Consider the following 127,849-nt stretch of genomic DNA (forward strand, 5'->3'; position numbering starts at 1 on the left):
ACAAACATATTGTAAGTAAAATTCCCTAATTTATGTGCCGGCATTAAAATATATGGTAACTGGGCAATAATAAGTACATTAAAACTGAAAATTAAAAGCTATACTACCTCAAGGTGTCAGCCTTGGATCAGTGGTAGCACTCTCGCCTCTGAGTCAGAAGCTTGTGGGTACAAGTCCTACTCCAGAGATTTGAGCACATAATTTAGGCTGATACTCCAGTGCAGGACAGAGTGAACGCTGCACTATTGGACATGGTGTCTTTCGGATGAGTTGTTAAATCAAGACCCCGTCTGCCCCCTCAGGTGGGCATAAAAGATTCCATGGTACTATTCGAAGAAGAGCAGGGGAATTCTTCCTGGTGTTCTGGCCAATATTTATCCCTTCACCAACATCACTAAAACAGATTAACTTGTCATTATCTCATTGCTGTTTGTGGGATCTTGATGTGCATAAATTGGCTGCTGCATTTCCTGCATTACAACAGTAACTCCACTTCAAAAGTACTTAATTGACTGTAAATGCTTTGGGATGTCCTGAGGTCATGAAAGGTGATATATACATGTAAGTTTTTCTTTCTATCATTTGAAACTGGGCTGATTGTAAAGTTTGACAACATCAGAAGTTAAAATGGAGAACCGCCAATGAGGCTACTTTCTGGACTGACTTCCTAATGTAAGTATAAAATTACTTTTACAATGATGTACCATTCCATCATTCATTTCAACATCCCTGTGATCTGAAGCTTGTATTTTGGAGGATCTGTCTCGGACAGGTTTGATATGTGGCCAGAGCCAATAATAACATGAAGTGGTTTCTTACTCTCTAACTTTTTAAACCATTACAGGTTAAATTGAGATTCATTGTTACATATTAAACATGTCTCACAAATCCTTGGGTCATTGGAACAACTGGACAGGAGATGGCCATCTTGAAGTCTTGTTTTGATATAATTTATCACACTCCCGTGGTTTTCATTTTCTACAACTAATCATCACAAAACCCAGCTTTTGTTTTGGTGGAGCCGAGAATGCAATTTCCCACTATTCTACGTGTAATGTTTTCTTTTCCTAGCAGATTCTCCCACTTCTCTTTGTAACAAGCTTGGCCTGGATTTGTTTTTCTATGTTGTCTATCTTTCTCTGTGTAGTATCTATCAATATTGATTATTTTCCAACAACTAGGCTGGATGCCTTCTTCAAGGCATCACTCTCTGCACTTTGCCTCATGCTTTTTCAGTAGAAAATTGTAAGGAGTTCTGCAGTTGTGAACTTTTAGCCCAAACATGCTTTCAGGTGATGTGAAACTCTATATCAGAACTAAGATGATGGCTCTGGAAGTAAAATCAATGAAAATCTTAGCATCTTTAGTGAATGTGAAACATTTGTCCAGGTGAGAATATTATTAATTGCCAAAGGAAGAACAAGTACTGTACTGTAAAATTTGGGTTTGTGCGAATTAAGCTGTCTATTCTGATGAATAAGATTTAAGTAGCTAATACTGTTGTCATGCAGCATTTATATCTGTACCTGCCATCAATGTGTGCAGAAATGTTCTCTTTATTTTCATGCAGGAGTCCAATGCTACCACATATCTTCCTTTGGCTAGGATGGAGGAATTCGGGCTGCAGGTACAATCACCAGAAATTCCCAACTGAGGGACCAGCCAGCAGTGGGCTGTGCTATATGCCAGTTTTCCCATTTACCCACAGCAAAGATAGTATTGCACCATGATGAGGCATTCCGTCTAACAGGCAATAGAGAATGGGTGAAACTCCCAGCGATGGTAGGTGTGCTTAAATGGCAGGTAGCTCTGAGATTTAAAAACATTAACCATCCGTTTGGGGCTGATATTAAACACATAACGAGTCTTCATTATTCTGTTTCTCTGCCTTGCAAACCTGTTTGATCATAATACTTTAGTAATTAACAACGTGTGTTGAACATTAAATTGTAAATAAAAGAATATATTACATTTATATGCCATATATTTGGTCTTGGGAACCTTGCAAAATTTGTTCATATCTCAACATCTGTGACAGAATAAAACAAACACCTATTTAAAATATATTGAAAGGAAGCTTTGAGAACGTTGTTCCACAAATACACCTACCTCTCTCCCCATTAAAAATAATTTTTAAATCTGTGGCATGAATAGAACACATCACATGCAGCAGTGTGGTGTAATAATAATCCACACTGGAGAATTTGTCTCTTATTGACAGCCTCATGTGTAGAGATAATTACTCACTCCTGACCACTGACTTCATGCAATATGTTGGGCCAGATACCGCAGCTAACACACTGGTACGATACATTTAAAGCGCGCACTTGACCACATAACACATGAGCAAAGTCTTGAGTGTGTTGTGTGACGTTGGGATCATAGGGCTGATTCCCTAATCAGATGGTTCCAGGAAAGAATGACGCTTGCAAGCAGTGCCGGCTGAGAAGTCGTGGGTCAGCAGCCCCTGATATTTTGTTCCTATAAATTAGCGGAGAGAAGACCAGAGGCTACCGGTCTGCGATTTCCTGACCAGTGCTCTCTGTGAACACTGTTCCGCACCAGAAATTCCCAACTGAGGGATCAGCCGTCACAAGTTGTATCGTATAGTAACAATGTTCCAGGTATCCAATTATTTATTTTTTGTGACATTTAGGAATTGTGGAATTACTTGTGTGCTTTTGTGTGTGAAATGTTATGCTAATTAAGGTGAGGGATGGCGCTGAAACGTCCTTTTACTTCAAGCGCCCAGTATGAGCACTCCTAGGACAGTTGTAGCATAGGGTCATTGTAGAGTAATCCTCAACAATGTGCCTTGACTCTAACCTCAGGAGAGTTCCAGTTGCCACACCAGCATGATATTTTTTTCAGTTTCCTACAACAGTCGTTCTTACAGCCCTTCAGAGTGTAATTTCTAGTTTAGTTGCTGATCTTTTCAAATGCTGACATGATGGGCTAGATTGACCAACCAGTCACAATCAACAGGCTCCGTATTTTTAGTATTTTCTATTTTCATCAGCGTAAAACAGATTTGGAATATAGAAGAGAAAACGGAGGAGAAAAAAAACAAGGTGTGGTAAACCACTGTTATAGTTATCACTGTATATTGTTCTCACTGTTCTCACTGTCACATCACTACACGAGGTCGCCTCTTGTCGCACTGTTATACCTGGGCTGACCACCTCCGACTCCGCCCATTACCTGCCCAGGTATAAAGGTAGCTGACTGGCTAGTATTCCTCCCTGTTGGATCGGATCACCCACGAGGGTGGGCTCTGTTATTTAGCCAATAAAAACCTTCAGTTACGTTCTTAACTCGTCGCCTTTTATTGGACTAATTGATAGGCATATCAATTTTATTGGCTAAATTTTAAAGATGTCTGATAATGAACAGCAACAGCAAGGAGCTCACCCAGCAGCACAGCAACAGCAGCCTCCAGACAACGGGCCACACCAGCCGGCTTGGCTGCAAGCCTTGAAACCACCATACCTGGATCTAAACCCACAGGCACCAAACTCAGCCAACGACTTCAAACACTGGCTGGACTGCTTCGAATCGTACCTGGAGGAAGCCGTCGTCCCTCAGAGATCCAAACTAAGAGTCCTGAAAGCCCAAGCGAGCCCGAGAGTATATACACTCATCCAGGACATGACTACGTACGACGACGCCATCAACCTACTGAAACAGCAGTACCGGAGCCCGGTAAACTACATGTACACTAGGCATCTCTTAAGATCTCGCCAGCAACAGCCAGGAGAATCGATAGCTGAATTTTCACGAGCGCTGAGACAACTCGGCAGGAACTGTGACTTTAAAGCGGTGACGGCTACTGCGAACATGGAAGACAATGTCCGCGACGCCTTGGTGAGAGGCCTACGTTCCGACTACACACGGCAAAGACTGCTTGAAGCTAAGGACATAGACCTGGACAAGGCCGAAGCCCTCGCCCTCACCCTAGAGGCCACCCAGCAAGACCAGGAAGCGTTTGCCAGGTACTATTCGTGACCCTGGGACTCGGGCCCGACCCCCACCCCACCACCCTTCACAGCGCTGCCCCCGGGACCTACCTCAGCGTCTGCATCACGGATCCGACCGGGCCCGCTAGCCCCGGTACCGGCCCCGACATCAGGCAACCCCGATCGGGCCGCTGGCTGCTTCTTTTGCGGCCAGGAGAAGCATCCGAGGTCGTGCTGCCCAGCCAAAAACTCGACCTGCAAAACCTGCCTCAAGAAAGGCCACTTCTCCAAGGCCTGCAGAAGCAAATCCTCAGAAGCCAGCAGTGCCTCATGCGAACCCTGGGGGCGGCCATCTTTGTGCGGGGCAGCCGAAGCCTGCAGAGCCTCATGGGAAAACCAGGGGCGGCCATCTTTGTGCGGGGCAGCCGAAGCCTGCAGAGCCTCATGGGAAAACCAGGGGCGGCCATCTTTGTGCGGGGCAGCCGAAGCCTGCAGAGCCTCATGGGAACAGCAGGGGCGGCCATCTTTGTGCGGGGCAAACGATTTAAACAGAGCCTCATGTGAACTACGGGGGCCGCCATCTCCGCCGCCATCTTGTCATGACAACGACGCGCTCATCTACACCCTAGCTTCCGTGACCCTGGATCAAGCCCGCCCGCACCACCTGGCCAGCTCAATGATGGACATCAAAGTCAACGGCCACGCCACGACCTGCCTGTTCGACAGCGGAAGCACGGAGAGCTTCATCCACCCAGACACGGTGAGCCACTACTGCACGCAGTGGATGAGTCAATCCCCTTCCAAGTGGAGAGCGATGCATCCGACTTCGCCCTAGCCGCTACCCTTAACCAGGAGGGTAGGCCGGTAGCCTTCTTCTCAAGGACCCTACAGGGCCCCGAGACCCGACACTCGTCGGTCGAGAAGGAAGCCCAGGCAATTGTGGAGGCAGTACGGCGCTGGAGGCACTACTTGGCAGGCAAACGATTTACCCTCCTCACCGACCAACGCTCGGTTGCCTTCATGTTTAATAACAAGCTGAGGGGCAAGATCAAGAACGACAAAATCTTGAGGTGGAGAATCGAGCTTTCCACCTATGATTATGAGATCTTGTACCGGCCCGGTAAACTGAACGACCCCCCTGATGCTCTTTCACGCATTACATGCGCCAGCGCGCAAAGTGATAGACTTCAGACCCTCCACAATGACCTCTGCCACCCCGGAGTCACCAGACTCTACCATTTCATTAAGGCCCGCAACCTGCCATACTCCATCGAGGAGGTCAGGACCATGACCAGGAACTGCCAGATCTGTGCTGAGTGCAAACCGCACTTCTATAAGCCGGACAGAGCAAGCCTGATCAAGGCCACCCGCCCCTTCGAGCGTCTGAGCATCGACTTCAAGGGGCCCCTACCGTCATCCGACCGTAATGTGTACTTCCTCAACATCGTTGATGAGTACTCCCGTTTCCCCTTTGCCTTCCCCTGCCCAGACATGACCAGTAACACGGTCATTAAATGCCTGAACAAACTCTTCGCCTTGTTCGGGTTCCCGAACTATATACATAGTGACCGGGGCGCCTCCTTCATGAGCGAGGAACTCCGTCAGTTCCTATTGGAGAGGGGTATTGCAGCAAGCAGGACCACCAGCTACAACCCCCGAGGGAACGGCCAGGTGGAAAGAGAGAACGCGACGGTATGGAAGGCCACCCTCTTAGCCTTAAAGTCTAAGGGCCTCCCAACCTCCCGCTGGCAAGAGGTCCTCCCGATTGCGCTGCACTCCATCCGGTCACTACTTTGCACTGCCATTAACACCACCCCCCATGCCCGAATGTTTGTCTTCCCCAGGAAGTCGACTACGGGAACCACCCTACCAACCTGGCTGACCTCTCCGGGACCCGTCTTGCTGCGAAAGCACGTGAGGGCCCATAAAACGGACCCCCTGGTCGAGAAGGTGAACCTCCTGCACGCCAACCCCCAGTACGCCTATGTGGCTTACCCAGACGGACGGGAGGACACTGTCTCCTTACGAGACCTCGCACCCTCACCCCCCCCTCCCAACCCCCCGAGTCCAGCCGAGGTAGACGGCATGCCGGAACCCCACGAGCCTTTGCCGACTACGCAGACACCAGCTTTAACACCGGATAATGTAACACCGCCGCTGCGACGATCGGAGAGGCTAACGAAGCCTCCGGACAGACTGACATACCAGAGCTGGTAATACACTTCACCCCGCCGGACTCTAATCTAAACAAGGGGTGAATGTGGTAAACCACTGTTATAGTTATCACTGTATATTGTTCTCACTGTTCTCACTGTCACATCACTACACGAGGTCGCCTCTTGTCGCACTGTTATACCTGGGCTGACCACCTCCGACTCCGCCCATTACCTGCCCAGGTATAAAGGTAGCTGACTGGCTAGTATTCCTCCCTGTTGGATCGGATCACCCACGAGGGTGGGCTCTGTTATTTAGCCAATAAAAACCTTCAGTTACGTTCTTAACTCGTCGCCTTTTATTGGACTAATTGATAGGCATATCACAAGGAATAGCATAAATTGAGTTAGAGAAGTTAAGTTGGAAAAGAGCAAGGACAGACACAAGTAATTGTTTTTAAAAAGTTGCAAGTTTTGCAAAATTTTCCTTTTCCTTTGTGCCTGTCAGGTGTTTGTTTTGCAGTTATGTTTTGTGTTCTTGATTTAATTTGTTATGGTCTGAGGGGCAGTGTGGCTTGGTGTAGTATAAATGTAGTCCTATGAAAATCGCACTGTTGTTATCACTGCTGCAGAAACCACATGTATTTGTAAAAAGAAAAACATTCTAAATTCAGATATAATGACTAGCTTACTATTCACAAACCCTTTACTGAGATATTTTGTGAAGCGCAACTAACAGATCAGTGGGTGTTTACAGCTGGGTAGCATACTTGGCTGCTATAATTTCTTACTGCAGGAAAAGGTAGCAAAATGTTTTACAATAAGTCGAATATATCAGCTAACATGGCAACACAATCGGGTTCCTTGTAAAATAACAATACAACGTGGCAAGGGGTCCATCAGAAATTTAATGCAGTCTTGCCAGCAGTCAGTATTTATTCCTCAATAATTATCCCTTAACCAACACCTAAAACAGACTACCTGGTCTTTATCACATTGCTGTTTGTGGGAGCTTGCTGTGCGCAAGTTGACTGCCGCATTTCCTACGTTACAACAGTGACTACACTTCAAAAGTACTTAATTGGCTGTAAAGCGCTTTGGGAGGTCCTGAGGTCTTGAAAGGCGCTATATAAATGCAAGTCCTTCTTTTTCAGTCATATGTGTCACGCTTTTATATACATTTTTATGACTAGACAAATCTTCGACAGCACCTCCCAAACCCGCAACCTCTACCACCTAGAAGGACAAGGGCAGTAGGCACGTGGGAACATCACCACCTCCAAGTTCCACTCCAAGTCACACACCATCCTGACTTGGAAGTATATCGCCGTTCTTTCATCATCGCTGGGTCAAAATCCTGGAACTCTCTCCCTAACAGCACTGGGAGTAGCTTCACCGCACGGACTGCAGCGGTTCAAGAAGGCAGCTCACCACCACCTCCTCAAGGGCAATTAGGGATGGGCAATAAATGCTGGCCTTGCCAGCGACGCCCACATCCCAGGAACGATTTTTAAAAGTCTGGATTGATGGTCACGTGTACAATTGATTGTCATCCGTTCTCAAAGTCAGCCATTTGGGAGAACTTGTGCTGCTTGGTTGTTGGGAATTGTATACTAAGATTTCTTAATTATCTGAAGCTTGCAACATGATATGAATGCCTGGAAGATCCCATATATCTCTGATGCAATCATCTGAAATGAGCTAGAGGAAAAAAAATATTAACATGAACAGGCAAAATATGAGTTGACAGAGTTGGATCCAGGCCTTCTTTAAGCACCTTCCAGAGGTGTACCATTGCCTGTTTAGACTGGGCGTGCAACAACAAGCCCTTCCCTGTAGGTTTCTAAATGATCTTTTATGCATCATAGAGGTTAGGGCTACATTGTTAGGGATGCATTGGTTATCACTGTGGGTCTCTTGGTTTTACATTGTCTCTGGATAATTAACAGGAAGTAGAGGCTCCTTTAATTCTATTTGCTTTAATTTGCCAATTTGCAGCTCTACAGAAACCTTTGAATCTCACATGTACATTATTCTGCTATGTGTACCCCTCTCCCACCCTGAAAAACAACACTTAATAAGCTCATTCAGTCCACATCCAGAGAAAAAAGAAGGACTTGCATTTATATAGTGCTTTTCGCAACCACCGGATGTCCCAAAGTGCTTTACAGCCAATTAAGTACTTTTTTGAAGTGTAGTCACTGTTGTAATGTAGGAAATGCGGCAGCCAATTTGCGCACAGCAAGCTCCCACAAACAGCAGTGTGATAATGACCAGATAATCTGTTTTAGTGATGTTGATAGAGGGATAGATATTGGCCAGGACACCGGGGATAACTCCCCAGCTCTTCTTCAAAATAGTGCCATGGGATCTTTTACAGCCACCTGAGAGGGCAAACAGGGCCTTATTTTAACGTCTCATCCAAAAGCTGGCACCTCCAACAGTGCAGCACTCCCATCAGCACTGCAATGGAGTGTCAGCCTAAATTTTTGTGCTCAAGGCTCTGGGGTGGGGCTTGAACCCACAACCTTCTGACAGGAGGGTGCTACCCACTGAGCCACAGCTAAACCTGGTTAAAATTGAACAAATTCAGAGTTGTTGTATTTACAAAAATTGTCTAAATCAACAATGTGAAAAACTGTTTAGCCCATTTGAAAATAATAAGAGTATTTCATGTGTTGTATCTTTTATCATTCTAGACCCCCCTGGCTGGGGGGTCTAGAACGAGGGGTCACAGTCTCAGGATACGGGGTAGGACATTTAGGACTGCGATGAGGAGAAATTTCTTCACTCAGAGGGTGGTGAACCTGTGGAATTCTCTACCACAGAAGGTTGTGGAGGCCAAGTCACTGAATATATTTAAGAAGGAGATAGATAGATTTCTAGACACAAAAGGCATCACGGGGTATGGGGAGAGAGCGGGAATATGGTATTGAGATAGAGGATCAGCCATGATCACATTGAATGGCGGAGCAGGCTCGAAGAGCCGAATGGCCGACTCCTGCTCCTATTTTTCTATGTTTCTATAATCTGAAAATTTCTTGTATAAAATCGAATAAAATAGGACCCTCTTCGGTTAGTCATCTAACTGTCTTCTGATTGATGTACATTTAGATATTTTAAAACAATGTTCCCCTGATAGCTTTGTGAGCTTAGTCATGCAGGATGCCAGGTTTGATCCCTCCCATCTGTGTTGAGTTAGCCAATCACAGCCAGGACAACAGTAGGATGTTGAATCTGGGCTCCCCTCACCTCAGGGAGGAATAGGCACGTGTGCCCACTCCTGGTCATTATCCAGCAAACCCTGCTGGAAGTGTGCATGAACAGACATCAGGTGAGGACAGAATTGGCCTCAGCTCGATGCCCCATGTGGTTGAATAGTCTTCTAACATTCACTATCATGACTCATAGTGAATAATGGCTACTTAATGGAGGGTCTGTGGAACTGTATTCCAGGAAAGCATCAACGGACAGGAGGGAAGGAAAGAAATGGGGGGGGGGAATCATTAAAAATTTAGGTTTATAAATAACATGCATGGGTCAGAAGTTTGAATGGGTGATTTGTTAGGATTTTGCAAAAATGTTAATTCCATATTAGCCCTAATTTCCAATATGAATTTACTCTCCTATAAATTATTAATCTTCTAGTTGTTAACTGTTGGAGAAAAAGGAAGAGAAAAAAGGCTGCCTCGTTATAACAGTGTAGTTGGATAATTGTTAAGTTTGGGTAAAGGATGTTCATATGCTGGACAAGGCAGTGTATGTGGTTCTAAATATCTTTTCAGTTATAAGATAATCTTGGGATAATCCACTGTTCCTTTAAATTACTTGGTAACAGATAATATTGACATTTTGCTAGTTGCAAAAAACATCAAACTACAATTGCAAACTCACTGCAGCATGAAAGGGAACAGTATGCATGTTTAAATGGGGAAATGACATATTAATTGCATATGATAAAGGTTAAATTTGTATTTTATTATGTTTTAAATGTAGGATACAATTGTACACAGTGTTTATATCACAAACCAACCTGCCTTTATAATGAACAGATGACAAAGCTGCGTGAATTTCTTATGCTGGTCAGCATTTTGGGCGGGATAACAATCATGTACCAGAGCTGGTAGCCATGTGGTGGAATCATGGAATCCTAGTAATTTCAGCACAAAAGCAGTCCACATGGCCCATCATGCCTGTGTCAGTGCTTGCACCACATCAGAACTATCTGCTCTAACCCATTTCCCTTCTCTCCCCTATAGCTTTTAATATTTTTCTTCTTTAAGTTTTTATCTAATTCTCTCTTAAATGTCATGCTTAAACTGGATTCAGTGATTACTTGTGGTAATGCATTCCATACTCTAATACGTTATCCAAGTTTTTCAAACTTGTTTTTTTCTTCCCAACTGTTGTTATCACTGTGTGAGATTCCATATGCCACTCACCCATATTTGACCTGTCAATGATACCTAGTTCCTGGCTGATAGGAACTATGCCTGAGTGGCTTCAGTTGATTTTTCTTCTGATCATGTCTCCCTCCTTGGGGGAAGCATTTTACTTTCCCTTAGTGTCTCACTTCACCAATTAGCACAGGCAGAGATTGAGAACTCAGTATGTTAGCCGGCATTTAGCACAACCGCCACAACAAAGCCCCTGTTATAGATTGCAAACTTGTGCAGAGCAATACAGTTTAATACTCCTTTGAACAGTCTTACCCAGTGAATCACTTTGAACCTTGGTTTATTGATACAAGTCCTCAGTGGGGCCAGGCAATAAAACTTAACACCTGTACCGGAAGACATTTAACAAGTGAGGTAAAAATAAAAGGCTGACTAAAGAATATTACAGAGAATACCTAATCATCATCAATTTTACATTTCATGTATAAATTGATAAAGTAAAGTCCAGTAGTATTACCTGCACCCACTACTTTTATGAAAATGACTAGACAAATTTCAACTGCGATCCCAGATTGTCAGGTCATATAAGTTTATCTAAAAGCATAATACACCCACCAGAATTTACAATGTATGCGAGGCTTACCAACTCAGCAGCGGGGAGAGAGGTAAAAAGTAATCAGAGTGTGACGTCACCAGGGAGCAGGTAAGTGATTGGTTGGTGAGTATTTCTCTATTTTTTAAACTTTAACTCTGGTTTATAGTTGCCAAGGTCTTTCTGGTGTAGTGGGGACTGTTGGTAAACCATACAAGCGCCCTAGTGTATATCTTTAATTGGTGGTATTGAATTAATTTAAATTAATTAAAGGGTAAGTCATGTCAGGACAGCCCAGCCCCGAGTTATGCTCCTCTTGCTCTATGTGGGAATTCAGGGACGCTGCCTGTGTCCCTGACGACCATGTGTGCCAGAAATGTATCCAGCTGCAGCTACTAGTAGACCGCATTGTGGCGCTGGAGCTGCGGATGGATGAGTTTTGGAGCATTCATGATGCTGAGAGGGTCATGAGTAGCACATTTAGTGAGTTAGTCACACCACAGGTAAGGGCTGCACAGGCAGAAGGGAAATGGGTGACCATCAGGCGGAGCAGTAGAAGCAGGCAGGTAGTGCAGGGGTCCCCTGTGGACATCCCCCTCTCAAACAGGTATACCGATTTGGATACTGTTGGGGGGGATGACTTACCAGAGGAAGGCAGCAGCAGCCAACTTCCTGGCACCAGGGGTGCTTCTGCTGCTCAGGAAGGGAGGAAAAAGAGTGGGAGAGCAATAGTGGTAGGGGATTCTATCGTAAGGGGAACAGATAGGCGTTTCCGTGGCTGTAGACGTGACTCCAGGATGGTTTGTTGCCTCCCTGGTGCCAGGGTCAAGAATGTCACTGAACGACTGCAGGGCATTCTGAAGGGGGAGGGTGAACAGTCAGAGGTCGTGGTTCACATTGGGACCAATGACATGGGTAGGAAGAGGGATGAGGTCCTGCAGCAAGAATTTAGGGAGCTAGGCAAAAGAGCAAGACCTCAAAGGTTGTAATCTCTGGATTACTCCCGGTGCCACGTGCTAGTGAGTATAGGAATAGGAGGATAGAGCAGATGAATGCATGGCTAAAGAGTTGGTGCAGGAGGGAGGGCTTTAGTTTCCTGGATCACTGGGCTTGCTTCTGGGGAAGGTGGGACTTGTACAAGTTGGACGGGTTGCACCTGAACCAGAATGGGACAAATATCCTTGCAGGGAGGTTTGCTAGCACTGTTCGGGGGGGTTTAAACTAACTTGGCAGGGGGATGGGATACAGAGTGGAGCTATAATAGGGGGTGATGTACAGCCAAATATAGAGGAAAAAATAAGTCAGACTGGAAGGTAGAGCAAATATGTAACGGCACAAGGGAGTAGGGCAAGGCTAAATGGCATTTATTTTAATGCAAGGAGTCTTACGAATAAGGTGGATGAACTGAAGTTGTTGATGAACACATGGGAGTATGATATTGTTGCTATCACGGAGACATGGTTGAGGGAGGGGTAAGACTGGCAGCTCAATATTCCGGGGTATAGAATCTTCAGGCGAGACAGAGGAGGGGGGTAAAAGAGGAGGGGGTGTCGCAATATTAATTAAGGAGACTATTACTGCTGTAAGGAGGGATGATATATTAACAGGTTCCTCTAATGAGGCCATATGGGTTGAACTTAAAAACAAAAAGGGGGCTAGCACTTTGCTGGGAGTGTACTATAGGCCCCCAAACAGCCAGGGGGAGATAGAGGAACAGATATGTAGGCAAATCTCAGAGAAGTGTGCAAATAATAGGGTAATTATAGTGGGGGATTTCAACTTCCCCAATATTAACTGGGATAGTCAGAGTGTGAAAGGCTTAGAGGGTGCAGAATTCTTAAAGTACATCCAGGAGAGCTTTTTGAGCCAGCATGTAGAAAGTCCTACAAGAGAGGGGGTGGTACTGGATCTAATTCTAGGGAATGTGGCCGGGCAAGTGGTAGAAGTGTTAGTAGGTGAGCACTTTGGTGACAGTGACCATAATTCGGTGAGATTTAAGGTAGTCATGGAAAAGGACAAGGATGGACTGGAAATAAAGGTTCTAAATTGGGGGAAGGCCGATTTTAATATGATAAGGCAGGATCTGGCCAATGTGGACTGGGATCAGCTACTGGAAGGAAAATCCACATCAGAGCAATGGGAGTCTTTCAGAAAGGAAATTGAGAGAGTACAATGGCAACATGTTCCTGTAAAGGTCAAGGGTGGGACCAACAAGCCCAGGGAACCTTGGATGTCAAGGGATTTACGAGAATGGATTAGGAAAAAAAGGGGGGCTTTTGGCAGATACAAAGGACTAAAGACAGAGGAAGCCCTAGAGGAGTATAAAAAGTGCAGGGGGTACTTAAAAAATAAATTAGGAGAGCGAGGAGGGGCCATGAAATAACACTGGCGAGCAAAATAAAGGAAAATCCTAAGGTGTTTTATAAGTATATTAAGGGCAAGAGGATAACTAGGGAAAGAGTAGGGCCCATTAGGGACCAAAGTGGCAAACTGTGTGTAGAGCCAGAGGATGTAGGTGGGGTTTTAAATGAATTTTTTGCATCTGTGTTCACTATGGAGAAGGACGATGTGGACATAGAAATCGGGCAGGGGGACTGTGATATACTTGAACATATTAGCATCGAGAGGGAGGAGGTACTAGCGGTTTTAGCAGGCTTAAAAGTGGATAAATCCCCAGGCCCGGACGAGATGTATCCCAGGCTACTATGTGAGGCAAAGGAGGAGATTGCAGGGGCACTGACACAAATTTTCAGAACCTCTCTGGCCACAGGGGATGTGCCAGAGGACTGGAGAACAGCTAACGTAGTACCATTATTCAAGAAGGGTAGTAGGGATAAACCGGGGAATTACAGGCCAGTGAGCCTAACATCAGTGGTAGGGAAATTATTGGAAAAAATTCTGAGGGACAGAATTGGCCTCCACTTGGAGAGGCAGGGATTAATTAGGGATAGCCAGCATGGCTTTGTCAAGGGAAGATCATGTCTGACCAATTTGATTGAATTTTTCGAGGGGGTGACTAGGTGTGTGGATGAGGGTAGTGCAGTGGATGTGGTTTACATGGATTTCAGTAAGGCTTTTGATAAAGTCCCGCATAGAAGACTGGTCAGGAAGGTAAGAGCCCATGGGATCCAGGGTGCCTTGGCACATTGGATCCAAAACTGGCTTAGTGGCAGAAGGCAGAGGGTGATGGTGGAAGGTTGATTTTGTGACTGGAAGCCTGTGTCCAGTGGGGTACCGCAGGGATCGGTGCTGGGTCCCTTGCTGTTTGTGGTCTACATTAATGATTTGGATGTGAATGTAAAAGGTATGATCAGTAAGTTCGCAGATGACACGAAAATTGGTGGGGTGGTAAATAGCGAGGCGGGAAGCCTCAGGCTACAGGACGATATAGATGGGTTGGTCAGATGGGCGGAACAGTGGCAAATGGAATTTAACCCTGAAAAGTGTGAGGTGATGCATTTTGGATGGACTAACAAGGCAAGGGAATACACAATGAATGGTAAGACCCTAGGAAAGACAGAGGATCAGAGGGACCTTGGTGTGCATGTACATTGATCCCTGAAGGCAGCACAACAGGTGGATAAGGTGGTTAAAAAGGCATATGGGATACTTGCGTTCATTAGCCGAGGCATAGAATATAACAGCAGGGAGGTTATGATGGAGCTGTACAAAACGCTGGTAAGGCCACAGCTGGAGTACTGTGTGCAGTTCTGGTCGCCACACTATAGGAAGGATGTGATTGCTTTGGAGAGGGTGCAGAGGAGATTTACCAGGATGTTACCTGGGCTGGAGCATTTCAGCTATGAAGAAAGACTGGACAGGCTGGGGTTGTTTTCCTTGGAGCAGAGAAGGCTGAGGGGGGACCTGATTGAGGTATACAAAATTATGAGGGGCATAGATAGGGTGGATAGAAAGGAACTTTTCCCCTTAGTAGAGGGGTCAATAACAAGGTGGCATAGATTCAAGGTAAGGGGCAGGAGGTTTAGAGGGGATTTGAGGAAAAACGTTTTCACTCAGAGGGTGGTTGGAATCTGGAACTCACTGCCTGAAAGGGTGGTAGAGGCAGGAACCCTTACAACATTCAAGAAGCATTTGGATGAGCACTTGAAATGCCATAGCATACAAGGCTACGGACCAAATGCTGGAAAATGGGATTAGATTAGACAGGGCTTGATGGCCGGCGCGGATGCGATGGGCCGAAGGGCCTCTTTCTGTGCTGTATAACTCTATGACTCTATGACTCTAAGATATTTACTAATGATATTCTCCCTAGTTCTACTTAGCCTTTCTCAACCACATATTGACTATGATTATGAAGTTGGGCTGCCACTTCCTAGACCCCAGTCAGTACCATTCTGTGCCAGAGCTACCCTGGATGAGTCTTCCTCTGATTTTCCCTTCCTCATCGTATAAACTAGCAGGAGTGGGTACAGGCTGAAGGGTGGGGGGTAGGGGGGTGGGGGGCAAGAAGAGATGACTCACAAGCAAGAAAAACAGCCTAGTGAGACCACTCCATCTTGTGATTTATACCAACAAAATATTATTTTTAAAATGTTCACTTGTGTTTCTCCCCATAAGTGTTATAAATATAGGTGTACCTGCCAGACAGTTATAGGACTGTAATGCAGTTGAGGGTTGCAGCCCCTTTTCCACTATTTGAAGGGGCTGCTCCTCAACTTCTGGCTCCACTTCGGTCCCACGCTCCTGATCTTTGGCCGCCCGGTGCGGAGGGCAAGTCGGAGGACCTCCTCATGGGTCTGCTCCTGGGCCTGGTCAAGATGGCCATCTACAGGTCCAGGCTGGACACGGCCCATGGGGGTGGTTGGTCTGCCTGCCTGCCTCTTTTCCACAGTCTTGTCTGCACCCGGTGGCCCAGGCGAAGGAACATGCGGTCTCCGCTGGTATACCTGAGGCCTTCCGCGACGGGTGGGCATCACAAAGAATGGAGTGCATAGTGGATACTAGCAACAACATTATTGTTTAAGTTTATAAGTTTCCTTTGTTTTTTTTATGGATTAGTTCCTTATTAGTTGAGCCCCTATAGGAAGGCGGCACTTTTGTTTGGATTTTGTTTGAATGACACTGGGGCAACTGTGTCTCCTTACTGGTTGATTTAGAAAAAGCATACTATCGGCAGTGTGACATGAGGAAGAGTAATAAACCCCACAATAACGTTTGACCTGAAGGTTTATGACATACTATTTATTATTATTTATTAAGTATTATTTAGGACAGCAAGTTACCAACAGGTATGTATTTGCTATAAACTGTAAAATCTGTGTATATACCTACACTTTTCTGCGTGTTTTTATGACCTGCAAATCCTGAGTTGCCCCTTCTGCAGTACAACTGTAATATTTCCATAGATATAAAAGTAGCAGGTGGGGTTCATCATCTGGATTTTAGCATATGGATTTTTTTTTGTTGCTTAATTTTAAAAAAATGCACCTTTTAAAAAAAATTCTGCAAAGCTTCTTCGAAAAAAATGTGCTAGGAAATGTACTTGTTGGCAATGCTGAGAGTGTTGGTGTGAGATGGGTGTGCAATGCCACAGCTCAGTGGGCTGTGCCTGTGCCTTTAAAAGTTTGCCCGTTGCGTAGAGCTTCATGAATGAAGCCACATGACAAAACATCATCTGACGTCTGGCCTCGGCACAAGCGCAAACAACGAGTGGGGGGAAATTCCTTCAATTCCAAAAAGGGGGAAAAACAGGCCCTCTCCCTGCCCAGATCTGCCTCGAACCTACGCCGTCGTGTCGGGGAGCTTCCCAGGAGTCGGTGAGTGAGAAAAAGGTCGGGTTTGGTGGGGTAAATGGGGCAGAAAAGGGGCCGTGTTTTGCTGAGTGTGCAAACGCAATGAGTGTGTGTGTGTATGAGAGAGAGAGAGCGCTGCTGACTCATCAGCGGGGTCATACCAGCCTGAGTCAGGCAGCCTGGGCACTGGGGTTTGCAATGGAGGGAAAGAAGAGAATAGGACTGTTTCAGAACGAGAGCAAATGCAATAGCTTCACACAAAATGATATATGTGAATAAGCGAGCTGCTGACTCAGGGTCCCCTCGCAGTGAAATTTGGCACCATCCTTGCTCCTAAATGGAGAGAATAGGGCAGGTTTATAACGAGACAATGTGTAATGTGATAGCACTTGTCTGAAAATATATATACATATATATAATATGTGTGTGTTTATGAGAGCTGCTGACTCAGGGTATGCCACCTGGTAGCAGGCTGGTGTCTTGTGCTGGATGAAAGGAGACTGGTTTATTAAAGGACAGTAATAGGAATATGATCATACTGCTATGATTTATATGCACTGGTGACTTTGGTGTGCATCTGACTGAGCTTTTTATATTTGCATTAGGTAATTTGGGGATGAGGGACTGCTTGGAATAGGTCAGCAGTATTTTTTGTTTTCTTAAGAATGAGCAGGTTAATTTCTTTTTCATAAATCATACCTTTTTTATTTTTGAAAAATACACTCTCTTTTTCAGGAGTTGTTTATTTTGTGAAAGACTGTCCAATGGATGGGCCTTAACAGCACTACGATAGTAATTATATCAATATGTGTGCAAATTAAATCTGCTGACTCGGCTCCAGTTATTGGGTGTACGATCGTGGTATTCCGTAAGGGATACAGTAAGACTGGTGGTACATAACCATAGCATTGCTTTGGCATAAATACATGTGTGACTATCAGCGGGGGGACTGGTGATTTATCTGTAGGGTCTCGTGCTGATCTACTGGAATGGGTAGAGAGAAAAGCCATGCGAGTATGCTACCCAGTTGTTGAATTGTCAGCCTGGCTCCAAAGTCTGGCATTATGGTGGAAGGTGGGATAGTAATTCTCTTTTAATGGCCTTGTGTAACAGCCTTGTATAAATAATACACTTGCAGGTGTATATAAGAGCTGACTCATTAGGGCCACCCTGCTCTGGTATTTAGAGCTTGTTCCTAAAGGTAAGAAACAATATTCTGCAGTACGTGAGAAATGGGCGCAAAGTGCAGCAAGGGAGATGTTGAGATAATCCAGGAGGATAAGTCACCATGATGCTCCATTTAACCGAGGAGGTAGCTGCTTAAGATACAAGAAAAAGGTTATATTTTGTACCAGTTTAGCAATGGAAGTATATTGTGTGATGAATTCTTAGTTATTATGATATCTAATATGATTTTACACTTACATGAATTTTGAAGTTGTGATTTCACAGCAGATTCTCCTACCTTTCTGATATCAGTGCCATGTTAGCTGCTGGTGCACTACTCAATAACAAGTTACTTAAACTTGTGTAGCGCCTTTCATGTAACAAATGTCGCACTCAAATAATTCTCCTTGTGAGTAATTTTGGCAAATTAAAAAATTGTATGACAAACTGTAGAAGACTTGCAATGTACTGTATATATTTAAAATACCCAACCCTGATGGTGAGGGAGTTGATAGCTGTAATTCAATCTCTGGATTTTGCTGACACTGGTAAATTGCATGAGCTTCACTTCATCAGTTTGATATCCCTTCCACTGCGTGAATTACAGCCTTGTTAAATTTCCCATGTATCTGTTCTCTGTGCAACAGTATTTTATAGCACTGTGCAAGCGCACTAGAGGGAAACTGACTCTTCTGTGCTTGATGCAAAACTTTAACTTTAGCAAAGAAAAAAACTTCAGATTTGTTAAGCATGATCAATTATGGTAGCAACAAATCAGATTTCACTTCGGGTAATGTAACCCTTCCATAAAGCCCTTTTAAACACTGTCACCATGCAAGTAAACTTTTATGTCGACACTTGACAATCGATACCCTACTGTTCTTTTGTGATTTTTTAAATTGTAGAATCACTGAATTGTACAAGTTGTTTCAGAAATCAATATTGGCCGTGCTTGCCTCATATGAAGTTACTGGCATTGAACTTTTACGATTTGTTTTTAAAGCTTTGATTACAGTTCTAACCAGAACTTGTTCCATTCCTAATCGGGCATTTACAGAGTTTTGGGGTGGGATAGATAGCGTTGGGAGTCATGAGCGTGGTGAGGAGCTGCTGAATTATGGCTATAATTCTCACAACTCAATATTCACATCAGTACCTCAGTCCTTCCTTCAGTAATGCACTGGTATTCTGATCGTGCTGTCGGCATGAGTATAACTACAACATGCATAGTTGCCAAATGTCTGGAACTTATTTCAGTGAGGTTATGGGGCAAGGTGATTGAACTCCTGATTTTGGTCACACCCTTATTACTTCACCACACAAAAATGTTATGCCTAATACTAAAATTGGTATTTCGAACATTTTATTGTAGATTTTTTAATTGTGGAAATTGCCGCCTTTTATACAATTACTTTTAAATACAGTTAACAAGGCTAGAACTTCAAACACACAAATGTGTCATTTCTGGATTTCAAACAATCTTAGATGATTAGACCAGCTTAAAATGGACTCTTAAAATAGTAAAATGTGGTACAGTACAGGCTAAAACTACTGATTTGCCGTTGAACTTAAGTACAGGTATTTATTGTGAAACAAAAGTGAAGTGCTGAGACCCATTGTGCAGAACACCACCATGAAGCGAATTGAGGTAAACCAGGAATACTAGGGGCAAAGAGAAAGGTAAGAAGTTCCACTATTTTGAGGTCCTGGGAAAGAATGGGTTAGAGTAGGAGCCTGTACAATGGGCCTTGGTTTCGACACAGTAGGGGGGAGAAAAAGCTTACAAGGACAAGGGAGGAAAATTCAGCAGAGATCTAGTCATAATTGCATTGACAAAATCTTGTGACTGAGTTGCTGGCGGTGAGTGAAGGAAGCTTTTTCCTGTATCTTGTCTTATAGCATGAGGTGATAGAAGAGCCTCCCTACATACTGGAGCCAGTATTTGAGACTTGGGTGGACTTGTTTTTTATAGCCAAGTGTTGTGAGCAGAAAAGCAGAGTCTCCCGGAGACGACTTAAGCAATGGGGAGATGTTGGAGTTCCATTTGAGGCCTGAGAAGAAAGTTGATAGTTTAGGGGTGTGCTGCACGAGCTACAGCATTAACCCTCCAGTTTGTTTCATTCAAATCCAATTGGTTAAGACACTGGACTGTGGTTTTGAATGCAGAATTTGAACACTGCTCCTGGTGAAATGAGGTTTGTATTCAAATGAAGCCTTTAAGAAATTGTATTCCAATAAAAGCCAGTTAAATACCACCTTTACTGTAAATAGGGAGACAGGGCTACAACCACTGAGTAGGACTAAAATAAAACAGTCTGCACATCCTGAGCTTGCATCTTAAAGATGAGCTGTTTTAGTGGAGTTGTTTGAATGAGCCCTCCTTATTAATATCAGATGCTCTGATCTGAATAGTAAATGTTTTGTTGCTACTGTAATTCAAAATTCCATTTGCTGCACGGATAAATCTGCTTTCATGGATCTAGTGCTTCTATCAAAAATATTGTTTTTGGAGGTATCCTTGTGGTTTGGAGAAGTTCTGCAAAATAAAGAAAGCTGCTGTATCCTGTTAAGTATTGATGACCTTGTGGGTGTATATATTTGTAAATGGGGTGGCAGTGAGAAAAGGAGGGCAACCAATTTTTTAAAGTTGAAAATGATGGAAACACTCAGCAGGTCAGTCAGCATCTGCGGAGAGGACAGACGAGTTAATATTTCAGCTGTAGACCCCTTGTCAGAACTGAAGAGTCTACACCTGAAAGGTTAATGCATCTGTTCTCTCCACAGATGCTGACGGACCTGCTGAGGATTTCCAGAGTTATCTGTTCTTTATTTCTGATTTCCAGCATTTGCAGAGTTTTTGTTTATAAGGAGTTGTTTCCAGCAGCTCAGAAACCCTTTGCTGAAGTCTTTATTCTATTTTGGAGATGTATTGTACAAATAGTAAATAGTGTATGAAAATGTTTATTTTTTAAAAACACACACCAAACACACCACACACACACACGTACGTTGCTATTCACCATGCAAGACTTCGACTTGTGTGTGCAGCTGATAACTGCTCTTCCTTCCTGAACGGCAGCAGATAGCAATTTCTGTTCTGAGGTTTTGCATGTTTGTGCTACAGATACGACATGAGCTATTGTTAGGGCTCCACATTTTCAGTTTTGCTGCTTTTTTTCAGGTAAGGGTGGTGGGTGAGATTTCTACTTTCCCCTCGGGGCATTCATTTATTTTCTGGAGTCAAGTTTTGATTTTTCTCTCTCTCCTGGTTGCCGTCTTCCTGCAGTTTTAAAAAAGCTGCTGTTACTGTTCATTTTTACCTGGATTTGAAATGCAGATGTTGTGCCTGGAATCCCAAACATCTGCATTTCTTTCTAGCCTGCAATCTGATTATGATGAGTCCGAGTGTAACACTTTATACACTCGCACACACTGTGAATACTGATGACTATAGCATGTTTATTTCAGCTATGAGAGAATTTTTTCCCTGACTTTTCACTGAACTTCTGATGCTTTAAAAAAAAAATTCTTAAAACTGTATGTGAAAGGCCCATCACAAATAAAAACTGAATGCAGAGTTGTAGCTGATGAATAATATCTACTGCTTTATTCCTTGCCATCCGGATAGATCAGGCAAGAGCATTCTACACCTGTGCCCTCCTTGCGTTTTCAGCTCCTGCACTCTTAATGCTACCTCTACCTGCAGGTTTGCCTTCATTTGCAATGAGCTGAGACTGGGCTGGCAAAGACACTTGGCTGTGGCTTTCTGTCCCGGCGTAGCGCATCCTCTGGTAGACTTTCTCTTGTGCTCGCAGCTTTCGAAACCGCCATCCTTTTCTCACTTGCACTGATCCTGCAAATGCCAACTGCCCGACCGGCTTTTGGCTTTTTGAACTTTCACCGCGCCATGTTTCAAATTCCCTGTCTGGCGCAACGTGGGAGGTTGCGGTGCACTGGCAAAGCCCAGAGTTGAAAAATGAATTCCAAAGTGTGTCGTAAAATGGAAGTGACTTCGTAGTGGGTTGGTGTGCGTTTTATTGATTTTTTTTTTCTATAACTGGAGAGGAATTGGTTGAGCAGATTTAGATTGAAGTGCATTTCAAAAATAATCTTTTCGAGCTTTTCCCAAAAGGTTTGGCATATTAGTGTTTCGCGTCCGAGTTGTATAGTTTGCCGCTGCAATATATCCCCCACAATCTCAGCTGAGGAACAAAGAGGCAAGACATTACCTCCCAGCAGGGAGGGAGAGGCACCTGGGCTGTTTTTTGTTTACTTGCTTGTGGTTGGACATAGAGCCATAGAGGCTAGATTCCATGCCTTCTCGGAAGCTTTGTGTGGGAAGAAGGAAGAGAAATATTTTTAAATCCTTGTTCTGAGGGCACATTGTACTTTTTTTTATGATTACGCTGGGAATATACTTTAAGCTCAAAACTGTACTTCAAGCTGTGTTGGTACTGCAAGGGAGAGAATGGGTTATGTTTGTCTGGTAGTGGAACAGTAAATGGGGAATATAATAGCATTTATGAGGTGGAGTTGCTGATTCATCAGGATTGCACAATTCAACAAATACCATCCCATACTCCACCCCCCCTCAATCAGGCAACACACTAATCTACAGTAAAAGATTGAATGGTGTTTGGAATGTGATCGTGTTCGTATATGTACAGTGCCTACCGGAAAGTCTTGGCCCTCCACAGAGAGTGCATTAATATGTAGCTCTATCCTGTCCAACTCTTTTTTTTGTCTACTGCATTGCAGTAGCTCCTTTTAAATCTTGTGCAGTTTTCCAGGGTACCATCCAGCCCACCATTTGCCACTTTCAGATGAGGTTGTTAATTGTGGGTTAGCACCACAACCCCCCCCGAGATATCTGCGTTCCTCTAAATCTGCCCTCTTCAGCATCCCTGATTATAATCGCTCAACCTTTGGGGCCGTGCCTTCTGTTGCTTGGGCCCTAAGCGCTGGAATTTCCTGCCTCAACCTCTCCGCCTCGCTACCTCCCTTTCCTCCTTTAAGACGCTCCTTAAAACCTACCTCTTTGACCAAGCTTTTGGTCACCTGCCTTAATTTATCCTTAAGTGGTTCGGTGTCTTTTTTTTTCTTCTTCATACTCCTGTGCAGCGCTTTGGGACGTTTTACTACGTTAAAGGTGCTATATAAATACAAGTTGTTGTTGAATCTGTCTTGAAGAAGCTTGAACAGTAAAGAAGCAAGATGAGGAAAAGGGCAGCTTCACTTTGAGAATGAACTCGTGTAGTGCTTACAGGAGCAGTGGTTTTAGGCGTGCAGGAAACTGGTTTCCTATGATGCACATTGCTGGTATTTATCTAGATTACTAGGTACAGTACTATGTGAGTGTTTATTTTTCATAGGCTGTTGTTGGTTAAAATTGAATTGTTGCATTTTGTTAGTGATTTCAGGACATCTTGATGCACTTTCTTTTTAAGTTAAAGCAATGTTCAGTCATATGACTACTTAACTATAGCTATGGTTTCTAGATTTATATGTGCTACATGGCGGGAAAGTGGAGTTGAGGTCGAAGGTCAGCCATGATCTTATTGAATGGCAGAGCAGGCTTGAGGGGCCGTATGGCCTACTCCTCCTCCACCTTGTTTTTGTGTTGTGCAAATTCGTACCAAACTTGTCTTTCTTCAGCCTTGTAGTAAACACAAGAAAATATTAATCAACCGAAAAATGGCTCAAGAAGGTTTTGTTTTCCATGCATAAATGACTGTGCACCAGGTTGAGAATCAAGGTGTGACCATTCCAGCTAGGCATTTGAAGGTGATAAGAGCACCCACACAGTTTCACTTCTCATATTTGCTCAGAGGCTTTGGGCGAGGGCAATACCCTTTGCTTTGGAATAGTTACATTTTTGTAATGCGATGGCCTTCAAAATGTCTTTCTTTTGGAAGCAGCGTGCCATCTACTCTTAATTAATAGTTAATTAATTCAAATTATCGAGATGTCAGGCAGAAGTGCTACCACCTGAGCCAAGACTATTGAGTCAAAGGATTATGGTTGCAAGTCCCATTCCAGGACTTGAGTGCATAATCTAGGCTGACACTTCAGTGTCGTACTGAGGGAGTGCTGCACAGTCAGAGTTGCCGTCTTTCGGATGAGACGTTAAACCAAAGCCCCGTCTGCTCTCCTAGGTGGGCGTAAAACCTTCCATGGTACCATCCAAAGAAGCAAGCAAAAAAGAACTTGCATTTATACAGTGCATTCCACGACCTCGGGGATGTGCCAGAGCGCTTTATAGCCAATTAAGTACTTTGCAGTGTGGTCACTGTTGTAATGTAGGAAATGTGGCCATCCAATCCGTGCACGGCAAGCTCCCACAAACAGCAATGTGACGATGATCAAATAATCTACTTTAGTGATGTTGATTGAGGGATAAATATTGGCCAGAATACTTGCTCTTCTTCGAAATAGTGCAATGAGATCCTTTACGTCACGGGAGGTCCCGATATCCTGGCCAATATTTATCCTTCAACCAACATCACTAAAACGGTCTATCTGGTCGCTTATCTTGTTGCTGTTTGTTGGACTTTGCTGGCAGCCATGCTTCCCTACGTCACAACAGTTGACCGACTACATTACAGCAAATGGACTTTTTTTGAAAAGTCTTGAGGTTGTGAAAGGTGCTATATAAAAGCAAATATATTTACTTCAAATTGAAATTGCGTAAAGTATACCTTCCCGGTTATTTAAAAAATTGCTTAACTGGTTCATTTGATTTTTTTTTTCGGTAAAGTAATTTGGCTTTGTTGATGTGGTTGTTGCTGTTGATTCTATAGCTGAGGGAAAGAAAATGAAGAAATAATGCCTATTAGTGTACAGTGAACATGAGGGTGGGAGCTGAGGATATGCCTCCTGAATGTGCTGCATAGTTTCACTGTCTCAGTAGTCCACACCATGCAAACTGCACTAGTGTCCCTTCCAGCCACGTGACCATAAGTGCTTTTTAATAGACACATGAACACTTGGGTATTTAACATTAATGAATAAAGACTATAATAGTCTCATTGTACTGGCCTTGTTGGGTATCAAGTTATAATCACTTGTCAATATTCTTATCACAGGGCACTTGTTTCTGGTCATTTTTGGCTTGAACTGTTGAGATGTGGCGAAGATAGCAGTGCTCCTTGAGAGCACGAACCCAATAAAACTAGGACTCGAATTTCAGTCACCAAGTTGCAATTTAAACTGCGAGCAGGACCACAGACAAGTATTGGAGATCTTGATGTTTTTGAAAATTCTTAAGCCCATTTTGGAGAAATATTTTTCTTCCAAAAGGGACTTGAAAAGATTTGACACCGATCATTGCTGCATTACATTGCTTTCAGGTAGTTTCTTGACCCACATCAGTTGATTTCATGGAGTTCTGTGCAGCTGGAAGATTGTTTCAGACCCTCCTGTTTGAACAGAGATTTTTTCTTTCCCCCCGCCCACCCATTGTTTTTGTAATTGATGAAGGTGTCCCTTTCACACACATGTTTGGTGTTATCTACAATGCCTGTTCAAGTGAGCTCATGCAGCCTATATCAATTTTGGAAGTGTAGAAAAAAATCTATATTTGTGAGATCAGTTATCTAATTCACAAAATTGGCACAATATCTGCACTAGTGGTCAAGATTTGTTACCATAGTACACTCATGGTGCGATCACTGCATTTCAATTGGTAAATGATTTCACAGGTCAGTAGTTACATGAGAATCTTAAAGGAGCACTACAACAACTTGTATTTATATAGCGCCTTTAACGTAGTAAAATGTCCCAAGGCGCTGCACAGGAGTATTATAAGACAAAAAAATTTGACACCGAGCCACATAAGGAAAAATTTGGGCAGATGACCAAAGGCTTGGTCAAAGAGGTAGGTTTTAAGGAGCGTCTTAAAGGAGGGCGGAGAGGTTTAGACAGGGAATTCCAGAGCTTAGGGCCTAGGCAACAGAAGGCACGGCCACCAATAGTTGAGCGATTATAATCAGGGATGCTCAAGAGGGCAGAATTAGAGGAGCACAGATATCTCGGGGAGGGTTGTGGGGCTGAAGGAGATTGCAGAGATAGGGAGGGATTTGAAAACAAGGATGAGAATTTTGAAATCAAGTCGCTGCTTAACCAGGAGCCAATGTAGGTCAGCGAGCACAGGGGTGGTGGGCGAACAGGACTTGGTGCGAGTTAGGACATGGGCAGCCGAGTTTTGGATGACCTCAAGTTTACATAGGGTAGAATGTGGGAGGCCAGCCAGGAGTGCATTGGAATAGTCAAGTCTAGAGGTAACAAAGGCATGGGTGAGGCCCTTATCCTCAAGTATTCATATACAGCCCTACATCCAATTTAAAAAGTTATCTTTGAACCTCGCTATGGGAGCCACCATATTTGTTCAACTTTAAAGTCTAGGCACAAAAGCATTGCATGTACGTATATATCCTTGGTTTTCACTAACCTGTATTCACTAACATTGTATGTTAGCTGTATAGCGAGTTCATGGCATTTTACAGCATAGAAGGGGGCCAATTCGGCCCATCATGCCTGTGCCGGTTCTTTGAAAGAGCTATCCATTTAGTTCCATAGCTCTGCAAATTATTTTTCTTTTCAAGGGTATAGTTCCCATTTCCTTTTGCAAGTTACTACTGAATCTACTTTGACCACCCTTTTCAGACAGTGTTCCAGATCACAACAACTCACTGTAAAAAAAAAAATATATAAATAATCTCCTCGTCTCTCCTCCTGGTTATTTTGCCAAAGTTTGAAAGAAAAAGCTAAGCTTTTATTAAGCCTGTCCACAAGGTAGCAATTTTCTCAGATATTTGAGAACTTTGTAGGACCTTATCCTGGGTGTCTGCATTAGTTTGATGCACTTCAAAACCTGACTCTCATCATTACAGTTTTTTTCAAGCTTCAAGTCGGCTGGGCAAATGTCTACATGTGGTTTTGTTAATTTTCCTATTCAATGTGCTGCAGGAGAGCTTATTGTCCTAGTTTAATTCAAACCTTATTCATTTATTTTAAAATGTGTTGGGAGTCTGTGCAAAAGTTAATATTACAACCTGTGAAGTGAATATATTTTCTTTTCCCTGCATTCATGCAAATGCACCCTATTCGGTGTTTTTCATAAAAACACATTTGGGAACCGCCTGTGCTCTTTGATATTCAAAACTAAAAGCACCTTGACCCACTTCCAAAACCTGCAATGTCCTATTTTTACAGATATATAGGCATACTAGTCAGCATGTACTTGACTTTGTTGGTGTCCTGTTTCAGCATTGGACAGCTTTTTAATATTTTTCACAGTGAAGGCATCCTCTACCCTTGCACCAGACTTTGAATGTGACTAGATGTAATGTTTGGTGACTTAATTTTGTGTATACTGATGCAGTGTGCTACAGTGATATACCCTGTAGCTGGTGTCGTTCTTAGTGACTGATGCCATCTTTTCCTTATCAATGCACTATTGTTCCATTGGATCTTTGAGTTTAAGACGTCATTAGTGCTCAGTTTGTGTTGTTCATGCTGCCAGTTCTTCCTGGACGTGAACTGCTGTGGTGGTCAAGAGTCCTGCTGTTGATCTTTTTTGTTATGTAAGAGAATTTGAATCTGACAACCAAATATGGTTTGCTATGTAATCCTTTTATCATGTTTGACAAAGTCTTCATACAGAGAAATAAACTATATTACCCCTTTTCCCCTCGGGTTAGTGATGTCACCTTTGTCGATCCTTTCGATCTTGACTCCTCTACAAATTGTAAAGGAAAGCTCAAGATCTTTATAGTCCTCTAGTCATGCACACTGTCCTAGATCATTCATTATGTTACAAGTGTTATTGTGAACAGGACCCCCAGTAATGAGGCAGTTCCTACAAAACTTCCAGATGACCAATCTGTTCACCATGAAACATGTAACTAATCATCCTGAGCTCAGTGTCCTGTCTCCTTATCTCGAGACTATTTTGGCTATCTCGTTTCACATTGTGGTGACAAAAAGAAGCCAACAGGCTTGAATCACTCCTCCTGCACTTTCAGCAGAAGCCGAACAGCACGGTCAGATAAATTGTACCCTGACATGTTAAACCCTAAAGCATCCTGGGAATGAACAACTTTAACCATTTCTAGCTGCAGTACAAATCTACAAGATATCAGTAAAAATAAAATAAAAACTTTAATCATATGAGTTTACACCAAATCCTAATCCTATGTATATATGTATAGAAGAATAGGACCAGCCATATAAATACTGTGGCTACAAGAGCAGGTCAGAGGCTGGGAATTCTGCGGCGAGTGTCTTACCTCCTGACTCCCCAAAGCCTTTCCACCATCTACAAGGCACAAGTCAAGAGTGTGATGGAATACTCTCCACTTGCCTGGATGAGTGCAGCTCCAACAACACTCGAGAAGCTCGACACCATTCAGGATAAAGCAGCCCGCTTGATTGGCACCCCATCCACCACCTTAAACATTCACTCCCTCCACCACCGGCGCACTGTGGCTGCAGTGTGTACCATCTACAAGATGCACTGCAGCAACTCGCCAAAGCTCCTTCAACAGCACCTTCCAAACCCGCGACCTCTACCACTTGGAAGGACAAGGGCAGCAGATGCATGGGAACATCACCACCTACAAGTTCCCCTCCAAGCCACACACCATCCTGACTTGGACCTGTATCGCCGTTCCTTCACTGTCGCTGGGCCAAAATCCTGGAACTCCCTTCCTAACGGCATTGTGGGTGTACCTACACCATATGGACTGCAGCGGTTCAAGAAGGCGGCTCACCACCATCTTCTCAAGGGCAATTAGGGATGGGCACTAAATGCAGGCCTAGCCAGCGACTCCCACATCCCATCAATGAATTTTTTTTTAAAAAGTATAAATATCACAAACCCGCTTCCCTTAAAAGTCTATGGGAAGTTTCACTTCAAAGTGCTGTCTATTTGGGGGGAAGAGAGAAAGACATTAACACTTTGTGCCTTAGAACAAGCTCCGGTTTGGGGATGATTGAAGGTGTGCCTGGGTGGTCCCTGGAGGACAACTGCAAGAGCAATTCGCGGTGGCCTGAGAGCAAACCATCATCTTGGCTGCAAGCCCCAACCCAGGTGGTTGAAGAAAACAACAGATTTTAAGAAAAAGGAGGTAGTTGACCAGCCTCCGCTCTGAAAACAAAGTATCCGTGATTGATGATCTGAACGGACATGTGGACCAGACATTTCCAGGTGCACGTGTATTTTTGTTACGTGAATTCCTTGATATTTGAATTATTTAGAATAATTTGCACGGTGGCTTTTTTTCCTCCATCCTCTGAAAAGCAAATTTTGTTCAGTTTTGTTTTAAATTCAAAATGTTTTTACAGTATGACTATAATGCCAATCTTCGAGTAGCTATTTATTGGCAGTGAAAGGGTCGTGTAAACCTTAGCACCAGTTGTGTCTTCCGCATTAGGAAATGGCAGTTTGTCAGATTGTCTGCCTGTGTGTCTTGCAACCCCTCTTTATTCTTCCTGAGCGTCTTAACGGTTTCTTTACTTGGACAAAGTGTTACTACTTCCTTTTTTCTTTCCTCTTCTTATGATCATAAACCATGATAAAACAATCGGGTTGGGGGACGGGGGAAACAAGATGTTTCCATTTGAAAATTTTGCAATATAATGTTATTTTTTGAAAAAAAAATCCTTGGTGGGGCAGGAACTAGAAATGGCATGGGCAGGGTTTGAGCAGGGCAGGGGCTACAATTGTCAACATTTTTATGGGGAAACTAAGCAGCGACTCCTTTTGTATGAGTCTTGGGACCCCCTTTATTTTGAGATGTATCTCTTTCTTCAGGAGAACCTTTTTTTAAAAAAAAACCAGTAATTGTACTGTTTATAACTTTAGGATCTGGTTGTGGTGGGGATTGGAAGAAATCGAGAGCACTGACTCTAGGATGGGGAAGGAAGGGCATTGCTGGGCTCCCTAACTCCCTGTACTCGTATGATTCGAAAGAAAGCAGTTGTCCCAGTTAAATTCTCCTTGGCCTAGATAGAACTGAACTGAACTGCTGTCAGATGTGGAGATACTGTTTAGAGAAAATAATTTCAGGGCAGGATGTAGCCTTCACAAAATGATCTGTAGTACTGTAGTCTAGATTGCAATCTATGATCTTGTGTTAAATTAGTAAAGACCAGTTGATCCTTGTTGGAACAGACTGTGCATCTTCTTCTGAAGTGTCAAATATCATTGTGCGACAGGGGAAGGAAGAGAAAAAAAATAATTGCAAGAGTTAACGCTAACTTTGTAGAATGTACCAGGCCTAAATCTTTAATAACAGAAAACGCTGGAAAAACTCAGCAGGCCAGGCAACATCCGTGGAGAGGGAAACAGAGTTAACGTTTCAGGTCGAAACCCTTCTTCAGAACTGAGCTGAAGTTCTGAAGAAGGGTTTCGACCTGAAACGTTAACTCTGTTTCTCTCTCCACTGATGTTGCCTGGCCTGCTGAGTTTTTCCAGCATTTTCTGTTGTTATTTTGGATTTCCAGCATCCGCAGTATTTTGCTATCGCATAGGCCTAAATCTTTCTCTGCTTCAAACATTCCGTAAATTTGAATCATTTAACTTTTATGAGAAGGAAGGTCTAATCCTACTCATTTGCCAATGGCACTGGACTGTGTCAGAAAATGAGGGCCTGGCCGCCTTTAACAATAAATAGTAGCAGCAAGTGATGCTAAACTTTGCCCTTGTGCCAGTTTATTTTTGTTGTCCTGAACTGTTGGGCAAGAATTTTGATCCCTGCTGAAGAAATCTTGGGTGGCCTGATTTCCTTTTCAAGGATCTCTTGATTTAAACTGATTGATGCTGTGTCTGTGGTCACACACAGTTAAATAACCTGGCTAACCACCGACCAGCTTTCAACCACAGATGCAAGCCCACTCCCCTGAACTTAAACTGGCCTTATGTTTTTATTTAGCGATCTTGTCTGAGCCAGCACTTAGCTACCTGTTTGATTGGCAATATTTCTAGCAGCAGACAGCATAAAATGCAACATAACCACACATTCATCAATGAAAACAGGGGCCAGACAAAAGTACTGTAGACTTTGGTAGCCATTATTCTCTGCACCGCTTGGAAAAACGGGACCAAATTGGTTTTGACTCAGGAAAAAAATCTATCACCATATGAAGCGATTCTCCCTGCATGAATAGTGGCAATCACATTAAATACAGCTCAACTGCGCAAGATTATGTCAGGCCCCAAATGAAATCTGTTTAAGCAGTCTCCGTTCCTAACGGGTGAGTGAGGCAATGGCACAAATTGGCACACAGCGTTACTGAAATAAAGGGAAATGCTTCTAACTTTGGGTTTAAAGTACATTGTTGGGTTTGTTTAGTTAGAGAACTTGATCAGTGATAAATGTGACCTGGGAGAACAATGCTTTAGCTGGCTGAATGCTTTAACAACCAGATAGAGCTTTTAGTAGATGACTAGGTGTGCATTACATTGCAAGCCTAGGCAATGACACCGCTACAGGGTGCAAAAAAAAAAGTGTCAAAATACTTTGTTTTTATTCTCCAGAACCGACGTGTCTCTCCTTGAAGGAGACATATGAAGTTACAGCATTTTTCTGAAATAATATTGATGTAGTGTGAATGGAATGTTGATGCGTCTCTGTAGGATTCAAAAATGAGCAACCTATATAGCTCATGAGTGACTTGGAAGTTGTTCATGTCAAATTCATGCATGTGCCCCATCGTAAATCTGAGAAGTACCCTGCGATTTTTTTTTTCCGCTCTCTGCCTCAATGGGCCTGTGTTGCCACCAGCTGTTTTTAAACCCAGCCTCTTCGCACTAATTTCCGCTGGCCCTCCCAGTCGATAAGCTTTCACACTCGGTGCATTCCTGTTGTGAGCTGTGCTCCAAATGATGCCTAGGTACTTGAGACGGGAAGGGGAAGAGTTGGTGCAAGACTTCAGCCCTTTGCTCTTTCATGCTTCCTGTTACAAAGAAGCTTTGGCAGATACCTGTGAGTAGGTCATCTACCAAGTGTTCTCTGCCAAGGAATATGGTAAGATGAGGAGAGGAGCCAGAGAGAAAAAGGAAAAAAAGACTTTTTAAATAGAGCAAGGGATAGCATTTGTTGCATTGTACAGTAAATAAATAAGCTATGTGGTATGAGTATAGAATAACAGAAAAATTAAGCACCCAATTTTACTGTGTTACAACGCTCATGGGCATTTAAAATTGGAAAGTACTGCATTTGGCTTGGAAACATGCACTTATTCCCTGCAGTGGAGTTACCCTCATTTACAAAGTATTTACAGCACAGAAACTGGCCATTTGGCCCAGCAGGTCCATCCTGGTGTTTATGCTCCACATGTGCCTCCTCCCACCCTCCTTCATCAAACCCCATCAATATATCCTTCTATTCCTTCCTCATGTGCTTATGTAGCTTCCCCTTAAATGCATCTTTGCTATTCGCCTCAACCGCTCCATGTGCCAGCGCGTTCCACATTCTCACCACTCTCTGGGTAAAGACGTTTCTCCTGTTGTATTTAATAGTGACTGCCTTGTATTTATGGCGGTCTTGGCCACAAGTGGAAGCATCTTCTCTGTATCCACTCTATCAAACCCTTTCGTAATTTTAAAGACCTCGATCAGGTCACCCCTCAGTCTTTTTTTCTAGAGGAAAAAAGACCCAGCCTGTTCAATCTTTCCTGATAGGTATAACCTTTCAGTTCTGGTAACATTCTAGTAAATCTTTTTTGCACCTTCTCCAGTGCCTCTGTCCTTTTTTTTATAATATGGAGACCAGAACTGTTCACAGTACTCTGTGTGGTCCAACCAAGGTTCTATACAAATTTAGCATAACTTCTCTGCTTTTCAGTTCTATCCCTCTAGAAATGAACCCTCATGTATGCTATGCAAATACTACAGCAGGGCTTCAGTAATGCAACAGAAAAGTAGAGCATAAATTATTAACTCGAGAGTCTTACAATTACCAATAGAGCGTGCTTTCATATCTCTTTACTCTGAGTGACTGACTTAGTGGTAATATTTTAATAATTAATCCTCATCATGTTCGTGCCTGAATCTTAGTAAAGCATAAAACAATATAATTAAAATTGTCCTTCCAAATTCGGGAGTGTTTTATATAACACTAAGGTGAAATTCTGGTAGTTACAGATCAGTCACTGGTGGTAGGAGCAGTTGGAGATCATGAAATGAGAGTGTCACACAACATTAAAGCACATTGGCTAGATTGGAATTTATTAGTGTATTGTTACCAGTACACTAAGTCAGGGATATCCAAGCTTTTTGTGTTGGGCTACAGAAGTGCGTAATATGGAGCCTCAATGGCTACGTAAAAATTGTAATCGGTGTCCCTTTAACTTGAATTTCTGAAGTTGCCGGTATTAAACAGATTTTGTTGTACTAATTTATCCTACAGTGAGGCAGCAGCTCTTAAAAACAGCACTTGTCAAACCTCTCAGTCCATGAAATTAAACAGGACAAGCCAGTAAGTAAGAAGCAAGATGGCCTTGGTTGTCTGGGCTTCGAGGACTGGATTGCCAGGGCTTGAGGGCCATGGGTTACACTGTACATGCTGTTAACATCTGACCAGAAGAAAGCAACAGGACCAGAAGAAAGCAACAGGAAATCTTGGTTTATTCCCTATATAATAAGTTGGAGTCTTAGTTTTTTGTTGTTGTTGCATTTTGTTTAATTATCTGGGACAAAATATGGACTTGCTTTGTATGCTGACCACATAACTCACCATGGGCATCTAAAAGATGTAATTTTAAACACCTGACTACAAGTACATTGAAGTCTCAAAGTCTAAAAGGGATCAAAAATCAAGATTTCTGCGATTGGCCCAGTCCCAATGTCGAGTTTTGGTGGATTGTCTACATTTGCAGTAGTAACACTGATTCCAGAGCTCACCAACTTCAAACAGACAAACCCAATGGAATGAATAGTTCTGGTTCCTGGTCTTGTGCTGGCCATTCTGCACACTGACAAGATGATCAGTGGGGGCTACCACATCATTCATACCGGAAGAGTTACACCAGTGCAGGTGTGTCAATAGCAGCTGGGGTGGGTGGTGAGGAACCAGGTTAGGAGCAGGTGAATGGACCAGATGGAATGAGACCCCTTTGCCTGGCGCCAACATGACCAGTGCATTAGAAAAGGGCAACCATTTCTTCCCTCGTTCTGCAAAGCAACTGAGTCATACTGGGGCAGGGTCAGCAGCTTCTTGCCAAACCGGCCATCATTTCTCTGCGAGCCTAGAGGACGGGCCAGCAGGCTATTTGCTGATGGCAGGGACAACACCGCTGTATCCCAATCCAGTGCCCCGGGTGTCCTCATCCAACGTCCAAATAACATGCACATTCCAGCAGGAGTCACTGGGTGGCAAACGAGTAGGAACCCGGGATTAATTTTTCTTTTCCCTGCCTTGGCACCGAGGTCGATTGCAGTATCTCAATTACAGCCCTGCTGAGACCTGCTAATTCTGCACAAGCAGGAATCAAAACTGGGCGCTTTCTGGTATGTTTTCTTTAGCACTGCACCAGGCATTGCCTTGACCCACTAGGCCAGAGGAAAGCTTAAACTCCAGACACTTGTATTCAGAGTTTCATTCATTAATCGATTACTTTGAGAGCAGGTTCGAAGGGCCAAATGGCCTACTCCTGCTCCTATTTCTTCTTCTATAATATACCAAGAGCTCCTCCTCCACGCTGAACTCAAACAGGGTTTTCCCATATTTCTCATTTTAATTAATTTTTTTTTTTTAAATCCTTTTATAATGCTGGAATGTTGAAAATGCCACAGATTTGGGATACAAAAGTACTAGGCAAAGCTGAGGTGGCTACTGGAAGCTTGTATCCAGGCACTTTGGGGAACTGCTTAAAGGCTTTTTTTGGAGCACATCCGAGAAGGCCGAATAATGGTTTAGCCCATAGATCCATGATAGTGGCTTGGGTGTAGTCAGCTTGTCAGTATTGTACTCAGTCAGACCTGCTGACTCATCCTGAATCTCACATTTATAGCTAGCTTACGGGCAGCATTTGGTTCTGGGGTTGTGATGAGGTTTACACTAATAGGAAGTTCCTGCTGCTATAGACACTTGAATGATTCTGCTAAATAGTAAATTAAAGAGTTTACTCCAGAATACCTTGGTCACCGCTCTGTTTTTGATATTCTCCTGGATATATTCCAAAAGACTCTTATCAGAGACTGCTTTGTTTAATTGCATCTACTGTGTGCTTTATCTGTAGGTAAGACAATGCCTCTTTTCCTCAAATTTTCTTAGCGATCAGGGAAAATAAATTTCTCTGGCGACATCAGAAAAGTTCTGAAGACTTTTTGTGTTATAATGTAATGGGGGGGCATTGACAATAAAAATATAGTCTCTTTATTTCCTGCGGAGCTTGCAATATATGTTGGTGCAAGTGTGATATGAAAATGTATTGCTAACATTAATATAGAACACTTAACTAAAAATGCCACATGCCGCTTCCACCTTTGCTGATGTTCTGTATAGATGGCAAAGGATTATTCCTTCTTGACAATTTTCTCCCCTGCCCATCTCTCCTGAAGTCATTAAGCTCCATCTGGGATATAACTTTACAGATCTGGTCACCCTTGGGTACTTTGTCCAAATGGTGATTTTTTTTTTCACATGAACATTGGCCTTGAGTATTAGCAGGCTATTCAAGCATAGAGAGCATCACCGCTAAGTCCAACCCTGACCTCGCCTGGCATACCTGTAGCATCCCTACTGCTCAGCACCGTCAAGTGTCAGATCTTTAGACTTCAAGGCTCAGCTACTCGTTGAATAAGAGAGTTGCATTTATATAGCGCCTCTCATGACCACTGGACGTCCCAAAGCGCTTTACAGCCAATGAAGTACTTTTTTGAAGTATAGTCACTGTTGTAATGTAGGAAACACAGCAGCCAATTTGCGCACAGCAAGATTCCCCCAAACAGCGATGTGATAATAACAGGGATAAATATTGGCCAGGATACCGGGGATAACTCCCCTGCTCATTGAACATGTGTGTTAATAGCCTCCCTTGATGGCTCCAAATGGAAGCTGCATCTGGATGCCAAGTATTTAATTCCTTAGCCATTCACAAAAACATTGCCCCCAAAAAGGTTTAATTTTTATTTTCTTTTCCAACAGGTTTGCGTGATTGAAAGTGTGCCGTGGTATGACGACTACTAACAAGGGAAACAAGGCCTTAAAGGTACAGCTGACCTCCCTTTAAACATTTAATGCACAGGGCGCTAAGTTCCAGTAAAGCAAAGCATCAGATGTCTTTAATACGGGTCTTGATCCTGCTGGCCAAAATTTCATGTTGAGTTAATAACACTACCTGGAATCCACTATGTTGGTTTCTGAATTTGTATCTGTGTTTCATTTCACCCTCAAGATAAGGAACTAGAAATTATTAAATAGTTTAGTACATGAAAAGAATGGCCAGTATTTCACTGAGATTTTCTTTAAGATCTATCTGAGTTCTTTCTTTCTTTTGTGTTGGCTTTTTACCTTCCTAATTTTTCTGCCTTTTTTTTTTCTTCCATTCTTCCCCTGCCCCTCTTTTTCCCCCCCCCCCCCCCCCCAATCTCCCTTCTCTGAGTGGTTTTGCTTGCTCACTATGGTATGGATTCAAGGTACAAGGTGCCCTTCAGTCCCTCGCTTAAGTGCCCATTCTTTGTGTGCGTTTTATAGCAGGCTATTTGACCATTGGAAGCATCACAATCAAGACTGATGCAGTCATCACCCAATGTGCACCAAGCAGGGACTACTAGATAGAAGACAAGTGCAGAAAACTTTTTTCTTTTCCCCCACACACTATATATCCTGTAGGATAGACTTGTGAGATAATATGTATCCCCGTAGAACATTTATACGTCCAGGTGTGACTGTTCACCAGCTTGAAAGTCTAAATAGTAAAGATGGAGTATTCTAGTAGCAAAGCAACTTGAGCTCCAGATCCTGCTAATAGTGAGTGATGCTACCCGACTCCATAATTCAAAGCAAACCTGGCCAAATTTGCCATTGGGTGCTATGCGGAAAGAAATGTTGCTTGTATTACTTCAGTTCCACGGAGTCATGTGTAGTATAATATTGCAAACAGCAGAATAAGCCAGTAACCGAGCCTGCGAAGTAATAAATTTGGTGCTACGTTGGACTGTGATGCTCTGACATCAGTTTCTCATTTGAGTTATCTTGGCATGAGTTGTTTTAATGCTAGAAACTGTGTATTCCTAATGATCTAGCCCTAGAAATTAATGTTACAATAATAGCAGGTGAACACCTAATGTGTCTGTATGATCTTCTGTCTGCTATTTTAATGGAAGTATTTAAAATAAATTGGTTAACACCTGCTTTAAAATAGCAGCCAAAGAACACCATACAAAGGCTTAAAGGTTTGTCTGCTAATATCACCATCCGTAACATTTCAGTACTCACCCATTTTATAAAGTGCATTCTGAGGAACATTGCTAGTTTGATCATTTCAGCCACAGAATCCACCATCTCACTTAAAAAAAACATTTTTTCAAAATTACTCATCACTACTTTTTTTTAATGAACTGCTGCAATTAGTCATCCTCTGTATTGGCCAGCTGTGGCCTGTGCTTACTAATAAGCAGAAAATGGTTTGTGCGGTGTCATATGGAGGAAGTTGATTCACTATCAGACAATGCAGCAAGCAGAAAGCCAGTAGAACTGCGTGATCAGAAGATTGTGCATGCAGATCTCCATTGGAATATGAGTTGAAATCTTATCGCATGCTAACACGCCCAGTGCAAAGTTTAAGGGAGGTGTTTTACTGCTGGGAACATTCACCTTTGTGTGAAGTGTTTAAAATTGTCATCCTGTCTGCCTGTCCTTAATGGTTTAAAGCTGCTCCCTCCTGACTACTTCTCCTAAAAAGCAGGGGCTGTTCCTGATTCCTGATAACACTCCCATCCCTTCAAGTGGAGAGCCCAAATGTAATTCCTGATTGGGATGTCATGATTAAATCAACTTTATTTTCAACAAATCAGGAGTGATCTTTATAAGAAGTACGCAAGGTCCTAAAGGGTACAGAGAAGATGAATGTCAGTATATTTAACATCGTCACAGATTCTGCAATAAGATCACGTGATCTTAAACTTGAAGGTTGACATTTAACTACTTTTTGTAGTGGATGGTAAATGTATGGAATGGTCTGTCGAAGGAGGCAGGAAGGTCTATTTATATTGCCAGTTCAAGAGAATTGGATTATTACCTGAAGAAAAATGTGGTAGAGGTGTGGGATATGATATTTCTTAGAAATTGAGACCGGTAAAATGGACCACTGTTGTCTTTTTCTGATCCTATATATTCCTGTGTTTGCATGTTCCTAAATCTATTGTGTATATAGTTTTTTTTTTTTTTTTTGAGTTGATATTGCAGTCCAAATGAAGATTGTTTGCTGTTGGTGAGGGAGGTTTGCAGCCTGACTTGCAGCTGGAAATTTACAAGCAGCTGACAATCTGCAAACTGTCCCCACTAACTGCAATTCAACTCTAAATGACCTCGGGCTTGTGTATTTTCACAACAATTAGACTTTGTGACCTTAAAAGGACAGGCCATCTTGAACAGATCTCCACTTTTTAAGCAGCAGAATAATACATGTGTGTGCTCTTGGCATTACAAAACACCATAACCTTCAGCAATGCCACAGGGATTCACTAGTATAAAGTAAATCTGAATGCTATACAGAACGTAACTAAACACCCGTTGATGCTTAATTTAGGCTCCAAGGAATCTTCTCGGTTTACAGACGTTTTCATGAATGTGTTTCTAAACTGAAGGGGACCACATGCCTGAAAGCTATGACAGCTGAATTTTTCTTTAAAACTTAAAATGGAAAATGTCAGTTGCAGATAAATTGCAATGCACTTCTAGTAATGAAATGACTGCACATGTAAACGTTTGATCTATTTAGTTTATTTCATCGGTGGATTGTTGGACAATTGCTGTTATAAACACAGAAAAGGTAAGGCTGAGGGGGAGTATTTTCTGTCCCTATTTTTTACAATGTGTTTTCAGCCATATGTGGACCCACCATTTTGGATATCTGATCCAATTTTGAGTTTCTTGAGTGATTAGCTTATGGCACAATCTAAGTGTTTGTCTGTCTGTAATTTCTCGAGGCAGTCACCAGCATGGTGGATAGTAGAATGTCTACGGATGTTGTCTACATGGACGACAGAAGGCATTTGATTAGGTTCTGCGTAATAGATTATTAGCAAAAATTAAAGCGTATGGTGTCGGAGGTAACCTTGTGATCTGGGTTGGGAAGTAGGAAACGGAGAGTAGGGATAAAGGGATCATTCTCTGATTGGCGGGATGTGACAAGTGGTGTTCTCCATGGGTCTGTACTGGGGTCTCAGCTTTTCACCATTTATATTAATGACTTGGATGTTAGGAGGCACAGTAAGTTGTACCGATGGGAGGAGTGTAAGAGAGTTCGAATCTGACCCCAAATATGGTTGCAACCAAACCATTTATTGTGTTTGACCAAGTCTTGACACACTCGATGTCTTAGCAGTAGTCACGAGAAATAAACGCAATTGCCCTGCTTTATTTCTGGGTAGAGAGCTGTAACCTTCATCGATCCTTTTGTGCTTATCTCGCTCTACAAATTGTGAAGGAAAGCTCAAGCTCTTTATAGGCCTCTAGTCACACACTGTCCTTGTTGATTCATTATGGCATGATAGTAGTTCAATGTGAACAAGAACCCCAGAAATGAGGTAGTTCGAAACAAACTCCAGATGGCCAGTCTTGTTTGCCATTAACCATGTAACTAATCATCTTGGTCCTATTAACTTGTTTCCTATCTCAAGGCTATCATTTCACAATGCATTGACAGAGTTTAGGCAACGGGCACGAATTAGCACATCCCGCACCTCAGCAGAAAATAAACAGCAGCCAGCTAAATGGTGCACTGACACATTAAACCCTAAAGCATCCTGGGAATGAACAACTTAACCATTTCATTATTTCTAGCTACAGTACAAATCTACAAGCTATTAATGTCAAAAGAAAACAAAAACTTTAATCATATGAAATTAAACCAAATCCTAATCCTACGTATAGATGTATACAAGAACAGGAGGGGAAAAATTCAGTTGGTAGCGCCACTCGTTAGCGCCTTAAGGCGCGGCGACATTTGTGCCGCTTGCGAAATTAACTAGGCATTTTGCGGCGGCGCTAAATCTCCTGCGCCGGCAGATCGTGACGTCAGTCGAGTGCGCAATGCCCCGGTAGCGCCCCGGACTGGATATTGAGTGGCGTCCCCTGCCTTGCCGCTAGCAACGACCGGTTGAGGGGAGCGTATTGCAGTCAGGAAGGGACTGGGGGAGCGCTATTTAAAGGCGACCGCTTCCTGCCTTTTTTTGTCGGTGACATTTTTGCACCACGCAGAGAGAGACTTAGAGAATCTACACTGTGTGAAGGAGTTTTGCATACTAAGCAGCACTTTGCAGGTTCATTTTGATTTGCCCTTCCTTGTATCTATTTAGAAGAGACTGTGGGGGCTGCACTCTGAGTTCTTTCCCTGGGTGTCTCCATTGTTCTTTCCAGCAGATTTGATGTACAGGTCTCTCCAGGCCGAGATTCAAGGCTGCAATGAACAGGATGTGGATGGAGACCAAGATCAACCCTCCCCTTTAAGATAAACACAGAAAATGCAGGAGAAACTCAGCAGGTCAAGCAGCATCTGTGAAGAGAGAAACAGAGTTAACGTTTCAGGTCGATGACCATTCATCAGTACTCCCCTTTAAGAACTGGCCGGCGCCAGTGTGTCTGTGTTCCATTGCTGACTGACATCACATGAGCTTCGCCAGCGCTGTGAGGTAGCGCCTCGCTCCTTGGCCTTTGCGCCTTAAGACAGATGTGAAGCGCCTGATATAGCGCTCCAATCACCACCAGGGGCGATAAAAGCCAAGTTTGCTGTCGGAGGCGATAATTAGCGCCAGGCGCTAAACTTTGCGCACGGCCGATAATGGCGCCTCAAACGGGGCGATACTGAATTTTTCCCCCAGGGTATCTTCCAGCAGGAAGTTACAAAGGGACATGGGCAGACTAAGTGAGTGGGCAAAACTGGCAGCTGGAACTCAAATGTGGCGAGTGTGAGATCAGCCACTTTGGAACCGAGGAAAGACAGATCAAAATATTCTCTTAATGGCGAGGGACTGGGAGCTGTGGAGGAGCAAAGGGGTTTGGATGTCCATGTGTACAGATACAAAAAGTTATCAAAATAGCTAATGGAAAAGGCCGTTGGAATTCAAAAGTGAGGAAGTGATGCTTCAGTTATACAGAGCCTTTGGTCAGGTGCTATCTGAAGTACTGCGTTCAGCTTTGGGTACTGAACCTCTGGAAATATATATTGGCCTTGGAGGGAGCACAGCATGTATTCAGCAGACTGATGCCAGTTTAAAGGGATACATTATGAGAAAAGGTTGATTAAACTTGGTTTATATTCCTTTTGAGTTTAGGTGGTTGAGGGGTGATCTAATTTAGAATGATAGGGTAGACAGTGAACTATTTTCTCTGGTGGGGGGGGAATCCAGAACTAGGGAGTATAATCTTAAAATTAGAGTAAGGCCTTTAGGAGTGAAATCAGGAAGCACTTTTTCAGACAAAGGGTGGTAGAAATTTGGGACTCTCTTCTCTTTTCCCCCCCCCCTCCCCTCCCCCCCCCCCCCCCCTCCCCTAAAGGTTGTGGAAGCTAAATTTTCAAAACTGAGATTGATAGATTTTTGTTGGGTATGAGTATCAAGGGGTATATGTAGCAAAAGCAAGGAAATAGAGTTGAGATACAGATTAGCCATGATTTAATTGAATGGCAGAATATCCTAGAGGGGCTGAATGGCCTGCTCCAGTTGCTATGTTGTCCCAAGGGCTGACTCATTGAAATGAATGGAGCTGTTGTGGAATGCATGCAGTCCTACCCCTGTATCCTATGTTCTGAAGCAACTCGGAAATAGAATGAAGCTCTGAAATAGTGGACCTCCAAGAAGGTCAAAATAATGAACTAAAATGCGGATATCTCTGAATAAATAGGAAATATCTCGGTCATTTTTCTGGGTATTGGAGAAGTACTTTGTAGAATGTGCAGTTCAAAGCTTTTCTTCATAAATAATCAAGTTTATAAACTGGCCTAAATCTGGTGTGATGGAGTGAAAGCCACCTCTGTCTGATACCTGTAAATTTGCCCAAACTCAATCCAATTGCTCGTCGGCAGCACAAAACTGCACTAAATTTGCAATTTCATTAAGAAAGGCTGGCTGGTATGGGAAATGTAAACATGACAGAGGTGCCAGTGGGGCTGGAAGATTCGGGCAGAGGCAATTTGTGGGGAAGAATAGAAATTTTACTATAGCTGACCTGTGATTGCATCATCGCATTGAGCATCTGGACTGGAACACCCCCATTTCCCAGCACTAATATCCTTTGTGTTGATTAGCACACAATTCACAAAAAATCTAATTTAAAAATAAAAACCTCCTATATAATGGTGATCTTTGGAGAGCAGTGCAAGTACACTCAGGACTAGCCCTCTAAAGACAAACGATAATATTTCAACAAAGTAGGAACAAAGATTTCTCTTCACTAAAATTATTCTGGGCAGAGATTCACCGTTCCTCTATTGTTGTAACTAATTCAAAAATTACTCAACATTTCCCTTTAAAAGTGCATGATCCGTGAAGCAGAGTAACCATTCAGAAACATGTTTGGTAAATTAACATGCAACGTTTGGGGGAAATCCGAGACCCTATTTTTATACTGGTTCCTGGAGCTGTTCCAGATAATTTGCTCCAGGTACCAGACGGACTCATTTGGAGCCGCCCTGTTTACACTGTAATTCACAGTAGGGAAAGTCAGAACATTTCCACCGTTTGATTTGTGCTCCACGTGCGTTTCTGCCCCTAAAATAAACACTTAAATTTCAGCAAAACGTGCTTACTCATTATTCAAAATGTATAAGAACACAAGAAATAGGAGCAGGCCTGGCCAAATGGCTTCTCGAGCCTGCTCCGCCATTCAATAAGATCATGGCTCACCTTCGACCTCAACTCCACTTTCTCGCCCTGTCCCCATATCCATTGATTCCCTTAATGGCCAAAAATCTATCGATTTCAGTCTTGAATCTACTCAACGACTTGAGCATCCACAGCCCTCTGAGGTAGAGAATTCCAAAGAATATGTTGTGTTTTTTGTTAAAAATCACTACATCTCTCCCCGTTGTTATTTCTACTTCTCTCCCCGTTGTTATTTCTATTTATCTTTTTTTTGGCTGATCAAGAATGTATTGAGCCTTTCCCAGAAGATGCTAGCTGCAGTATGTTTTCATATGTAGACTAATAGAATAGAACCTACTGCTGTACTGAGATTGTCCTTGTTTTCAAATCACTCCATGGCCTCACCCCTCCCTATCTCTGTAATCTCCTCCAGCCCCACAACCCTCCGAGATATCTGCGCTGCTCTAACTCTGCCCTCTTGAGCATCCCTGATTTATAATCGCTCAACCATTGGTGGCCGTGCCTTCTGTTGCCTAGGCCCTAAGCTCTGGAATTTCCTGCCTAAACCTCTCCGCGTCTCTACCTCTCTTTCCTCCTTTAAAACGCGCCTTAAAACCTATCTCATTGACCAAGCTTTTGGTCATCTGCCCTAATTTCTCCTTATGTGGCTGTGTCAAATATTTCGTCCTGTAACACTCCTGTGAAGCGCCTTGGGACTTTTTACTATGTTAAAGGTGCTATATAAATGCTGTTTGTTGTTACCCAAAACTTTTTTGTGGTCAAACTATCTCCATTTACTGTAACAATTTATCATCTGTAAAAATATAGATTTTTGTCATTGGTTACTAAATTTCAGGTTCCTGGTCTCCCTTCCTGTGAAGGGGTTTGTTTCAGAGGCCATATCAGTAGAAAATGCCCAACTGCGGTGCCAAAAATAGCATGGTATCCTGTGGTGCTATATGTTGCTGTCCCTAGAGGATCTCAGTGAGCTATGTAAATATAGCTGTCTAACGGTGCACATGGTCCTTATATTGATGCTATCTGCAGCTTCTCTTCATTGCTGCAGATCAGAGAGCTATCCAAGGCTTTTTGTCACTTGAGGTCTTGATGGCTACCCACGGCGTTTATAAAAAATTTTTTTTTTTAAATAGTTCCATTCATCTAAATATTAAAACAAAGCAACTTTCTGCTGTGCCACCATCAAGACCTCTCCGCACAATGATTTTAATTAAACTGTTCATGTTGCTGAACCCGTCCACATTTTGCTAGGCTTCCCTAGAAAGTGTAGTGAATAACCTGCAGTAAAATTTCATCAGAAATTCAGTAGAAACTGTGTTGTTACGTAAAAGTCAAATTTTATTTTCTGATGACCGAAAAAGCCAAATCCTGGTTTAAGCCTTTTATATCTCTAGAGAGAGTAAAGATAAATATTCAATGAGAAAATGGGAAGTGCTTTTCCGGGTGCACTATATTCTTATAAATGTAAATGTGGGGGGTGGGGCTAAGGATTTGGTTCATCTTCTCTTGGTTGAAAATGTAAAAAATAAACTTTTTTAAAATGTGTCTTAATAATTCTACACCTGCCCAAGGCATCGAGTCCAAAGATACTTCGATACAATAGAGCAAACTGAAATTAGTTGGACTATTCTATTATTTATTGAGGTCTTGCTCTAAAAAACTAAACATTGTGATTTTCCACCCCCCCCCCCCCCCCCACAGAGCTATTTATTTTCTCGTAAGGCAGCTGGTAAAAGGTTAATGAAACTGATGTACTGTACTTTTTTCCTGTTATTTAATGGATTATTTCGATAGTTTTTTTTGGTCACTTCTGAAGTTGCCACTTGTGGTGTTGGTGACACATTGAGCTTTAACTTTTAATGCTTTTTCTGTCTTCAGAAAGTAAAATTTGCCTTTCTTCCTGTTTTGTCAAATAATTCTGCTACTGTGATGTATAATCCATGTTTGATGACTCTCTCGATGAAACTGATGTACACTTAAAATAGTGTCATTTTATATACTTCTAGTTTTCTTTGTCTTTTTTAATGGCCTTATCTAGAATCGTAGAATTTTACAGCATTGAAGGTCATTTTGTTCCATCGCACCTGTGTCACCCCTCGGAAAGGGATGTCCAATTGGCCCCTTTTCCCCATACCCTTTTTAAGCTTCTTAATTAAAAAAAAAAAAAAAAAAATATTATCCACTTTAATTTTAAATGCTATTATAGATTCTGATTCTGTCACCTGTTTCTGGTGGGGCAGACATTCCAGGTCGTACACTGCTATTCCCCAACCTTTTACGTTCAGCTATCTTAAGCTTTTGCCCTTTGGTTACTGACTCACCCCAACCAGTAGAAATAATATTTACCTTAGCAAAACTTTCAATCAGATCCTCTGTTAACCTTTCTCAGAGGCTCAGTTTCTCTGGTCTCTCCTCATTACTAAAGCCGCTCATCCCTGGTATCCCTGTATACTCTCCATGGCCTTGATATCCTTCCTAAAGTAAGGTACCCAAAACTAGACACAGTACTGTAACTGCAGCCTAACCACTGATTTAATACGTTTAGCATTCCCTTGTTGCTTTGTGCTCCATTCCCCTATTTTTAAAACCTATGATCCATTGTGCTTTATTTTTAAACAGCTTTATCATCTTGTTCGCCCACTTTTTAAAGAGCTGCATATCTGAACCTCTAAATCTCTCTGCTCCTCTACTCCTTTTTAAAATGTTACCATTCAGTGTATATAAACGTTTGTCCTTCTTTCAAAATGTACATTTCATCCATCTACCCAATCTACTAACCTGTCTATGCCCTCCTGAAGTCTCTTGCAGTCCTCCGCACAGTACTTTAATTGAGAATTAACGATACATTTAAATTGCTCCTTGCTCCTGTGACATCTGAGTTTTACACATGGAAAATAGTAAGTATTGCAGTTAACTATTTAAAAAAAAAAAAAAAAAAAAAATTGATTTTAATGTTCACCTGGCATTAATTGTGTATATAATGCTCCCTCCTGGACAGCCATTCATTTCTGGTTTACAAGGGGGGCTTTTAGGTCTTTTCAAATGTGCTGTGCACTGCCACCCTAAACATTGATTCTGGGAGTTCACCAAGAGCCAGGCTTTATTAATAATTTTAGGACTACAATAATAAATATTTTTTATTTAAAACCCACGCACTGGAGGTTATGCAGTTACATTGACTTGTAACTATCGAGCAACAAATCATTCTAGTTAATGGACTCGCTGTATTTTTTATAAAAAAAACTATGCTTAATATAATTTATCTGGAAAATTAACTACCATCCAGATGTTTAAAAATCTGACTAAATATAGTGGCCATTAAAGTAATGAAACCGTACAATGAGTTATCTGACACGACGGAATCAAAAACTACAGTGACGGTGACAACATATTTCCAATTTCAATGCAACAGTGTTTTAGATATAAACCGTTGAGACCCAAACTGTTCTGAACTTCAACACTGGGAATATACAACATCCATTTCTTTCACGTGTAAGTCTGATTTGCAGCACTTTTATCAACTGGGGCACATAACAAAATACTATGTTGGAATGGTTGCAGTAATAAAAATATTAAGAACTCTCCACGTATTAGTAGAGGTTCTAGCATAAATTAAGCTTTGAATGGTACAGTTAGGAATTTTGGGCGTGCTAGTATGTTAGTGAACTTTGTTCCCTGCAAATGAACTACATAACATTTAAGGCCAACAAGCTACTCCCTTTTTGATAGATCAACCCCCTTGCCTACTTCCTTATCATATCCTTTCTTTTAAATCTCTCATCGAGCTCTCCCTTGGACTCCTATTTATACTGTGTTCTTTAAAGGCCTTCCCTGCTAATTTATTTACCACCTTTTTATTATCTTTTGAGTGGAAAAAGTTGATTTCCTTACTTCCTGATGACCATTTGTGACCATTTGTGACCCTTTGTGCCCCTTTTGTACTTGAACACTTCAACTTATTTAGTGTTTTAATATTTTCACAATTTAGTGTTTTAATATTTTCACATATTTTCTCCTAACCGTTGTTTTAAAGGTCATTTATTTAATCTAAAGTAAGATCAGCCAGTTGGTTAAACATTAGGAATTGTTGTGTACAGACAGCTATTTTTGGTGCTGGAAGTATAAGAGCTGCATGGGTTATAGAGTGAGAATATTTTTGTGGTGTCAAAGGACCAACCTTCATAAGAAAGCAATTCTATGAAGAAATAACCTTTTTGAAACTGTCAACACTTCCACTGTTTGCTATTTTATAGTGAATTGTTAACCTGTTCTTTATACATGTGATTATGATTTTGTGATAAATGGTAATGTTGAGAATCTTCCCCCAGTGTTAGGAAAAGATGCATTGGACTCCCATATTTGCCATAATTTGGAATGCGTTTAACCTATCAAATGGAAATTTCTGTCCTATGACTCAGAATTTCTAAATGCCTTTTTTTAAGTTGGTGCTACATTTTGAAAGCTTTCTTCTTCTTCTCCACCTCCACCCCCCCCTCTGCCCCCCCACCCCCACCCCACACACAGGTGAAGCGAGAGCCAGGTGAAAATGGAGCCAGTCTCTCAGATCAGGAGCTTGTCTCGATGTCTGTTCGAGAACTGAACCAACATCTGCGGGGCCTAACCAAAGAGGACATCATCCGGCTGAAACAACGTCGCAGAACGCTCAAGAACCGTGGCTATGCAGCCAGCTGCCGTGTCAAGAGGGTAACTCAGAAGGAGGAATTGGAGAAGCAGAAAGCAGAACTTCAGCAAGAGGTGGAGAAGCTCGCATCTGAGAATGCCAGCATGAAATTGGAGCTAGACGCGCTGCGATCCAAGTATGAGGCCTTGCAGAGCTTCGCCAGGACCGTGGCCAGAGGACCCGTCATGCCGGTTAGAGGTCCCATCACCTCTGCCATTGGCCCCATTATGCCAGGCAAAGTGGCTACCACCAGCGTTATCACAATAGTCAAATCCAAAACGGATGCAAGATCTTAGTATATACTGCTGTAGACACAGGCCGGAGCCAAACTAGTTTGTAGTAGAACTGGTCAATTCATGGAGTTAAACACAAGGTTTTCAAAAGATTTCGCTCCCACCCCCCCCCCCCACTCATTCTCTCAAAACAAACATTTGAAATATATTTTTCCACAGGAGAAAATCGTGCACCGGTCGGTGGCAACTCAATCAATAAGCAAAGCATTAGTTAAAATAGTCAACCTAGTTCATCATGGCAACCAAAACTTCAGTTTGGTAACTTAATGTTGAAATTTATTTCAGCACCAAACTAGCACTGAGTACTGTCCGTAGCCACAAGTGAATGAAATTGAGACCATCATTTATTTTGAATATCTTGCCACTTGATAGCATTTCACACAGACCAAAATCTGATGACTCCACAGCCTTCCTAAAGAACAAGTTCATTGATTTTTCACTGTAACTTGAGCAAACTTTTGCAAAAAAAAAGTTATTTTTCTGCATTCGAATGAAGTGGCATCATGACATGTTTAAGAAAATCCCAATATTGTGTGGTGCTGTAGTAGTTCAACCAGTTAGATTGTAACCGAGTCTGTCAGTACAGTGCGATGTGTTTCTTATTGGAGGTTTTATTTCAGATCGAAACCTTGTGGCTAACTTTGTGCACTGACCAGTTAACAGCTTCTCATATTCATGCACATCTGAACACGGTGTACCGTATCACCATGGAGTAAGGTAGTTCAAATGACCTGTTCATATGGTTAAGTATTCCTTTCTATTCATATACTACTGGGTCTTTCTTGACAAATTTATAGCACAAATTCAAAATTTGGGTTTTAATTTGTACATTTAAAAAAAAAAAACTAATACCTGTTGTAAGACAATGCGCAGCATTTAAAAACCCGCAAAGATGGGAGGAGGCAGAATTATAGCGCCCTTTGTAACACTATAAGCCGTTACAGCAACCCTACCATCTACCTGTCACTCTCCAAAGAGGGCAGTGGAATGTCAGACTGCACAATCCGCTTTTGAATCGTTTCAAAAGCCCAGTCTTCAGATCAAAGCTTCATATCTCTTTGTTGCTTTGAATACTTCCAACTTCTGATAACCCTATCCATTTTTTAGAATTTTAAAAAATGTATCTTTTAAATCGTGTAATATACAATTGTCGAATATCTTGCAGACAGACCTCAAAAGTCTGGTGTTTACGTTTTTTTTTGAATTGTTGATTTTCACAACAGTGTTTAATCATGCAGATTGGACCCTGGTAATCCGGCACCCTCGGGACCAGGCTGGTGCCGGACCATTGAAAATTCCGAACCACTGAAGGTTCGGTAAATAACGCCCCGTATGCCTTTCTACTTGTCTGTCCCTTTCACCCGTCTGGCTTTTTCGTCCTGAAATTCATCCTGAAGTTATCCTCTTCACTGCTTACTACGTTTGAGTTTTGCGTAAGCTGCAAACGTGGGAATGATGCCTTGTATACCCAAAATCGAGTTCGTTAACATAAGACCGCTGGTTTCAATTCGTGCCGGACCACTGAAGGTACTGGACCGTTGGGTGCCGGATTACCGGGGTTCAACCTGTACAACAGTCAAATGTGTACATACTGTGGAAGTTGTAGTGAGCAAATGTTCAGATTACCACCGGTTTTAAGTGACTTCCCTCCCTCGACCCCCCCCCCCCCCTCGTGACTCGCACCGCAGTTTTATGCCTCTTTACACAAGTGACTAACTGAAGTGGTAAAAGAGAAGCAACAATCCAAATGCCAGAAGAGAGAACACTATTTCAGCAAAAGCCCTCTGCATTCTGCTTTTAAGAAAAAGGTTTAATCCTCTCTGACTGTCGTAAGTCAGATGTGGAGAGTTGGCTCATTGTCTGTTCCGGCTGATTAGAACTAGCTGCTGTTCCACCTCCCACCCCCATTTCTCTCTCCTCAGCCACAAAAAATGAAAATGACAATATTGAACCATTACAGAAGTTTGAAACTGCTTCTAAAGAGCACGTGTGAGTAGAAGGGACTGATTAACCATATGAATGAAAATTTATTCAGAGAATCTTTGATAGTAAAAGTTCCTCTTTAGTGTATGTATACAAAGTATCTTTGTCAACATGTAAGGGTATTCGAGTTTAATTTTTATAAGTACACAGATTATCATACAATATTTATATACAAAAAACTTCACAAAAAAATTGTTTAATAGCTTTTACAGATGTTTCTAGAGTGGCTTATTGAAATCAATAGCTTTCTAGTGAATCAGCGTGTTAAGTGGATCTGGGGTGATGTATCTGTGATGTGTTAATATGCAGTTTAGTGTTATTTTACAGTTGTTTAGTTCTGTATTTATTTGTGTGTGAGCACAATGGGGTTTTATGTTGTGTGTGTGTTTTTTCCATATTTCCTCTTCACTTGCTGCACATGTGAATTTACAAAAAATGCAACAAACTTTTAAGGAGGTGTGTAAACCTCCAGTTCAGTTGATCAACAGTCTCAGCTTCTGAAATATTCTTCAGCCCATCTGAACCAAACCAGGAGTACCAAACTATTGCACAGCAATAGCATAATGTTAACTGTTTTAGATCTGTATTCGCTCTGCTGTTTATAAAAATATGGGGGATGAATTTTGTGATGAATCTTTAATTAATTGAGAACGTTTTGGTGGCTTGTATACCACAGTAGTCTCCAAAAGGTGTCCCCATGTTGTATCTTCTGAACTTTGCATTAATTTGTACACATTTACTGCCAACGCATACTAAGGGATTCATTCTTTAGTTGTATTGACGTAGAATATATATTAGAGATTTGGAAATGCAAAAATATATTCAATGTTGAATGTGTAATCAAAGGTGCTGTTCAATTGTTGAGCTGTTATTGGAGTTGCTGAGTGTTCATTGTTAAATGGTTAACCCGATGTTTGTTTGGTCTGAAATACAAATCTATTTGGCTAAACTGCATATATGACTTGGTTTCTCGCACACCTCTATCGAATTGTGATATTGTAATTGTAGAAAATGCTGTTTTACACAATAGTTTTCAGTAAGAAGAAACTTATTTTTGTCAAAAACGATTTCTCTCTGTGCCATAAAGGGCTGTGCAAAATACCCTCAGCATCTCAACTCAACCTGGCTTTGATCTACCCAACCATCCGATAACCTCTTTTACCAAGAATTCTGGGACGGAATCCTAATCAATCCAATTAAACCAAATAGGATTTATTGCTTGTCCTATAGTGATCTGTTAATTTGTGAAAACCTTAAGGATCATGTAGAATTTTTGAATGGGATATTGTGTAACTATATATTAGAAGTTTTTAATTGCAGAACTGAATATTAGTTAAAATAGCTACAAGGCCGCACAATATAGTTACAAAACATTTAGCCCACACTCTCTAGATGCCAGTTTGAAGGTATAGATGCCAGTTTGAGGTGTTGAGTGTCTGGTGCTGAGACCATGCCTGCCTTTGGCCAGCTTTAGTGCCATGTGTAGATGTTTTGAATAACGCATAAGCTGTGTTGTGATTAAGTAATCACGTGAGGACACAGCAACTTATCGCTAGAATTTAAGTTCAAGTCTAGCCTTCTGGCAATGAGCATATTGTTTGAATGTGGAATCATGTAGACAGGTGTTAAGCGAGAGCAAATGCTTAACAGTCTTCAGTTTTAATTGCTTTTAACACTAACTCTGCTGTAATCAAAACTACCTGATTCTTGAAGCCTTTTAAGCTCAAACGTGGCTTCCATTCTTAAAATATATGCCTATTGTTCAAACACAGAGCAGAGTTTTAAAAGTCAAATTGAGACAAATGTCTAATTAATTTAATTCCATTTGTATATCTTGTGGGTTTTTCCTCTCCCGCCACTTATAAACCTGGGATGTGGTTTATCCAAATATGTTAATTATCCATTTGATTTTGAATTGTATAAGCCGATTTAAAATCCATTTAGAGAAGTAGAATAATTTTTGACCACAATATTTGATTGCACAATACCAGCAAGGATTGGTTCTAAGAAAGATGTAGTTTCTGGTGGGAAAATTATAATTTCAATAACTTTTTTTTAAAAAGTGGGGGAGGGGGGCATGAACAATAATCCTGAAGCAACTTAGCAATTATATTTGAAGCAGGAGTCTTATTCCAGACAAAAGGAAATTGCACTAGAACTACAGTACGGGGGGGGGGAGATTTATTTCACAACAAGGATTTTTAAGAATGCATCAACTCAACATTTTTAAAGAGAGAAGCAGTGTCCTCATTGTGTTGATCATCAGGAGAAGGGGTACCCAAGATTCACGTGTCTTATGCCATTGGAGTTAAAGGAAAAAAGTACTATTTTGATTGTCAAGACTTTTTTTAAAGAAGGCATTTTGTATACAAACTGATCAATATATCACCAGTAGGTGAAAGAATCTCTTTTCCCCCTCCACTCCCCTAAAATGACGAGAATTAATAACTGAAGCCTTGTTCTGATTCCCATTCAGATGCTGTAGTGATTTGTTTTCTCTGTTCTTTAATGCTGTCAGCCTGTAACATTTATTCTGTGAATAGTGTAAGTGCTTGTTTTAGCAAGTGCTTTGTACGTGAGGTGTGTGGCGTACGTGTGTACGGCTTGGTGACTCTTGTCAAGTGAGGTTCTTTCAAATATGCAAGCAGCAATTGGTGTCCAGGACAACAGTGCTGGAATAGTGCCCTACAGATAGCAGGGGTGACTACTCATTGTACAAGTAATGTCTTGATATAAGGGCTAAAGAGTTATTTGTGTTACAGGAGTGTCTGTGTGTGTGTCTGTGTTTTATAGTGTTCAAAGTTATAGACTGGAGTAATACATGCTAAAGGTCATTTTTGTTAATATATTAGCACAAATAACAAAAAGAACACCACTATTGTGTTTAAACCCTTAGGCTTGAAGCCCACATGAAATATTTTTGGACATGTTAGTGATGAATAGTTTCTATTTCCACCAACTGCTCGACCTGATGATGAGATTCAAATTAATCAGAAATCGGAAACAAAAATAAAGCTCTCCATTTTGATTGGATGTTCACATCTAGCCTGATGACCAGATTTGCACACTTGACTAACCAGTTATTAGTGTGTGCTTCTCAACTTTGCAAGCAAACCCTTCAGTCATACTGCTCTTTGCTTACTAATGATACTTGGGCTACTGGAAGTAGGCTACCGGACAAGGAGTGAAATATCCTCGCCCCTCCTGGCTGCATTTTGTTGTGGATAAGATTCTAACCCAGGATGTATAATCCCCATATTGTTGCAGAGCAGTGCTCACTTTTTTGGAGTCGGTTGGGCAGGTATTCCGTTTTACTGTTGTACTGTTGCCAGAGTGCTGCATCCAGCTTTACATTTATTACAGCCCTTTGACCAGAAGCTGGCAAATTTTCAGAAGCATTACTGACCATTGCAAGCACATTATTGGGTGATTGCGTGTCACTGGGAAGTTCAATACAAGGAACTAGTAAATGAATTGGAATGTGGAAGCTGGGTGAAGGGTCTTTTCGAAATGAGATCCTGTTTCTGGAGATCAGTTGGGAAGTGACTGTGCATCAGAAGAATATGCTATTGTAGATTATATTTTTGCGTGGAGCTGGAGTCTAGCTGCAGTATCTTAGTTTTGACAAACGTTTTTCTGATGCAGCTGGCTAGTGTATCACTGTACTTACAAAATATTGTACCTGATTCAGCTAATACTTTTCTTGACACTTATGCAAAGCTGGGTACTGGATTGAACTTGAAGCCTATTTAAATTTACTGCCCCTCCACGCAATCTGTCTAGATCTTTGGAGCCTAATATATTTTGCAAAGATTTTCCAAGGTCTAGATGTGTTTACTGTAAAATAAAAATGTCGTACACCATCAATACAAAGTAATGGGATGTTATTGTGGGTGCTTAACGGATCTAAATCTGTTTTTTTGAAGCGTAAGGAAAAGGTCGTTACTTTTCACTTCCCAGGAGCATTGTAATCACACTGTTGAGGGTTGAAATGCTGTTGTGAGGAGGTTGCATACTACCAATGTAGTAAAATGAAATTTGTGCAGTATTAGATGAATAAAGTTAAAACTATTCTGATGAATAATGCGCTCTCTATCAAATTCTGGCCCAAAGGGTGTAATGAATCACTCTGTTGTACTTTGTATAAAGTGTCCATTTAATAAGTATTTATTACCTAAATTATTGTACTTTATGATCTGTAGATAAGTATGTATTCATAACCGCCATGAAAATTAACTGTATCAGTTTCCATTGGACACATCATTAATTTATTTCTGTATATACTGTATGTTTGTTGAGATACAGCTTACTTTATTTTGTATATGACCAATAAACACCTTTTAAAGTGATCTAGCCTAGTGTAATGAAAGATGTATCTTTTTACAATGTGTAGAATAAGTGCAGTGATCTAATTTGGGTGTAAACTTAATCTCTGACCCCATCAACCTGACCATTAGGAAGTAGTTTAATTTCTTTGATCAGTAAATGCATTGAGTGCCAACTAAAAATATCATTTTTAAGCTAGTGAGTTTACAAGGAGGAATTTGAATTTTTAGCTTAAAATCTGGTGTATTAGAAAATATTCCCTTTTTTAGTCTTTTGGGCCATCACTTTAATCCTTCAATCCAAGACAGTATGATGCTTCAATCCAAGACACCATGACAGTCTCATTGTTCCACTTCTCTTCTTTCCCCTCCAAAAAGTTGAGTTCAAGCCCCAATACAGGAATTCAGCTCATAAGCTGGAAGCATTTTTCTCTCAGCCGTTTGGCTGCTGCATTTGCCTGCATAGTCACTTCACTTCAAAATAATGCATTGTATCTGAAGTGCAAACATTTATAAATACAAGTCTTTTTTTCAAATCAAATGCCTGGATTTTCTATAGACATATATTTTATTTTCACTAAAAGCACAAATTTACCTATTGGATTTGGTCAGTCTGCATTAAGTTCACATGGCACTTAATACATTGTGGGCTTGATTTTAACTCCACATCCCCCATCCTGGCAGAAACCAGGTTGGGGGGGGAGACAGTTCAAATGGAGCGGAGGACTTGGCCACTGCTTTCCTGCCCTTCTCTGGCCAACGCTAATTTTAAATTACAGGCGAGAAGACCACTTGCCCCAAACCGGTGAGGTCCTCCTTTAAACTATGCAGATTGGGCTCCCAATGATGTCATCGGAGCCAGAGCTGCCATCTTGGCCCGAGGCCTAAGTGGGGAGCAGTGGTGGCTTTCCCACTAGGCAACAGCAGCCAGGGCCAGCAAAGTAAATTTTAAAACATTTTATGGTTTTCTTGTGAGCCAAGAGAACAGGAGTATTACTGCTCCAATATGCTGTGCCGCTGATTGGTGTAGGTCTCCTGAAAATAGGCGCCAGAACAATGACCAGGTTCTGGTAGCAGATTAACAAGGGGACTGTGCACAAAATGGGGAGAATTAATAAAACATTAAAAATGGGGTTAAAAGTACATAATAAAAGTCACTGTCTATAATCTTAAAAGACTTTCAGACTTTCTTCAGAAGTATTGGAAAGTTCTAAAGCTTAATAATGTGTTACAGCCTTTTTTGAGTTAGTGAAGGAACTATGGTAATCCATGCAAGTGATGACATTCTATTCAATGGGTAAATCGCATACCTTAAATGATTTCTGTTTAGTAAATGAAACCATTAAGTAATCATTAACTGGAGTGAATTACTACATTGCTGGTCAGTTCAGTTAACATCAACATTCATAGAATAAAATGCCCTTCGTTTACAACGCTCCTTTGCATTTTGGAACAGGTTTCAGGTAAAAGAAAATTTGCATGCATCGAAATGAACATGCCACCTCTTCATGTAAATAGAGAACCTGGAATGTGTTTGTGTAACACACAATTTACAGATATCAAAACCCTGCATGCCAATGTCCCAACAGATAGCTGGGCAACTGGCAGGAACCTTAATAGCACTCTGGGTAAAATGCATGGTTTTGGGCAGTTACTCTTCACTCTGGCAGCGCTCCTACACACGCTTCAGATCCCTAAGGCTTGAATTTTTCTAACCTGCGCCCAATATCTCTAGGCTTGAGTAAGTCGGGTGCATCCCTTTAGGAAAGGGTGTGAACACGATATCAGCCAAGTGAAACAATTTTCCTAAGTGGATTTCAAAACATTTAAGCAGCGTCATGGATTTCCTTGCATGTCAGGTACCCAGCTGGACTTTAAAAAAAAAAAAAAATTAAAAAAAATGGTGGATACAAGTTGAATTGTTCGTTTAGCCAAACCTCTGCAACCGTTACCAAAAAAACTCTCTACTGGAAAAATCCTCAAAGATTAGCTTCTATCGATATCCTTGTTAAGGTGAATTAGTACTGAATATCCTGGAATCTGGATTCACTGCCTGAAAGGGTGGTAGAGGCTGAAACGCTCATCGCATTTAAAAAGTACTTGGATATGCACTTGGAAGTGCAGTAACCTACAGGGCTATGGACCAAGAGCTGGAAAGTGGGATTAGGCTGGATAGCTCTTTTTCAGCCGGCACAGACTCCTGTGCCATAAATGTCCATGATTTCTAAATCTAATTGTGAAACAAAATTAATTTCCACCAGCACATTGCATGAATTTCTTTTGTATACAGTAATGGCAAGAGGTAACATGACATTTTCTCCTTGTAGATTATGAATATGCAGAAATCCATCTGTGGTTTATACTCGGTGACGTGACATGCATGCAGATTTGATTTCAATACTACCATGTAACTTCCTTCATTTAGCATCGCTGGTTATACAATTGCTAATGCTGGAATTCTAATGCTAAAAATCCAATTTAAAAATGTAGTGAATTTCTTTCAGTTTAGTTTCCAACAAAAGTTTCTGCTGTCCTATCGGGTTCCCATGTTCCATATGGTCAGACTGAAGAGAGTAGATGTGCATTTCCAATCACTCGCAGCCCGAACCTGTTTTGAGTGTGACAAAATGATGTGCTGGGTTTACGACTTCACCTGATTGGGAAGAAAGAAACACTTGCATTTATATAGCACCTTTCACGACCACCGGACATCTCCAAGCGCTTTACAGCCAATTAAGTACTTTTTGGAGTGTAGTCACTGTTGTAATGTGGGAAGGAGAGAACACCAACAACCAGGGAGGTGTAGTACAGCAACTCCAATGAGACTGGGGCTCAAATGTATTTGTTAAATGAAAAACAAAAGAATAGCTGTTTTTCTTAGTAAATCGCAGGAACAGTAGAGCCAGAGGACACAGACTGCGCTTATGGAGGGGGGGGCGATAGTTTTAAACTAATCTGTGGTACCAATATTTTAGTGAGCGCATGGTCAATCTATAGAACAAGCTCCCTCGTCCGTCGGTGGAACCAGTTAGTATTGCTTCATTCAAATGCAAATTAGGTAGATCTTTTTCAGAAAATAACATTTTGGGATACAGTATGAGAGTAATTTGAGACATAACGGCCATGAATTCGCGCTCGGCGGCATAGCTCGGGAGTACGCCGCTGGCATCTGAACGAAATCCGCATTTACCTCATGCAAGCCCCCCTTCGAGAGGCTGCTGTCAAACGCTGCAGAGTTGTGCGCAGCGTAGTGCCCCACGGAGCCCAGGAGCGGACTGTTGTGCGTATGTGAACTCAGGATCACGTGGGGTGGTGCTCTTTTCACTTCCTGACTCTTAACCAATCAGGAAACAGAGGAGATTGCTGATTTGCCCACAACTCATTTTTAATAATTTAGCAGCCAGAAATGCCATTTTATTAATAAATTACAATCACTGCAATAGTATTTAATACACAAACCAAGATTTCAACATTAATAGAATTTGGTCAAACACTGAAAAGTCTTGAAATACTTTTTACTGAAGGTGTCCTTAAGACCATAAATTAGGATGCCTTTTATACAATGCTTGCAGCTGAATTAACATTGGCCTTTTCATTCTGGGCCATGAGAACATAAACCTATAATTACAGTCTTGCAGTTTATCGAATTCGTTTCTCCGCTCTTAGACTAACTAACTTTTAACTAATTCAAATAATCTAAAATCGAGAGTTTAAATGTCTGCTAACATGAGGAAATCATGAAAGTGAATTAAATCTTATCTAAATAGAAATTGAGAAGTAATTAAACCGAAACTACAAAAAGCTTTTGGGCAGCATAGACGGTGGCACAAAAAGGCCATGTTTTCAAACTCGAACAAATGAAAGTTTCTTTCAAAGTTTGTATCTGCTCAGTCACGAACATCATTGTTATGGGCTGTAGCATAAACCTAGCTCAATATTACAGGAAACTTTGTGCTATCTGGCACCGACTGGACCGAGCTGTTGCCGTTCCCTCAAAACTGCCGGACATACTAGCACTAATGTTGAAAGGTACGGAAGCTTTTGAGCTCCGTATCTGTCAACAAACCCTGCAGCTTCTAAACAGTCCAAGCATCTCTGTAGCTTAGCACCAGCTTCAGCAGACCTTGCAGAGCTTGACTGTTGAGGAAAAAAGCAACGAGAAGAAAAAAAACCTAACGAAAACGGCTCCTGATTTTTGCTGATGGCTCGAGCATCCCGGACAGTTAGCCTCCGGATAACACACAGTTTCCTGTAATACAATTTTCTCATCACCCCACCCCGCCCCCCCCCCCCCCCCCCCTACTCTGTGCAACAGCCTCCTGTGCTTGTTTGCACCAGGCTTTAAAAAATTTCAGGGTAATTAATGCAGAGTAGGTGGGCAATTAGCCCAATTTTTCAGCAGCACCTTGATTTGAATAAGGAGGTGAAACGTGTAGCGAAGCCTATGTGTAGTCGGAACTTGACAGATCCCGAACTTGCGGTCAATTTCAAAGGCGGTATGATGCCGTACTTCGAGTACGCCGTCATACCGACCGCGAATTTAGGGCCAACGTGTGGTAAGTGTAGCATGTTTGGAAGGAACAGGTGACTTTGGACCTATGGTTCCCCAAATTTTCTTTGTGTCAATGTCTGGGTCTGTTGTAGACTAATTGATAGAGATTGATTGCTGTGATTAGTCAACAACTCCATTATCGTTGTATCATGTGACTACTAGGATGGTAGATGCGAGCTAGGTGGACCGTCGTCTTTATCCATCTAGTAATTCCTATGTTCCTAAGGGATCTCTGGGAGGATGGTTTTGTTAGCTGGTTGTTAATCTTGGAAAATACGGGCATTCTTCCCCTTTTTGTTCAAAAACTTGCATCCTTAATTTTTTTTGTCTTCCACAAGGATGCGGTCGCAATTTGCACTTTCTTCAAAAGCACTGAGACGGTGTTGTGAGACTGCACTACACTAATGCTGAGTCCTTGCTGGAAATGAGTGGTTTGGAGGGTTGTTACATTTGTGGGTCTTTTCTACCCTCTTACTCTTAAATTATTTTGAACTCTCTATTTTGAAATTAGCAAGATATATCCCGATTCAGTAGTGTTTCGTATTTACAACAGTGTCTTGGATCACTCATGAACAAGTCCCTCTCCCCATACCCTCGCGATTGCCTATTTTAACTGCAAGGTCTAGACGAGTTTTCAGTAATGCACCCAGGCTGTCGACACAAAAAAACATGTGTTCGAATTTCTGCTGGGGTTCTCCCAATCATCCAACTGTGTGTGCCATTTTTCCAGGGTTTCAAACAAAGTTACAGCAGAGAACCCTTCACCCGCCAACAGAAATTCCAGGTGCCTGTCTCTTAATTGCTTTCACGTCTTGGCCTGGCCAAATTTATCCCTCAACCAACATAACAAAAACAGATTATCTGGTCATTATCACATTGCTGTTTGTGGGACCTTGATGTGCGTAAATTGACTGTCGCGTTTCCCACATTACAACAGTGACTCCACTTCAAAAGTACTTCATTGGCTGTAAAGCGCTTTGAGACGTCCGGTGGTCGTGAAAGGCGCTATAGAAATGAAAGTCTCTCTTTTCTTCAATGAGCAAATCGAGCTGCCCGCCTTCAGAACTCATTTTAAGTTTAAAACCATTAAACAAAATTATTTAACACAAGATGAACAAGCAAATAATATAGTTATAGAATTACAGTAAAAAGGTATGTTATGTAACTAGGTAAAATAATAAGCTTGCAGATCTAGGAACTATGCTAATTCTTTGCAAATTACTTTTCAATTGTTTCTTCTACCTCTTTTGAATTTCTAATCACTGTGGAAGCCTATAATAATCTAATCTTGGAAATTTCAAACTAATTTTTTTTTCTCTTTCAAAAGAATCTCCAAGGTGATTGAGTCATGGATTTAAACAACTGATTTCCCGGCCTTTTGAGTATTCCACCGCTCAAACTTAAAAAGGTAATCTATGAACTGAACTAATCGCAGCATTGTTTTAAGTTTGAATTATTCCTCCCTCCAATCTATAACGGACTCACACTTCCAACATTGTATCTAGATATGTCTGATACAGGAATCGGAACTACAATGTTTTATAAACTGCATATGTACTAAGACTGGATTTGAAGAAACACACGCCAATCCCAAAGTCAGGCAAATATACCTCATTTTTGTCATGAGTACAATACTGATTTTGGAAAATTTATTTTTAACATACAGCTTGTCATTTATCAGCTTCATGTAATGTAATTCTGTATAATTTTGAATACCAGCGACCCATTGGGGAGGGTTTTAACTAGTGGCGGGTTTCCGGCAGGGGCCGGTCGGTTTCAGTTAGTTTCCCGCCCACTTGTGGGAGTACGAGGCTATGACGATTTTAACTGCTGGGCCTAGTTAGCATGACACTGGTCTACTTCCTGCCGAGATTGGCTGGAAGTGGACGGGAAGTGACTGCCGGACTCCGGAAAATCAGGCTGCCCCCGACACTGGGGCAAATGTGGAACGTGGGCTCCGATGGGTCACGCGGCGGAGGTGAGTTCGGATCGGGGAGGTCTAAACTTTCCTTGTGGAGTCCACAGGAGCACTTCTGCTCCTCCTGGCCCCACAACGGAAAGTTTAAAAAAATAACTTACACCTGGAGGGCCTTTTCATGTCCCAATCCTCTTCTCGCCTGGTTTAGCCTGGTGAGAAAGCCACAACTGCCGGAGTTGAAATTGTAGTTGGGACGGGATGACATCATCTGATCTCTCCGCAAATTAAAGGTCCCCGCCAGCTTTGGGCAGACCGCTTAGCTGCCCGTCCAGATGGCTATGTAAAAATCATAGTTAGCGGGATCTGGTCGGATAATTAACCCGGGTGATTTTAACCGCTCACCTGCCCAGCTAGGGTTAAAATTGCCCCGTGGATCCAGAATTCCTCAAAATCAACATGATAGGCAGCTGCTATAATGTGCGGTTGGTTCGTCCAGAGTCATGGTGGACCGGCTACTGAGTATATTGTGGAGCAGTTTAAAAAAAAAAAAAAATTAAGTCCTTGTGCAGTAACTTGTACTGAGAGGAAAGGGACTGAAACAGAGAAGAGTTAGCTGGAGGATGTATATAATTTAATGTTAGTGGTTAAAACCACAGCCAGGTGGTTTTATAGCTGCAGCAGAGATTGTTGTCATTGACACCAAAACATTTCAATATTTATAATGTGTAAGTGAACAGGTGTCAAACAAACACCAAGAGCTGAAGTGAATGTTCCATGGCATTATGTTTACTATAGACAGTGGTGGCTGAAGATTTTTTGATTCACCAGTGGACCTTACACCCACCAGTCAAGTCAAATTCACCCCAGTTAGATTGAGAAATACAATATAATTGGGTGGACTTTGCTAAAATTCCATGTGGTTGAAGATTGCTTCTCTTTATCGTTTGATGTGTAAGGCTTCTCTTTTGGTGTTCATAACAATGTGGAAGGCATCGCCATGTAAATGTAATACGGTAGAACACAAATGCACATTTGATAATTCACCAAAGAGTTTGATATGGAGCAGCTGTTTGTACATGAAACAAGCTGGTCAGCAATGAATAACTCCAGAATTTGCAGATGGTCCATAGATCAGATCTTCAGTTCAGTTCTATGTGAACTGATCCAAGCCAACATGTTCACACCATCCAGACAATTAATTCACTGTTCAAACCATGGCTCACTCAGATTTAGGGCCAAGCTTCAGTGTGGTTTCTAAACCCACACTGATCTGATATTTCAGGATCAGCTTGGCTCATTTGGTAGCATCCTTACCACAAGGTCAGCATGTTTTAGGTTTGAGCCCTTGCCAGGACTTGAAGGAATGCTGCACTGTCAGATTTGCAATGGTTTTATATCGGAAGCAAAGACTGTTGCCATTTATACCAAAGTATCTCAATAAGATGAGATATTAAACTGAGATCCTGTCTGGCTGGATGTTAAATCAGTAGTGGGAAGACTGTAGGGTTGATGTTTCTGGAAGGATGCAATCATATGGACTGAAGGGTTTTCTTCATCTGAATCTATCTTGTGAATTAGATCAATGCTATTTCGTTTTTAGGTTTCTGAATTTAACCATTTTAGGACTACTAGGATTCAGGTGATAGTAAAGGATCAACTGGGAGTTTTGAATTATTTAGTGCAAGTGGGGTAGCTCAGAAAACCAAACCTGTAGCATCTTCACAGAAGAAATCTGAATCCAAATTTGAAATCTGGAAATTGATGAACTGGAGTTCCAAATCAGTAATTTGGATTTCCACGATACTCCAACCGGGATCCCAATGATGCAGTCTGGACTCAAGTGTCACAGTTCAATCAGGGCAGACTGTTGGTTGATTTGCCAGTTTTTCTATAATTTTGTACTGGAGATTTGCACTTGGGAAGAGGGATGTACACTTGCTACGGACCAAGGTGCACTTGTTTCTCTTCCAAAACTGAGTCCCAAAAACATTTTTTTCATTAAACTTTATTTTCGCCTTCTGCCCACATTTTTTTGTTACCAATTAAGAATGTAAACGTTGGATTTTCTAAAAGTTAAAAAAAAAAGTTTTTATGGGGTTTTCTGTTTAAAATGTTTTTAAAAGCCTTGTGAAATTCCAACAGTTACATAAGTGCAAGTTATTCTTCAAGTTGAATATACTTATATAAAACAGATTAGGAGGCCCATGTCGAAACCTATAATGAAGCTTAAACTCCATTACTCAGCACTCCACCAGGAGATCCTCTGGGCAATCTACATCAAATTCCATGAATTCCAGTCCCAGATTAGCCTGAAATTACATGGTGGAACCTCTCAAAGGCATGCTGTTTCTCTGTTTGTACATGCAGTGACTGATCTCAAGTACTTCAAAATGCATTCTTTTAAATTGCAAGCCAGGAATCATGATAAATGACATATGTTACATCACACATTGAGTATGTTGGTGTGCTGTAAAAAAGAACATAGCAAGGGACTGTAAATAATCAAAGACTTTACAGAATGGTTGCTATTGACACTCAACAACAACAACAAGTATTTATATAACGCCTTTAATGTAGTAAAACGTCCCAAGGCACTTCACAGGAGTATTATAAGACCAAAAATTTGACACTGAGCCACATGAGGAGAAATTAGGGCTGGTGGCCAAAAGCCTGGTCAAAGAGGTGGGTTTTAAGGAGCGTCTTAAAGGAGGAACAAGAGGTTGAGAGGCGGAGAGGTTTAGGGAGGGAATTACAGAGCTTAGGGCCTAGGCAGCAGAAGGCATGGCCACCAATAGTTGAACGATTAAAATCAGGGATGCTCAAGAGGGCAGAATTAGAGGAGCGCAGATATCTCTTTGGGGGGGGGGGGCGGGGAGCGTGACGGAGTTGTGCGGCTGAAGGAAATTACAGAGATAGGGAGGGGCGAGGCCATGGAGGGATTTGAAAACAAGGATGATCCAATAACAGTAATCAATTATTACAGTTTCATATGAAAGACCTGTTCTTCTGCTGGTTTTGTGTCAACGTAGAGCAGTTTCAGACATGCATTGATTCGCAATGGGTAGTATAACTTGGGATTTAGGTTGCTGATTTGACTGCGTGGTGACGCAAGCTGTGAGAATACCTCCAGGAAGTAGTTTCACATCATTTGGGTTTTGCATCGGGTGCAGTATGACTGCAGTTCCCAGATGGGACAGAGGGTGGAGAGAAAGCAGTTGTTCGTGTTGCCCATATTAAAGTAAAATATGGAAGATCCAATCTTAGCAGCAGCAACTGTGAACTTTTTATCTCTTTTATTGGTGCCTTTTGAGCTTCTGGTAACTAACTTTTGAAAGCATCTATAGCCCTATGCCTAATTTCAACAGCAAAGTCTAATAGTTCAGGTGACATATAATCATCAGCTAGAACATATAATTATTCAAGGCCACAGTATAAATGGTGACGCCTTTTGCATTACTTTTGTTTAAAAACAAGCCACAGCTGCATTGTTTTTCCATTGTCAGTCCCCTGGGTTACCACTGGTAATCCTGTATAAACAGAAAATTACCATCTTATTTACAGATTCATGTCCTTGATAGTATGGTAGTAAGTCATTATTAATATTACTTATCAAGGAGTTACTCATTCTATTTTTTGAAAATTAATTTGAAGACAACTCTAAGAGCTGCCGATATTCCCCAGAATCCGCTCTTAACTACTTCACAGCAAATAAATTCCAAATGGCTTTCAATGGAAAGTACGAACTGGAGAGTCAGGAAAACTTCGAACAACTCATGAAAGCTCTGGGTAAGTTTAAACTGCACCTTCCTTTATTTTGTGTTTAAATGCCTTTGTGCTGGGCATAAATCAATCGATACAATTGGCAATTAGCTGCTGAAAAGCTGTTCCCATTTGGGCGAAAATGAAAAGGCTGAATAGCAGCTCACTTACCTGATTTAAAGATTTGTGTTGCACTTTGTTTTTCTTCTCTGATTTTTTTTGTTGCGAGGTGCTGCATTAGGATGTTGTACTGGAGTCGAAGCAAGAAACCAAGCTTGTCCTTATTCTGTAGGGCAATAGGTACTTTGAAAATATGTTTTCAGATTGGCACAGTTATCCATGTTACTTGGCACATGTGTAAATATTGATTTGTAGAATCACATGAAGGAGCTGCATTTGACCAGGAAAGCTGAAAATTGTATGCTTTGTTGTACAGGATACTGAAGAGTTGAGCAAAACTGTTTCGAGGGTACCAGCCAGAAAACAAAATGGAGGGGACTTTGAACTGTAACTTCACAATCTTCAAAACTCTGTAATGCAACAAAGTTTTTCACTAAATGATCCAGCAAAGGGTTGAATATGAATTACAGCACAAGGTGTTTTTTTGTTACCTCACCATTTTATATCTCAGTACCCTAATTGTGATTAAATATCAAAAAAAGAAATGCATGATAAGAACCCCGATATATTGGCTCAATTCTTGAATCCCTTCTAACCAATTTCTATGCCATCTCTTTTTGTTGTTTAATCCCCTTCAACTACATCTACTTAGTTTCTTTGTCTTTGTCTAGCTAAAAACTCAAGCAGTCAATCATCCAACTTCACATTCTTTGTGCAAATCTGACTTAATATTAGATTTTGTCTGTCAGGTTAGCAACAATAACAACACTGTACCATATTACTGTACCATTTATTTGGTTCATCATATTTCAGCTTTTCAGTATTTTCCATATAGATGAACAATTTCTATTTTTTGCTTAAAGTTTTTCCCCAATTAATAACTACAGCAGAGTTCCTTTGTTTCCCGACAGTTTTCAGAAGGAAAATACATTTAATAGTATACTGCTCTTTAATCATAAAAGTGCTTACCACCACAAAAAAGTCATATGCATCAATGGTGTAGCATGTTGCAGCACAAAGACATGGCAGCATGCAAATGGCGGGACCCAGGTTAAATCCCTCTGTACTAAGTTCCTGCACTCGGCGACATCGCTATGGGGAAGTGCTGAATGGAGGCCTTCCGAGAAGAGAGAAAATTAGAGGGAGAAGCCAATGCCATGTAATTCCTAGCAGCAGGTACACAGCAGCATTGCCTTCGGGTGATGTATAACATGAGAGGACCAGGGGAGAAAAATGGGGAGAATATTAGAGGGAGATTAGACTGAATTTAATTTTTTTTTAAAAAAGACAATAGTTGCAACAGTATTTTATAAATGATTGCACCAAACATCATATGTGTTTGTGACAAAATCTGTAAGGGATTATGGAAAATGTTTAGATGACAAATTAAGCAGTGCTGGTGCACCTGCCCCACCTTACCAAAGAAAACAACAAACTATTTACATCCTAGAGCCCTGAAAGATCCTTATAATGGGAATGGAGTAAATAATTCAAATTATGGGGGTGGAATAGATCCTTACAATGGGTTTAAGCTAGATTGTTGTTGACGACAGTGAACAGCCTGGCTTTGTATTTTGTAACATGTACGTATATTCTATATTGTGAGAATTTGCCCCAGTCATAATGCTAATGCCAGTCTTGTTTTATATCTGAAGTGTTGCACTTATACAGTGCTGTATGAAACTGAATCAAAAAAGCTTATATTTCCATAAAGCAACTCATGGTAAATTTCAGCAGGGTTGTGTCTGTATGTGCGCAACCTTTGTCCCCATTTTGAAATTTACTTTCTTGCCTTCACTCTTATTCTCCTAGGACCGTACACAGGGTCTGTCAGCATCAGGGAAATGTTAGGAGCGACAACTGTGACCAAACAAGAGTGACGCAAATTTCAAACTTATTTTAAATATTAGGAGCTGTGTTCATTTTTAACAAGTGACCTGCACCAATCTATTCTGCATTTGTAAAACAAATTAGGTGATGTCACTCCTACAGGCACATGGCCTGCAGCCCTTCCTCTGTCAATACTGTTCTTAATTCAGCCAATAGGAACGTGCAACCTGGAGTGACTCTCTGCCTCCCTGTTTTCAAGTGTCTGACTTCCTGTGATAAAACGGAGGAGATCAGGAATTTGTCTTGTGTTTGTACTGAGTCACAGAGCAAAATGGTCGCAATGGGGAAACATCTTCTGTTTGACTTTTACTTGAGGACTAGGGGACTCCTATGGTTAGGGGACTCCTTTTACCATGGAAAATATTGAATTATTTGTACATTTGTTTTTATTTGCTAGGATTCTCGAATTATATCATTATGAAATATAAAAACATAAGCAGCGTCGTTGAATTTATTCAAAATGGGAATTCGTTTAAATTCATTTATAATTTCGGCAGCAGAGTGATTACAAATGAATTCACCATTGGACAAGAGAGTGAGTTTGTGACTTTCACAGGGCACAGAGTCAAGGTAAGAATGCTCGATTTTTGTAGAGGTATACGAAAATAATTTTTTAAAAGGGCGATCCTGCAATCAACACACCAGATCAAAGCTCTGCAGTCCTGCCACATCCAGTCGTGAATGGTGGTGGATCATTAATCAACTAAAGGGAGGCGGCGGCTCCATGAATATCCCCATCCTCAATGATGGTGGAGCCCAGCACGCGAGTGCAAAAGACAAGGCTGAAGCGTTTGCAACCATCTTCAGCCAGAAGTGCCGAGTGGATGATCCATATCGGCCTCCTCCTGAGGTCCCCACCACCACAGAAGCCAGTCTTCAGCCAATTTGATTCACTCCACGTGATATCAAGAAACGGCTGAGCGCACTGGATACAGCAAAGGCTGTGGGCCCCGACAACATCCTGGCTGTCGTGCTGAAGACTTGTGCTCCAGAACTAGCCGTGCCTTTATCCGACAATGTGGAAAACTGCCCAGGTATGTCCTGTCCACAAAAAGCGGGACAAATCCAATCCGGCCAATTACCGCCCCGTCAGTCTACTCTCAATCATCAGCAAAGTGATGGAAGGTGTCGTCGACAGTACTGTCAAGCAGCACTTACTCACCAATAACCTGCTCACTGATGCCCAGTTTGGGTTCCGCCAGGACCACTTGGCTCCAGACCTCATTACAGCCTTGGTCCAAACAAGGACAGAAGAGCTGAATTCCAGACGTGAGGTGAGAGTGACTGCCCTTGACATCAAGGCAGCATTTGACCCGAGTCTGGCATCAAGGAGCCCTAGTAAAACTGAAGTCAATGGGAATCGGGGGGGAAAACTCTCCACTGGCTGGAGTCATACCTAGCACAAAGGAAGATGGTTGTGGTGGTTGGAGGTCAATCGTCACAGCCCCAGGACATCGCTGCAGGAGTTCCTCAGGGCAGTATCCTAGGCCCAACCATCTTCAGCTGCTACATCAATGACCTTTCCTCCATGATAAAGTCAGAAGTGGGGATGTTCGCTGATGACTGCACAGTGCTCGGTGTCATTCGCAACTCCTCAGATAATGAAGCAGTCCATGCCTGCATGCAGCAAGACCTGGACGACATTCAGGTTTGAGCTGATAAGTGACAGGTAACAATCGCACCACACAAGTGCCAGGCAATGACTATCTAACAAGCGAGCGTCTAACCACCGCCCCTCGACATTCAACAGCATTACCATCGCCGAATCCCCCACCATCAATATCCTGGGGGTCACCATTAAGCAGAAACTTAACTGGACCAGCCATATAAATACTGTGGTAACAAGAGCAGGTCAGAGGCTGGGTATTCTGCGGTGAGTGTCTCACCTCCTGACTCCCCAAAGCCTTTCCACCATGGTGTGTGATGGAATACTCTCCACTTGCCTGGATGAGTGCAGCTCCAACAACACTCAAGAAGCTCGACACCATCCAGGACAAAGCAGCCCGCTTGATTGGCACCCCATCCACCACCTTAAACATTCACTCCCTCCACCACTGGCATACCGTGGCTGCAGTGTGTACCATCTACAAGATGCATTGCAGCAACTCGCCAAGGCTTCTTCGGCAACACCTCCCAAACCCGCGACCTCTACCACCTAGAAGGACAAGGACAGCAGGCGCATGGGAACACCACCACCTCCAAGTTCCCCTCCAAGTCACACACCATCCTGACTTGGAAGTATATCGCCGATTCTTCATCATCGCTGGGTCAAAATCCTGGAACTCCCTCCCTAACAGCACTGTGGGAGCACCTTCACCACATGGACTGCAGCAGTTCAAGTAGGTGGCTCACCACCACCTTCTCGAGGGCAACTAGGAATGGGCAATAAATGCTGGTCTTGCCAGCGACGCCCACATCCCATGAACAATTAAAAAAAAAAAAAAAAAAATCAGTCTATTAAGCCAACTCCTTCCAACAGTCCATGTGTAAATCTCAGTGTCTGAGGCGCTCTCTCATGTATTTAGTCTTCTGTAGGAGGCACAGAACCACAGATAAAATTTCCAAAAACACAAAGTGTTTATTTTTGTTTCCATGAAGCCCAATAATTTGGTTAAATTCTGTTTAACACTATCCACCCTGGCCAGTTGCATTGGTTCGATCAAGTCTGGGGCAAGAGTTCCATGGTGTATTTGGTTACCTATATCGGTAATTATCTCTCTAATCTTTCATCTGTTTTTAATTAGATATTTTTCCAGCTTTACATTCTTCCATGATTCGTATTATTTGGAATTGTTAAACATGACCCATTTATCTTGTGCTTCATGCCTCTCTCTATAACACAGAGCAATCCTTTTGTGTAGAACTCCTCATGCACAATTTTAAGTACAATTAAAAAGCCCTGAAAATGTATACTGAAATGCATGGGTTTTTTTAATGAAAATTTCTGCTTAATATTTACATTGTGGAAAAACTAAAGGAATTCTACTTTTTTTGAGGCTGGGGCTATTTTTTGTCATTTCTATAAACTATTAAAAATAGTCTTGGGATTCCAAAAGTGCTAAAGAAAGACTTACATTTATATTCCGCTTTTCATGGCCGCAGGATGTCCCAAAGCACAGCTAATGAAGTAGGGAAATGCAGCAGCCAATTTGCACACAGGAAGATCCCACAAACAGCAATGTGATAATGACCAGACATACTGTTTTTAGTGATGATGGTTGAGGGATAAATGTTGGGCAGGACACCGGGGAGAATGCCCCTGCTCCTCTTCGAAATAGTGGCATTTGATTACAATGGGGCAGCACCTAACATTATGTGACAGCCTCAAACTGCACCCTCTGTAGCCCTTTCTGGGGGAAAGAAAATCCTATTTGCAGATTCCCAGAAACTGGCCATACAAACATTTCAAAGTCCAAAATAACCTGATTTATCAGAATATTTGAGACTTACCATATTAACCTTAAGGAGATGTTGAAAGAATTTACTGGCTTATCATAGTCTTTAGGCAGATGTACTGAAAATGGCCGCAGAGCTGAGGAATGGTAGACTCAGCAAGGAAGAGCACTGAAACACACTACATCTTCCAAACACCCCCGCACACCCACCACTGAGCGGCGGTCACGCCCCCCACCGCGCCGAGCGGCGGTCACGCCCCCCACCGCGCCGAGCGGCGGTCACGCCCCCCACCGCGCCGAGCGGCGGTCACGCCAGTCTACCCTTCCTCAATAAGCAGACATCAAGACAGCCTCCCATTGAGCACTGAATGTATGTACACCTGAAAGGCAGAGTAGTGATTCAGGTCATCTTGCCAAACTAAGGCAAGTAATGGATAGACGTTATTTTCACATCCTCAGCCAAGGTCATAGCCGCTCTCTTTCCCCATCTCCTGCAGTGAACAGTTTGGGCATAGATTACACCCCCAACTACCACCGAACAGAGATTGTAGCCCCCATTGCCTAGAGATTTTGAAACCCTTTGCCATTGCAATAGACTGTCTTGTTGCTGGCTGCTAAAAGAAACATTTAATGTTTTTTTACCATTGGCATTGTTGTGGGGCTGCAACAAATGCTGCATATTCTAAAAAGCATCAGATTGCCACAATATACTGGAAAATTGGCAGGCATATGGAAGTTACTGGAGTCTTTTTAACATTAAATCTGTAACCTGCAGAACCAGTCCGAGGCTGGTACAAACTCTGCGCACACAACAAATGAAGGAGGCCTAAAGCCAAATGGAGCTTCACACCATCCCATGTACACGGACTAGCTCATGAATGTTGTCAAGTATTGAGGCTAAAAGAAAGGATAAATCAGCAGCATAAGAAAATGCTGTTCTCTACCCTAGGATTGTTGCAGCCAGCACTAATGATTGGTTTTGTAAATTCTTCATGGATGATTGATAATATTGGGGACACTCCTTTTAAAAAAAATTTTTAAATCTTTTTGAAGAGATGTACATCATCCTGTTGTTTGGTTTTAGGCTTTGGCGAAGCTGGAAGGTGAAAATAAGCTTGTTGTCACAATGCAGGGACTGACTGCAGTCATGGAGCTGAATGGAAACAAAATGATTGAAGTAAGTTACTGTTATTACTGGCACTGCTGCTGAAGGAGTTGGAGCTGCTCTTTGGGATTACTCAAAGTCTTATCAATGGCACGATTCTGTGAGTGCCAGGAAATCTGATTACATTAGATTTCTGGAAACCTCTCTTTAAATCATGGACTTGAATATTCAGTTCTGAAGTTTAATTTAGTTATGTCCTGTATTTATGTGTCAAGTGAGTACATGTACACACAATCAATGTATGCATTTTAAAAACCAAAATAGAACAAAATAACATTTGAGCTCATTCCGTTATTATAAGCTAAACTGGAGATCCTATCATTCTAGTTACTGAACCAGAACACAAATTACATGAAGACCACAGATACCTCACTCAGACCAGTAAAGAGTTATGATGAATGTCTCAAATTACCTAAAATAACATGATCCATTAGCCTAGGGCCGAAGGTCATAAGCCCTGCTATAGGCATACTTAAATTCCCAAACTAGCTAAGCAATGATGAACTTGATTCCAAATTAAAGGCTACAGATAATACTAACAGTCTATTGAATGGATATCTATATACAAACTGACACCTAAACTGATTAAAGAGCTTGTGTAGCCAGTGTGGCTGATGGCTAAACATTGGGGAAGACACCATGGGGGTGATTTTGCCAATGGGGACGTGATGGAGGCGGGACTGCTGCTTGTCAGGTTTTAGTACCGCCTCCATCGACGTCCGGCCAACCCACGCTATTTTCCCTTGATTGACCTTGTTAAGCCCGCCCAGCGGGCTCAGCAGACCAATTAAGGGAAAACCGGTGACTGAGAACGTCAGCGTATGACGTTTCATCTGTCACAAATTTTTGACAGATGAATTGTCATCGTTTGACAGCTTTGAGAAGCTATCAAACACTGACAATCTCTGTTCTTTGGTGAGTCCTTGTACTCGACTCACCAAACCTCTTTCGTGAGCAGAAATCAGAGAATGCAGCAGCCATTCTGTCATCTCTGCCGTGGAGGAAGAAGCAAAGGTAAGTAATCTTATTAAAACACTTTAGATTCGCCTCACACACTTACCACTTCACACGCACTCATCACTCACCTGCACACCGGATATTTCAGCCCCTCCGACCCCCCGCAGACCCACGGCTTGCCTCGCTGACCCTGGAGAGGTTCAGAGCCGTCGGGAAGCCCACACTTTAGGGCTCAAAATAGGGATTAGGCAAAAAACTACCTGTTAACTGGCACTAATCCCCTTCCCGCCTCGAGAAGGCGGGACCCGGCACGGGTCAGGTAACCGCCTCCTGGGAAAGTAGCACGGAGGCGGGTTGAGGGCGGGATGGGTACCCACCCCCAGATTCTACCATTTTCCCAGCGGTCCTGCCTCCATACCCGCCTCCCCAGGGCTGGGAATATCGCCCCCCCACCATGAGTAGGAAAGTTCTTCTGATATAATGGGGGCCATATTAACCCAACCCGCATGTTGGGAAGTTGATGGGATCAGGTGCAACGCTAGTTTTACAACCCGCCCGATTTTACTCTCTACTGAAAAATCTTGCACAAACATTCTCTAATATTTATCACAAAAGTACAGGTACAAAGCTATTTTGAATTGGCGGTTCCTAGGCTGACTGGATATATTGAGCTGAATTTTCAGGCCTCCAGTCCAGTAGAAACGAGGCGAAAACAGTCTGAAAGTGGATTGTAAGAACTTACTGCTCTGTTACTGTCGGAGCGGTGGCCGTTGCAATTTTGCTAGGGTCCTACGAGCACGGGACCCAAGCTGCCGCCTGAACAGGGTGCCCATCTGATTTGAAATATTTAAATAGGGTTCCTATGACGTCAATGGGACACCAATGCCAATTTTGGACTGAACTGGGCAGAGCTTGCGCTGCGCACTCTCCGCCCAGTATCAGCTGGGGAGACAAAAGGTAAGTTAGACTTTATTTTTGTGGGTCTGGGAGGAGCAGGAGTGGGGCCGCTGCCACTGCATCCCCCCACCTCCAGAGATTGGGGCCTCCCAGGAACCTACAGATGCAGATGCAGTATAATGTGGATAAATGCAAAGTTATCCACTTTGGTGGCAAAAACAGGAAGGCAGATTATTATCTGAACGGCACTAGATTGGGAGAAGGGGAAGTGCAACGAGACCTGGGTGTCCTTGTGCACCAGTCGCTGAAGGTAAGCATGCAGGTGCAGCAGGCGGTTAAGAAAGCAAATAGTATGTTGGCCTTCATAGTGAGAGGGTTCAAGTACAGGAACAAGGATGTCTTGCTGCAGTTGTACAGGGCCTTGGTGAGACCACATCTTGAGTATTGTGTGCAATTTTGGTCGCCTTATCTGAGGAAGGATGTTCTTGCCATGGAGGGAGTGCAGCGAAGATTCACCAGACTGATACCTGGGATGGCAGGAATGACGTATGAGGAGAGATTGGATCGATTGGGCTTATACTCGCTGGAGTTTAGAAGAATGAGAGGGGATCTTATTGAAACTTATAAAATTCTGACAGGACTGGACAGACTAGATGCAGGAAGGATGTTTCCGATGGCGGGGGAGTCCAGAACCAGGGGTCACAGTCTAAGGATAAGGGGTAAGCCATTTAGGACTGAGATGAGGAGGAATTTCTTCACCCAGAGAGTGGTGAACCTGTGGAATTCTCTACCACAGAAGGCAGTCGAGGCCAATTCATTAAATATATTCAAGAAGGAGTTATATATATTTCTTAAGGCTAAAGGGATCAAGGGATATGGGGAGAAGGCAGGGACAAGGTACTGAGTTTGGATGATCAGCCATGATCTCATTGAATGGCGGAGCAGGCTCGAGGGGCTGAATGGCCTACTCCTGCTCCTATCTTCTATGTTTCTATATGTTTCTACCTTCTGGCCCGGAGGTTGGCTAGACCACTTGATTCTGTGGTGGCCCAGAGTCAGCAGGCTGTCCCGGGGTGCTCGATTTCTGGCCGCAGTCCATCAGCCCAATACTAATGAGACTCGATCCTCAAAATGGACCAGCTTCTCACAAGCTCCGCTGGCTAGCCACCCAAAGTCTGCTCTGGGAGAAAATCGACCCCATTGTTTTTCTTAACATAAGTGATTCTATCCAATTAAATTGTTAAATATCATCCTAAATTCCCTCCCTAAACCTGTTTGCCTCTCTACCTCTCTCCTCCTTTAAGACGTCTCTTAAAACCAACCTCTTTGACCAAGCTTTTTTTCCCACCTGTCCTAATATCCCCTTATGGCTCGTTGTCAAATCTTCATCTCATCTGTGAAAATGCCTTATGTTAATGACACTATGGGGTTGATTTTCATGGAGCCGTCAGGCGGGGTTTCAGGCGTGTTTGGGGGGGGGGGGGGGAGAAATCCCGAACTCGGGGCTCCCGACACCATCCCGCCCAAAACCCCGCTCCACGCAACTTTCAGAGGCGGCGGGTACCCGCCCCGCACTGGGACCCGCCGAAACCAGGTGGGAAGGGATTAGTGCCAATTAACTGCCTGTTAACAGGTAGTTAACAGGCAGTTTTTAGCCTAATCCCTATTTTGAGGGGTTTCGTGTGGGATTCCCGACGGCTCCAAACCACGCCAGGTTAGAGCAGGCGGGCCGTCGGGTTGAAGGAGTTGGAGGGGTCGCGATGTCGGTGTTCAGGTGAGTGATGGGTGCATGAGTGCAAAGGTAAGTGTGTTTGGTGAGTCTAAAGTGTGTAAAGAACTTTTACTTGCCTGTACTTACCTTAACAGCCTTTCTTCCTGCAGCCGTCAGGAGCCCATCACTCAGCCGGCACTTAAAGCTGAATGGCTGCGATCTGTGAAAAGTGACAGCCTTCAGCTTTGAGTGCTGCTGAGAGTTCTAACTGAGTCTGTGCAGAATGACTCATGTTAGAAATCAGACTGTCAGTGTTTCACAGCTTCAAACAGCTGTGAAACACTGATATTTCATCTGTCAAGAACTCGTGACAGATGAAATTGCAGTCTGTGACATCACCTGTTGCCGGGTGGCCCTTAATTGGCCTGCTGAGCCCGCTGGGCGGGCTCAACAAGGTCAATCAAGGGAAAATCACGCAGATTGGCCGGACATCGAAGTAGGCGGGTCTAAAACCCGAAAGTTTTAGTCCCGCCTTCTTCCCGACTGCGTCAGGAAAATCGACCCCTATATAAATATAAGTTGTTGTTGTCCATAGCTCCCATATCTTCAAAATTGGATACAGTTACAGCAAGTCACAAGTGTTTCTTATAGTTTACAAAGTACAGTAACACCGTATAACATTTATAATTTCCACCGGGCAGTATATTAATCTTAAATGTGTCTTCTGAGATTCTTCAACTCATTATAAAATTCTACCTTTCATATTAGTCCATAACCACTTCTGCAGCAATTTTCAACACCAATATCAAAATACTGCCAGATAACTATTTTTGTTTACTTAAAAAAAAAAAAATTCTTAATCATTTCTGTACAGAGCTTTGATTTTTTTTTAAGTATTGACTATTTTATATTAGGCAATTACATATACAGTAAACAGAAGTAATATAGATAGAAATCAGCCAAAGGACATTCAGTATTCAATGGGATCGTGAAATCCCAAGGGCTTCCAAATATCAGTAGATAGAAATCCTCTAGACTTTTTCCTTCTCTGATACGACAGGATCTTTAGCTTTTAATTTTGGAGCTGTTCTTATTCTCCCGCCCTCTTTTCTTTACAGTCCTATAAAGAAACTTGCTTATATTTTAGATTCCAGGTCTGCGGGGCGGGTGGGGGGGGGGGCCGACACTGAAACATTAACTTATCTTTTCTCTTTTCAGATATTGGCAACTAACTGTGTAATTCCAGCATGTTCAGTTTTTGCCCTTGATTAGCCTACACTGAGATACTTTGATAAGGTGAATGTAAAGCCTACAGTTGAAGTGATTCACTTCTGTACTTTGTCTGATTTCTTTTAGACTCTGAGCGATGGAAATATTACCTTCAAGAAAATTAGCAAAAGGATTTAAAGTACAGAAACTGGATCTGAACAAAATGAAGCCTGAACTACACAGTGTCAATTTATATAATTGAAATGAAAGCAACTTCATTAGATTAATAGCTATGAATGGATAATTATTTATATACTTCTGTATTAAAGTAGTATTTTTTTCATTCTCTGTCCATATTAAATCTGTAATGAATATTTGCAGTCAAGCTTTGAAAATCTCTAGACTCTGGTTAGTTGGTTGCCCATTAAGTTGTAGGGCATCTGGGGACAGAAAAATTGACTTTTTGAAACAATTCTAACAAATGCCTGGAAGGAAAAATGTCAGGTTTATAAATAAATAATAATTTGATTTGTGTAAACTGAATAATGACAAGTGCCTTAAAGCGTTTTGCAATGAATTTCGCCAGGATCTGCATTTTCATGTTTGAATTGCAACACAGTGAAACTCTGCCAAAAGGGCATTCTTTCCCCAAACTACTTTTTGTTTGATATTGGAAATATTCTTATTAGATTTTACTACATATGAGGGATACCTTTTTATTGTAGATCAGGTAACCCACGAGTGAAAAAATCATAAATGAATTATAAAGGTTTATTCACAGGTGGGATAAAACTGGTATCCCACAGTTACACCTTTAATATTAATATTACCTGTGCTCAATCTCCTGATCAGAGATGCTCTTTTTTCAAATTCAGAGAGATTGTTGCACTTAACACTGACACACCAGTCCCTAACTAAGGGCATAAAACCGGCCCCGTTGCTCCCCAGCTTACATAGAGTAACTCAGGAGACACAGGGCACGTGTTAAAGTGGTTGATGGAGCATTTTAATTCATGCCTGAAAAATAGTATTTGGAAAAAATATTAAGACTATTGGCTTTCTCTTGTTATATTACTCTTTTCAAAAATTATTTAGGAGCTACTTATATTTGCGTTAAAAGACAAAGCAATATTGGATACATAAAATTATTAAACATTCATTAAATAAATAATTGCTTTTTTTTTTGTTTTTAATTATGAATAAAACCAAAGGAAAACCCACCTTCCAGATTTATCAGAACAGGTTTTCAAGATTGTTTGATGTGGTGGAACAATCTGGATAATGTTAAGGCCAACCCTGCCACCTGCAGGCCAGATTCTCCGAGAGGAAAACTGAATTAAAGTTATTTAACTAGGTCATGGGTAATTTTAAGGATTTTTTTTTTTGCTTTATTTGTAAGATAGCCCATTTTTCAGCCATCAAGTATTCAATTACATTGGCCTTTTTATCGTTCAGCCCCAATAACACTTTCCTTCATCTAGTCTACTCTTGATAATTTGAAGTTGAGTTTTGCACTAAAACAAATTTGAATTATCCAGTGATTTGAATTAAGTTGAAGCAATATAAATAGCACAGCAAAGTGGGAAATCAGCCAGAAAAATGTTGAATTATCATATTTGAATTAAGCAACCTCAAATTAAAAGGAGCAGGCAGTATTTTTACAAACAGATTAGAGGAAAGGAATTGTATTACAATATTATTGTGGCAAAAAGTCAGTTCATATTTTACTGATATCTCTCATGATATAAAAATAATTTGTACATTTTTCACTGGTTTGCTTTCTGGACTGGTAATTTTTTACATTTATTTTTACACCGCAACGTGAATTATATTTGTCTATGCGAGACATTTCTGCTACCAATTCCTCAGGAATGCCTCTCCAATTTCCCAAAGTAAGAACTGAAAAAGTCTATTCAAGTAAGCTGGCTGAATGAATGTGCAATCAACAGGGGGTGTTGCTGCATTGGGACAAGCACTTGTAACTGAAATTATTATAAACTACTGCAGAACACTGAAATGGCACAAGTTCCAATTTGACTTTGGTTTATTTCTGGGGTGTGTGCTGGTTTGAACAGGTGGCATAAGAGGAGAAGAGATGTTTGCTTTGTCAAGGCATTGATTTACCTTGGCAGGAACACAGTATACAACATAATGTCATGCAAATTAGAGGGATTTCCACGCAAAGAAGTCACATTTGCAAATGAAGAAATAGGAGTAAACTGGGATTTTAGTTGTTTATGCAAAGAACCAGATTATGCTAACAGTGGCATTACAATTCTGCCACCAACAAACTTTTAATTAAAATATATAACTGAATTATTTAAAGCTAATTTGAGTGGAGCAGCAAGCTTTCCGGCACAGGTGCAATGGGCCGAATGGCCTCCTTCTGTGCCATAAATTTCTATGTTTCTATGAAGCTTGTAACCCCATCAGGTTTGCCTGATGACTTTAAGTTCCCGAGGCAGCATATAGATCAATGCTACCTGCAATAATTTCACAATTACGTCCATCACTCCAGCTGATCTGGAGAGAGACGGAACCAGATGGGTTCAAAGTGCACCCGAGTAACCATGATTTTTCTAAGTACCCTCTCCAGAGATATAAAGGTACATTTAACTTCCATTTAAAACAAAAAGGCAAATACAAAGGCTAATACAATTAAAGCTGTAATCCCCAGCTCCTCAATACTGTGTGGTAATGAGCTTAAAAGATTGTAAACTGGAAGTCACAAAAGCAGTCAGACTTTAAATGGGTATCCTATTCTAATAGGTGCTAAGACTAGCTGTGGAAATGTTGCTATTTCAACCTGCTACAGTGGGAGTCCATTTGTACCTTTCATATCATTCCCTCAAAGCAGGTGGGGACTGACTAGAAAGACCTCAAACCCGGCACCAAGCTCATGGTCTACAGGGCAGTAGTAATACCCGCCCTCCTGCATGCATCAAGAGACATGGACCATGTACAGCAGGCACCTCAAAGCACTGGAGAGGTACCACCAACACTGCCTTCGCAAGATCCTGCAAATCCATTGGCAGGATAGGCGCACCAACGTCAGTGTTCTCGCTCAGGCCAACATCCCCAGCATCGAAGCTTTGACCACGCTCGATCAGCTCTGATGGACGGGTCACATCGTCCGCATGCCCGATACGAGACTCCCAAAACAAGCGCTCTATTCGGAGCTCCAACACGGCAAGAGAGCTCCAGGTGGGCAGAGGAAATGCTTCAAGGACACCCTCAAAGCCGCCTTGAAAAAGTGCAACATCCCCACTGACACCTTGGAATCCCTGGCCCAAGACTGTACAAAGTGGAGGAGAAGCATCCGGGAAGGCGCCGAACACCTTGAGTCTCTTCGCCGGAAGCCAAGCACAAACAGCAGAAGGAGCGCACGTCAACCCAAGCACCCCACCCACCCGCCCCTTCAACCACCATCTGCCCCACCTGTGACAGAGACTGTAGGTCCCGCATTGGACTCATCAGTCACCTGAGAACTCATTTTTAATGTGGAAGCAAGTCATCCTCGGTTCCGAGGGACTGCCTAAGAAGAAGATTACCTCAAAGCGGGTGGGGACTGACTATAAAGAGAAGTATTTTCAATGCAAAGTACATCTCCCTTTAATGCTTCCTATTTAAGTTGTTCCTAAGGAGAGCTGACATTTTAGGGTGGTATTGTCACTCAGCTGACATCATCCACAGGCTTAGAAAGTATGATGAACCGTTCCCTTTCTCTCCTGGCTGCTGATCTAAAGTTGCCATTCATTCCTTAAGCCAATACAGACTGAGTACTGCTGTTTACAGTCTCCAGGCTTTTTTTTTAAGATGAGATGACAACAACAACCTGAATTTGTATAGCACCTTTTAATGTAAGGTACATCCCATAAAGCTTCACTGATGATTATTGGGAATGGAAAAGCACACCAAGTTGTAAAGGCAGATTAGGAAATGGGACAGAAAGCTTGGTTGAAGAGATGGATTTTGAGAAGGTTTTAAGGTCAAAGAGGTGGAGGGGCAGAGAGGTCTAGGGAAGGAATGCTAGAGATTAGGACCAAGTGGCTGAAGGCCCTGCCACCAATGGTGGGGTGAAGGAAGGAGTAAAGAACAGAGGAGTGAAATCAGAGCATCTAGGAGATTATAGTATTGGAGGAGCTTTTAGAGGTAGGATGGAGCAAGGCCATTGAGCGATTTATAGCCAAGATGAAGATTTGAAATTTAATGTGATGGGAAGCCAGTAAAAGTCAGCAAAAATGGGGATGTTGGATGATCGGGACTTAGTGTGGGACAGAACGTGAATGGCAGAGTTTTGAACAAGTTGGAGGAGGAAGGACAAGAACAGCATTGAGTAGTCAAGTCTAGAACTGACAAAGGTATGTATAAGGATTTCAGCGGGGGGGTGGGGCTAACATAAAAACAGGGATAGGCACTGTTGTGGATCTTGGTAAGCAATCTTGGGGCTGGATTAAATGTAACGGTTAAAACTCAGCTTGGGGTCTAACAGGATACCCAGATTGCAAAGGGTCTGATTCTGCCCGAGAGGTGGGCTGGTTGGGGAATGGGAAGGGAAAGGATTTTGTGGCAGTGGCTTAGGATAATGGCTTCAGTCATTCCATATTTGAGCTGGAGCAACTCATCCAGTACTTGATGTCAGATAAACATGAAGCATTCAAGAGGTCAAGAGAAGTTGTGGAGAGATAAAGGTGGGTGTAATCAACGTATATGTGAAAATTGGCTCAGAGCCTAAAGATGATATTGCTGGAAGATTGTATATAGTCAAGAAGAATAGGGGGTGGTGATAGAGCCTTGGGGGACTCCAGAAATTATACAGATCAAGAATTATCACTAAAAGAACAAAGGGGGAAGCGGAAAGAAATCTTGTCACACGATGTCATTAGGATATGTGTCATCCAAAACTCTGTCACCCGTGTCCTAACTCGCACCAAGTCTTGTTCACCAGTCAACCCTGTGCTCGCTGACCTACATTGGCTCCTGGTTAAGCAACGCCTCGATTTTAAAATTTTCGTCCATGTTTTCAAATCCCTCTATGGCCTCGCTCCTCCCTATCTCTGTAATCTTCTCCAGCCCTACAACCCTCTGAGATATCTGCGCTTCTCCAATTCCGGCCTCTTTAGTATCCTGATTTTAATCGCTCCACCATTGGTGGCCGTACCTTCAGCTGCCAAGGCCCTAAGCTCTGGAATTCCCTCCCTAAACCTCTCCGCCTCTCTACAGGAAACTTTCTGGTATCCGGCACGGACGGGACCGACGTGGTGCCGGTTCATCAACAATTCCGGATAACTGAACGCTATCGTAAAAGATACGGAGCTCAGAGCTCCGTATAAAGCAACAAACCCTGTTGAACAGCTTCAAAACAATCGGCACAAGGTGCAAGCGTCTCTGTAGCTTAGCAACAGCTTCAGCTACACCCTTGCACAGCAACAAATGGAGTAAAAAAAGTAATAAAAGTAAAAAAAGTTACCTGAACCGACTCCTGAATTTTGCCGGTGGATAGAGCGTTCCGGTTATTTAGGGGCCGGTTAATTGAAAGTTTCCTGTACCTCTCTTTCCTCCTTTAAGATGCTCCTTAAAACCTACCTCTATGACCAAGCTTTTAGTCATCTGCCTTAATATCTCCTTATGTGGCTCGGAGTCAAATTCTGTTTGATAATACTCCTGTGAAGCACCTTGGGACATTTTACTACGTTAAAGGCGCTATATAAATACAAGTTGTTATTGAATGGTGTGATCAACAGTGTGAAATGCTGCAGATATGTCAAGGAGGGATAAACAATATTGTAGCACACAAGTTACAAAAAACAAAGTAGCTTCACTCTGTACGATCTCATATCCCTACATACAGCTGCTGCACTGAGGTCTTCCTTGTTATAGGTGGCACTCTATATGAAAGCTACAGTTGTTTGTGCTACAGTAAGGGCCAATCATTAAAATATTACAACTCCCTGCACTCTCTAGGATAAAGGGAAATTCTGGATTGGATTCGAAGACTATACAAAACAGACTATGAAAGCGTGTGTGAAAGCAGTTCATTATGTGTGCAAGAGTGTGACACTAGTCCCATTGTGTGAGTCTTATTGGGTGTGGCGGGCTGTGAATTCCGTTAATAGTATCATAGAAATTTACAGCTATTTGGTCCACTGCACACGTGCCAGCTCTTCAAATGGAGATTTCTATTCTAATTTAATTTTTACACATCATTTTAAATTATTTTTAAAATATCCAACCCCCTTTTAAATGATATTGGGGTCTCTGCTTCAATAGCTGTTTGTGGTAAAGTATTCTATGACCTGTGTGAAAAGATTTCTTCTAACTTCCCTCTTTGTTCCTTTAGTGGTCATTTTAAGTCCGTGTCCTGTTACTACCAATTTTCCAACAAGCAAAACCAATCTTTCATTGTTTTCCCTCTCAATTTTTAAAATAATATTGGAAACCTCTATTAGATCCTCTTAAATTTCCTTTCCAATGAGAAAAGCCCCATTTCTGAGCTTTACTTCATAAATATAATTCCCAGTGTTATTCTGGTGAAAGTTAGGGTGTCCAGAACTGCACATGATATTCCAACTGTAGCCTAACTAATATCTTGTGGAAATTCAACATCACTTGTTTGCTTTTATATTCAATGTCCCTGCCCCAACTCCTCCAAATCCCATTTGTCTTTTATGGCCATATAAAGATTTATGTATCTACATCCTTAGATGGTTCTGTTTCTGCACTCTAAGATTGCTTATTATGTGTGAATCCAGTTGCATTGTGAGTGTGAATGCAGTACCATTGTGTTTAAGAATGTGAGTCCACTTTCATTGAGAGTGAATGGAGTTCCATTGTGTGTGTATATATTTTACAAAGTATTTACAGCACAGAAACAGGCCATTTGGCCCAACAGTTCCACGCCAATGTTTATGCTCCACAAGAGCCTCCTCCCACCCTTCTTCATCTAACCCCATCAACATAACCTTATATTCCTTTCTCCCTCATGTGCTTATCTATCTTCCCCTTAAATGCATCTACGCTATTCGCCTCAACCACTCCCTGCGGTAGCGAGTTCCACATTCTAACCACTCTCTGAGTAAAGAAGTTTCTCCTGAATTCCCTACAGGATTTATTGGTGACTCACTCATATTTATGCCCCTTAGTTTTGGTCTTGCCCGCAAGTGTAAAATATCTCTATCAAACCTTTTCATAATCAGGTCGCCCCCTCAGTCTTCTCTTTTCCAGAGAAAAGCGCCCCAGCCTGATCACTCTTTCCTGACCAGTATAACCTCTCAGTTCTGCTATCATTCCAGTGAATGTGCCTGTCCAGTTCCACCGGGTCTGAGAATGTGTCCGTCCCATTGAGTGTGTGAACCCAGTCCTGGTGTGTGTGTGACTCCAGCTCCAGTGATTGCAGAGTGCCTGGGCTGAGGGGACGGGCTGGTCCGGTGCGGGTGTGATCCACTCCGGGACCGAGCCCGGTTCCTGTCCGGGACCGAGCCCGCTGTGGGCCCGAGGACCGTTGTGTAATCGTCGCTTTCCTGTTTAAATCTCACCTCAGTCTAACTCGGCCCGAGCGGTGGCGAAGGAAAACGGGGAGCCGGTGTGACTTCGAAGGGCCACTCTGAAGGTTTGTCTTCTTGCCTAGCCCTTGTCAATAATGTCACTCCAAAGTGTATGAAACACAAACGATGAAGACGAAACAGTATTATTGATGCAGAACGACGTGCTTCCAATATTTAGTGTTTTGTTTTATGCTTTTAGATGCACAAACTTAACAAAGAAACAAAACACAGGTTAAACAAATAAATATTGCCAGGGCTGCAACAGGCAGGTTGGAGTCGGTGACGATGCCACTTGTGTTACTTGTACTTGGGGTGAAGCTGAGTCCCTGCCAAGGTAGTACATGGTCTGTGGGAGGGGCAGATCTGTGGAACTGAATGAATGGCCTTTTCTACAGCAAAGCTTCATCACCCTTCTATGGTATTTCCTGACTTCAAATGCCCCTCAACACTAACCATACGCACAGGCCACAGTCAGGACTCTTTTCCCCCCCAATGGCTACACGGCAGTTTTCATTAACATACTGAGACCTTTCCAAACTCCCAACTTGCCCAGTTATTTGCTCTTGTTGCTAAAGCAAAATGCTGCGGATGCTGGAACTCTGAGATAAAAAGAGAAAGTGCTGGAAATACTCCGCAGGTCAGGCAGCATCTGTGGAAAGAGAAGAGCACGCGAGTTCTCCCGGTGTCCTGGCCAACATTTACCCCGCAACCAACACCTAAAGCAGATGATCTGGTTATTATCACATTGCTGTTTGTGGGAGCTTGCTGTGCGCAAATTGGCTACCGCGTTTCCTACATGACAACTGTGACTGCACTTCAAAAGTACTTCATTGGTTGTAGAGCGTTTTGGGATGCCCTGAGGTAATGAAAGACCTTTCATCAGAATTGGTAAGAAAAACTTGCATTTATACAGCGCCTTTCACGATCACTGGACGTCCCAAAAGCTTTACAGCCAATTAAGTACTTTTGAAGTGTATTCACTGTTGTAATGTAGGAAATGCGGCAGCCAATTTGCGCACAGCAAGGTCCCACAAACACCATTGTGATAATGACCAGATAATCTGTTTTAGTGATGTTGATTGAGGGATAAATATTGGCCAAGACACTGGGGATAACTCCCCTGCTCTTCTTCAAAATAGTGCCATGGGATCTTTTATGTCCACCGGAGAGAGCAGATGGGGCCTCGGTTTAACGTCTCCTCATGGTAGCTGTTGGAGATTTAACAGTTTATAAGCAAGTACAGAGCCAGGTAAAAAGGGGGGGGGTAGAGGAGGATGAAGGAAAGAACAGTCTAAGGATAAGGGGTAAGCCATTTAGGACTGAGATGAGGAATTTCTTCACCCAGAGAGTGGTAAACCTGTGGAATTCTCTACCATAGAAGGCAGTTGAGGCCAATTCATTTAATATATTGACCCAGAAATTCGGGTCACCACGGGTGAGTACGCACGGGGTACTCACCCGTAAGCCCAATGGAAGTGCCGGTTTCCTGCATGCACTGCGCATGCGCGGGAAACCAGAACTTCCGTTCCCCTGAAAGAAGGGGTTCAGAAGTCGAACGCGTGTGCAGGAGAGGCAGCGCGTGCGCATCGAACTTACGTTTTTTTTGCAGGTTTTCCCAGGAAGGTAAGTCTCCAGAAGTTAGACATTTAAAAAGCAGTCGCAAGGCCTGCTTTTTACAAGGTAAGTGGTGAATTAAAACATTTTTCCACAGGTTTATTATTTTTAAATACTTTAAAGAAAGGTAAGTTTATTTTTAGCCCCGATAGAAAATGTAATTAATTTTTTTCAAAAATTTAAATTATTGTTTAAAATAGTTATTTCATGTAATTTATAGTTTATTTTTAAAATGTGATGGTTTTTAAAAATTTATTTGAAGATTTAGTGATGTTTTGGGGCTTGTAGTATTTATAGGTTTGACAGTCTTCCTGTCAAACTTATGAATGAAGCATTCCCTGCTACCATTGGCTCTCCATGGCCCACGTGATCTCAGGGGACGCATCGAACTAACTGCGCCCCTGGGATACGCAAGCACTGCGCGCCGGCAGTTGGAGGAGGCCCAGGACCGCAATTCCATGGGGGCTCACCGCACAATGGCTAGCGCGCAAGTTAAGTGCAGGTAGGAGGCTTACTCCCGCGGGAAGCCCCCGACCCGAATTTCTGGGCCATTCAAGAAGGAGTTAGATATATTTCTTAAGGCTAAAGGAATCAAGAGATATGGGGAGAAAGCAGGGACAGGGCACTGAATTTGGATGATCAGCCATGATCTCATTGAATGGCGGAACAGGCTCGAGGGGCCGAATGGCCTACTCCTGCTCCTATCTTCTATGTTTCTATGTGGTGATAGTCTGTGATAGGGTGGAGAGCAGGAGTGGTTGAATGACCAAAGGGATGATGGTGCAAGGCAAAAGTGGATGGTAATAGGACAATAAAGAAGCAAAAGATGGGTCCAGAGGAGTTGTAAATAGTTACAGCAGAACCATTACCAGCATCTACTGCCCGAGTAAATGGGAGCGATGGTTATGATCGGAAGTTGTTGAACTCAATGTTAAGGCTGGAAGGCTATAAAGTGCCTAATTGAAAGATGAGGTGCTGCTCCTTGAGAGAGTGGCAGGGAGCCAGAGCAACCACCTACAACTTGGACCTGTGAATTGCCACCTTGGCCAGGCCCAGGAACAGACCAACAAGACGATCCTCCGAATTGCCTGCCACTTTAGATGGCCAAATATCCCGAGCGTGGGACTGAAGTGGAGCCAGAAGTTGAGAAGAAGCCACTTCGTCACTTCAAGAAGAGGCGCTGCAACCTCAAACACTTAACAAAAATGTGGAAGACGGACTCATTCAGGCCGCAAAAGTTGCAGGTGGCTTGGGAGTCCATGAGGTGTACGGTACTGCTCCATCCAACACTCTCCACCCCAGATCCTCAATGGTCTCCACAGAGGCTGCCTGGCCTGCTGAGTATTTCCAGCATTTTCAGTTTTTATTTGCACTTGAGTGTAGATTAACATGCCCAGGTTAGCCATCTAGCTGTAATTGCAGTATCTAGTGCACTGGAGAATTCACGGGATGCCCACCATATCGTTCCGAAGGTGGAAAATTGCCTGACCAATGCGTACAAGACTGAGGCTGCATAGTCAAATTTAATTAAAAGTGAAATAATATTAAAAGTGAGAATATGCATCAAAATACTAAAAGTACAATAGCCAAACTTGAGTAATTTATTACAAAAACAGGTCACTCGGGTTAATGTTTTGGATATAACCCTTCTGTAGAATATTATTGTGGCCATCTATTTGTCCAGGATTTCCAGAATTTGCAGTTTTTTTCCCATATAATTTATAAACCGTTTCAAAATAAGTAAAAAGAAACCCTGAAATACTTGTAGCTCTTTTCAGGAGCTTCTGAGTAACAATTTCAGATAGTAGGTTATGTAGGATATGATTATTCAAGAAGCCTTTAATACTCCCTTCACAGGTAGAGGCGTAAAGAATGTGAGAAAATCTGTAGGCTCTAAAATATTTTCCCCTTCGATTAAAAAGCAGATCGCTTTGAAGATTGTCCTTAGAAAACACACATCATTGCAAGCCATGTGTTAATGGTCTAAGGAAGAAGTATCAATTCAGAGCTGTTCACATACTTTCCCAGTATAATGGTCAAAATACAGGAAACTTTGTGTTATCCGGAGGCTAAATGTCCGGCAAGCTCGAGCCACCGGCAAAAATCAGGAGCCGTTTTGTTAGGTTTTTTTTCTTCTCGTGGCTTTTTTTTCTTCTCGTGGCTTTTTTTTCAACAGTCAGGCTCTGCAAAGTCTCTCTGAAGCTGTTGCTAAGCGGCAGAGACACTTCCAAGGTACAGCCGACTGTTTAGAAGCTGTTGCTAAGCAACAGTGTTTGTTACCAGATACGGAGCCGTATGCTTCAACATTAACGCTGGTTTGTCCGGCAGTTTTGAGGGAACGGCAACAGCTCGGTCCCGTCGGTGCCGGATAGCACAAAGTTTCCTGTAATGAATATCGCCTCTTGTTCATATCCTGCCAGTATAATGGTTCAGTATTCAGGAGAGGTTTTTCTGTGCTGGATAGAGTCACCTGCGTCACTGTGTGTTAATCCACATATATAAACATTTCAAATAAGCTGGTCTGAACACAGGCATTTGCTGCTTTTTTATAGACACACATCTGTGATCCTCCATTTTGAATCTTGATGAGGAAGGCTAGCTTTCATGTTAACTCTAGCTATTTGCAAAACCGTATGAAATAAAGATGCAACTCTCCCTATTTGCCACACGAACTCCAAAGGCCTTAAGTTAAATGAACCAACATTTCTGCTTGTAATTGCTATCCAGTGGCTATTGCTGGATGGGATTGGGCTTAGACCTCATGCCCCACCCACATGGGAAGAATGGCTATTTGGGTTAGGTACCAAAGGGCCTTTGATGCCCATGGAAACATAACTCAGCCCAAGTCAGTGCCTTCAGAAAGGGGGAAAAAGTTTCAGTGGATGTGAAGGAGAGGTGCCCATTTTGCTGTTGAAGAGCCTTTTCTCTGCTGAACTGAGTCTATGGATCTGATGAAATTGAAGTTTTGTATAGGAAAAGTGATTGCATTGATACTTCTCAAGATGTACTTTCTGAAACCTATCAAAGTGTGCAATGCTGGTATTTTTAACCACTGAATTTAGTTTATTTAGACAATACCATGTAGGGTATTTCATGAAATGATGTTATTTTCTGTGTATTTCTTTCTACAGAATGGAGAGTTACGAAAAATTCTGCAAAGCTCGACTTGCTCAGATTAAAGCTAAGGTTAACTTGGAAAAAAGATCTCTACCGGCAACAAACTGTGGAGGTTCTTTGATTCGGTTTCATGGCACTGCCATACTTTCACCACTGGCAAGTGATCATGGCCCTGCTATGTCTAATTTGACTTAACATGCTAAAATGTGGGAGGGGGGGAGGGAACAAAATTTAGACAGACAAGCCCTTTCAACTGAAGAAAATGAAATTGTGTAAGAATTGTATGTGCAAAATTAGTTGTGAATATTTGATGCTTGTACCACACTTAAATGTGTGTGAGTTGGAGGACCAACAGCAGTAAAAGTACATCACTCAGAAATGCTTCAAAGAGTTTCACATACAATGAATTACTTTGAAATGTAGTCATCATTATGTAGGCAGATGCAATTTCCATAAATTAAGACCACACAAACAGGAGTGAGGTGAATGAACTGACTAGATAATGTATTTTTGTTAGTGTTGATTTGAAGAAAGAACGTTGGCCAGGGCACTGGAAGAGCTTTCTAAACAGAGCCATGAGATCTTTACTGTCACTTAATCAAGCAGACAGGGCCTTGGTTCAATGTCTGCTTTGAAGCACATACCTTTAACAGTGCAGCAATCCATAGGCTAGTTTATTCACTCAAGTCCTGGTATTTATATTGTATAATTATGGGATGTGGCAGTTTTTGACACATTTAGCAACATTTGTAAAGGCAAGTCACCTGGAATTTTCCCTTCATCATTATACAGGAAACTTTGTGATATCCGGCACCGACGGGACTGGCGTGTTGCCGATCTATCAAAACTGCCGGACATACAAAGTTAATGTTGAAGCATACAGAGGTTTTCATCTCCGTATCTGACAACAAACACTGTTGCTTAGCAACAGCTTCTAAAGAGTCGGCTGCAGCTGCAAGTGTCTCTAGCTGAAGCTGTTGCTATAGCTACAGACCTTGCAGTGCCTGACTGAGGAAAAAAAAAGAACGAGAACTAAAAATACTTACAGAAAACGGCTCCTGATTTTTTCCGTTAGATCGAGTATTCCGGACATACAACCTCCGGATAAACCAAAGTTTCCTGTATTCTAACAGGGCTCATGTGACATTTGCGTTAATTTGTCAACACTTTATTAAGGATGAGGTTAAATTAGTGCTATGAATTCCATGTTTTTGGTATGCTATGTTCAGAAATGTTTATTAATATTAAATGTGCAATTTTTACTCTCAGGGTAATAGATAACAAGAACTATGAAATAAATAAAATGATTATCAATTTACTTAAAATGTTACCACAGTACTACACTCACATTTTCCTGCATGCTTTCCATAATAGCTGTTCGGCTCACCACACAGGTGAAAAGAATCCTACTATTTATATGGTCATTGTGGCTTTCTACCTAAATCACAGACTAACGACATAAAATTGAAGTTTCTTTGAAGTAACAACAAGAAAGGACAATTTTCACGGGAGTAAATGCTTTCATATTGACTGATTGATATTAAAAATGGCTCCTAAAGGTTAACATTTATTGTTATTCTGTAAGGGGAATAAAACAGGATAAAAAACATTAATTAAATCATACTGGTTCTTTCCAGCTTTCCCCAGAACAGAGGAAAGAGATACAGGATTATCAATTGAAGGCCAAGAGCTACAGTAAAACCTCAAAGAGCAAAATGCATGAAACAGAAACAAGTATGCAATTATTGGAGGTACACAAACTGCTCAACACTATGCAGGTGAGGCCTTCTTGGTTGTTTGTTATTTAAATTTAACAGGTAAACTAGCACGATAGCAAAATACTGCAGATGTTGGAAATCCAAAATAACAACAGAAAATGCTGGAAAAACTCAGCAGGCCAGGCAACATCCGTGGAGAGAAATTTGAGTTGACGTTTCGGGTCGAACCCTTCTTCAAAACTGGAAAGAAAAGAAAATAGATCGAAGGCAGGGCTGCGATCGGACAAAAGAAGTGAAAGAGACAAAAGAAGTAGAAGAGACAATAAAAGGTGTTCGAAGCCAGACGAGATAGTAATAGGCTGAGATTAGGTGTGAAGTGTACTGGCAGGGCAAGAGATACTTTTGTCCGATCGCAGCCCTGCCTTCGATCTATTTTCTTTTCTTTCCAGTTTTGAAGAAGGGTTCGACCCGAAACATCAACTCAAATTTCTCTCCACGGATGTTGCCTGACCTGCTGAGTTTTTCCAGCATTTTCTGTTGTTTTAACAGGTAAACTGTTTGTTTAGCACATGTGGTAAACCACTGTTTGTATTCCTGTTTGTCCTGTTTGTATTCCACTGTGTACATGCCTGGACATGCCTCGGCTGACTCCTCCCACAGGTCCTAGTATAAAGGTGACTGCTCCCCAGCCCTTGGTATCCTGGACCGGTCGACCACTCGAGGCAGACCTCCATTCTGTTGTTAATAAAAGCCTTTAGTTACTCTTCTAACTCTCAGTCTTTTATGAGTAATTGATAGCGCATCAGCACAGTACTGCAAGGTTCAGTTGTTTGTACTCCAGGGAACCTGCCAGGCTATCTGCATAAGAAAGAAAAGACTTGCATTTGTATAGCGCACTTTGACGTCCCAAAGCGCTTTACAGCCAGTGACGTGTAGTCACTGTTGTAATGTAGGAAACATGGGAGCCAATTTGCACACAAAGCAATGATGTCGATTGAGGGATAAATATTGGGCAGGACACAGGGGATAACTCCCCTGCTCGAAATAATGCCATGGGATCTTTTACATCTACCTGAAAGAACAGACAGGGCCTCAGTTTGATGTCTCATCCGAAAGACGGCACCTCTGACAGTGCAACACTCCATTAGTACTGCACTTGAGTGTCAACCTAGATTTTTGTGCTCAAGTCCCTGGAGTGGGATTTGAACCCACAACCTCCTGACTCAGAGGCAAGAGTGCTACCAACTGAGCCACAGCTAACCATAAGGTTAGCAGGGACAAAACACTGATGGCTGGGTGCTGCTGTATACTCTGCCAGCATAGTTCTAAAGGGGGTCTGTACTGTAATTTCTAGATTGTAAGTATAGTTTAAAAAATATCGTGACAAATTTCAAAAATGAAATAACAGAAGCGACTACATAGACCCCCAGTATCACCTGCAGTCTAGCTCCTATTAAAGTTAATGGAGCCACTCTGCGATACGTGCTGATGTACTCTGGAGTGGCTGAGAAGGGAGCTGGAGATGTGAAATGTTAATCTGCACAAGAGTAAAAATAACAAAATCAAAGATTGACATGAATCTTGTCATTCATGGGAAATGACTTATGAAATAATACTGGGCGGCCTGCTGGTGGCGCTGTCCAGGGAGAGTATAAATACTCAGGCATGGGCCCAGCTTGCTCAGGACATTCTTTAACAGGAACTAGCGAAGGACACAACTAGATCACCATGTTGAAAAACAGTTGATTAAAGCCTTGTTTAATACTCAGGCCAAGTGCCTAGTAGTTTTCTTACGTCAAAGATATTTTCCAAAAAGTTTATAAGCTGTCAGCCTTGGCTCAGTGGTAACACTCGCCTCTGAGTCAGAAGATTGTGGGTTCAATCCCCACTCCAGAAACTTGGCTACATAATCAGGGATGATGCTCCAGTACAGTACTAATTGAGTGCTGCACTGTTGGAGATCTTTGGATGAGACATTAAACTGAGGACCCCTCTGCCCTCTCATGTGGAGATAAAAGATCCCATGGCACTAATCAAAGAAGAGCAGGGGAGTTCTCCCGATGTCCAGGCCAACATTTACCCCTCAGCCAACACCAGCAAAAACAGATTATCTGGTCATTTATCTTGTTGTTCATGGGACCTTGCTGTCTGCAAATTGGCTGCAGCATTTCCCTACATTGGCAGAATGAGTATACTTTCAAAAAGTATTTCATTGACTGTGAAGCCAGTTGGGACATCTTGAGGTCATGAAAGGCACTTTCTTTTTGTAAAAGTGAGTTGGAGAGGCTTTTGTAAAGAATATACTCCCCACCCAACCCTCTCCCTGATTTCCATTCCCCTTTCTGTACACTAATATACTTGACTTTTTTAAACTGCTTTTGTTATCATTTATTTAAAAATAATTGACACCAAATCAGTACTTGGAATCTAAAGTCTGCAGTAGAAACTCTCTTAGAGTATATTATAAAAATACATCTTGTAATCTGTTCTGGAAAGGACAATTTTATGGTCCCTCAGTGAATGAGGGCGTCATTGGCAATGGTACATAGCAGGTCCTAGAAGAGCACTGTTCTAGTTGGGAGCTATGATATGTGAATATATCAATAATTCTATAATCCTAGACTGGTTTTCAATTGTTTGTTATAGCTAATCAAAGTGCCAGCAATTCAGGAGACTCTAGAAGATTATTCATTTCTAATGTTGCCCAACATGCCTGTGAATACTGACCCTGTTAAAGAGATGAACAGTGGATGCATAGAGGAGTGGAACACCACAACCAATACAACCACTATGCACAAAACCTCACTTGGACACAGTGAACCTCTCATATTTGAGCCTACTATTGCACAGATGTCTAATAAGATTGAAGAAACATACACGACAAGCCTTGTGACAGATCATGTGCCTGTAATAGTGACCTCTGATTTGATTAATGAAAAATCTGGTATTTCAAATTACCAGGCTGGTTCTTCCTGCTTGGGTCTTGTGGCAAGTGATAATACAAGGGCCAATAGTCACATCAATAATGGTCCTAAATCAGATGACTTTCAAAATGCAGCTGTTCATGCTCTTCAAAACTTTACTGTGCATAAAATAATTGCTACAACAAAGCACAATGCAATCAATTCTACCAATAAACAAGTGAATTTATGTGAAGTTGGGAGTGATGGCTCTATAGTAGTATCCACAGGAGATAAAACCAGTGGCAGTAACTCGGAACACTTCCATCATCCTACTGATGAGACCAATATGAGTCAGAATTCGTCTCCTGACACCGCTGCACTAAGCCTACAGAGCCTATTGAAAAAATCAAGGGAGTATCGAGATAGGCAGAGACAACTAAAGCTGCTGAATAGCTTACAGTTCAAAGGGCAAGACGAAAACCTTTCTGACAAGGAAAATGATTTGGATGCAACTAAAGATAGCAAAAATACCAGGGGGAAAAGAAATGATTCAGGAAAAACCAAGCTACCTAACACATTGTTAAACCCTGACCCAGCTCTGCCTTCTGGTTTCTCGCCATGTTCCCATACTTTTTCTGAACGCAACCAAACTTTCATAGCCAGCGATGTGAACACAGAAAAGACGAATAAAGCACTACACAAGTGTCAAATCTCGCCTAAGGAGAATAAAGGTACCAAAATAGATGAGGTGGATCCAAAGAATATCTTCAAGTTCTCAAAGCCATTTAAAGTGATGAATAAACATTACTGCTCCAAGAGAAGTCCAGTACATTCAAACTCTGGGGGACAAGTATCCCAGTGCCAGGAGGGAGGCAACGATGTGAACAGGTCAGCAAAAAGTCAAAATAGAGGCTTCATGGTACCCAACTTAGCACTGAGCAAAAGTCCAGTATTTTCAAAAAAGTGGACCTGTCCATCACAAAAGCTGCTAGTAAATGCTCCAATCAGTGTAGATAGTGAAATGATTGAACAACAGGAGAAGGAAAGTAGTTCAGACACACCAGGAGACCAACCAAAAATCAACCGAGCTCAAACACAATGTATTACTGAACTGGAGGTGAACGTGGCCAGTCTGAAAGCTCTGAGAGCAGGTTTGCAAACTACATTAACTTCACCCTGTGAAGTAACAATAAATGAGCAGTTGCTGAATAATGAAGCAACTCCACTGGAGAGAAACAGTGACTCTTTGAGCATCAAGTGCACACAGGAAGATAATGAAACTGCTGACATTGCAGTAGCTGACTTACACTGGAATAAAGGACATAATGATCTACGGTTTCTATCACATGAAAATTCTATCCCACAGACTGTTAATAGTGCCCCTGCTGCATTTCATGCCAGTAAATTACAGTCCTTTGTGACACAAAAGATGCAATGCCCCAGCCAACAGTTATTTGTACAGAATGCTCCCATAACATCAACGCCTCTGATGGCAAATCTGAAGTCCACCATTCATACGACAGCAGACAGAATTGCACAAAACCAAACTATTAACAAGTCCTTTGATGTGGAATTCCCATCTCCACTTTGGACGCAGGATTTTAAGTTGAAGCAGGAGATGGATAATTCAAAAATCTCAGCCACTCCAGAACTTGGACTGAACGTGTTGGACTACAGAGTGAAAAGGAAATTAATCATGAATACTGCCAGTGATGGACAGGAATAGCAGCCTGTTGCTGTGACTGGTTCCTCCAGGATATCTTTTCATTTACATAACGCGAGTCCGGATTGAGAAGAAGAACTTCAGTCACTTGGTAAGTAGGAGGCATATAATCTACTCACGTCGAAGCAATTATGACATTCTTAAATAAAACATGCATGATCTTACATTTCTCTGAGATATAAATGTTTTTTTCTCAGCTATTTAAGGTAAATATTGTATTTTTAATATATAATCAGGCTGTTAAATTATTATTTACAAATCATCACAATTCCCGAGTGTAACTAAGTGATTTTCAACAACTTCAGTTGTAGAAGCGCAGACATCAATGTTTCTTTAATCCACAGAAAACTACTTGCATTGACATTAGGTGAGGACAAGATCAGGCTTGGTTGAGATATTCCATTTATCACCTCCGCTCCCATTTTGGGTAAATTCAGCAGTTCTACATTCCCAGCAGGGAGTCACGCAGGAAGAGAGTGCAGTTCAGAGATCGTGCTACAACACTGCAGCCTGATTCTCCAACCTATGTCCCCTTTGAATGAAGTTCTCCACTGGGAGCTCAAGCTTGGTAAATACACTCATGTGTCCAGTAATAATGCCAGGTTTTCAGGTAGGTTGTACTGTTACAAATTGACTTTAGGAAGATCTTAAACTAATTATGGTCAAAAGCCAGTATGATCATGCAGTTTTATATATATGAATGCAGTCATAATTGTAGAAGGGATGGCCCAGAGAGGAGTCTTAAAAGCTACGTGATGAGATATTGAAAACAGGTGACCTGAGGAAGAAAGTTCAAACTAATGCTTCCATGGGTACTATAGGTAGTAGCCTCTAAGCATGCCATTCGTCACTCAGTCTCACCCTTCACATAATCTCTTCCACCACAGCCACTTCCTTGACCTTGCCATCTCCTGTGGCACCTCTACTTCTAAGGTCTTGCTCACCGATATGTTTATCTCTGACTTCTTCCTGTTACATATTTAAACCTTTTTGTAATTCTCAGTACAGTATAACGAAAAAGGAACAGTGCTGTAAATCATTTGCCTTTGTTACTTGCTCTTTCTAACAGTAAATTTATAAATATGGCTGGTTTAATAAACATGAACTGTACAAATGAACAAAATAAAACCCTAACTTTGCTTTCAAGCCTGAAAATGGTTTTGCATCTTTGTTCCATTAGCAATGATTCAGAAAGATGATTGAAGGGACAGGCTTACAAACAGAAAGACTTGTTGTTAATCATAACATTTTTCTAGAATTATCCTCCGATAAACATAATTTACCTCATATAAAACAGTCCCAAAGTTCATGGTTCATGTTATCAGATTTTTATACAAAAACAGTTCAATTACTCTGCAGGACTTTTCCCCGCTACTGTAATGGGGCAGGGCTTACAACTAGCTGATGATAGCACAGATACTCTCTCCCTGAAGGAAAAATGTATCCACTTGATATCATGAAACTTTACCTGAAAAAGGCTTTCAAAATTCTTTCTGCAACTTTTCAAATCTTTTGGTAAAACAAAAAAACTCCAAAATCTTGTTACAGCATGAAGAAAACGACACTTCAAGTTGAGAGAATAATATTGATGTATGGTGGGAATTTCTGGCAAAGTATCAACTGCTTGCCTAGGCTTTTGAGGGAGGCTGAAGTTTTCAGTAAATGTTAGTGAAGGTATTCAAAGATAGAACAGTCAATTTGATAGGTAAGCTTAATCATGTCATTGTGAATTATGTAATTTGTTTTGCTATAGTTTATTTTCCAGGATAAAGGTTATAGAAATTATAAAATATATGATATGGTGCTATAGTCAATAAAAAAAGTCATGCAAATACTAATTTTGGCTTAAAAATGAGACTGGTACAAAACCAGATAATGACAACTGTACAACCCAGTAAGATTAATGGTGCAGAAAATGGAAAAATGCAAACTGCCCAGCACTTTCATCAATATCATTAATGAGCACAAAATCAATTGATTTGAGGCAGTTGTAAGAGCCCTGTTGAACTGCACTAAATGTGCTGCCTGTGGGGCTGAAATTATCAGTTAATATTTTGTAAATGCATTGATGTAATAGAATTGCTCCACAGGATGGCACTCCTTGGCCTGTAACAACACAGAACATAAATGTTAACTGATAGTGTTTAGAATAGTTGACACTCATGTGATGGCCTAATGGCCTGTTTGTGCTGTAACATTTTATGATTCTATGTCATTTACTTCATGTTGTGCTGTGTACTTGGAAACAAGTGAATAAAAATCTTTATTAAACACTTTTTCCACAGAGACAATGCCTCTTTAATGGTCCTGCACCCTATTTCATTTTAAAAGGAATCCAGAATCTCACACCTTCGACGACACCTTCCATCACTTTGCTGATGATTGAGAGTAGACTGATGGGACTGTAATTGGCCGGGTCGGATTTGTCCTGCTTTTTGTAGACAGGACATACTTGGGCAATTTTCCACATTGCCGGGTAGATGCCAGTGTTGTAGCTGTACTGGAACAGCTTGGCTAGGGGCGCAGCTAGTTCTGGAGCACACGTCTTCAGTACTATTGCCGGAATGTTGTCAGGGCCCATAGCCTTTGCAGTATCCAGTGTCTTCAGCCGTTTCTTGACATCACGTGGAGTGAATTGAATGGGCTGAAGACTGGCATCTGTGATGCTGGGGACCTCAGGAGGAGGCCGAGATGGATCATCCACTCGGCACTTCTGGCTGAAGATAGTTGCAAATGCTTCAGCCTTGTCTTTTGCACTCACGTGCTGGGCTCCACCATCATTATTCGTGATCTGAATCAGAAAGTTGTTCATGCAATTACTGTACAGGGTGTAACGTTTACAATCCTCCAGTTCTCTGGCACCACCCCTGTATCAAAGGAAGATTGTGCCCAGCACTTCCGCAATTTCTACCCTTACTTCCCTCAGTAACCTAGGATGCATCCCATCCGGACCGGATGACTTATCCACTTTAAGTACTACCAGCCTTTCTAGTACCTCGTATCTATTTTTATCTCATCCAGTATCCCGTTTGGGAGAGAGAGACAAAATTAATCAAATAAAAGAAATATTCTAAGTTAATAATTTTTTCTTTGTTCGTTCCTGGGAGGTGAACATCACTGGCAAAGCCAGCATTTATTGCCCATCCCTAATTGCCCTTGAGAAGGTGGTGGTGAGCTGCCTTCGTGAACCACTGCAGTCCGTGTGGTGAAGGTACTCCCATAGTGCTGTTAGGGAGGGAGTTCCAGGATTTTGACCCAGCGACGATGAAGGATCGGCGATATATTTCCAAGTCAGGATGGTGTGTGACTTGGAGGGGAACTCGGAGGTGGTGGTGTTCCCATGCGCCTGCTGCTCTTGTCCTTCTAGGTGGTAGAGGTCATGGGTTTGGGAGGTGCTGCCGAAGAAGCCTTGGCGAGTTGCTGCAGTGCATCTTGTAGATGGTACACACTGCAGCCACGGTGCACTGGTGGTGGAGGGAATGAATGTTTAAGGTGGTGGATGGGGTGCCAATCAAGCAGGCTGCTTTGTCCTGCATGGTAATTGGCCAGATTAGATTTGTCCTGCTTTTTGTGGACAGGACATATGTGGGCAGTTTTCCACATTGTTGAGTAGATGCCAGTGTTGTAGCTGTACTGGTACAGCTTGGCTAGAGGCGTGGCTAGTTCTGGAGCACACAGTCTTCAGCACGATAGCCGGGATGTTGTCGGGGCCCATAGCCTTTGCTGTATCCAGTGCGCTCAGACGTTTCTTGATATCATGTGGAGTGAATCGAATTGGCTGAAGACTGGCTTCTGTGATGGTGGGGACCTTGGGAGGAGGCCGATATGGATCGCCCACTCGGCACTTCTGGCTGAAGATGATTGCAAATGCTTCAGCCTTGTCTTTTGCACTCGTGTGCTGGGCTCCGCCACCATTGAGGATGGGGATATTCATGGAGCCTCCTCATCCCATTAGTTGTTTAACACACATTATTCAGCTGCGATCTGGCGACCCAACCACAAACATTTTAACAATGGTTTAGTATCTTGTACTGAATAAATCCAAACCATTACTATCCACTCATTGAAAATTGTGTTGATTGAAGAATTTTAACTAAATTCTTGTGAAGGACATACTTTTTGGACATTAACACATTTTACAGCCTTTACAAGCTAATTGAAAAGTTGACTCTTCAAACTGCATCTCACACTGATCTGAATTCTCCTCTGAATTACCATCCACTTTGGGCTGGGAAAGAGAAAAGACGTGTTCTTAGAAACATAGAAGATAGGAGCAGGAGTAGGCCATTCGGCCCCTTGAGCCTGCTCCGCCATTCGATGAGATCATGGCTGATCATCCAAACTCAGTACCCCGTACCTGCCTTCTCCCCATATCCCTTGATACCTTTAGCTCTAAGAAATATATCCAACTCCTTCTTGAATATATTTAAAGACTTGGCCTCAACCGCCTTCTGTGGTAGAGAATTCCACAGGTTCACCACTCTCTGGGTGAAGAAATTCTTCCTCATCTCTGTCCTAAATGGCTTACCCCTTATCCTTAGACTATGAGCCCTGGTTCTGGACTCTCCGACCATCGGGAACATTCTACCTGCATCTAGTCTGTCCAGACCTGTCAGAATTTTATAAGTTTTGATGAGATCCCCTCTCATTCTTCTAAACTCCAGCGAGTATAAGCCCAATCGACCCAATCTCTCCTCATACGTTATTCCTGCCATCCCAGGAATCAGCCTTGTGAATCTTCGCTGAACTCCTTCCATGGCAAGAACATCCTTCCTCAGATAAGGCGACCAAAACTGCACACAGTACTCAAGGTGTGGTCTCACCAAGGCCCTGTACAACTGCAGCAGGACATCCTTGCTCCTGTACTCAAACCCTTTCGCTATGAAGGCCAACATACCATTTGCCTTCTTCACCGCCTGCTGCACCTGCATGCTTACCTTCAGCGACTGGTGCACAAGGACACCCAGGTCTCGTTGCACTTCCCCTTCTCCCAATCTATTGCCATTCAGATAATAGCCTGCCTTTCTGTTTTTGACACCAAAGTGGATACCCTCGCATTTATCCACGTTATATTGCATCTGCCACGCTTCTGCCCAATCACCCAACCTGTCCAAATCATCCTGGAGTTTCTCGGTATCCTCCTCACAGCACACACGTCCACCCAGCTTTGTGTTGTCTGCAAACTTGGAGATATTACATCTAGTTCCCTTATCTCGATCATTAATGTATATTGTGAATAGCTGGGGTCCAAGGACCGATCCCTGCGGTACCCCACTAGTCACTGCCTGCCACTCGGAAAAAGACCCATTAATTCCTACTCTCTGCTTTCTGTCCGCCAACCAGTTCTCTATCCAAGTCAATACCTTGCCCCCAATCCCATGTGCCTTAACTTTACACGCTAATCTCTTATGCGGGACCTTATCGAAAGCCTTTTGAAAGTCCAAATACACCACAGCTACTGGTTCTCCCTTATCTATTTTCCCAGTTACATCCTCAAAAAATTCCAGTAGATTAGTCAAGCACGATTTACCTTTTGTAAATCCATGTTGACTTTGTCCGATCCTGTCACTGTTTTCCAAGTGCTCAGCTATTACATCCTTTATAATGGACTCTAGCATTTCCCCCACTACCGATGTCAGGCTTACCGGTCTGTAATTACCCGCTTTCTCTCTACCACCCTTTTTGAATAGTGGGGTAACATTAGCTACCCTCCAATCCATGGGTACAGTTCCAGATTCCAGCGAATTTTGGAAGATGATCAGCAATGCATCTACTATTTCTAGGGCCACCTCCTTAAGTACCCTAGGATGTAGATTATCAGGCCCTGGGGATTTATCGGCCTTCAATCCCGTCAATTTCCCTAACACCATTTCCCTACAAATACTGATTTCTTTCAGTTCCTCCCTCTCATCAGACCCTATGTTCTCCAACATCTCTGGGAGGTTATTTGTGTCCTCCTTTGTGAAGACAGAACCAAAATATGCATTTAATTGGTCTGCCATTTTTTTGTTCCTCATTATAACTTCCCCTGCTTCTGACTGCAAGGGACCTACACTTGATTTCACTAATCTTTTTCTCTTCACATATTTATAAAAGCTCTTACAGTCAGTTTTTATGTTCCCTGCAAGCTTACTTTCATATTCTATTTTCCCCTTCTTAATTAATCCCTTTGTCCTCCTTTGTTGAATCCTAAACTGCTCCCAATCCTCAGGGTTACCGCTTTTTCTGGCCAATTTATATGCCCTCTCCTTGGATCTTATGCTATCCCTAATTTCCCTTGTTAGCCACAGTTGAGTCACCCTTTTTGTTTTATTCTTATCCCAAACTGGGATGAACAAATTCTGTAGTTCATCCATGCAGTCTTTGAATGTTTGCCATTGCCTATCCACCGTCAACCCTTTGAGTGACATTCCCCAATCAATCCTACCCAATTCGCGCCTCATACCATCGTAGTTTCCTTTATTTAAATTCAGGACCCTAGTCTCTGAGTCAACTACTTCACTCTCCATCCTAATGAAGAATTCTATCATATTATGATCGCTCTGACCCAAGGGGCCTCGTACAACAAGATTGCTAATTAATCCTTTCTCATTACATAATACCCAGTCTGAGATGGCCTGATCTCTGGTTGGTTCCTCGACATATTGTTCCAGAAAACCATCCCGTAAACATTCTAGGAATTCCTCCTCCACAGTATTGTTACTAATTTGGTTAGCCCAATCTATATGTAAATTAAAGTCACCCATGATGACTGCTGTGCCCTTACTGCATGCTTCTCTAATTTCCCTTTTAATGCCATCCCCAACCTCCGTATTACTGTTTGGAGGTCTATATACCACTCCCACTAACGTTTTCTGCCCCTTGATATTTCTCAGTTCTACCCATATAGATTCCGCATCATCAGAGTTAATATCCTTCCTTTCAATTGTGTTAATCCCCTCTTTAACCAGCAATGCTACCCCACCTCCCTTTCTTTTTTGCCTATCCTTCCTAAATATTGAATACCCCTGGATGTTGAGTTCCCAGCCTTGGCCACCCTGGAGCCATGTTTCTGTAATCCCAATCAAATCATATTCGTTTACCTCTATTTGCATAGCTAATTCATCCACCTTCTACCGAATGCTCCTTGCATTAAGACACAAAGCCTTCAGGCTTGTTTTTTTAACGCTCTCAGACCTATATGAATTATTATTTACTGTGACCATGTTTGATTTAAACCATTGAGTTCTTTGCCTTCTAATTTTGTTTTTCTCCTTCCTGCCTTTAGCTTTTTTCCTTGTTTCCCTTTCCTCTTTCTCCCTGCTCAGGTTCCCAACCCCCTGCCACTTTAGTTTAAACCCTCCCCAACAGCACTAGCAAACACTCCCCCTAGGACATCGGTCCCGGCCCTGCCCAGGTGCAAACCGTCCCGTTTGTACTGGTCCCACCTCTCCCAGAACCGGTTCCAATGTCCAAGGAATTTGAATCCCTCCCCCTTGCACCATTCCTCTAGCCATGTATTCATTTGAAATATCCTCCTATTTCTACTCTGACTAGCACGCGGCACTGGTAGCAATCCTGAGATTGCTACCTTTGAGGTCCTATTTTTTAATTTACCTCCTAACTCCCTATATTCTGCTTTTAGGACCTCATCCCGTTTTTTACCTATATTGTTGGTGCCTATGTGCACCACGACAACTGGCTGTTCGCCCTCCCCCTCCAAAATGTTCTGCAGCCGCTCCGAGACGTCCTTGACCCTTGCACCAGGGAGGCAACATACCATCCTGGAGTCTCGTTTGCGGCCGCAAAAACGCCTATCTATTCCCCTTACAATTGAGTCCCCTATCACTATAGCTCTTCCACTCTTTTTCCTCCCAGCCTGTGCAGCAGAGCCACCCATGGTGCCAGGAAGTTGGCTGCTGCTGCCTTCCCCTGACAAGTCATCCCCCCCAACAGTATTCAAAGTGGTATATCTGTTTGAGAGGGGGATGGCCACAGGGGATTCCTGCACTACCTGCTTGCACCTCTTACTCTGCCTGCTGGTCACCCATTCCCTTCCTGCCTGTACACCCTTTACCTGCGGTGTGACCAACTCGCTAAATGTGATATCCACGACGTTCTCAGCATCGCGCATGCTCCAAAATGAATCCATCCGCAGCTCCACTGCCGCAATGCGGTCTGTCAGTAGCTGCAGCTGGATACACTTCCCGCACACATGGTCACCAGGGACGCAGGAAGTGTCCCTGATTTCCCACATAGAGCAGGAGGAGCATACTACGGGGCTGGGCTGTCCTGCCATGACTTACCCTTTAAAATTAAATGAATCCCTCCAATTTCACTTCAATTAAATGATATACTCAAAGGCCCTTGCTTAACATTAGTCCCCGCTACACAACAGAGACCTTAGAAACCACGAAATTTAAGTTTAGAAAAATTTAGAAAGAAAATACTCACCAACCAATCACTTACCTGCTTCTTGGTGACGTCACACTTCGATTACTTTTTGCTTCCCTCTCCCGGAACCTGGATTGGTAAGCCTCCTCTGGTGCTCCCTCGCAGGTCTGCCGCCTCTCCGCGCTCTCGGGGCTCTGGGCCTCGCTACCTCGGGGCTGCTTCTTATGTACCGCCGCCACCTCAAATCTGCCATAAAAAACTGCACCTGAATTCTCCCCGCCCCCCCCCAATCCCCCAAAAAATGCTAGTACCCATTAAGACCCGTCACAAGCCTGTTCCGCCTGATTTAAATGGGGTCACTGTATCAGTGGTGGTAAGAGCTGCTGCAGTGTATCCGTGAGGCAGATACCACGCTGTGGGGGACATTTTGCACGCTGTTACTGAAGGTTGGTTGTTTCATTGCCTGTCTAATGAACTTTTAGTACAGTCTTTTGTTTAATGAAAATAAAGTGTAAACCTTTGCACCAGAACAACTATACAGCAATATTTTGATCTAGGATATGATGCTATTAAGAAAATGAAAAGCCTTAGATTTCAGGGAGCATATACATGCAAACAACCCCAAGTAACTGGATCAATATGCTGTTTTGTTCGCTGTATTGACTTTCAGCTGTTTGATCCTATTGCAGTGTCTGAGAGCTGTTGTGTTACTTAATTATTTGCCTGCACCACAACAGAAAATAAAATTAAACTGAATGGCTTATTTTATGATGGGAAGAAATTAAGTTCAGTTTTGATTTTTTTTTCTCTGCATGCAGCAGGACAAAATTACATGTGGGATCTTTTCTTAAAATGTTAACCTACTGAAGGCTTCACAGACATCCGACTCATATGACACCCTACGCTATTATTTATAAAATTAGCTTTTATGTAGATTAGTGGATTGCCTTTCATAATATTAATGAAAGATTGCTGAACTAATCAAAATATAAATATTACTGGATTTAATTTCAAATGTTCACATTTTACAAATAATCAGATAACCACCATGTAATAGGCAATAGGTTGGACGAGGACCTCACTGAAGTATATATAATACTAAATAGTCTAGATACAGTGCAACCAAATCATTACTTCAAAGTACACCAAGAAAATAGAATCAGAGGAAAAATGGAAGTGAGTGAAAAGTAAATTAAGATCAACTAGCAGAAAAAATGTTTTACTCAAATGATCTACCAAGCAAGGTAATAGAGACAACCCTAATGGGCTCATTCAAAATGCAAAGGGAATTAATTTACTGAGGGACAGAGGTTAAATGGGATTTTCTTATCCCTGGGTTTTCTTATATTCTTCTAGTATGTACTTGATAGCTCAGTGATTGGAATTACTTAACCATGTACTTCCCTGAATTTAAATCATCTATGTGCTCAGTAAATTACATGTTGCTTACTGTTCTATACAATTCTCCAATTCTGTGTTTTAATATTCAATTTTAGATGTGTACAATCATCTATATGACAAAAAGTCCCTGCTCATTTTGAAAGCTGAAAAATAAATTTGTTATTGAAAATGTTTTAATTAAATCTGCTTTATACTACTTCCGGTTAAACAGTACATATGAAGTGGATATTTTGGCTGGGAGTAATGTGATATCCTCGATGTCTCAGCATTTAATCTTAAACATCATAAATTTGATTTGACAGGAGCAATGTAGGTTTCTACACAGAGAGAGCTGTAAGTTATCAGAAGATGTCTGCCCAGAGTGGCATCACCAAAAGAAGTGCACAAACAGTGCCTGCCCCCAAAAATATTTAAATCGAGAGGTACTGCATGATTTGTTTGTTACTGTTTTTATATATTGGCAGTTTGAACCTGTGTTCTTTTTAAAGATATTTTCCTCCCAACCCAAAACCGATCTTCCAATGCCACACACTATCTACAGCCAACAAAATGGCAAGCAACCAGTTCCCAGGCCTCCATCAATGTCGCTCTAATACCAGCCACTGGGACGTGAATGATAACAGCCCATGACTGACTTTCCCATTGACTAACACCACCCCCAACAGCAACACGGCTGAAATCAGGAATTCAGCACTGTGGGAATTCCAGACATGAATCTACATTCCACCATTCTGTGGCACAGTCTATTCGTTTTCCAATACACTCAACCATCACATCACTGATGGCATCTCTAATATCTTATTATTTCCTCATTTTTCTTTACAAAATTGAAAATACTCTCCTGAATTATGGCAGCATTAATGTGTATGAACCGTGACCGGCAGTGCGAGACCTAAAAGAGATGAAATATTATACTTTGTTACAAGCCAAATGAATGTTGAATGTTTAAATGTCTTAATCTAAATGTACACTCTCGGGAGCCGCAAGCCTACATTTCGTTGTACTGCACTTGTGCACTAACAATGACAATAAAGTTGATTAATTGTGTAGCACCAATGTTAATTTTATGAAAAAGCAACATAACAGTCATGAGTGAAAAGCCCATGAGTTTTGCCAGCTGTTTGAGTGAGCTAGTGGTTGGCATATGTTGTGTGACTGTCTTTTAATATGTGAAACACTGTCCTAATGAAAGGGGAATCAGGTCAGTTCAGTATAAATGTTAAGGATTCCAAAAACCGCTGTCATTGCACCGTTGCTAAGAGGAAGGTATGGCAAATATATAATTTGTGTCAGTAAACACTAGTACCAGCACACGTGGGCACGAAAATGAGATCAATCATGAAGTTAGTCATTTTATTTAGTAATTGCATTTGTTTCTAAGAGAAGACTAGTGTGTAACCGGAAATCATTGTATATTCACAGACCCTGTACAAAGGATCACAGAGGGTACAAATAATTACTATAAGCAGCAAAACTGCTGCATGTACCATGAGAAAATCAGCTATTTCAACGGAATTTACCCTTCTACAAATGAAGGTGCTGCTTAACATGTATATATCTATGTACTGGTACTTTAAATTAATGAACTAGTAGCATTTATCACTGTAATTAGCAGAAATTAAACCTTTGTCATAAAAAAGTAAAACTATGAAAAAGAGAAGACAATACCCAGTGGTTAAATCTAAACTGTATCACAGTGCTTCTGAATACAGTATGCATGTCATAGGATAAATGGGCTGTCTGGAATACATGATGACCTGCTTAGACCACATGCAGTACCATCAAAACAATGGCATAAAGTCTTTGCACTGTCAACCATGACAATGATGTAAAAACTAGAACTACATAATTTCTCATGGATGGGACACGTGATTAGACACTATGGGCAGGACTTTAACTTGGAGGCAGGTAGGGAGCGAGGGTGGCTGGATTGTGGCCGGGAAACCTGGGAGAACAGGATTCCCTCCGGCCCTGCCAAATTTAATGGCGAGGCCTGATTAATATTTTTTTCTCTGTTTCCCGCCTAGCAGGGGAGAGCGGAGGCAACATGGGGCGGGAGGGGGGGGTTTGGGTTGGGGAAGGTCGGAGGCCTCGGGGCGGGGAGGGAGATCGGAGGGATCGGGGCGGGGGGGGCGAGATCGGAGGGATCGGGGCGTCTTCCATAGAAAATGGGAGCTTTTTAGATCGCACATAGTGTAACATACGGGTAACGCCAGGATGGCATAAGTCAGTATGTGATATACCTATCAATTCCTCCAATAAAAGGCGAAGAGTTACGAAGGTGACTAAAGGTTTTTATTGACTAAATAACAGAGCCCACTCTCGTGGGTGATCCGATCCAAGCAGGAGGAATACCAGCCAGTCGCTCACCTTTATACCTGGCCTGGTGGGTGGAGCCAAGGCGGAGTCGGCAGTGGTCATCCCAGGTATAGCAGTGTGGCAAGAGGCGACCTCGTACCGTGATACAATAGTGGTCAGTGATACAGTTATAACGAACAGTGGTGAACAGTGCTAACTACTAACAGTGATACAATAGTGAACGTGGTTTACCACATTCACCCCTTGTTTAGAATTAAGTCCGGCGGGGTGAAGTGTACTACCAATTCTGGTAGGTCAGTCTGTCCGGAGGCTTCGTAAGCCTCTCCGATCGCCGCAGCGGTGGTGTTGCCTTATCCGGTGCTGGTGCCTTATCCGGTGTTGATGCTGGTGTTTGCGTGGTCGGCGAGGGCTCGTGGGGTTCCGGCATGCCGTCTACCTGGACTGAGGTTGGGGGGGGTGGTGGCGGTGTTTCCGGATCGGCTGAGGGTGCGAGGTCTCGTAGGGAGACAGTGTCCTCCCGCCCGTCTGGGTACGCCACGTAGGCGTACTGGGGGTTGGCGTGCAGGAGGTTCACCCTCTCGACCAGGGGGTCCGTTTTATGGGTCCTCACGTGTTTCCGCAGCCAGACCGGCCCCGGGGCGGTCAGCCAGGTTGGTAGAGTGGTTCCCGTAGTCGACTTCCTGGGGAAAACGAACATTCGTTCATGGGGGGTGGTGTTAGTGGCCGTGCAAAGTAATGACCGGATGGAGTGCAGCGCTGTCGGGAGGACTTCTTGCCAGCGGGAGGTTGGGAGGCCCTTAGACTTTAAGGCTAAGAGGACGGCCTTCCATACCGTCGCGTTCTCTCTTTCCACCTGACCGTTACCTCTGGGGTTGTAGCTGGTGGTCCTGCTTGCTGCAATACCTCTCTCTAGGAGGAATTGCCGGAGTTCCTCGCTCATGAAGGAGGAGCCCCGGTCGCTGTGTATATAGTTCGGGAACCCGAACAAGGCGAAGAGGGCATTCAGGCACTTAATGACCGTGCTACTGGTCATGTCGGGGCAGGGGAAGGCAAAGGGGAAACGGGAGTACTCATCAACGATGTTGAGGAAGTACACATTACGGTCAGAGGACGGGAGGGGCCCCTTAAAGTCGATGCTCAGGCGCTCGAAGGGGCGGGTGGCCTTGATCAGGCTTGCTCGGTCCGGCCTATAGAAGTGCGGTTTGCACTCCGCACAGGTCTGGCAGTTCCTGGTCATGGTCCTGACCTCCTCGATGGAGTAGGTCAGGTTGCGGGCCTTAATGAAATGGTAGAGTCTGGTGACTCTGGGGTGGCAGAGCTGGTCGTGGAGGGTCTGAAGCCTATCGATATGCGCGCTGGCGCATGTCATTCGTGAAAGGGCATCAGGGGATTCGTTCAGCTTGCCTGGCCGGTACAAGATCTCATAATCGTAGGTGGAGAGCTCGATTCTCCATCTCAAAATCTTGTCATTCTTGATTTTGCCCTTCAGCTTGTTATTAAACATGAAAGCCACCGAACGCTGGTCGGTGAGGAGGGTAAATCGTTTGCCTGCCAGGTAGTGCCTCCAGCGCCGTACTGCCTCCACGATCGCCTGGGCCTCTTTCTCGACCGACGAATGTCGGATCTCGGGGCCCTGTAGGGTCCTTGAGAAGAAGGCCACTGGCCTCCCCTCCTGGTTTAGGGTGGCGGCTAAGGCGAAGTCGGATGCGTCGCTCTCCACCTGAAAGGGGATGGACTCGTCCACTGCGTGCATCGTGGCCTTGGCTATGTCTCCCTTAATGAGGGAGAAGGCCGCGCACGCCTCCTCCGTGAGGGGGAAGGAAGTGGCTTTCAGGAGGGGTCTGGCTTTGTCCGCGTAATTGGGTACCCATTGGGCATAGTAGGCGAAAAGCCCCAGGGTTCTCCTAAGTGCTTTAGGGCAGTGGGGGAGGGGTAGCTCCATGAGGGGGCGCATTCTTTCTGGGTCGGGGCCGATGATTCCGTTCTCCACTACGCAGCCGAGGATGGCAAGGCGCGTGGTGTTAAACACGCATTTCTCCTTATTGTAGGTGAGGTTCAGCCGTTGGGCCGTACGGAGGAATTTCTCCAGATTCGCGTCATGTTCCTGCCGGTCGCGGCCGCAGATAGTGACGTTATCTAGGTAGGGGAATGTAGCCTGCAGTTCGTTCTGGTCAACCATCTGGTCCATCTCCCTTTGGAAGACCGAGACCCCATTAGTGACACCGAAGGGGACCCTAAGGAAGTGGTATAGGCGCCCATTCGCCTCGAAGGCGGTATACTGGCGGTCCTCAGGGTGGATAGGGAGTTGGTGGTAGGCCGACTTCAGGTCGATGGTCGAGAATACTTTATACTGTGCAATCTGATTGACCATGTCAGATATGCGGGGGAGGGGGTATGCGTCCAGCTGGGTATATCTGTTTATGGTCTGGCTGTAGTCGATGACCAGGCGGTTTTTATCGCCGGTCTTTACGACTACGACCTGGGCACGCCAGGGGCTGCTGCTCCCCTCGATAATGCCCTCTTTCAGGAGGCGCCGCACCTCAGAGCTAATGAAGGCTCTGTCCCCGGCGCTATACCGCCTGCTTTTGGTAGCGACGGGTTTGCAGTCAGGGGTAAGGTTAGCAAACAGAGAGGGTGGCGGGACCTTGAGGGTGGAGAGGCTGCAGGTGTTACGCGGTGGGCGGTTTAACGTTTGCTGGTTGTTGACTGTGAGTGGGGGGAGGGGTCCACCGTATGCTAGGGTTACGCTTTGGAGGTGGGATTGGAAGTCCAGCCCTAGTAGGACGGCAGCGCAGAGATGGGGGAGGACGAGGAGTTTAAAGTTTTTATACTCCGTGCCCTTAACCGACAGGGTCACGACACAGTAGCCGCTGATGTCCGTGGCGTGGGACCTCGATGCCATCGAGATTCGGCTGCGCGTTGGTAGGACAGAGAGGGAGTAGTGGCTCACCGTGTCTGGGTGGATGAAGCTCTCCGTGCTTCCGCTGTCGAACAGGCAGGTCGTGGCGTGGCCGTTCACTTTGATGTCCATCATTGACTTGGACAGATGGTGCGGGCGGGCTTGGTCCAGGGTGACGGAAGCTAGTGTGTAGCCGAGCGAGTCGTTGTCATCTGCGGGCGAGGCGGTCGGGCGTGGTGAGTAAAATGGCGTCTCCCACGAGGTAGGGCCCCATGAGGCACTATTGGGGTCGGTTGCCTTAATCAAAGATGGCCGCCCCCATGACTCATGTGTGGGGATGCTGGCCTCAGTTGCCCTAAACAAAGATGGCCGCCCCCATGACTCATGTGTGGGGATGCTGGCCTCAGTTGCCCTAAACGAAGATGGCCGCCCCCATAGTTCGCATGCGGCACTGCTGGCCTCTGAGGATCCGCTCCTGCAGGCCTTGGAGAAGTGGCCTTTCTTCAGGCAGGTTTTACATATGGAGTTCTTGGCTGGGCAGCGCGACCTCGGGTGCTTCTCCTGGCCACAAAAAAAACAGCCGGCGGCCCGATCGCGGATGCCCGATGTCGGGGCCGGTGCCGGGGGTGGCGGGGCCGGTCGGGTCCGGGACGCCGACGCAGAGCTAGGTCCCGGGGGCGGCGCTGGGAAGGGTGCTGTGGTAGGGGTCGGGCCCGAGTCCCAGGGTCGCGAGCAGTACCTGGTGAATGCTTCCTGATCTTGGTGGGCCACTTCCAGGGAGATAGCGAGGGCTTCAGCTTTTTCCATGCTGAGGTCTTTAGCTTCCAGCAGTCTTTGCCGTGAGTACTCGGACCGTAGGCCTTTCAGGAATGCGTCGCGGATATTATCTTCAGTATTTTCGGCTGCCGACACCGATTTAAACTCACAGTTCCTGGCGAGTGCATATAGCGCCTGTGAGAATTCGGCTACTGATTCTCCTGGCTGTTGCGGCCGTGATCTTAGGAGGTGCCTAGCGTACATGTAGTTTACCGGGGTCCGGTACTTCTGTTTCAGCAGGTTGATGGCGGTCTCGTAGGTAGTCATGTCCTCGATGAGAGTGTATACTCTCGGGCTCAGTTGTGCCTGCAGGACACTTAGTTTGGATGCCTGAGGGACGCTGGATTCTCTCAGGTATGATTCGAAGCAGACCAGCCAGTGTTTAAAGTCTGCGGCTGAGTTTGCTGCTCGTGGGTTCAGGTCCAGGTACGGCGGTCTGAGGGCTCGCAGCCAAGCTGGCTGGTGTGGCTGTGCTCCTGGGAGCTGCGCTGGTGGCTCCTCCGCCGGTTGTGACTCGTTGTTGGACATCATTAAATTTAGTCAATAAAATTGATATACCTATCAATTCCTCCAATAAAAGGCGAAGAGTTACGAAGGTGACTAAAGGTTTTTATTGACTAAATAACAGAGCCCACTCTCGTGGGTGATCCGATCCAAGCAGGAGGAATACCAGCCAGTCGCTCACCTTTATACCTGGCCTGGTGGGTGGAGCCAAGGCGGAGTCGGCAGTGGTCATCCCAGGTATAGCAGTGTGGCAAGAGGCGACCTCGTACCGTGATACAATAGTGGTCAGTGATACAGTTATAACGAACAGTGGTGAACAGTGCTAACTACTAACAGTGATACAATAGTGAACGTGGTTTACCACAGTATGAAGATCCGCAAGAGTCAAAGTTGACATGGAAGAGCAGAATGCCCGCGTGAGGGTATCCGGGGCCACATTATCTTTGACGGGTCGATAATGTATGGTGTAGCCAAAAGAGGCCAATTCCATTCTCCAGAGCTGTATCTTGTTATTCTTCACCTTAGTGCGTTTCCGGTTATCCAGCATAAAGGCCACGGAGCGCTGATTGGTTATAAGTGTGAAATGGCGACGAGCGAGAAAATGACTCCATTTACGTACTGCTTCGATGATAGCCGTAGCTTCCATCTCGACAGGAGGATAATGGAGGTTGCTACACTGCAAAATCCTGGACAGAAATGCAACGGGTCGACCACCTTGATTCAAGGTAGCTGAGATCGCCACCTCTGATGCATCGCACTCGACCACGAAAGACAGATTTTCATCAATGGAATGAAGCGTGGCTTTTTCCAGTTGTTGCTTGAGGAGGTCAAAAGCTGAAATAGCCGCTGCCTCCAACGGAAACGACTTCGCGTGAAGCAGGGGCTGGATCTTGTTGGAAAATTGGGGTATCCACTTCGCATAATAGGCGAACATGCCGAGGGCCCGACGAAGAAAGCCGAGATTCGTAGGAGGAGGGAGCTCCTGAAGCGGACAAAGTCGTTCCGGATCCGGTTTGATGACACCATTGCCCACCCAGTAGCCAAGGATGTTGACTGATGGTACTGATTTCACGGATTGGGACTCATTTAAGGTTAAGTTGCGACGACTGAGAACGTCAAATTTCTGGAGGTTGGCATCGTGCTCCTGGTCATGACCAGCAATGGTGATATTATCCAGATATGGAAAAGTGTCCGTTATGTTCTCCTGTTTGACTAGGCTGTCCATTGCCCGTTGAAAGACGCCACCCCATCGGTGACCCCAAACGGAAGGTGACAAAACTGGTAAAGCCGACTGTTGGCCTCAAAGGCCGTATACTTCTTGTCAGAGTCCTTTAATGGTACTTGATGGTATGCGCTCTTTAAATCAAAAGTTGAAAATACCCTGTAGTTGGCAAGGTTATTAACCATGTCATCGATGCGTGGTAGTGGGTAGGCATCCAGGTCGGTGTACTGGTTAATAGTTTGCGAGTAATCGATGCAAAGATGACTTGAGCCCGCCAGGAAGATGAACATGGCTCAATGATTCCGTCCGCTAGGAGGCGAGGGATTTCTGCCTCGATAAAGGATAGGTCATCTTGACTGAAACGTTGTGATTTAGTAACTATGGGCTTACATCGGGGGGAAAGATTGACAAACAAGGAGGGCTTGTCGAGCGAAGCTGCCGAAAGCGCTCAAAACGGTACTTTGGAAATAGTAAGCTCTGGCTTTGATCCTCCAAACTCGAAAGTGAGTCTTTTGTGTTGCTTCTGGAAATCCTGTCCCAGGAGCACATCACTGCATAGGTTTTTGAGCACCCCAAGCCAGGTGGAAAAATAAGTGCGGCCATTGAGAATAAGGTCGACAAGACAAAAGCCAGAAGAGTTGGTGGTCAGTGTCATCAGAGCCATTGCAATTTCCCTGTCCAAGGGTTAAATACGCAGTTTTAACTTACTGACAGCCTCCTCACTGAGGGTCAATTAATGCACTCAAAATGTGTCCATTTACCGAAACCTTCGTGGCTGCATGGGACAGGCTTTGGGGGAAAACAGCTGTGATGGGAGGAGGGGCAGTTATATACTTGACAGCTGTAACATTAGTAGTGGTTCTTGGGGGAGGAGCAGTTTTATAGATAGCAGCTGTAACCCTAGGAGAGGCTCTTGACTGACATACTTTAGAAAAGTGACCTTATGACAATGATTGCAGGTTGCATTACGAGCAGGACAAAATTTCCTATAGTGAAATGCACCTCCACAGAAGAAACACTTCTTTTTAGATTGCCAAGATGCCGCTAGGGTAGGGTCGTCATCAGCTAGGATAGAGTCATCATCAGTGAGGACTTCCGCCTGAGGCTTATCGGAGGAGTCACTAAAAGTGATAGCAGCAGTCCGTGCACGTGGTAAAAGATAGGCATCTGCATTTTTTTTTGCTAAGTCCAGAGAATATGCCTGGTCATAGGCAGCTTGTAACTCAAGGGTTTTATTCTCCAACAGACGCTGGTGAATGAAGGGAGACGCAATTCCATTAATAAAAGAATCACAAATTAATTCCTCCTGGTACTGCTCAGCTGAGACAGTTTTGAGATTACAATCTTTGCTGAGCCTGCGAAGCTTTTGAAGGAATTAGTCAAGTGATACCCCGGGTTGTTGTCAAGTTGTGGCCAGTAAGTGCTGAGCAAAAATTTCGTTTGGGGCCTTAACATATAGTTGCTGCAGTATTTGGATAGCGGAGTCATAGTCTACACAGTCTTCAATATAATCAAACACATGAGGAGATACATAATTGGCAAGCATTTGTAAGTCATCAGGAACATTCTCACCACAAGCCCCGAGGAAGTTGCTGAAAGTACGATCCCAGTGTTTCCATACCTTAGCAGTTGTAGGTGAATTCGGGTCCAGGTCAAGACGGGCGGATCTGAGTAGTTTCTCCATGATGGATTGATTACTACGTCTGGTTCCCTTCTACACGTTAGAGTCGTAGCCGTCTGTTCCCAAAATCACTTAGAGCGTGGAGCAAATTTCAGTTGATTAAATTGACATAAGAAAACTACTAGGCACTTGGTCTAAGCATTAAACAAAGCTTTAATCAATTGTTTTACAACATGGCAGTCTAGTTGTGTCCTTCACTAGTTCCTGTTAAGAATGTCCTGCGCAAGCTGGGCCCGTGCCCGAGTATTTATACTCTCCCTGGACAGCGCCGCCCGCAGGCCGCTCAGTTGATTTATGTCACTGCCCACTTCATGTTTTAGCGGCGGCGGGATGGGAGCGGGCAGACAACCCGCTGCCAGCAGGCAGGAAGTCAATTTAAATATTATAATGAGGCTGGAAGTCACTTTAACCACCATTTTGTATTTACCTCTATCTGGTCGGGTTTTACACACTTCATAAAACCCAGCAGTTAGAGCAAGGCGAGGACTGCTGCATCCAGGAGGTAAGTGCCTCTACACCTACCTCCTGGATCCAGGGTCCCTGTCTAGCCCACCCCCTGCATCAGAAAACACCTCACCAGGTCTCCGATCGCCTTCCCGGACCCCACCCCCACCGATAATCTTGAGGCTGGCCCCGATCTGCTCTTCCCTCCCTCCCCCCGACCGATGATCTTGAGGCTGGCCCCGATTCTCTAGTGGCCGTCCCTGATCTGCTCTTCCCTCCAACGATCCTCCAGAGGCCGCAATCGGCATTGCCCCTGTTCCCCCCCCCCCCCCCCAACCTGATCCTCCGGAGTCCACGCTCTGCATTGGCCCCCCTCCCTTTACTCCAGAGGCCGGCACTGGCCCCCACCTGATCCCTCCCTCCCTCCCTCCCAGCTCTGTGCGGCCTAGTGCCACAGGCCTTCTCCATCTGGCTGGCTGCGGGTAGGAAACAGAAGTTTCAGATGCAAATCAGGCCCTGCCGGTAAAGTTGGCAGGGCCTGTGGGAAACCCATTCTCCCGGTTTTCCCGCCCCCAACCCACTTTCCCCGTGAAAATACAGCCCTTTGTGGTTAAATCCCTCCATGGCCTTGCTCCTCCCTATCTCTATAATCTCCTCACATTCCCCCAAACACTGTTTCTGTGACTCTGGCCTCTTGTTCAACCCTTTCCTCCATTTGCCCCACAATTGGTGGCTGTGCTTTCATTCACCTAGGCCCCCGCTGTCTGCAATTCCTTCCCTAAAGCCCTCCACACACCTCTGCTCTTTTAAGACTCGACTTGAAACCTATGGAGGAAATTTTATCCCCAAAAAACGGGTAGGTTGAGGTCGGGTGGGAGGTTAAACTGTTAAAAAAAAAACTAAATCCCGACCCCAACCTGCCCACTTCTGGTTTGAACGGGGGCGGGCAGCCAACCCACTCCCAGGAGGCGGGTCGCCCCTTTAAAAATTATAATGAGGCTGGCGTGCCTCATGGTGAGCCACCATTACAAATTTAACTCTGGCTGGTCGTTTCTTCGGCCTCGGGGAACCCGCCAGCTAAAGTATGGCGAGGACTGCTGGATCCAGGAGGTAAGTGCCTTTACACTTACCTGCTGGTTCCAGCGTCCCTGCCTCACCAGCCCCTTGCGGTCGGACACCCCCACAATACTCCGATTTAACCCCCCCAGGTCAATGATTCCCCCCCCCCCCCCATGAGGCATCCGATGTCCCTCGCCCCCGGGGCCTCCGACCCCCCCTCCGGCCCCTGATAACTTTCCCGGACTACTCTCACCAGCCCCGATGCTTCTCCAGCTCACGAGTCCCAACCACCCCCTCAGCTCTTCCCCCCCATGCTTCTCTGGCTCCGGAGTCACGGCCAGACACCCACTCAATGCTCCTCCAGCTCCCGAATCCCGAACACCCGCCGCCGCGCGCCCCCCACCCCGGCTGGCTGTGGGCAGGACACAGTTTCAAAATGTTAATCAAGCTCTGCCGTTAAAATCGCAGGGTCTGCGGGAAACCTGTTCTCCCAGGTTTCCCAACTGCTTTCTAACTCCCCCCCACCCGCTCCCAACCCACCTCCAGATTAAAATTCCGGCCCATGTCTTTGACCAGGTTTTTGGTTATGCCTCCAAATTCACAGAAACCCCACAACGCAGATAGAGGCCATTTCGGCCCATCGAGCCTGCACCAACACATATCCCACCCTATCCCCGTAACCCCACGTATTTAATCCCCCTAACACTAAGGGTCAATTTATCATAGCCAATCAACCTAACCCGCACATCTTTGGACCGTGGGAGGAAACCGGAGCACCCGGAGGAAACCCACGCAAACACGGGGAGAATGTGCAAACTCCACACAGACAGTCGCCCGAGGCCGGATTCGAACCCGGGTCCCTGGCGCTGTGAGGCAACAGTGCTAACCAGTATGCCTCCTTCTAGCTTGGCATCCATTTTTCTCATATTTCTGTGAAGTACCATGGGATGTTTTTGCATGTTAAAGGCTCCATATAATTGCGAGATGTTGTCATAGTACAATTTGCTGCCCAAGTACTATTCTTTTGCACAAAAGATTTTGGGAGGCAGGAAAAATTCTGGTTTCTAAGTATATCTAAATGATAGCAAATATCTTGCGAATATGTCACTTGCCCTACTCATCAACAAAGTCAGAGGATCTCCCACATCCTGCCTTAATCTAATGCAAATAAATTCAAAATAATAAGAGTGACCTTGTAGTATAAATGCATTTACCTCTCAACCAGAAGGTCGCACGTTAACATCACGTTGTCTGCCACTTCACTCTGCCCACCTTAGATTAATGAGTCATTAGTTCTCAGCTGGCTACACGGAACACCATTTGGCAGATTCCATCAGAGATTCTATACTGGGGTCGGAAAAGCTGGTATTGTCCGCTCTGCGAGCTTTCTTTAAACTACCTACCCTCGCTGCTCATAGACCGACATAGACTGTGGTCACGAATAGCTCCATGGCCTACTCTATCCTACCTCACAGACCACAGTCATCACTTTTGGCCGCTGCCATAAGTTCTGCTCCCTTGTCATTGACTCCATCCCCATCCCTGCTACTTATTCAGGCTGTGGAAAACTTTGGCATTTTGTTCCATACAGAGCTGAGCTTTAGACCTTACATCTCCAAGACTGCTTATTTCCAACTCTGCAACACTGCCTCCCTCTGCCCCTCTGCTGCTAAAACTCTTATCCACATAGTTGTCACCTCTAAACTCAATTATTTCAATGCTTCCCATCCTTTACTCTTCATTAAGTCCAACTTAGCCAAAACTTAGTTGCCCATCTCTTTTCCTACACTAAGTTCCATTCACCCATCACTCCCATCCTCAGTGACCTATGCTGACTCCCTATTCCCCCAACACGTTAAATTTAAGATCCTCGTCCTTGGCTTCAATTCCCACCTGAGTCTTGTCCCACTCTATCTTTACAGCCTCTTACAGCCTTATATCGCCTCCCACAACATTTGGTCCTCTGACACTGGCCTTTTGCACATCTCCTCTCCATTCACAGTTTAAGCCACCTCTGCACTCAATTATTTCAATGCTTCCCATCCTTTACTCTTCATAAAGTCCAACTTGTCCAAAACTCAGTTCACAGAATCACAGAAACCCCACAGTGCAGATAGAGGCCATTTCGGCCCATCGAGCCTGCACCGACACATATCCCACCCGATCCCCGTAACCCCTACACCAACACATATCCCACCCTATCCCCGTAACCCCACGTATTTAATCCCCCTAACACTAAGGGTCAATTTATCATAGCCAATCAACCTAACTCGCACATCTTTGGACAGTTGTGCATCTTCTTTCCAACACTAAGTTCCATTCTACCCATCACTCCCATCCTTATTGTTGACTCCCTATTCCCCCAACACATTAAATGTAAGATCCTTGTCCTTGGCTTCAATTTCCACCAGAGTCTTGTCCCACTCTATCACTACAGCCCCTTACAGCCTTATATCGCCTCCCACAACATTTGGTTCATTGACTCTGGTCTTCTGCGCATCTCCTCTCCATTCACCCCACCAATGGTGGCCAAGCCATCAGCTGCCTCACCTCTACTATCTGCAACACCCTTCCTAAACCTCTCTGCCTCTCTATTTCTCTCTCCATCTTTAAAAACCTTCTTAAAACCCAGCATTTTGACCAACCTTTCAGTCACCCCCACCACCCCCCCCCCCCCCGCCCAATCTCCCCCGTCATGGCTCAGCACCATTCCTCTACTTCACTTGTGAAGTGCATTGGAATTTTCTTTAATGGTAAAAGCGCTATTTAAATGCATGTTACTGTTTTTGATGAAGAACCTGCTATGTATTTCCAGCATTTTCTGTTACAAACAGATAATTTGGTGTTTAGTAATTTTATGATAAATTGAGATTTTAAAAATGAGGATAACTAGTTTCTACTATCATACTTTTAACCTAGGTTCAATTCCAGCCCAGACTGATGAATGGATGAATGTTTGCACAGAATAAATTTGGACAACCTCTGTGGGAAATGGAAATGTCACATTAATGTGAAGAGGGGTGGCGTGGTCTTCCTAGGCCAGGGCGAAGGCACATCCGCGGTGCAGAGCAGAGGAAGCTTACTTTGCAACTGACATTACTAGACCTACCTAGGAGTGTTTGAAACTGACACTGGGTACCTGAAATGAGAAACTCCAGTGCTAACATCCCACATTTTAATGGGTACAAAAATCATCAAAGAAAAACTATTTCATTAGCCACTAAACAAAGTTATGATGAGCTACAGAGATGTTAGCCTAGAAATTCGTTTGCAATATTACCTTACGAGTTCTCTCTGCTACATTAGTAGAGGTTCTAATCTATTTCAAATAAACTTGTTAAGACCTCCGTTAAAATAGTGGACAAAGGAATGTGATATAAACATGCTCATCCACTAATATTGGGAACAGACATTTCTAGACTCTTGCAAGCTAAGAATTCTATCTTCTTTTCTCAGGTGGTTGATTGCACAGGATCAAACAACACTAAAAGAATTTTAGATCTTCTGTCGAAGCTTAATAAAGAAATGATTGTGGAACAAAGTACTGAAGAAGGCAGGAGGTGTGGAAATGGCCTTTGCGTTGTGTCAACAGTTATCAGCCGCTGTTTCTTCCAGGACTTGGACCACAGCACAAAGAGCAGCAATTATTTTGGTGCCTCAGTTTCATGTTTTGGAAAACATCAGAAAGAAATCATGATGGCCATATTGTGCTGCCGAACATGGAATGAAGACATTAGCTTGGCAGTATGTATGGCTTTAGAATGTCATGGACAGGCTATTAAATTTTGTCCTAAGGTGCATTCTGTTACTTACCCAATGAAGGATAGTTCTAACACACAGAGAGGAGTGCGCACAGCCAATGGTAACCATCAACAATATCCTCCCATACCACCCTGCAGCAAATGCCTAGTCCTGTTCCCAGACATAGGAAATGATCTACAACAAAGAAACAATGACCCTTGATTCTGGCAATACGGGAACTGTGCTGAGGTAGAATCTTTAAGCAGGTTTCTAAATGCCCATGGGGACATTTCCATGAGATTACCAGCTGTAAGCTTTTTATTTTGACTGGCATTAAATTGACAGCAAGACCAATTCTTTTGAAACAATTTGGAATAATTTTATTAAAAACATACACTCATGCAAGTTTATTAAACACACACACTCATGCACATCAAAACAATAGCCTACTGGTATTTATGGACTCTACTCGATTACAACTCGTAAGGTAATGGGTTAAGATTTACACAGACTGGTACTTCCCTGAGTTAAGCAATGTATGCGGCCTTTTTCCTCGCTTCTTGGTCTGGTCTGTAGAGGGAGGGCTTCTTGTTCTTCCGCGTGGTCGTCCAGAGAGAGAGAGAGAGCCTTTGGTTCCTTGTTTTTATATCTTTTTAAAGTCCATTGTCTTCTAGTTTAAATTCTTAAGACGCCACGATTGGGTCTTAGATTCCGGCAGTTCTTGATTGGCTTTCCTTTGAACATGTGTCTGTCTACAGTGGCTGGTGCCATTTCTTGCTTAGGTTACTTGTTTGTTGACACCTTTTAGTGGCTCTTGAGTTTCGATGGTGAGTTCCGATGTTGTCTCTGTGGGGGTTATCCTGTTATGCAGGTTTCCTTTGTTAAGTTTCGCGCCGTTGCCTTACCCAGGGGAGATCCATACACATCAAATTTATCTTTATCTTATATTAATAGTCTCGAGTCCATCACACATACAAAACATATATTTTTATTCTTACACACTCCTCCAGGGGATAGATTCACCTGGAGATCTCTTATCCTTAAAAGAAAACAAAGACTTGTACATAAACTAAAATTATTCAAGTTTCATTTGGGAAATTATCTTTTATTTACCAGACTTGCTGAGCTACAGAATACAGCTTAATGCTGGTTGGCTTAATGTACAAGTGATTTGCGATTGTTAATCTTAAAAGCGCCAGTTGGTTTGAAGATTTTCCTACTCTCTTAGCCAGCCATTATTTAAAGTTTGCAGCTCACAAACTGGCAAACATTAATATTATAGGAATAAAGCTATTCAGATGTCTGGAGTACCCTTATTACTGTAGTAGTGACTTTTTGCAACTAAAATACACACAAATACAATTTAAAATTTAGGGAAAATTTACATATTTTATACTTCAAACTGAGAATAATTTCTGTTATCACCTCTATAGCAGTTTCAGCCCACTGCACTCGAAAAAAAACCAATTAATTCAAGTACGATAGCAAAATACTGCGGATGCTGGAAATCCGAAATAACAATAATTCAAAGATCTGTAAGGTTTAATTAACTGATAATGTTCTTGAATTTGTTTGAACTATTTTGTAAATGAACTTAAAAGAAATATTCAAAATAAACACCTGAATTCTGAGGCTGCTGCTTGATGATAACTAAAAGTCCTTCAAATTTCACTTGTGAATTTATTGCATAGGCGATGAGGGAGGGGACGTAATGGTATGTTTTTGGGATCTTTGACCTTTTTATTTTAAATTCTTTTGGCCTCTGAATTTCCGGCTACTCTTGTAAGTGAGTCCTAGTTCCCAACGTCTTTGAGAGTATCTCCACTTCTCTTAATATCGCAGCAAAATATTGTAGCACACTAAAGATAATGAACAGAAAAAAAAGTTTTTAGATAACTTAAGATACTAAGGCTCGATTTTCATTGAGCCGTGGAGTCAGGCTTGGAGGCGTGCGGGGGGTTAAAATTGCAAAAACTGGCAGGCAGGACCCCACCCCCCCCCTCGCCTGGTTCCCGACTCCGAGCAATTTTAACTCTGGCGTGTCTGATGGTCCCGACTCCGTCCCGCATCCAACAGGTGAGACTGGTCTTTAAGGCCCTTAATTACCACTAAATGGCCTCTATAATCCTATTTTAACAGGCCCTTGCAACTTTAACCCTTTTCCCACGTAAAACACGCCTGGTAGGAATCACGAATGTGAAACCTGGCGGGAGCACTATTGGATTGCCGACTATCAACTGCAGGTCAACCATTAAAGAGGAGATTTGATCAGCCATCATTTGCAGGTGGCAGGACTCAGTGGTCTCAGGTCTGGGGCAACTTTTACAAGGCTTAACCACACCTGTGGAAGGTTGAAGCCTCACACCCATCTCCAGTGTGGCCTCCTGGGAAACCCCTCTCGCCACCTTCACTCAGCGCTTCCTCAATGCAGGCATATACCAGAAGCATGGGAGCCATTTATTTCCTTCCCATCTGGGCATTAGAGGAGCTCGAGCACCAGCCGCGGCAGCAGCAGAACCAGAAACAACAGCAGCAGCAGGAGCGCCAGGCTGCGGCTCATCCACCTGAAGCTGCACAGGCCAGAAGGGGCCAGCGCCTGGAAGCCCGTCGGCGCAGGAGATATCCCCCAAACAGGGTCTACAGATGCAGGGTCACCTATCTCAGCATGTCTGAGCAGCAGTGCCAAAGGCGGCTCCGACTTTCGCGAGAGGTAGTGACTGACATCTGTGCAATGCTACAGCAAGACCTGCTGCCCAGAGGACCAGGTGGACAAGCACTACCAGTGGCCGTCAAAGTCACCACCGCACTCAACTTTTTTGCCTCATGCTCATTCCAGGGATCAGCAGCAGACATCAGTGGCATCTCCCAGGCGGCCGCACACACTTGCATTACGCAGGTAACCGATGCCCTCTTTGCCCTTGCGCACAATCACATCCATTTCACCAAGGATCGAGCAAGTGTCACGGCGCGAGCGGTTGAATTAGCTCATCTGGCAGTCTTTCCAAGGGTGCAGGGTGTCGTTGACTGCACACATGTGGCCCTTAGGGCACCCCATCACAATCCAGGTATTTTTGTCAACCTCAAGGGCTTCCACTCCCTCAACGTTCAGCTGGTGTGTGACCACAAGAAGGAGATTTTGCATGTTTGCGCCATGTACCCCGGCAGTTGCCATGACTCCTTCATACTGCGCCAGTCTAGTGTGCCTCCGCTATTCAGTCCGCCAGGCCAACTTAACGGATGGCTACTTGGAGACAAGGGCTATCCCCTGAGGATGTGGCTGATGACGCCATTGAGGAGGTCAGCCAATGAAGCTGAGGAGCGCTACAACTCCAGCCACATGTCCACCAGATGCATTATTGAACAAACCATCGGATTGCTGGAGATGTGCTTCAGGTGCCTGGATAGATCAGGTGGAGCCCTGCAGTACTCAGCAGCCAGGGTCTCCAGAATCGTCGTGGTTTGCTGTGCACTTCACAACATGGCACAGCATCGTGGCTTGCAGATTCCTAAGGACCAAATGGCTCCTCACATATCCCCCTCAGATGAGGAGGAGGAGGGTGAAAACGAACATCCTGCAGAGGCCCATCAACCAGTGGCAGCAGTACGCGAGAACATTGCTGCCTGGGATGCAAGGAACGCACTCATCCTGGCCAGGTTTGCTTAGCCTAGACAATCAAACACTTTTGCCTCACAGCTTCTTACTTGAGCATTGGCAAAGGCCAAGACCCTGCAGATTCCTAGCTATTTGACCAGCATACTGACAATTGCAAGTAATCCTAAGCCCTCAATGTGAAAGTCCCATTCGCGAAATGACACACGCCACAACTACAGCAGTAGCCATCAGATTTTTTATTAACATTATTAATCTGATGGCTTTTTCTAACAATACATAAAATTTCACCCAAGTGACTACCCTTGTGACTACTTGTGCTTTATCTTCCTCTTATGCGTGCTCCTACGTAGTGGTTCCCCTGTGGCTTCAGCAGATGTGGAGGCCCGTTGCTCACTTTCCTGCTGCTCCTGTCTCGACACCTTTGGCGGGCATCCTCTGGGGTTGCGAACCTGTGAGGGCTCGTCAACTGTCTGCTGCTCCTGCGGCTGTTCAGGGGTTGAGACGTCTATCTCACTTGGATGTGGACTCTGGTGGGGCTCTGACCGAAGGCTCTGCAGTGGCATGGAAGTGTGAGCGCTTGGAGAGGAACCCCCCACTTCCTTGAGGTCTGCCACCAACCTCCCTCTCATGGGTCAGGTCCCCCTCAGCGCCTGCAAGTGGCTGGAGAGCACCTTGCTTCACATCAGGGGGGCCATGGGGACCCGTATCTGCAATGGCAGTCCTACTCAGAAGGACTTCCGTGAAGGTCTGGTTTCTCTGTTGAATAGATGCCCATCGCTGCTCAAGAGATGTCATTCTATTCTGAACAATGACCATGTTTTCCATACCCTGGCGACTAAGCTCCTCCATGGCCGTAGTCCTCCTCTCCTCTACCATAGCCATCCTCTCCTGTACGGTAGCCAGCCTTACCACGGAGGTAGCAATCATTTCCACGGAGGTAGCCATCCATTCCGTGTTGATGCGTTCATGTGCCAATGACTCCACAAAGGCTCTGCTCATGTTCGCGATGGACTCCTCCATTCGCTCCACACTCGCAGCGACCCTAGAGACAAAACCTGCCAGAGACTCCTGCACCTGTGCCTGGAGTTCCATCACCTCTGATCTTATGGATGGACCCAGAGGCAGAGGGTCGACATGCTGCTGAGCCAAGCTGGCAGAGTCCTGCGCCCTCTGACTAGGACTCGCCACTGCTGTCCCTGTCTCCACAATTTACTGATGCTCACTTGTGAGCTGTGATACACTAGGTGACAACACTACTCTATGTCCCGAAGTCTCACCGAGGTGTGAGTGTCTGCGCTGGTGCTGGGTGCGCTGAATTCTGGTGACGCTGCGCCCTCAGAGGTTGCAGCTTCCTCTGAGGAGTCTGGCTGCTCAGCCTCTTTGTGATGGTCCTGTGGGGGAGTAAAGGAAAGAGTCAGAGATGTGATGCAAAGGCTACATGCACATAGCTTTTTGCAGATGCTCATAAGTCCATCTGTTACAGCTTCACAATCATTATCAGCGACTCATGCAATGTCAAAGAGAGAGATGGGAAACTTTTCTGTCACCAGCTTGCTGTGTTGCACCCGTCTGTCCGCCCCCCACGCGCGAATCATCCTCAATGCCAATGATTTCCAGGACAGCCTCCTCCCAGGTGGGCTATTGAGGGTGGTCCTCCTCCTGTCCTGGCTCGCTCTCTCTTGTTGCGAGCTCTCTTTTCCTGCAATGAGGGAGACAAATGGAGGTTGAGTGAGAATGAAGGAGTAAGTGTAGAGATTGTATAGCATAGATACTTAGAAGGAGGCAAAGATGGAGTGAGGTTGCAAGTACCAAGGGCCCTCCCTGTTTGTTGTCAGTTGTGTTCAAAGCATCAGAGTGATAGGGAGTGTGAGGGCTGCATGGTGGAATAGTTATGTGAATGTGAGCATAGAGAGAGAGGGAATGGGTAAGGGTGCATGGATGTTAGTGTCAAGTGGGATGTGGAGGAAGAGATTGCTAAAGCTGAGTGCTGGTGAGGAAAGGCAATAGGGATCAGATTGAGGGTGATGGGAAATTCATACTCACTTTTCCAGTGTGCTGAAGGTCATGAAATCTTTTCCTGCTCTGTATCCAGGTTCTGCGGGTGACTCCCAAGGAGTTGACCTCCTCAGCCACCTGCATCCACACAGCCTTGGTCTGAGTGGGAGGCCTCTTCCTCCCTGATGAAGGGAACAGGACCTCCCTGTTGGCCCTAGCCCCATCCACCAATGCCTGCAGTGCCGCCTCGTCAAAGCGAGGAGCTGCTCTTGCCCTCCCGTTTGTCATCTTTCCTGCAGGTCCCTCTGACACCAAATGGAGGAAGCTTGGAAGCCTGCAGAAGAAGCAAGGCTTGCTGTGGACCTTAAATGCAGCAGCAATGATGACATCATCAGAGGGGACTTTCAGTCATGAAAAACCCCTTTGCAAAGGCTTCCCACATGTTGGAAATCAATTGGCCAATTGGGTTAAAATTGCATCAATCTCCCACATCCATTTAGATGCGTGTGGGAAACACGAAATTCGGATAACACGACACCATCCCGCACCTGAGTTAAAATTGAGCCCTAAGTCTATCCTGTGCCTGCACGGGATCTTCGTTGATTTTGAAAGTGGTAGAAGACCATTATACTAGAACTTGTTTTGGGCTTAAACTACCAAACAAATTCATTAAACAGCAATAGAACAAGTGAATAGTAGCAGTAACAAAGCATATTTTTATAGCAGTGGTTAAGCATTGCTTATCAACTATGGAAGTTCTCTACCTCAAATAACTCTTCAGATGTTTCAGACCAACTGTCTTCTTTTCAAAGGCTCCAGATCAAACTCACTGATTTGAAAAGTGCTGGAGAATATGCACCTTGAAATTATAACCGTGGCTACAAACCAAGCACATATTTTGAACAAATCACACAGAACATTTATAATTGAATTGACCGGCTTGGCCCCTCCCTCACTTGGACACTTATTTTACAGACAGATTGTAACAAAATGTAACAAACTGAGCTGGAACAATAGCAAAATACTGCAGATGCTGGAAATCCGAAATAACAACAGAAAATGCTGGATAAACTGCAGTTTTTCCAGCATTTTCTGTTGTGAGCTGGAACAATCTTCTCTGAGTGAAACTGGCTTCCAGGATTTTTTGTATCATGTCAGAATTTAAAATGCAATACCAAGCTATATATTAGGCAGAAGTTCTTATTTTTTGCTACACTTAATTCTGCATTGCCTACACTTTAAACCATTATAATAATGGTTTTAAAAGGATTGCACCTTTAAGGCAAGTGCTACCCATTGCATTTCTATTTACATATTGGCTGGGATGTAATAATAATAATGGTGAGACTCCCAGAGTCGCAATGCGGATTCCGCCCACTAAGGGACACAATGGACATGATCTTCACCGCACTTCAATTACAAGAGAAATGCAGGGAACAGCACCAACCGCTGTACATGGCCTTCTTTGATCTCACAAAGGCCTTCGACACTGTCAACCGTGAGGGATTATGGAGTGTCCTCCTCAAATTCAGCTGCCCTCAAAAGTTTGTCACTATCCTCTGCCTGCTTCACGACGACATGCAAGCCGTGATCCTGACCAACGGTTCCACCACAGACCCAATTCACGTACAAACCGGGGTCAAGCAAGGCTGTGTCATCGCATCAACGCTCTTCTCAATCTTCCTTGCTGCAATGCTCCATCTCACCCTCAGTAAGCTCCCCACTGGAGTGGAGCTAATTTACAGAACAAACGGGAAACTGTTCAACCTCTGTCGCCTCCAGTCCAGATCCAAGGTCATCCCATCCTCTGTCGTCGAATTACAGTATGCAGACGATGCTTCTGTCTGCGCTCACTCGGAGGCCGAACTCCAAACCATCGTAAACACCTTCACCAAAGCATACGAGAGCATGGGCCTTACACTAAACATCCGTAAGACAAAGGTCCTCTACCAACCTGCCCCCGCCACATAGTGCTGCCCCCTGATTATCAAAATCCACGACAAGGCCTTGGACAACGTGGACCACTTTCCATACCTCGGGAGCCTACTGTCAACAAGGGCAGACGTCGACGACGAAGTCCAACACCGCCTTCAGTGTGCCAGTGCAGCCCTCGGTCGCCTGAGGAAGAGAGTGTTTGAAGACCAGGACCTCAAACCCGGCACTAAGCTCATGGTCTACAGGGCAGCAGTGATACCTGCCCTGCTGTATGCCTCAGAGACATGGACCATGTACAGCAGGCACCTCAAAGCACTGGAGAGGTACCACCAATGCTGCCTCCGCAAGATCCTGCAAATCCATTGGCAGGATAGGTGCACCAACGTCAGTGTTCTTGCTCAGACCAACATCCCGAGCTCCGGCACGGCAAGAGAGCCCCAGGTGGGCAGAGGAAACGCTTCAAGGACACCCTCAAAGCCTCCTTGAAAAAGTGCAACATCCACAGTATCCCAGATCCCCTATAGAGTGCGCTGCACTGTTTTGACTCTCTGCAGTAAATTTCAATGCAAAATCCCATAGAAAGTCTCTGGTCAAGCGCAAGTGTAATGAACGTTGTTCGCCTCGAGACTGAAATCTGGCCCATTGTCTTATCTAAGTACAAGTAAATGACAACATGGTTAAGATAAAACAAAACTCATAGGCATGTTGGATTGTCCTGCAAAATGTTCAGAAAATCCAATTTTACAAACGACGAGGAGGTGGAGACTGAACTACAACACCACACCTTTTCCCTTTCGGATTTGGGTTTGAATGCAGGACATAAAGACTAATTTCTTTGAATTGAATTTGGGCAGTCTATACTCCAGTTCCAATGAGGTCAAGGCCAGAAAACAAAACTACCTGTAATTTAGCACATGTTGGCACTCTTGGTGAGAGAGGCCATGAATACGGTTTGTGTGAGAACCAGAAACAATCACATTGGTCCATTAAATATGCTTCTTTATCTAACTTAGTGCCACTCCTAATGTGTCATAATAGTTCTCCAACGTCGAGAAAAAAGCTTTCAAACATTTGAATTCCATTTAGTCGGTCCATTTCAGAAATGGAGATTTCTCTTTCACACCAGAACTCTGCTTTGACCAATCAAATACGCCAATCGAGTAAGAAGGAAGTCAGTTTCATTTCCTCATTTTTTTGCATCAGCAAATCATCGTGTTCAGCCGCCTAAACTCAGGACAAGCCGCTTCCATTCCCTTGTGGTGTGGGCTGATATTGGGACACTCTGACTTCTGCTGACATTATTACAG

General features: G+C 43.4%; 2 protein-coding genes and 2 pseudogenes across 6 annotated transcripts; all 4 read left to right on the forward strand.

Annotated features, from left to right (window-relative positions):
• Positions 1 to 2,474: 2,474 nt before the first annotated feature.
• On the forward strand, positions 2,475 to 54,372 carry mafga (MAF bZIP transcription factor G a). Of its 2 annotated transcripts, none has more exons than XM_085963723.1 (3): positions 2,475 to 2,624; positions 36,171 to 36,234; positions 47,591 to 54,372. In XM_085963723.1, exons 2-3 carry the CDS (start codon positions 36,199 to 36,201, stop codon positions 48,041 to 48,043), a joined length of 489 nt encoding a protein of 162 aa, XP_085819849.1. In that variant the 5' UTR covers positions 2,475 to 2,624; positions 36,171 to 36,198; the 3' UTR covers positions 48,044 to 54,372. The 2 variants fall into 2 exon arrangements, with proteins under 2 accessions (XP_085819849.1, XP_085819848.1); XM_085963722.1 differs by lacking the exon at positions 2,475 to 2,624 and adding an exon at positions 16,756 to 16,875.
• Positions 36,175 to 77,686, forward strand: LOC147102841 (fatty acid-binding protein 1, liver-like). 2 transcript variants are annotated; one of them, XM_085963725.1, is made up of 6 exons: positions 36,175 to 36,234; positions 60,228 to 60,308; positions 64,470 to 64,604; positions 66,985 to 67,157; positions 71,067 to 71,159; positions 76,069 to 77,686. In XM_085963725.1, the coding sequence occupies exons 3-6, from the start codon at positions 64,538 to 64,540 to the stop codon at positions 76,117 to 76,119; spliced, it is 384 nt and encodes a 127-aa protein (XP_085819851.1). In that variant the 5' UTR covers positions 36,175 to 36,234; positions 60,228 to 60,308; positions 64,470 to 64,537; the 3' UTR covers positions 76,120 to 77,686. The 2 variants fall into 2 exon arrangements, with proteins under 2 accessions (XP_085819851.1, XP_085819850.1); XM_085963724.1 differs by lacking the exons at positions 36,175 to 36,234; positions 60,228 to 60,308 and having other exon boundaries at positions 63,988 to 64,604.
• A 5,617-nt stretch (positions 77,687 to 83,303) lies between these two features.
• On the forward strand, positions 83,304 to 94,029 carry LOC147102842 (uncharacterized; annotated as a pseudogene). Its single transcript, XR_015073127.1, has 4 exons — positions 83,304 to 83,530; positions 88,211 to 88,352; positions 89,834 to 89,974; positions 92,561 to 94,029. The product of XR_015073127.1 is annotated as an uncharacterized LOC147102842 (transcript).
• A 10,584-nt stretch (positions 94,030 to 104,613) lies between these two features.
• On the forward strand, positions 104,614 to 120,650 carry LOC147102843 (uncharacterized; annotated as a pseudogene). Its single transcript, XR_015073128.1, has 2 exons — positions 104,614 to 104,736; positions 118,715 to 120,650. The product of XR_015073128.1 is annotated as an uncharacterized LOC147102843 (transcript).
• Positions 120,651 to 127,849: the final 7,199 nt, after the last annotated feature.

The sequence above is a fragment of the Somniosus microcephalus genome, chromosome 21 (genome assembly GCF_052327205.1).
Source record: "Somniosus microcephalus isolate GS21.2 chromosome 21, FLI_Smic_1.0, whole genome shotgun sequence".
In the NCBI taxonomy this organism is placed as follows: Eukaryota; Metazoa; Chordata; class Chondrichthyes; order Squaliformes; family Somniosidae; genus Somniosus; species Somniosus microcephalus.

Bases quoted from the DNA above. Each gene is read 5' to 3' on its own strand.
- mafga (XM_085963723.1), top strand. From the start codon at position 36,199: ATGACGACTACTAACAAGGGAAACAAGGCCTTAAAG. The intron at 36,235-47,590 runs GTACAGCTGACC...CCCCACACACAG, and splicing joins AGGGAAACAAGGCCTTAAAG to GTGAAGCGAGAGCCAGGTGA.
- LOC147102841 (XM_085963725.1), top strand. From the start codon at position 64,538: ATGGCTTTCAATGGAAAGTACGAACTGGAGAGTCAGGAAAACTTCGAA. The intron at 67,158-71,066 runs GTAAGAATGCTC...GTTTGGTTTTAG, and splicing joins TCACAGGGCACAGAGTCAAG to GCTTTGGCGAAGCTGGAAGG. The intron at 71,160-76,068 runs GTAAGTTACTGT...GATTTCTTTTAG, and splicing joins ATGGAAACAAAATGATTGAA to ACTCTGAGCGATGGAAATAT.